Below are 121,896 nucleotides of genomic sequence, written 5' to 3'. Positions count from 1 at the left end.
TCTCACAAAACTAAGTGATTAGGCAACAAAATGGCAAATGAAATTTAATGTGGATAAATGTAAAGTAATGCACATTGGAAAAAATAACCCCAACTATACATACAATATGATGGGAGCTAATTTTGCTAAACCAATCAGGAAAGATCTTGGAGTCATCGTGGATAGTTCTCTGAAGACATCCATGCAGTGTGCAGCGGCAGTCAAAAAGGTGAACAGGATGTTAGGAATCATTAAAAAAAGGGATAGAGAATAAGATGGAAAATATCTTATTGCCCTTATATAAATCCATGGTACATCTTGAATACTGCTTACAGATGTGGTCTCCTCATCTCAAAAAAGATATACTAGTGTTAGAAAAGGTTCAGAGAAGGGCAACTAAAAGGATTAGGGGTTTGGAACGGGTCCATATGAGGAGAGATTAAAGAGACTAGGACTTTTCAGCTTGGAAAAGAGGAGACTAAGGGGAGATATGATAGAGGTATATAAAATCATGAGTGGTGTGGAGAAAGTGAATAAGAAAAAGTTATTTACTTGTTCCCATAATATAAGAACTAGGGGCCACCAAATAAAATTAATGGGCAGCAGGTTTAAAACAAATAAAAGGAAGTTCTTCTTCACACAGCGCACAGTCAACCTGTGGAACTCCTTGCCTGAGGAGGTTGTGAAGGCTAGGACTATAAGAGGGTTTAAAAGAGAACTAGATAAATTCATGGAGGTTAAGTCCATTAATGGCTATTAGCCAGGATGGGTAAGGAATGGTATCCCCAGCCTCTGTTTGTCAGAGGGTGGAGATGGATGGCAGGAGAGAGATCACTTGATCATTACCTGTTAGGTTAATTCCTTCTAGGGCACCTGGCATTGGCCACTGTAGGTAGAAGTATGGGCTGGATGAATGGACAATAAGGTGGCTAGAAAGCTGGCTAGATTGTTGGGCTCAACAGGTAGTGATCAATGGCTCCATGTCTAGTTGGCAGCCAGTATCAGGCAGAGTGCCCCAAGGGTTGGTTCTGGGGCCGGTTTTGTTCAACATCTTTATTAATGATCTGGACGATGGGATAGATTGCATCCTCAGCAAGTTTGCAGATGACACTAAACTGGGAGGAGTAGTAGATATGCTGGAGGGTAGAGATAGGATACGGAGGAACCTAGACAAATTAGAGGATTGGGCCAAAAGAAATCTGATGAGGTTCAACAAGGACAAGTGCAGAGTCCTGCACTAAGGACAGAAGAATCCCATGCACAGCTACAGGCTGGGGACCGACTGGCTAAGCAGAAGTTCTGCAGAAAAGGACCTAGGAGTTACAGTGGACTAGAAGCTGGATATGAGTCAACAGTGTGCCCTTGTTGCCAAGAAGGCTCATGGCATTTTGGGCTATATAAGTAGGCATTGCCAACAGATCGAGAGACATGATCATTCCCCTCTATTCAGCATTGGTGAGGCCTCATCTGGAGTACTGTGTCCAGTTTTGGACCCCAAACTACAAGAAGGATGTGGAAAAATTGGAAAACATCCAGAGGAGGGCAACAAAAATGATTAGGGGGCTGGAGCACATGATTTATGAGGAGAGGCTGAGGGAACTGGGATTATTTAGTCTGCAGAAGAGAAGAATGAGGGGGGATTTGATAGCTGCTTTCAACTACATGAAAGGGGGTTCCTAAGAAGCTGGATCTAGACTGTTTTCAGTGGTACCAGATGACAGAATAAGGAGTAATGGTCTCAAGTTGCAGTGGTGGAGGTCTAGGCTGGATATTAGGAAAAACTTTTTCACTAGGAGGGTGGTGAAGCACAGCAATGGGTTACCTAGGGAGGTGGTGGAATCTCCTTCCTTAGAGATTTTCAAGGTCAGGCTTGACAAAGCCCTGGCTGGGATGATTTAATTGGGGACTGGTCCTGCTTTGAGCAGGGGGTTGAACTAGATGACCTCCTGAGGTCCCTTCCAATCATGATATTCTATAATTCTATGAAACAAAAGAAAGTATTTTTTCATACAACAGTAAACCTGTGGCACTCCTTGCCAGAGGAGGTTGTGCAGGCCAAGACTATAGCAGGGGTCAAAAAAGAACTAGATAAATTCATGGGGGACAGGTCCATCAATGGCTATTAGCCAGGATGGGCAGGGATGGTGTCCCTAGCTTGTTTGCCAGAAGCTAGGAATGGGCGACATGGAGTGGATCACTTGATGATGACCTGTTCTGTTCATTCCCTCCAGGGCACACATACTAGATGGACCTTTGGTCTGATGCAGTATGCCGTTCTTCTGTTGCCCAGTCACCCAGTTTTGTGAGATCTGAAATTCTTCGCAGTCATCTTTGGACTTAAATATCTTGAGTAATTTTGTATCATCTGAAAACTTGGCCACCTCATTGTTTACCCCCCTTTTCCAGCTCATTTATGAATATGTTGAACAGCACGAGTCCTATTACAGTTCCTCAGGGGACCCCATTATTTACCTCTCTCTACTGTGAAAACTTGACAATTTATTCCAACCCTTTGTTTCCTGTCTTTTAACCAGTGACTGAGCCATGAGAGAACCTTCCTTCTTATCCCAAGACTGCTTACTTTGCTTAATAGCTTTAGGTGAGGGACCTTGTCAAAGGCTTCCTGAAAGTCCAAGGATACTTAGATTTCCCAACACTTCTTCTGCAGTTCTAGATTGGTGAATGAGTCCTGGCTCAGCTGGTAAATATCCTATGATAGCCTATGTCAGCAGTATGAACACCCCATTCTCTCATTTTCACTGCTCTAATTGGTGTGACTTCATTCACTTCAGTTGAGTTACAACACTGCAAGAGACAGAACTGGGTAAAGCTGTAAGTTTGGGGGTGTTTGGTTCTGCTGGATGAAAGGTGCTTCATGCAGTTAAAGGTTCTGGTGCTAGTCTAATCAGGTCCTCAACTGGCTGGGACAACGCTATTGCAGCAACTGCTTCTTCATGTACTGCTCACTCCAGTGTTGCTAACTCTCACCAGTTCAGTGAGGGTCTTATGATATTTGGTCTTTTTCTTGAAATCACAGCTCCTGGAGTCATTGGATTATGTGAAAATTCATAGTTTTTAAAGCCAGAACAGAACAGCATGATCATAGAGCTATAGAATATCAGGTTTGGAAAGGACCTCAGGAGGTCATCTAGTCCAACCCCCTGCTCAAAGCAGGACCAATCCCCAACTAACTTATCCCAGCCAGGGCTTTGTCAAGCCTGACCTTAGAAACCTCAAAGGAAGGAGATTCCACCACCTCCCTAGGTAACGCATTCCAGTGTTTCACCACCCTCCTAGTGAAAAGGTTTTTCCTAATATCCAACCTAAACCTCCCCCACTGCAACTTGAGACCATTACATCTCGTTCTGTCATCTGCTACCACTGAGAACAGTCTAGATCCATCCTCTTTGGAAGGTCATTGAAAGCAGCTATCAAATCCCCCCTCATTCTTCTCTTCTGCAGACTAAACAATCCCAGTTCCCTCAGCCTCTCCTTATAAGTCATGTGTTCCAGTCCCCTGATCATCTAGTCTGAGCCCCTGCTTACCACAGGCCAAAGAAATCCAGTCAATAATTCCTGCATCAAGCCCATTACTTCTGGGTGGAAGTATAATTCACCCTTTACAAATGATAGCTCAGCTGGATTTAAGAGAGCAGCAATAATCCCTCATAGCTCCATCTCAGTTTTTTCTAATAGCTAAATTCCCCTTGCTCTTCAGAATATGCGCCTTATTTTTAGTCTAGCTTCAGTTTCTCATTGTGCCTTTCTTTGCTGGATTGAAGAGCCCTCTACAAGCAGAAATCTCTTCACCACGTTGGCACTTGTCAACTATGAACAAGTCAAGCCTTAGTTTTCAGTTGGATAAATTAACTAGAGTGAGATGATGGCTTTTGTTTAGAATACAGAAAAGTACATTTCGAGCTCTCTTGCTCAAACAAGTTAGAAAATGGTTTCAGAGTGGTAGCTATGTTAGTCTGGATCAGCAAAAAGAACAAGGAGTCCTTGTGGCACCTTAGAGACTAACAAATGTATTTGGGCATAAGCTTTTGGGGGCTAAAACCCACTTCATCAGACGCATGCAGTGGAAAATACAGTAGGAAGATAGATATGTATATAAATATATATATATACACACACACACAAACATACACCGAGAACCTGAAAAAATGGGTTTTGCCATACCAACTCTAACGAGACTAATCAATTAAGGTGGGCTATTAGCAGCAGGAGGAAAAAAACTTTTATAGTGATAATCAGGATGGCCCATTTCAAACAGTTGACAAGGTGTGAGTAACAGGAGGGGAAAAATTAGCCTGGGGAAATAGTTTTTACTTTGTGTAATGACCCATCCACTCCCAGTCTTTATTCAAGCCTAATTTAATGGTGTCCAGTTTGCAAATTAATTCCAGTTGTGCAGTTTCTCATTGGAGTCTGGTTTTGAAGTTTTTTTGTTGAAGAATTGCAACTTTTAGGTCTGTAATTGAGTGTCCACGGAGAATGAAGTGTTCTCCAACTGGTTTTTGAATGTTATAATTCTTGACATCTGATTTGTGTCCATTTATTCTGTTACGTAGGGACTGTCCCGTTTGGCCAATGTACATGGCAGAGGGGCAGTGCTGGCAAACTAAAAACTATTTCTCCCTGCTAATTTTCCCCCTACTATTACTCACACCTTCTTGTCAATGGTTTGGAATGGGCCATCCTGATTATCACTACAAAAGTTTTTTTTTCTCCCGCTGCTAATAGCCCACCTTAATTGATTAGTCTCATTAGAGGTGGTATGGCAACCTCCATTTTTTCATGTTCTCTCTGTGTGTGTGTCTGTGTGTGTATCTTCCTACTATATTTTCCACAAGGACTCCTCATTCTTTAAGTTTGAAAATGTGACTCAGTCTCCACAGAGAACCACCCCATTTAAAAAAAAAAAAACATGTGATTTTAAAACCGAACTTGTGAATTTTGGGGCCTGACTCACTTTTAGGTCTGGCTGGGGCTAGTGATACTGTTACACAAATTATAATCACTCGCTGTTGGCCTGCCCCCCTCCCCAACCTGTTGTCTCTTAGGGACCGACTTTTTGTGGGATTAGCATACAGCACCTGGCATAATAGGGCCCTGATCCTTGACAAGTTCTAGGCCCCACCCCAATACAAACATTACTAACAGGAATCTGGCTGATGAATTAGGTATGCTGCTCTTACCCTAGCTAAACTTGCTTGTGGCTCCAGTGGCCTCTGGTTAAAATACACAAATATAGACATCAGGAGCCTCTACTGAGCCCATGGGGGCTGGGACAGAGTTGCACAGCACCTAGCACAAAGAAGCCCCAGTCAGACTTGCACCCTAGGCTCTTACAGTAATACACATTAAACCACCCCCCACCACTCAAAGCTGCAAACTCCCATTTGTCCCAAGCTATGACTCTTGGCCAGAGCCTGTAGCTCTACCTCAGCAGTAGCCAGCCCCGCCCCCCACTACAGTCACTCTCCCTCATGCAGCTCGCTCACCAATGACCAGAAATGAAAACACAGGTGTGTTGAAAATAGAGGCATTTTATTCTAGCTTTTCAGGCTTCAGTCAAGTTTTGCCTTTTTTGTTTTATTAGAAAAAAAGACTAATGTTTACGTGCCTCTCAGCCCTCACACCCTGAAAACAAAGGTGAGATCTAGGAAATGGAGTCTGAAAATGTTACGTGGCTAAGTGAGAGAGTGCAACTGCGTTACAGTCAGCAAACCATCAAAGTGGAGTGCAGCAAGCAGCCTTGCACTGGAACACCCTATCTACCTACTCAACTGGGTATTACCTAGCCTCAGCTGGGTTTACAAGGCTTTAGCGCTTCATGCCCGCTATGGAGGTGCAGCTCAGACCCTGCTCTCTAGGCAGGCACTCTCCAAAAGCAAATTTTAAGAGAAACCCCCCCAATAAAAATGCAGCTAAACAGAAGCCCCACAGCAGGAGATCTGATTCCTGGCATCCCACAACGGGAGCCTCATTGCCAGTGTGTATTAGGTGCCAAGTATCTCAAACTCTGCCTTCAGCAGTGGCTGTGCAGCACTTTCCCCTTGCAAAGGGAACACAGGGTTTTACATATACATGTTGTTCCTCAGCCCCAATCTTACACTGGACCATTAGTTCGTCAGTCCCAGACCTTCAGGGGACTTGGATCAGAAGCTATGAAGCCAAGACGGTGGTGGTGGGATGGACAGTTCAGACCCCATCTGATTTTTGACATAGGGGCTATCAGTGATGGGGATTGAATTTGAGACCTCTCGATCTTAATGCAGAAGTGCAGCCAAGGAGCTTGTACTAGTTTCGTCCCCACCCACGGACAGCCAATGGTGCTCTGTCCCTTTCTACTGGTGGCCAGGCCACATAGTTAATAAGCCAGTAGGCACTCCTGCATTAAGATCCAGAGGTCCCAGATTCAATCCCCATCACTGATACCCCATCTGAGGCAGTCAGTGTTGTATTTGCAAGTGTTAGACCACCAGTTGATGGAGGGCTCCTGCTGTATTGCTAGAGGACACTGTAATCATGGTACTACAGTGTGGTCATCCTACATATAGAAACATTGCAAATGGGAGAGGCTCCCCCTTATACATTCACTGTAACCTTTTATAGTGGGTAAAAATCTCTGGCACTATGAGAAGCTGGTTTTTGATCATTACATTCTCCGATCACCCCTAGAGCAGCCTGCATAGCGTATACACGGGTCAACTACTCCCAACTAAGAAAGGAACTTGACGTGCATAAATGAGAACCAGCCACGTCTATGGCATTCAGGATCATTCTCTGACAGACAATTAGAAAGCACCAGGTAGTCTATGGCCTAAGTGTAACAGAAGCTTTTACTTCCCTGTTTAGGGTTATTTTATTATGTGAAGAGGGTGGGAGGGGTAGGTGGTTTCTGGGCAGTGCAGATACCCTAGCCTCCCTTTCCATGGAGCTGTCGGGAACCCCTACTGCGCACACAGCACTAACACCCATGGCTTCAGATGTTCCGATGGTATTAAAAGATCAGATGGGGGAGTTCATTTGTGGCTGGGGGGCTGTGGGAGGAAAGAAGTTAAGATGGAAAAAAAAATTTGACCACCTAGGAGATTCTCCTAGTGTTGTGTCCGTGCAATGAGGACAATGCACCCAATGCCTCCAGGGAGCATACACTTTGTTAAAGGCAAAGAAATGAAGACATCAGCTACTGAACACACACAGGAAAACCATTTCACTCTATTAGCCACAGTGCTGCCTTAGGAAAAGGCTCTGGTGAAGCCAGCAGAGAAATCCACACACTGCAAGAGATGTTTGCTCATGCACTGACCTGGTTTGTGCGGCACTGACCTACTTTGCGGAGGGTTTAGCCTGTTAGATTAGGAAAGATCTAGTGCAGATTCATATGGTACTTTAAACCCCCAAAGAGCTCTGCAGCAGATACCATCACTAAGTGGTGAAATTCAGGATCTGGAGCCAGCAGCCAGCTCTCTGAGAGGTGAACACACCCCACCCAGGTACTGGGAATGCAAGGGAGGACCAGTGCCATCATAGTCCACTGCTGCAGTGACCGGGAAGCAGTTAATTTACTGCTGGTTTCATCTGGAGAGATAAATGGGGATGGGATGGGATGCAGATCTCACACCAACCAAGAAGGTTTAGTTACAGCTGAGAGCTCTAACAGCCCCGCAGGGTTACACCTGCGGGGGGGTCACACTTGGGAAAGAACCTAAAATGGGCTAAGAACTCATGCCAGGGTGGACCCTTTCTCCAGGCAGATTCCAGTCTGTGGAAGGTGAGGGCTGCTGAGAGCCAGGCAGGGGCTGGGCAGAAGTGAGTTTGTATTTTAGCTGGTGTTAGATTTTGCTGAGGGGCTCCTGTGGGAAGCCCAGAGTCACTGCTCTGGCAAATGAGAGCCTGAAGAAGAGCCTGCAGGGCGGAAGACGTGTGCATTGCCATTATTCTATCAGATAATATTTGTTTGGGACACAGATTTCCCAGAAGAGGTGGAACTATAGCATGGCCTGGCCAGAGGACCACGGCCCCACTGCACCAGACCACTGAAGTCCAGAGGGGGAAGAGTGAGGCCAAGTTGCTGAAATGCCATGTCACACCACAAGGGGGTGCTCCAGGATGGTGTGTCTGCGACAGAACACAGAGCATGTGAGCACCTTGATCAGCCTCTGAAATAGGGCCAGAGGGACCTGGCCCAGTATTTGGGAAGGGAAAGAAGAGTGGGGCTGGCACATCTGCTGGCGGTGGCCCAGCAATAGCTGCAGATGGCTGCGCTACAACAGCAGCCATGGCACACTCAGGTGCGACTCCTACAACTAGGACAACCAGCAGGAAGCACCATTTGCCACGCAACAGCAGTGGCACAAGGCTCAATACAAGCAGCAAGAAGCAGCTGGGCCCAGGGGCTCTGGGAAGTCCGGCTGGCCCAAGGGAGCACAAGTCAGGACAGTTGGTCCTTGGTTTGATGAAGCCAGGGGAGGCATTCCAGCAAACTCCAGCATGGCCAGCTGGAGGGATCAGCCTGAGCAGCCCCATGATGCCCTTTGTGACAGGATTCAGAGTAGCAGCCGTGTTAGTCTGTATTCGCAAAAAGAAAAGGAGGACTTGGGGCACCTTAGAGACTAACCAATTTATCTGAGCATAAGCTTTTGTGAGCTACAGCTTCAAGTGAAGCTGTAGCTCACAAAAGCTTATGCTCAAATAAATTTGTTAGTCTCTGAAAAGGTGCCACAAGTCCTCCTTTTCTTTTTGTGACAGGAGAGGCTCAGGCTGCATACTGCGATGTAAGGCAGAACTGGCTGGCAAAGGCTGCCATTTTGAACAGGCTAGGACTGACTCTAGCAGCGTATCAGCTCTGGTTCTGGAGCCAGCCCTCCCCGGGGGGATCTCTGCCACAAGTAGTGGCACAACGCTTGCAGGATCTCGCATCCTGGTGGCTGTGCCTTGACCAGCTCAGTGGAAAAGAGTCATGGACCATGTGGTCCTGCAGCAATTTCTACAGCTCGTGCCCTGAGGGGTCCGAAGTGGGGTAAGATGCTTTCTGGCCTCCATCAGTAGGCGAGATGAGAGCAGGCCAAAGCCTAGAGCTGCCAACCTGCCAGAACTGTCCTGAAGTCACCAGGAATTAGAGATTACGTCCTGTGATGAAACCTCCAGAAATACATCCTACCAAAATTGGCCACCCTACCAAAGCCTGTTTTGAAGCCGAGAGGGCCAAGCCTGAACGATGAGCCAGGCTAGGAGTGTCCCAGCAGGGGAGACAGGTGGACGAGGTGCGTCAATGGGGGAGTTACCAGGAAACTGAGGACATTTTTTCAAGGGCACTCCAGATCTACCAGCCTTCCGGTTAGTCCCTCAGTCAAACGGAGCTCCTCTGGGGGCAGCCAAGGAAGTCAGTGCAGCAAGCCAGGATGCTTTAGGAGGGACTGTCCATTGATGGAGCACAGATACATTAATTATTACACTGAAGTTTGTGCAGCAGGGTCCTCCCTGGACAAGGTTAAAAAGCTACCACACGCAGGGCTACCTAAGGGGGAGGAGTGGCAGTAGACGTCCTGATGGGTTCAGGGTGTGGACAAATGCTGGGCTGAAGAAACGTGGACCAAACACCTGCCAGTGCACATCTCGTGTCCAGGAAGACAGGGCGGGGTGGGGAGGGGGGGCATGTCCCACGACCGACTAGAGCTGGAGGTACGGGGCCAGGGGTGGCATATACAGGTTGGAGCAGTCAAGATTCTCCCTCAGCCTGCGATCCTGGGGAGGGATTGGTGGGAATTCCCAACCCCGGTACAGAAGATGATGATGCAAAGGAAGGGAAGGGCTTGGGTGAATGAAGAGCTGCAGCCCAGGACTGCTGAGGCTGGGGAGGACTCAAAGATGGTAGAACCCCCGCTGGAGGCTGCTGAAGGCAGCCAGCCAGCAGCCATGAGTCACCTGCAGATTCTGCCTGGCCAGCTGAAAGCCTGTAAGTGACAGCTAGTGGAAACAGGCACTGCCTGGCAAGAGGTGATGGCCCAAGTGGCCAGACAAGAACCAGCCTAGGCAAAGGCAGGGGTGGAACACTGGAAGCAGCAGCAACAGCTGGGGCAGAAGCAGGTTTCCCTCTGGGCTGAGATGAGGACATGGGAGTGGAGCCCACATGTGAGGCTGAATAGCCTGCAGCGGGGACTCTGACACTGCCTCAAACAAAACGGGGGAAGTGCTGGTGACTACCAACTCTTAGCAGCTTGCAGGGGGCTAGGTAAAAAGACTGAGGCCCTTACTGCAGAGGCACTGAACAGGACAGACTGCAAGCATATGGTCACAGTGGCAGAGAATGTGCAAAAGAAGCTGCTGGCATCGGAGCAGGTGCTGTGAAAGGGAGAACTGCTCTGGGAGGCCTTGAAGGGTAGGAACTGTCAGCTCCTGACAACGAGTGAGTGTGAGGAGGAGCTGGACACCCTGTGTGCCCAGGTCCTGCACCTCAGAGACGGAAACCATCTGTACCATGCTGGACACAGCCTTGAGGGGGTGCATAAGCCACACCCCACTACGAAGGGGCCCCACTGTGTTACAACTGCAGGGGGACCAGGCTGGAGGAGGTCAGTGCCACGGAGGCAGGGAGAGTCAGGAGAGGTTGTCTGGAGGCCCTCTCTGCAGGAGCCGGGCAGGAGGAGTATGGTGGGAAAGGGCCATAGTGGAGTTCATGCTTGTGGTGGGCTTAGGAAAGGGGGCAGGACTCCAGGGAGGGGGCCCTTGGGGGGGGTTGCTGTTGGGTAGAAGAATGGAGCACCAGGGAAAACCTAACCTGGCTACAAGCTCAAGCTGGGGCTGGGCAGAAGTTGCTGGGTTTGTATGTCAGTTGGTGTTTGGGTTTTGCTGAGGGGTTCTGGGGACAAGCCCAGAGTCAATTGCTCTGGAAAACAAGTGAGACTGGAGAGGAGGCTGGGGGTGGAAGACTTGTTCATTGCCTGTATTCTGTCAGATAGGATTTATTGGTGACACCCATACCCCACAAGAGGAGGGGCAACAGAGCAGCCTGGGCAGAGGGCCATGTCCCCACTGAAGTCCTGATGAGGGGAGAGAGACAGAGTCACCAAAATGCCACCCCAGGCCACAAGGGATACTCCAGGAGGGTGAGTCGACAACAGGCCTTATTAGCAGGAACACAGCACGTCAAAGCCTGGCTGAACATGGTGTAGGATGGGGCTGGAGAGCCAGCCAAAAGTGACTAGAATCAGCACTCTCTTTCACAGCTCCCAGCAGACGGGGGAGTGGTTCAGGGTCTCAATACACCTGCCCTCTAAAGTGATTCTGCCTGGTTTCTGAAAGCTTCACAGCTCTGGGGGGCAGAAGAGCAGAGAGGTCCAGACTGCACTGTTGGAAGAAGCCTGTGGGACTAACGGGGCAGAGTCCAGAGATTAGGTTTGGGTTGCTCAGCAAGTTAATGCCAGCAGGGTCTGCTCGGGGCCCATGCCCCTACGACAACAGGGTAAGCTACCATTCAGTTTATAAAACCCTTCTTCAAAATTCCACACACATTGGGGCTAAAGCGGCAAGAGCCTATTCAAAACCCAAAACCCAATGGAGGGAAACCAGTGAGGTGAGACCAGCCTGAGTGCCATAGCGTGCATCTGCAGAGCCCTCCCCCATTCACCACCTCACTGAGTGAAACCCACCCCAAGTGCTGACTTGTAACACACATACAGATACCCCATATCCAAGCAGGGATCAGACCCCGGGACCCTCAGCAGAGGCCTCTCCCATGTGAGCCTGGTCCTGGATTCAGTGCCAGGGAACAGCTGGAATGGCTGTATGCAAACACAGCCATGGTTTAATCACACAAACATGCTCTCCTGAAACATCACTTGGCGTCAGCAGAGACACATGTCCCCTGCTGAGAACAGCTATTGCAAGCAGGGTGTTTTTTTCCCCAGGGTGACGCTAGGAGATGGTAGGTTCCACCCCTGAATTCAACAAGTTTTCATGGCATGGAGACAGTCTACCAGCAAGCCAGCTTAACGCCTGCCATTGACTTCTAAAAGGTAACCCAAGGCAGTTTGTAAACTCCAGCTGCAAGTCCAGATGGGTCTATTGCATGGTGCAGCCACTGCTGGGGAGGAACTCCTCCACATACGTTGCCACTGCTCTGGAGAGGTAGGTCATGGTGCCAAACCTGCCACTAGGGGCACTGTCATATAGCAAGGTACAGATGCCTGTGGCAGGATCCTTCTGCAGCATGTTGTCATCAGCGCCCAGTGCTTTCTGTGTGGGTGAGGAGTGGGGAAAAGGAGAGAAGGGAGTTATCAGCCACCTGTGCATCCCCAAGTGCCACATCACTTCCACCCAACACCCCCAGCCAACCCTGCCTATACTCCAGCAGAAAGCACCACCAGCACCCCCATTTCTACTGCCCAAACCCTGCCGCCACCACCACCACCACCACCTCTTCCTCCTCTCCACCCTCATCACCATCGCTAGAAATATGTCCTGGATTTTGGGGAACCTGGTCACTCCCTGGAGGTGACATGTAAACTTGCTCTTAACCATCAGGGCTTGAGTCTCAAATGGACACTCAGTAGAAGCCTTTGACTGTACTGCTGCTGCAAGTTCTCTGTGCCATGACCCACATGTGCTAAGGAACGTACGACATGCACGCTTGCCACCACAGCCCCACACAGTCCAAGGCCAGGTTCATCTCACTCATTCCCTCTGGCAGAGGGCAGGTTCCCTACCTGTTCTTCACAGAATAAGTCATTTGCTATGTGCACAATCTTTTCCACTGCAATGATGCCCCCAATGCTGTGTATTTCCACATCTGCCAGCATGGTCAGGACAAGGATGGCTTCTACCAGGAGCTGCCTGTATTCTGGCTGCGGGACACGGTTTAAGACGGACTCCACATGGACTGAAAACTTGATCTCCCCAGGAGTCATCTGTGAGAAACAAAAGCCTATTAATACACATGCAGGTGTGTCCCATGTTCCAGTGAACCCCACAACGCTCACAGCACACACCCAGCCCAAAACCCACAATCTAGCGCTTTGTAGCATTTCATAGCAGGCAGCAAATTGCTCAGTATCCTTAGCCCCATTGTGTAGATGGATGAACAGAAGCACAGACAGAGAAAGTGCTTTGCCCAGGGCTCCCCAGCAAGTCAGTGGGATGGAACCTACATTCCGAGCGCCTCCCTCCATAAGGGATGTGCCGGTGCAGGGGCAATGTACTGACAGAGCAACTGGCTGACTGAGGCTGATGGGGCCCTTGAGGTCAGAAGCACTGAAGATCGTGCTTCACAGAGTACTCTTGGGGGAATTCTATGCTACTTTGTGCATGCATAATTAATAAGCCATGCATATTTTTAATTTTTTGCTTAGAAAAAAAGCTTCTGCTGAAATGTTGCTGCAGTTCTGCATTTTGCCCACCAGAGGACACTGTGGCAATAGAACAAATCAGCAGCTCCCAGCCAGCAAGGGAAAGAGAGCCTTCAGTGTCTTCTTTGTGCCTGTCAGGCCAGGAGACAGGGGCTATGGGGAGACAGACAGCATGGGGTGCTGGTGGGGGATGGGCCCAGACAGGGGCTCTTAAGGGCTAGTGATGGTGGACAGACTGAGGCAGGGGCTGAATGGGAGTGGAGGCACAGAGCCAGAGGAGGGAGGGGGGTGCAGGCCCACATGGTGATGGGAGCTGGGGTGCAGAGCTACATAGGGACAGAGGAGTGGCTAGGAAGGGGCACAGAGACACATGGGGATGGGGTTCAGGGCCACATGAGGATGGACTGGAGTGGGTGTCTGAGTGGGGGTGGAGGGACATGTGGACAGGGAGTGTAAGGATACATAAGGGTGCAGGAACACATGGGGACAGGGGCAGATGTGCCTGACCGAATGGGAGAGGCTAGGGGTCAGCCAGGGTCTGCATGGGGAAGCTCCCTAACAATCCCTCCCCACTCCCGCAAAAAACCTGTTCCATACTTTTCCCACCCATACCCAAGAACCCTCCAAGTTCACAGCCAGGCTTTTTCCCAGCCATTTACTTCCCTCTCACTCAGCTCCTCCATTACCCCTGAATCCCACAGGCCTGTGCCCTGCTTCTGAGGGGTGTGGGAAATATGGTTCTGTGTTGTAGTTTAAATGGATTATTACTCAGAATTCTGTATTAATATGCCTAGTAAGGAATCTATGTCAAAAACCACATCCTGAATCTTTTTCGTTGTCTGTATTGTTACAGATCTACTTGCTGACAGGTATTTTGAGATAAATGACCAAAAATAATTGAAACTGGTGTGATTATATTGTGTTATTTTGACAAATAAAATTTGCAGAATTGTGCAGAATTTTAAAATATTGTGCGCAGAATTTTAAATGTTTTGGCACAGAAGTAACAGAGCAGCTAGCCACAATGTGGGAGAAGCAGCCACCATCGCAGACTGGTCTTGCTCATGACACAGCAAAGCCACTCAACGTTCCGCTCTGTGCCTGAGAGCAGGTGCTTGACCAGCCCAGAGGCTCAGCACTGTTGAGAGTTGCAGGGCCTTCTCTCATCCACATGGGGAAAACAGCGATCGAGACCCTGCTGCTCCACAGTCAAGAGGGGGAGGAAGCAGCGAGACACTCTCACCAACCAGGAGGGGGAATAGTCAGACAAGTGGGCGGGGGATCGTTTAGAGCCCCGATGATGGGATGGCGGGGGAAAGGGAGAAGAGCTGATGTGCTGGGAGAGCCAGGCCCTGTTTAGACCTCCCTGGAGATAAAAGGTGATGGGCTGGGAGGGAGAATAAGAACTATTATGCAAATACTTGCAGGGTGGGGAGATAAGTGAGAGAGAGGCAGAGTGGTAGCAACACCTATGTTACAGCTACCTGATGCTTCTCAAACCATTCTCAACTGCTTTGCAAACTCTGACAAACATCATTCTGCAGGCTGACCTTTCCACGCATGTTCTCTGTCTGAGCCGGATTTATTTTGGGGGTTGGGAGGAAGACGAGGACAATGAAGTTAGAACAAAGACAGTCTGGCTTTTTGAGAATGAGGCTGGGGAAAGGACAGCTTTGTCAGCAGTAAAATAATCATTCCAAGGCTTTTGGTATGGGCAGCCTTAATTCTGGCACGTCCTAACCTTGGAACACCTGACTGCCTGAATTTGCAATCTTAACACTTTGACACGATTTCTCACACACACTTCCCTCATAAGGTCAACTGATACCCCCGCCCCAAAGCTCTTACCTCTTTGGTTGTTGAGGCTGGAAGTACAAAGCCCTCCACAGAGAGGCCATGGCACTGCAGAATAAGACCAAGGGTTAGAGGTTGCAGCCCAGACAGGCTGCTGTTCACTATCCTGGATTCCCCCGTCCCCGAGCGGAGTTTTTAAAACCCTGCAAACCAATAACTGCATTTTCCATTCACCACACAGAGCATGCAGCCTTGAGAAATGCAGTTAGCACCCAGATGTGGTGGACACATGGTAAAGTTTAGGCCTTTTCTACATGGTAAGGGGACCTGAAACAATAATTGCAGTAGTAACTCAACCCCTAGCTATTTCAGTTGAAGTCTGGGCGTGGGCACACACTGTGTACGAGTGCCTTCGTATCACCTTGGTTAAACTGGATTAGTTCTCCCAAGAAACAGGCTTTTTACTGAAGGATAAAGCCCTTTCACTGAAAGTGAGTGTCCAGACCCAGACATCCAGCAGAATGACAAAGGGGTGGATTGCAACAGTCCCTTTGCTTCCATTTACCATGTAGACAAGCCCCAAGTTTGGTGCTGTATGTCTCACATCCATGCCTTGCTGTATGACCGTACCTCTAGTTGGCAGTTTGGTACCATGACCTACCTCTCCAGACTAGCAGCTAGGTCTGTGCAGGAATTCCTCCCCAGCACCAGGCAGTAAACCCATCTGGGCCTCTAGCTGCACTTTAAAAGCAGCAGAGAGGCAAATCTGGGCTGTCCTGGATAATGCAGGGGGCCACATGTGCCCCTGGTGCCCCTGCAGCCCCTGAACAAGAGAGTCACAAATTGCCTCCCTCTGTCAGCACAGAGATGAAATGGGCCTTTTACACCTATGCAGCCCTGGGAACAGAATTTAGCAGCAAAGCCAGCCAACAGGGTGGGACTCCCAGCAGTAATAAAAAGCACCTTGCTTTATGGTGCTGGGCTTTTGTCGCAGAGCTCCCAAGCAAACTCTGGAAACCAGCATGGCTTGCAGCTATTGGAATAGGCCCTCCAAGGCAGGGGTAGGGTAGTTGCTGAGCTGGCTAGAACACAGAACGATGAGGTGTGTGTGCTGCCGGTGGATCGTCCCCATGATGTGAGAACACTGGCCAAGGGGAGCCAGGTGCATGCATGTGCGCTCACGCACTCACACATACACGTGTGGAAGGGACAGCTGAATGGTAGCATGAGACCACCTCACCTTCTGCAGGATTTTCCAGACCTTCTGGTAGAACCCCACCGGGACCCTGTTGAGAGCTCCGTCCAGCCGCCTTCTCCGCTGCCACTGGCCATGGCGGCCATCTCTGGAGACCTGATCTTCCAGCATGCTAGCAAAGGATCCTCCAGCAGGCAAGAAGGAGTTTCCAGAACTCTGAGGACAAAACAGAGTTACAGTGAAGGCAACAGGACCAGGATGAAGCACTAGAGAGAGCACCTCCCTAGCTTGCGGAGCTCTAACTGCAGAGAAGCACTTGACCATGTTCCCCCGGGCTGTGATCTCAGCAGCTCAAGTTACACAAGAAGGATCAGGCTGGGCTAGTACTTGAAGGGGAGACCAAAGAACACAATTCTGTAGAGGACACTTCCTCTCCCAACCAGCATTAACCAATGTCCTAATATGGATTAGGACACACAGAATGCTGTCTGATGAGACAAAGCCACAGATCCCCTGGCAATCTCTGCCCAAGTCAGGGCATTAGCCTAGTGCCCTGGGGACAATCCAGAGGGGGTTATTACATTCTACCTTTCTAGAGCACCAGAGTTGCATCTGGATTCTCCATTTCCACAGCTGGCCTTGTGGAAATGGAGAATCCCATCACCACCTTGCCTTCTGGTTCCACCATCAAGCCTGGGCTGGGGAGACTGACCAGACAGCACCATTTTCTCCTGGCCTGCTTCCTCAGGAGAGCTACATTAGCCCTGAGTGTCAAAGCCTGCCTTGAAAGAGTCTTCCCAAGTGGCTGTGTGCCTAGCTTGTGCTTAATGCTGCTATAGCTGGCTTCCTGTCCTAAATGGTTGTGTAACTTTGCTAGCCACTGCTAATGGGCTACTGTATTCCACTCCAGAGGTGGCTGCATTCCACCCCAGGGTGAAGAGATTCCTGCCTCTAGCTAGCAAAATGCTCTGGAACAGACACATTGCATGTGTAAACATAAGATGCACATTACCAGAGGAGATCCTGAATCCATCTCCAGAGAGTGGAAGCCACAAGACTAGAGAGGAGAAGAGAGACAGTGAAAGCCTGATGGGATGGAGCAGGCAGCAGAAGCATTAGCAGAAGCACGGGCAAAGCTTGGTGTCATTCAATGTCTATCCCAGGTGATTGTGGCTAGCCAGAGACTTTAGAGCCAGTTTAGGAAGATGCACCACAGAGTTTCACATTAAACCAAAGCTGGAAGAGGGGCAGGAACATACCAGCGCAGGAGATTAAAGAGCCAGGTGGATGCCTGGAGAGGCTGGTTAAACAGTTTAGCATTTACAAGGTGACACACTGCACAGTGTGAAATCCAAGGAGCTGGGCTCCCCTTCCAGAATTACCGTGCCAGACTGTGGCTTTAGGACACAGTAGCTACACTGTCAGCCCCTCAGCCTGGTTAGAATCTAATGCGGAGGGGGTGGTCCTGGAGGTTTAGATCTACTCAGGCACAGAGGCTTACAGTATCCCAGCTAGAGGCTATTTAAGGTAGGGCCTGGAAAGAGCCAGTGAGCTCATCACATCAGCACTGCAGCAGTAGCTAGCCCATCCCAGAGTGACAGCCCGGGAGTGGGCAGGAGGCAGCAGGGGATTCAGAGGGAGCCACGTTCCCTACTGCTCTATCAGGCAGCTGGGAAGGGAGAGCAGAAGTCGATTTGCTTGGTGGGGTTATTTGACAGGAGTCCTGCAGTGTGATTAGGGGCTGTGCTGCATTCCACAGCGCAAGGTATAGTCTGGCTGTTGGGCACAGCGTAGTTAACTACAGGACATGCTGCCTACTTAGCTTCACTGCAATGAACTAAGTGAGCTTCCTGACCCAGTGTGTTCTAGCAAGTTAAACATCTGTGGTTATGCAGACAGGCCCAGTGTGTCCCACAGCATGGAACAAAGCACCATCGTTTGGATTCTGTTCTGTCTCCCCCCACCCCTTTTCCCCCTGTAGGCCAGGCCTGCATTGCTAAAACAGCTGGCTAAGACTAGTGATCTTCTCTAGCAAAGATTATCCCCTGGAGGGGTCCTGGGAAGAGCTTTGAGAAGAAAAGCGGGTCAGAGGCCTGCTGAGTGCTCCTCACCGTTGATCCTCCAGCACTGTGTACTATGGTACGTCCATTGTTCCTATTCCTCTCCCAGCCCCACCAGGACCCCTGGCTGACCCCTGGCCAGAGAACCACAGGAGTTCCCAGACTGGGTCCCAGAATGGCAATGCTATTAGTCTGGGGCAGAGAGACCCAACACTGGATTCCATCTGCTCTTCACAGCTTCCCAGGCCACAAGTCACCACCAGCCGAGGACTAAAGCTTAGGGAACACAAGACACAGTCACAACCTCACCCAAGAGCCTCTTGCTCACAGCTCTGGCCTGTAGTTTGCTGGTTGGTCCTTCAAGCGACCCAACTGTAGCTCACAGTTCCTCCAGCTGGAGAGCTGAGCCCCAAACCCTAAGCTGTCATAGGGGAAGGCAGCTCACTTGCTATGGCTTGAAACAAGCCCGTTAGCTCATGCATGCTCAGAAGCTTTCTGGGTGCGCAAGGTTGCCAAATAAGCTAAGGCTTGAAGAGAACATTGGTGGTTTCACCTTACTGTCCCTCAGAGACTGCCTACGTTTATCCAGTTGCTGAAAGATAAAAAGGAGATCACGATACAGACAATGTGACTGGGGCAGCAATACAGATATGCTGCATTCCACAGCTCAAGGAAGAGTCTGGCTGGTAACCACAGTGCAGTTAGCTATATAACTTACAACTTCTGTTCCCTTCCACCTCCCTCACTCCGAGGCCTGCATCTCTGTCTAAGGTACTTCTATGGCCCTCCTCAGAACGGCTCCATCGCTAACCACAGGGCAGGGCCATATCCCCATTGTACACGTGGGAACTGAGTGATTTGCTCTGGCAGAGCAGAGAATGGAATCTGGGTGTCCTGTGGCTCAGTGCCCTAACCACTGAACCATCCTTCCTCTTACGAGCCTAGCTTCACCGCTAGTCCTCACGGCTTTTCCACTTACACTCAAAGAGCAGACGCTTGTATCAGAACAACCTGCATGTTTGCTCGTTTGGTTTCTCCTCTTAATCTAAGGGTCTATCTGCATGGGAAAGACCATCCAGGGGTTTGTATTGACAATCTTATTTCAGTTTAACTTAATTCTGTTCCTAGCCAGCTTAAGCTAAACTGAAATCCACAGGTGTGTGAACGCACACATCAGTGCACTTAACATTGTTCCAGATTCACACCTCGGGCTAACCTGGCTTTCCACACAAACAAGCCCTACAACAGAGTCACCAGCGGAGCACATGTTGTGTGCTGTCCCCCACCCTTCGTGGCATCCTGCTCGCACAGGAGCACAGCAAGCTGCCAGGCTGCTGAGTTCAGAGTTACACAGAAGACAGATGCATCACAGGTTTCACCGTGACATATACCCCAGGATGCAGGATTCCTCATTTTATTTATACTTTGGATGCAATGCTGGAGCCAAGGGCCCAGGGAGACGCAGGATTAAAGAGTAGCCCTGGAAATGTCTGCTCAGTGACTCTATTACTGCCATCTCAAAGAAATCCTAAGCTTGACTCAGCAGCCCACTAGCAAGCATGCAGGGGGAAGGTACAGGAGTGGGCCCGCAGAGTCAGGTGGACAAGGAGAAACCCAGCACTTTTCTGGAGAGCTACCAGAGCACACCAGGAACAGGTGTCCACACGATGCTGCATGCTAGCTACTGGGAATTTCCTGCCAATGGTGGCGATAAAGCCCTGATCATCTCGCTACAGAAGGGCAGTCCCCACTCCTGCCAGTTGAGCTAAGAGGAGAAACTCTCAGTAGCTGTTAGCACAGAGGTGAGCAAACTAAGGGGCGTGGGCCACATCTGGCCCACGGATCCGTCCTGCCTGGCCCTTGAGCTTCTGGCTGAGGAGGATGGCCCCTGGCCCCTCCCCGGCTGTCACCCCTCCCCTGCAGCCACGCCGCTGCACAGGCTGAGCTCTGGGCAGCGGGGCTGCCTGCTCATGCAGGGTAGCATGGCAGGCTCTGGCCGGGCAGCACGGCGACCAGACATGCTGCTCTGAGCGGCATGGTAAGGGGGCCGGGGCCAGGGGGTTGGATAAGGGGTAGGGGGTCCCGAGGGGCAGTCAGGGGACAGGGAGCAATTGCATGGGGTGGAGGTTCGGGGGAAGGGGGGCAGTCAGTGGACGGGAAACAGGGGGCAGTTGGATAGGGCAGAGGATTGGGGGAGGGGGCGGGGGGGTTGGATGGGTTAGCAGGACAAGGCCCATGACAGCTGGGTAGTTCTCATCCCATCCAGCAGAGGGGTGCACACATGCCTTGCTACTATACAGCTTCTCCACCTATTGCCTTCTGAAACACAACCAAAATCAATATACCAATAAAATCACCAAGCCCCTGCCTACAGCCCATCCCACAGCTACCCACAATCAATGTCCTCCACAGCCCCACCCAGTACTCCAGCCAGCTCACACATAGCTCAACCCCAACCCCCTCAACATCCCAGCCCCTCTCCATACACCCACCTCCCCCACACCAACACACACCTGTTTGATCTCACTCTTCAACTTCACTATCCCAGCTCGCTCTGTTTTAGTTGCTCCGACGGCGCCAACCTCGCGGATGGAAATAGCTGGGGTTAGGGCTGAATCAACAGAACGCACTGCAAGGGAGGAGGGGACAGGCATGGTCAGAATTCACTGCCAGGGCTCTGAGGACACAGATTCAGCGACAGTCAGGGCACCTCGTGCTCCCAAGGCCCTTCTTATAGCACCTCCACCGAGCAGGACCTGGGGTGCCCCTGCTTTAACCTTTTCAGAAGCCCAGAACTACAGGAACTACTGCCATAGAAGGAGAAGTTTCCTCTATCACCAGTAGCTGTCCTGTCATCCCTGACTGATGCCCGCTCCATACACTGGCAGGACCTGTCTGTTTTACCACCAAACGTGGGGTGGAGTTATTTTAATACTGAATTCTGGACTGGGCTCAGACACACGCCTGTATGTGTTCAGGCAGCCCAAACTGCAATGGGCAATGAGGATGAACGACCAGGGTCTCTCAGGATGCCAACAGCCATGGCACTGGTGTGTGAAGGACACTGCATCCCTGAATAAGTTATGGTGAGATGCACGTGCCTGGGACATCAGACGAATGGACACCTCTGAGTTGCTGGAAATGAGACTAAGGCTAGACCAGAGTGTGGTTATGGTACAGTTTCATCTCCAAGAACATTCAGCATCATTTTAGAGGCAGCCACTTCAAGATTTCAGCTTAATCAGACAGACTCACCGCTCTTCTCCACTCCAAACTCCTTGCCAGAGAGAATGTGGTGTAGAAGACTCTTCATATCTGAAGGACTGAGGTTCATCAAGCTCTCGGTGGCTTCTTCAGCTAGAGATCAGAGATTAATTGTAAGAGACACTGCCAACAAGGTCACCTCCTTCCCCTCCCAACCTACATCATTAGTGGAGAAGGGAGGATTCTTAGAGGAAGTTCTAGTAAGAGGTTCCTGGCTCGAGGGGCACAAGTGAATCTAGGTGTTTCCATACATTAGTTGCACACCAGGATTTATTAATGAAGCACTTGAGTTCTCATCCTGCTCTGCCTCCCCAGAAGAAAAAATATATGGCTAAGCGATACTGTCAGCCTGATGTCCAGTTGATTACAGATACAGGAGGGAAGAATAGTGCAGGTGCTATACTTGCCTCACAGCCCCTGGCCAAATCAAATCACTCCACTCCCCTCACCCTCTCCTCCAGTCACTGTGCAAAAAGTCCACAAAACCATCCGGGAAACAGGGGAACTGACTATGCTGTGAAATGTGCACATGCTTAGAGAAACTTGTTCTTCTGGGATCAGTCTATCCAAAGTACTTATATGGCCCCCATTACCTCTGAGCACCTCACAATTTTTATTGTATTTTCCCCATGACAAACCTGTGAAGTAGAGTATTTTCCCCATTCTACAGATGGGGAACTGAGGCACAGAAAGACTAAGGGCATATCTACACTACAGGGACTATAGCAGCACAGCTATGGCACCGTAGCTATGTCGGCATAAACCCATAGCATAGACGTAACCTACAGTAAGGGAATGGTTTTTCCATGACTGTAGGACCACCTCCTCCCCGAGTCACTAGGTGGATGGAAGCATTCTTCTGTCAACCTAGCTGTATCTTTGCTGGAGGTTAGGTTGGAATAGGTATGGCACTCAGGGGGCTGGATTTTTTCACACTTCTGAATGATGTAGCTTTGTCAAACCTGGCCCAAGTGACTTGCCCAGGGTCACACACAGTCTGTGGCACAGCAGGAATTGAACCCGGTTCTCTGAAGTCCCGCACCCCGGCCTATGTCTGGGCCAGTGGTACGTGTACCTCCGGGGGTACACAGAGTTCGTCCAGGGGGTACCTCAACTCATCTAGAGATTTTCCTAGTTTTACAACAGGCTACATAAAAAGCACTAGTGAAGTCAGTACTAACTACAATTTCATACAGATAATGACTTGTTTATACTGCTCTATATACTATACGCTGAAATGTAAGTACAATATTTATATTCCAATCGACTGATTTTATAATTACATGGTAAAAAATGAGAAAGTCAAATTTTTCAGTAACTATGTACTGTGACACTTCTGTATTTTTCTGTCTGATTTTGTAAGCAAGTAGATTTTAAGTGTGGTGAAACTTGGGGATACACAAGACAAAATCAGACTCCTGAAGGGTGTACAGTAGTCTGGAAAGGTTGAGAGCCACTGCTCTGTGTTGTCCCTCCACTCTGGTCTTCGGCATTTCCTTGTAACACTTGCAGGGCCAATAGTTTCCCAATCCAAGCGTAACTTAGGCTGACTGTGTCCCTTCAAAGTGAGGAACAGTTTCACAACACCCAAAAATCAAACAAAGCTGTTCTCACACCCCAATCTCTCTCAGGATCCCAACACGCTAGCTGAATGCACAGTGAGGATTCAGACCTGTTTGAGCAGGTAGCCAAGTTTTTAAACAGAAAAAAAAAAAAAAAAAAGTAACAAAGTGGCCGAGCTGGTGAGCAGGGACTTGCTATATTTTTAGTACTATCAAGCACTTAGTAACTTTACTAGCTACATATCTCCCTTTCACATTTTCCCCAGAAGCTTTATTTTATTGGCTATACTACTATACAACAAGTTGACTATATAACCCAGTAATGCAATTATACTAGTGATTCTCAACCGGAGCCCGTGGCCTTTAGCACACAGCTGAGCTGGGCTGCAGCTGTGTACTAACTGGGCTGTGGACTCCGGTTGAGAACCACTGGTATAATCACATTACTCAGACACAAGGTGCCCACATACATGGGCTCATGGAGATTTCCCTAGATACTCCAGAGGTCTTGCAGTGAAAGCTTGAGGGACAGTTTGATGTCACAGCCCTTTCCTGCCTGGGGAAGGTTCGGCTGGGGTGAGACACCTCACCCACGTTGTCTGTGTTAGAAAAAAGGCAGCCACTCTGCTAATATGCCAGCTGTGAGGCAACATGCAACAAAGCCTGGGTGTTCTGTATACTGGGGGCCCCCGGTCAGCCACTCGCAGGCTGGGAGTTAGAGGGATGCTCCCACCCTTTGTCTGTCTCATCTGTCTTTGGACAGTGGACTCGGGCTGGTACCTGAGCAGTGCAGGGAATGTGCCAGCTCCGTTGCCATCACCTGGATGATAAGCCCAATGCGCAGGCGGAACATCTCGGCAAAGAGGGCAGGCTGGGTACGTATATACATGGCCAGGTAGACCATGATTTCCTGAAAGGGAAAAGCAAGGAGACACAGGTCACAAGGCAGCCCACCAGTGGGACAGGCGCATCCTCTGGCCTGTGAGGGCACTGATAGGGTGTCCGGGAACCACCTGTCACCTGAGTCAGGATCGAGACGCTCATGTTCTTCTCACTGGCTTCGTCAATCAGGCGGGTGAGCTCCTCATACGGGACGGGGCTGAGGAGACAATGGGAATAAAGAGGAGATCCCAGTACATGCAGACACAGGGAAGGTATGATCTACAACCCCTCAACACAGGGCTAATGCCCCTTCACCTGACTTTAGACAGCCCCCACATAGTGACCTCAAAGCAGGTGGGGCAATATGTCCAGCACGATGGGCACAGCCAGCAAGGCTCAGGGGAAAGGAAGCTCATACAGATCCAGCCTTGGAAAGCAGTGACCTCTTTCCCATGGGCAGGCAGAGGCGGAGCCTCAAAGGTGGGCAGAGCCTGGTAGAGTACGGTACTCACCATCTGTTATGTTCTCCCTCCCCACCCCATCTCAAAGTTGACCCCCGGATCAATGCAATGATATCGGCCGCCTTGGTACACTGAGGCAAAAGGAGCTGAACTCACGCAGAGATCGTCTTCTCCCGAGGCTCTGGAGGAAGCCCCACTGTCAAGTGCTTCTGATGAGACAGGAGGTCAGTGCAGGCCTAGACAGAGATACCATCATGCACTTGGTTATGGATGCTTAATAGCCAAAGAGCCGCCACGGCCTTACAGGCGCGCTCCTTTCCTCCCTCCCAGCGAGAGCTTCACGCACACCTCTCAGATACACAGTGTGGCTTATGGACTATTTTCTAGAGTTCCATCTTCACTGCAGGGATTGTACTGGGCTCAGCTTGGTGTGAGATCCTATCCTCTCCCCAGCCCCTAGAGCGGGATTTTCTGTACAGTCTGCAAATCCAAACCATGATGGGCCAAGCTTTTAGCAGGGACCAGCACTCCCCGTTCCAGCTGTCGGAGCCACGGACATTCAGGCCACGTACTTCTAAGTGAGCGCATAAATCAGTACGTCCCTGTGGCATCTCAGAAATCAAAGCGACCTTTGTACTTGCCATGACGTGGGCAAACAATAAGAATGACAGTCTGGCATTTCAGTGGTCACCTCTCCAGATGAAAGGGTCCTTTCTAGATGCGGCGGACTCTTACGGGTAAGTCGTTTCTCAGAGGTATTTGTGAAGTCAGGCATTGATTTGCCCATTCGCTGCCTCTTCCCACAGGCCAGGCCAGGGATCAGAGCACGGCCCCTGTGCCCAGTCCTCACCTCATCAAGAGCTTCCACCTTCTTTTTCAAGATCCCGGAGATGTAGCGGATCAGGGCCCACTGTCGGGTAGCTCCGACGTTGACATACAGCTCAGTAAGGAGGTCCTTGACCGTAGCACCAGGTTGGCCATCGATCTCCATGTCCCAGTCAAGCCCCCTGAGTTCAAGGAGATGCCAGGTCACAGCAAAGACTACGTGAGCAGGATTATTTACCCAGCCCCCACAAACTCTATGGCAGCACCATTACATAGCAACACATGACTGCTCAGCATAAACACTACAATAACACTCCAACGGAGGGGGATGCTCTCCTGGCTAGTAAAAGCATGCTCAGCAATGCACCGGGCTGAGGGAACGCAATGGAGCTACCTGTTTAGATGCACCAGCTCTTGAGAACTGTACCTAACTAATCCTTTTAGAGACAGCAAATTCTGAATCTCTTATTATATGTGCAGTGCCCAGCACAACAAGACCCAGATCTCATTAGAGGTGCTAACACAAGCACCGGACCAGGTGACCTAGGGAGACTGTGGGATCCCTATCATTGGAGGTTTCTAAGAACAGGTTTGACAAACCCCCTCAGGGATGGTCTAGGTCAGGGGTGGGCAAACTTTTTGGCCTGAGGACCACATCGGGGTTCCAGAACTGTATGGTGGGCGGCGTAGTGTATTAAATTGCTTCCCATAGGAATGTGTGGTGGCGGCTCTCGCAGCTGCAGGGCCCAGCAGGAGCTCACTGCCCTGTAGCCCAGAGTGCTGGCAGCACAGCGAGCTGAGGCTGCAGGGGAGGGGCCAGGGGCTAGCCTCCCCGGCTGGGAGCTCAAGGACTGGGCAGGATGGTCCCGCGGGCCGCATGTGGCCCGCGGGCCATAATTTGCCCACCTCCGGTCTCGGTTTACGTGGTCCTGCCTCAGAGCAAGGGGCTGGACTAGATGGCCTCAAGGTCCCTGCCAGCCCTACCTTGCTGTGATCATTTTCGAACTGGCTAAGAGGTGAATCCATACCAAGGGCATGTTTTCAGAAACTCACGCCAGCCTCCCATCTGGCAAACATTTCCCAGACTAGTTATAAAGGCTGAAACACAGGGAGCTACCCATCTCGCCTCTCCTGAGGGGGCAACACCTAGGCTTCTCATTGCGGGTGGTAATGCCATGATCAGGAAAATAAAGCCAGGAGCAAAGCAATATAAAGGGCTTCTTGGGTAATGCAGGCTGGGGGCCGGCCACACTCCTACTTGAGGGTGTGGAGCATGTAGAGAAGGTCAGCCTGCTCCTGTAGGGTGGGGCACTCTCGCAGCTGATCCACCAGGGCCTTGCAGTCCACGTTTCCAGCCTTGTCTCGAGGAAGGTTCACCATGGTGTGGAGCGAGGGAATCTGGAGGAGGAGGTGGTCATTGGGTTCCATGTTAGAGCTCTAGCTGGTGTCCCAACCCCTCCCCTAGAATCCCAGAGCACCCCACTTGGTCCTTGGCTCTGCTCTTCCCTGGTTAATGCCTTCTTCTAAAGCTGGCTAAAGCCACGGCACCAGCCAACGTCTTTGCCGTCTCCACTAAGCAGGACCCACCCTACTGCTAGGGGCTGGGACAGCACTCTGCTTGCGAGGACCCCAGCCCAGGGCTGGCTTCTGAGCCAGGATGCTCTGCTGATAACCCCCCACCCAACCTATCCTCCTCTCTAGTGTGAGCAGATTCCTGCTCCACACCCATGCCTTGCAGATCTACCTCCACTGCCCCCTCATGTTACATACCAGAGCAGCAGCACTTCCCTTCTTCCCCAGTGGGCCCTGCTCTGTCGAGGCCAGGGCTTCTACCCTCTCGTCTGTTTGCTACAGTTTGCCCCCTTCCCCCTCTCGAGTTTCCTGCAGCTAGTGGGTCACAGGGTTGCAGAGAGCAGCTGGCTAACAGAACTATCCATGTCTCTAGCTGTTCCCAGGTGACACCCAGGCCACTTCCCCACTTGGATTCTGCTGCTCCACCCCAGGGCAGCAGTCTGTGTACGTTCTAGCTGGCACACTGGATACTGTTAGGAGCCAGACAGTTGACTCTCAAGCCGGAATGCGTTCAGCGCCCCCAGCACCCACCCTGCTCCCAGCTCAGGGTTACCTGGCTGTCCTGTTCGGGTGTATGGGTGGAGCCCAGCAAGTGCACTGAAGGCTGGGAGGCCTGGAACAGCTTGGATGGGATGTACATGTTGACATCTGCAAGAAACCAACGTTTATTCTGGAAGGCTTTAAACTGCAGCACATTGCAATTTACCCAGCACAGTATCTGGGGCCCTGCCCTGCTCAGGAGAGTTTTAAATCCTTGTTAACTCACAGCCTCCAGTGAGTGCTGCTGCCTACTGTGCTTAGAAGGGACGCACAGTCCTCTGGCCCCACCCCAGGTGAATAGGACTGGGAGGGGAATTGATGGCTGCTTAATATCCTCTAATCTCTTAGAAATTTGTGTAGAGGCTGCAAGGCATTAGAACTCTGACTGACTAGGGCTTACACTTGGGAGGATATGCTGCAGCCAAGATTAATTACATGGGCCTTCAAACACTGTAGGATTTTATCAACTAGTTAATTGCTTGATTAATCCAGCAAATGAGACCTACTTAATGCTCCAGAGATTTCACACACACTGGAGGCCTAGCAGGGAGCGAGCAGAGAGGGCAGCGCTCTGCAGCCTTCCCTATGAGTTACAACAAGTGGCTCTTTGGCAGCTTGATGAGAGAGGGTCTTCCCAGGCCAGCTTTAACAAGGGGCTAGATCAGCAGAAGAGAGCAGGAGGAGAAGAATGGCAGCTGGGGCATGCTGGCCATGACACAGGGAGGTGTTACTCTGTAGGTTTTAACAACAGCTGTGCAGCACTGGAATCAGGAACTCTCAAAGCCTGACTCTGACATCGACCCTTCTGCAGCCTTGGGGAAGTCACTTACCCTCATTTTACAGATGGGGAAGCCAAGCAGTTAATACTTACCCACCTTACCTTCATGGGTTAATTTCTGTAGAACACTAATAACGCTCTAGAGGCAGATTAGCTTTACCTGCTCACTGTAGTGCCACCAGCCTTGAGAAAGGAAGTGCAAACGAGCTGATCAGGACAATCAGGTTTCTCTGTAGATTTTTAACCTGTTGTATCTAACAGTGAGCACTGAGCCTGGACAATGCCCCATGTCTCACGCACACAGCAGTTAGTCTTTGGTCAGTTGTAACACTTGGGTTAACTCAAGAGCAGAGAGTCATGACTTGTAACTGTTACATTTAACTTCTCCCAGTGGTTACAGACCAACAGGATTGGAATAGTTAAACTGCTACAGCAGCATCCTGGCAGCATGCTCTAGATCAGGAGTTCTCAAACTGGGGGTCAGGACCCTTCGGGGGTTGCGAGGGTATTATGGGGAGGGGGTCGCAAGTTGTCAGCCTCCACCCCAAACTCCGCTTTGCTTCCAGCATTTATAATAGTGTTAAATATATAAAAAAGCATTTTTAATTTATAAGGGGGGGGGGTGTCACACTCAGAGGCTTGCTGTGTGAAAGAGGTCACCAATACAAAAGTTTGAGAATCTCTGCTCTAGATCAAGGGTTCTCAAACTTCATTGTACCACGACCCCCTTCTGACAACAAAAATTACTACACAACCCAGGAGGTGGGACTGAAGCCTGAGCCCACGTGAGCCCCACCACCCTGGTGCGGGAGGGGGAACAAAGCAGAAGCCCAAGGGCTTCAGCCCCAGGCAGGGGGCCTATAACCAGAGCCCTGCCACCTCAGGCTGAAGCCCTTGGGCTTCAGCCCTGGTCCCCATCAAGTTTAAGCCAGCCCTGGTGACCCTATTAAAATGGGGTCACGACCTACTTTGGGGTCCCAACCCACAGTTTGAGAACCACTGCTCTAGATGGTGCTCATGGACCAGTCCTCAACCTGTTCTATGCCAGGACCCTCCTGCCATTTAGCTATGTGGGAAGGGCCCAGTGGCCACGACTACAGCTGGGGCGTGGGTACAACCAATAGATGTTTTGGTTGCCACGCCTAAAATGTCTGAAAAACTTCTCTATACAGGTATGTATGTTTTAGGTCAAACAAAATGTTTCATTTCACCTGCAACAAAAAATGTCCTTGTTTTTCATTTTTTTTGTTTTGTTTTCAGGAATTTTCCTTGTTTTGTTTTGTTTTTTTTAAAAACATAGCTAAATTTCTAAACAAAGTTTAACAAAAATAAGTCAGTCTTCATTTTCTTTTGTTCGAAAGTATTCGTCAAATTCCACCCCAATTTGTGAATAGTTTTGGTCGAGCCAAAACTGCATCTTGTAGCAAATAAATGATGCAGCCAAAGAATTTTGCCCAGCTCTATTTGTGGCACCTGGTTGCGACCCACAGACTGAGAACCCACTTCAAACTCTCCACCTGCCTACCTAGGTATGTGGTCAGTGGACCCATCTCCACTCCAGATTTCAATCCCATTGTGAACACAACCTGTCTCCTCTGTCTAGGCTGGACCCAACCTACATTATACCCATGCTATCAAAACATGCAACAGCCCTGAACTTTGCAGGGCTGGCACAAAACTCGGCAACAGAGTTACACATAATTTGGTCCCAGTCTCTTTGCAAATGAGAGGCGTGCTGGAAGCAGCAGTTTGTAAGGGTTCTGACAGACTTCAGAAGGCTGCTGCCAACCTCTCCTTTCTTAGAGCAGACGAGTTGGCATCTACACTAGATGTTTCTGTACCCACTTTTTGCAATGGTGCCTCTGCAGAGATGTAAATACGAGCATCAGCTGAGGCTCACATGCATTAGCATGTACATCCGTGCTACTGGCAGTGCAACTGCATGGATGCTGAAGAATGGGTACAACATTTCCTTAGTGCAGACAAACTCTTTGAGTGAACTCTGTTCTAGGCAAAGCCACACAGGGTATCAACAGATGAACAGGTTCAGTGTACACAGGCAAGAGGCAGCTGGTGGGGAGATGGGGATGCTTGCAACATGATAACCTCTGTAGCATAGGCAGGGCTTCTGATGTGGTCAGTCCAGACTACAACCATGGTAGGAACTACAGCTCTGGCAGCTGTGAGCCTGACTCCATCGTGACACAGCTGTCACTCAGCACTCCGCACCCCAGCCTGGGCAGAGCCGCACAGCACACCTCTGGCAGCGACAGACAAATGGTGGGACGACAGACAGATGCGAAGGAAGTGTCTGGAGGATGGGATGTAAAGGGGACAAGGTGTCCAGTGAAGCAGCTTCCTCTGTTAGCAGCAGAAATATTAAGTTTTGTGAGTGGGCGGGGGGGGACGACAACAGACCCACTCAGAGACCGGGAAAAGCCCCAACCACCTCTAAGGCAGTAGCCTAAGAAACTCCTTATGAACCTGATCGGTGACCATATCAGAGACAGACAGGAGAACCCCTGCATCCGACCTACCCTGTGCCAGCCATGGAGGAACTCGAGACCAGGACAGAGAGAAGGGAAAAGGCACTGGGAGGCTAGCTCTGCTCCTGGCCCCACCCAGATTTAAATAAGGCTCTATCTACACAGAGCCCCAATTCCAGCTATTAGGGACCAGCCACCAGTGCAGACAGGCAAAGCTATTGTTTGCACCAATTCAGTGTACTCCTGCCTCAAGTTAGATTAAGCTGCACTGGGGTACAACGGTCTGCACCACCGCTGGCTGCAATCGTAGCAAACCCCTACAGAACCCAAGGTTCAGATGCTGCATGCTCATCAGGCCAGCCAGCAGGGGATGCTGCAGAGCTCTGGGCCTAAGGAGGCTTTAGCTGCTCACAAAGGAGGTTAGGCCAGTGCAGAGGCAGGAGTGGGGCTAAGATGCCACCTCCCAATACAAACAAGAGGGCAAGGATCAACACCAGGAAACAGTGTGAGGAACATGCCCCATTAAGGGCATTTCTATGCACAATTCCAGCGTCTTGCACAGCTCTGCCATGCTGTTTGTATGCTGGTGTCATCCATGCAGCATCCCTGCACTTCTGCAGTGTGAAAACTCCAGAATGTGCCATAAGAGCACTGCCATTTCAGGGCGAGAACTTTCTGAACAAGCCAGAAAGTGGCAAAGACCTTTGGCTCCCCACTTGAAATTTGGGTTTGCCCCAGCCAATTTGGGTTTGCTCCTTGTGGCCTGTTCACCAGTGTCTGATGCAGGCACTGTTCACCCTGCCATGGGAGGCACTGAGCTGCGAACATCATTCCTGTCTCAGCAGTACATAACAACCAGACCCGTAACGCTAACAGACCAACGGACAGAGAAGGTCACTGCTTCAGGAGAACTCAAAGCACAGGTACCGTGCTCCACACTCATCTGGACAGCGTTGCTCTGGCTGTTCAGGCTCCTCCAGGGTACACATCTTTAACTAGCTCACAGCTGTAGCCCTATGACTTACGCAGATATGGTAGAGGTTGGCCCAATGCCCTGGGCTTCTCAGGAAGCCAGGTAAAGCCAATAGCTTCCCAGCTAAATTAAACTATGCTACATCAGTGAGGCTGCATGACAGACACCGGGCTGCACTGCATGGCGATGGAGGGGGCCAATGGAACACGGGGGAAAGATTGGAAAATGCAGCCGTCCCATTTCTAACTCTGAATCCATCCTGCCTGCTCACTTCTTATTCATCTCTCCTCCCCACCATTACATCATCTCTTCCCCGCTGCTCAGTGCCCTTTGCTCACCCTGAGTCCCAGAGCTCCTCTGCCACCTCCCCCGTGCTTCTGTCAGACACTAACGCTTGGTGAATATATGTAACAAGCTACGGAAATGCCAACAGTCAGATCTGCTGTGAGACAGGGGAGCAGTAGCTTCCCCCTCTAATCTGGGGAAAATAACGAGGAAGGGTAAGTATTCTGACCAAGGCCACAGAGGAAGTCAGTGTCAGAGTCAGGACTGGAAGGCAGGTGTCCACTGGACAACGCTAGCACGCATATCTGAGCTGCCCCTCCTTGCGGGAGAGGCCCCAGTGGCTGCTCAGCAGAGGACCGAGGGCCAGCCCTACCACCAGGGCTACTTCGCCCCGCCCCTGTGGGTATCGTTCTTCCCTCCATAATCAACACGGCTGTGAAGCCTGCAGCCATTGGCCCAGAGAAAGCTCTGGGTGGCTGGGAAGGGAGCCACAGGGAGAGTTTCACATCTTCACTGCTGTGCTGTAATACGGCCGGGCTAGAATCTTCACTTCCAGGGACACCAGGGATGAAAGATTCACTGTGGCACTGACTCTAAGGGCTGGCTCTCCCATGGCCTGCCATGCCACATGGCTCCCCAACATACCTTGTGCCTGAAATGCCACCCCTGTTACTCCAGAGGCTACCAGTCATGCCGACCTGCCCCAGAGCAAGGGGTGGGAATACCTCCATTGGTTGTGGAGGCCCCCCACCTCCCAGTGAGTCACCTGGGGCCTAGAGCTTGGCTCTGCAGAGAGGAAGAGTCCATGTATGACCCCAGCCACATGGCTGCTCCCCGGGGGCAGCGCCTGGTGTGTTACTCACTCTGTACGTGCAGCTCTTTGGCTTGGGACACCAGGGACATGAGGTCACAAGTGGTGTGCACTGCGGCTCGGAAGCGATGCAGCCCTCCCTTCTGGGCGGCCTTGGGAGCTGTGTGCTCCAAAAGGTGATCTAAATACTGAGCCACTTCGTCACAAACGTCAGCTGGAAGAGCAGGCAGAAGAGAGGGGTTTAATCACTTTATGCCTAGGCTCCCCTGGGTTTTCCTTGCTGTAGGGAGAACTTCTGTTGCCTCCAGTGCACTGGTAACATGGAAAAGGCGCAGTCTCCCTATATGATGCAGCAACAGCATGCCTGGCTCATTCATTAGGCAGACACAGGTACAGCACCAGCAGCAGCCTCGGAGAGCAGTTCCTGTATCGGACATGGTTCCTAGTCCCTCCTCTCCACACCTTGCAATGCCTGCTATCAATCCAGTCCTCAGAAACCCAGCCTCCAACTCCAGCAGTGCTCTCTGTCCCTTTGGTCCTGTTGCTGTTCTCCTTTCTGATGCGGGGCAGTCAGCTGCAGCACACACATACCAGACTGAAATCCCTCAACTAAAATCAGTCTGGGCTTCACCAGCCCCCTCCCCTGGCTGCATGTGATCCTAGTGGGAACCCAAAGGAAGCCTAGTTTATCCATCATCTGGGAAATGAGGTAGAGCCTTTCACTGGGTTAGCCCAAGTATTTGAGGTGCATATTTTTATGCTATTTCTAAAAGCAAGAGCAGTATCCATTTAAAAGGCAACACCACATTAAGTCAATTCAGTGCATCTCAAGCACCCAGCACAATTCAACCCTAGCTGCTCCAGGAAACAGCACATGTAGAGTTACTGAGATCACAGTGGGCTTAAGTGCAGTCATGACCATGCTTCTTGGTTTCACTCCAAACTCTTCTCCAGCCTGGCTCCTGGTGGGCAGAGAGCTGCATTCATGAGGCTCCTGCCAGGGGTCACCATCATCATTCATATCTCCTTTCCTTATATAAAAGGAATGAACCCAAACCCTGCAAGCCTCGCACAAAACAAGTCTGCTTGGCCCCGTGGCCCCCGGCCTACACATTTCCCCTTGGCACGACACATCCCCTTGGCACGACACATCCCCTTGGCACGACACATCCCCTTCTCTACAACCAGACTGAGCTCTTCTGAGCAGGGACTGTCTCTTCCTAGTTGTGAGAGACTCAGCACAGCAGGGCCCTGATGGGACTCAAAATGCTATTTCTTATTATGAATAAATTATTTCTAATAGATAATCAAGAACTATTAGACAAAGTTTGCCTCCAAGCCATCACAGGCAAGAATGGAATCATAGAATATAAGGGTTGGTAGGGACCCCAGAAGGTCATCTAGTCCAACCCCCTGCTCGAAGCAGGACCAAATCCCAGTTAAATCATCCCAGCCAGGGCTTTGTCAAGCCTGACCTTAAAAACCTCTAAGGAAGGAGATTCTACCACCTCCCTAGGTAACGCATTCCAGTGTTTCACCACCCTCTTAGTGAAAAAGTTTTTCCTAATATCCAATCTAAACCTCCCCCACTGCAACTTGAGACCATTACTCCTCGTTCTGTCATCTGCTACCATTGAGAACAGTCTAGAGCCATCCTCTTTGGAACCCCCTTTCAGGTAGTTGAAAGCAGCTATCAAATCCCCCCTCATTCTTCTCTTCTGCAGGCTAAACAATCCCAGCTCCCTCAGCCTCTCCTCATAAGTCATGTGTTCCAGACCCCTAATCATTTTTGTTGCCCTTCGCTGGACTCTCTCCAATTTATCCACATCCTTCTTGAAGTGTGGGGCCCAAAACTGGACACAGTACTCCAGATGAGGCCTCACCAATGTCGAATAGAGGGGAACGATCACGTCCCTCGATCTGCTCGCTATGCCCCTACTTATACATCCCAAAATGCCATTGGCCTTCTTGGCAACAAGGGCACACTGCTGACTCATATGCAGCTTCTCGTCCACTGTCACCCCTAGGTCCTTTTCCGCAGAACTGCTGCCTAGCCATTCGGTCCCTAGTCTGTAGCTGTGCATTGGGTTCTTCCGTCCTAAGTGCAGGACCCTGCACTTATCCTTATTGAACCTCATCAGATTTCTTTTGGCCCAATCCTCCATTTTGTCTAGGTCCTTCTGTATCCTATCCCTCCCCTCCAGCGTATCTACCACTCCTCCCAGTTTAGTATCATCCGCAAATTTGCTGAGAGTGCAATCCACACCATCCTCCAGATCATTTATGAAGATATTGAACAAAACCGGCCCCAGGACCGACCCTTGGGGCACTCCACTTGATACCGGCTGCCAACTAGACATGGAACCATTGATAACTACCCGTTGAGCCCGACAATCTAGCCAGCTTTCTACCCACCTTATAGTGCATTCTTCCAGCCCATACTTCCTTAACTTGCTGACAAGAATACTGTGGGAGACCGTGTCAAAAGCTTTGCTAAAGTCAAGAAACAATACATCCACTGCTTTCCCTTCATCCACAGAACCACTAATCTCATCATAAAAGGCGATTAGATTAGTCAGGCAATCCCTTCCCTTCCTCTTTTCTATCCAACTAGCTCTGCACTCTACCATCTCCCGCCTGGGGTCAAAACCCAATTAGCCCTGGCACCTGCTGGCCCCATGATCTCCTCGTTTCCTGCCCACAGCCCAGGATTAGCAGTAACCAAGACATCAAACAAGTCTGGTGTGGAGCGAAAAGGGCTTATATGCACTTGGACTCCTGGCCAATCCTATGCCTTCTATGATGGCTAGCTGAACACCTCCCCCACCCCAGCATTACCACACTGTTAACAGAGCCAGTATCGCATCAAAGCCTTATTGCATTGCACAGAGGGCCCAGAGGCTACAACACAAAGACAACCTGTGCACTGCCTCACATGGAAGCACATTGCTGACAGGGCTCTCTCAAGAGTGCACCTCAGATGTTTTCGACACACTCAAGCTACAGTGAAGCGAGCCTGTAGTGTGATTTACATCACTTGCCTACACAGACACATGCATGCAGCCGTGCTCGCTCTCTCGCTCGCTCGCTCTCTGCGGCAGCAATTGAACATCCTTGGATGGCAGGGTCTGGGTCATTGCAGATGACGAGTGACAGATTGCTAGCCCATGCAGTACCAAAGTCGGTTATTAGCTAGCCATGCAACATGGAGAACACCATACAGATTTACAGTACAGTGCACCTGCATGAATTGCAGCACCCTGCCTCCTGCAGGAGAACATTTATAATATAACATAACGTAGATGGATTCTATGTAAATGCAATGCCATCAGGATGAAGGCCATGACAGTCGCATGCAAAAGTCATGCTGGGACACCCTTGCTTTAACTGTGCATGAGCGTGGCCACACAGCTTTCATGTGAACACTTACTCTAGAGCACACGCACTTTCATCCGATTTCCTGTACAAACTGTCTAGCCAGTGTTCAGGTCTGGGCGTCCATACAGGCAGAGATGTTTCAGCATCTGCCCGGTATTCAGGTCTGAATGGGGCACTTCCCTAGCAGCCTGGCTAGCAAGCATCTGGAAGGGCTTTCAGACAGGGGCTCTTTGCAATAGCCATAAGCAGAGACGCCACTCAAAGATACTGTGCAGGGGATTTTTAATCATCTTATGTGGGACTATGAGATGCTGCAGAAGGCATCTGGACTGTCGCCTGGATATCTGGGAAGCTTCAGGAGCTCTCAACTGTTTTGCTGCCTCAAGAGGTTCCGGTTAAAAGAGCACATTTGGCCAGAGCAGAGGCTACAACTTAGCCCTACAGCTGCTGCATACAGGCACAGGCACAGGCTCCCTAAGGTGCAGACATCACAGTAAAGGGAAATCTAGATTAGCAGTATGCACGCCAAAAAGATGCAAAAAGAGAACTTACGAGAAAAACCCCATGCCAAGTCCAGAGCAGGGATACCAGCTATCTGGGAGTGAGGGTGGAGATGCAATAGCAAGCTGATTACAGGCAGTTAATGGGCTAAATGGGCTAGTGGATGAATCGAGAGAATAGAGGAGAGTTAAGGAAAGGGATTGGGACAGACACTTGGTTATGAGAGATCTTTGGAAACGAGAAATCAAGGACAACATCATGGGACAAGAAACAAACCATCTCAGCCAGCTACACTGGCCCAACCTGGGAGGAAGAACAGGACACTCTGTGTCTTTAGGGCCAGGGAGGTGTTTTCTGTAACAGGGCAACAGATTGCTCTGACCTGGCTCCATATCAGGACATACAGCCCACGAGACCAGAGCCCTGACTCAGCAAAGCACTTAAGACCTAAAGTCTTACACATTTTCCCATAAAACTGGCACCTTGGACTCTACGTGGAGCTAGAAAACATTCACTTTCATCAGTTCTTAAAACCGTCCTTCCAGACTATTTAATATAGCTAACTGGACGCAGACATGTATCATCTCTTCCTAAAGATATCCCAGGATTTTAAACAGGTCCTGTCCAGGTTCTTTCCAATTCAGATGCTAATGTGCAACGTCACCCTCTGTATTTTCCCCACACTGGTCCTACAGCAGAGAGTCAAGTTCCTTAGCTTCCAATCAGCGCTTCCTCCCCTTGTACTTGGCTTTTGCCTGTCACACCCACAAAAGCAAAGACTCAATGTCCAGGTCAGCAATCCACCCAGCCCTCAATCCTCCTAACACCACAGTCAGGTTAGAGAGACATGGTTAATTGTTGGGGGGGTCAAGGGAGAACAAAACCAAGGTGGAAATCCAAATACACTAAATAAGTTAGTAAGGCTTTCTGCTGAGAGCCTCAGAGTTAACTGGTTTAATAGATAAGCGTGGCACTCCTGAGCACAGCCTATTCCAGCGCATCAAGGTCGCCAACCCCTTCCTCCTTACCGTCACTCGCTAATTGAAAGCCATGCAGCCACTCCTCAGGATCAAGCTCACTGTAGCTGTCAATGCTGAGCCCGTAATCATCGGCATAGAGCTTACCCTCTGGACCAGGATCCATGAAGCTGAGGTGCGTGCAACACGAAGTTGTCAGGAACTCAGACAACTTACCCGTTTGGGTCCTGGGCGAGACAGAGAGGAGAGATCAGATGAGAAGTGCCATGGGCTTGTTCTGCTAGTTTTGCATCAGAGAGCATGAGTCAGCCTCTTCCCTTCCCTAACCTAGGGCCAATGGAACTGTAGTGTACTGGCTAACATGTGTCCACACGCACTGCCCGCTACTGGCTGGAATGTCAGACTGCTCAGTGAGCCCTAGTCCGCTACAGCCCTCACTGGGGATATTGTGCAATATTGTGACCATCATTAAGTGTGATTTGACCTCAGATGTGTTAAGGGCCAAACCTTTAATGGCTTTAACCTTTACTTCAGAGCGCCCTCTGCAGGCCTGGAGAAGCAATAAACAAAAACCGATCCAGTGCTGCATGTTTCTCCATAACCCAGCTAAGTGAGGGGGATATAAACAAGCATAGGGAGCCATACTGACTTCTGCTGAGACATTAGGAGGAAGGAGAGGGAGAGTCAAAAGAAAGACCACTGGGGCAAGATATCCACCGCCACCAAAGCAGAATGGGACAGAAATAGATGGACAATTTGGTTATTGGGAGGTCAGAACATTACACAAGAACAGATGCAGAGTTAGCTGAAAAGAGGAAGAGGCTCTTCAAACCTCTATTACATGGCACACTGCTGAGGCAGCACTTGGGCCGCAGTCACTCCCTCCAACTAGGAACTGGAACTTCAGAAAGAGGGAGGAATGCCTGAGGGTCTACCTGAAATCACCTTGCAAACAAACATGAACCAGCTAACGAAATGCCTCTTGGTGGGTTGTTGACAGTAGGGGTCGAAGTTGGGATCTCTGGATCTAGACATACAGGCCTCTCCTGCCTGAGCTAAGAGCCAGCTCTGGTAGCTCAACAACTGTAGCAGACTTGTAAACCTCTTTGATCCAGCCACTAGAGGGGGACAAAGCACCCAGACATGGCCAAACTGGACTATGGGACCAGATGTGGGGTGGGAACAGAGGGCAAGTCCCACAGGTCACTCAGGGACAAAAGGGAAAATTTAGAGAATTTTTCTTTTGTGAAGTATATGAACCCAACCCCCAAAACTATTCACCCCCATGCATAGTGCTTACTCCCCTATGCAGTCACATTTATATCTACCTCGGGTATTTACAGAATGCCCACGACTGCAATATTGAAGTATTGGACACTAAGAATGGGAATAAGGGTTTGTAGGGTTTGGCCATGGCATTGTGAACTTGGGGCAAGACTGTGCAGTGATGTGCAGGTTCCCAGCTGATGCGCTGGTCTATGTCCCTGTGCAGACTTTGTAACTGAAGGTTTAGTAAAAACACCTCCTGTTGCAAAGCACTTCAAATCCCCTTCTCTGGGACCCCTTCTGCCCATGGGTAGAAGTAGCGCTCCTTCCCCACCACCACCCCCGCCCCAAGCTGAACAGGGTAAAATAGGGCCCCTCTTTGAACTGAAAGGTATGCCAAACCCAAGCACTTTGCCCCTAGGGCTTTAAACGCCTTGGATTACCCCAGAGAGGGGGGACTGAGGGATAAGGTTACTACCAACGTCCAAGTCAGCGATGGAATGTCAAACACGTCACAATGAGGGGGCATTGCTGGGCCTTCATTAAGCTGAGACTGCATCTCCTCAGATCAGAGCTGGCTGGCAATGCTTTGCCACAGGAGCATCCCTGCAAACCCCGCTTCACATGGTCCTTGGAGCACAATCAGCCAGCGGGTACACGCTATGGGAACAGCGGCTCTTGCTTACCTCGCCCCACCAAAATACCCATCCTTCAGCTTCCTCAGCATTGCCAGCACCGTCGGGTGGATGCTGGTTCCAGTGTCATCTGTCACAGACAGAGAGATACCAGCCATGAGAATGACTCAAGGGAGACACATTCATGCAGAATCTCCTGGCAATCCAGACAGGGCATTTTTAAAATATTTTTTTATATATATATATATATATATATATATATATACACACACACACACATTTATTTAAATAGTGTTTATGATTCTCTCCAACCACTGGAAAGACAACTCCATGAGAATCCCTCGTGCATGCCAACACACACAGACCTTCCCCTGCCCCCCTGTTATTCTAAAAAAAGGCTTCCCTGGCCACCCAAAGACCTAGCTGGTGTGTTGGGACACAGGGCATGTCTACACTATAAACTTAAATCAACCAACCTATGCTAGGCCAGATTACAGCCCAGCTCATGTCCACACTACCCTCTGTCGGTCATTGTCACACGTCCTCACCAGGAGGGCTTCCACCTTCTTAAGAGGGGCGGAGTGGGAGGCTGAGAGCCTGGACTCTCCGCTCCATGCACAGCTCCTCCCTGAGCAGCCCCCCAACCATCCCAGAATGATGGCCCAAGCTGTGAGGTGGACTTTGTCAATTTCACAGCTCCAGCACAGAACCCTGAAATTGACAAGAATGACAGCCAACAGCCAAAGGAAGTAATACAGTGTCTACAGGGACACTGTCATCTTAATGACACCAACATGAGCCCTACACTACTTGTGGAGGTGGAGTGATGATGTCAGTGTAGTAGAGCACGTACATCAGCAAGAGCAAGGCTGTAGTGTGAACACTGACGTAGTTAGATCAACGCAAGCTGCTTTACGTCAACCTAACTCTAGTTTAGGCCAGGTCACAGTCTTATTTTGTAGCATAAACCAGGCCTAACGAGGCTCCCCTTCACTCTTTAGCAGGCTGCCTTCCACAAAAGCACCAAACAATAACAAGGTCATTTAACATCCAAGACACACTCAGCCAGGACTTCTTGGAAGTCCCAGGCACAAGCAGTTGTGTGCTAGGGCTGGCCTATACCCTCGTGTGGGGCTCAGAGTGATAGCCAACGCACTGCAGCTTACCACCCATGCAGTGGCAAGATACATAGTGAAAGAGACAGTGAGAGACAGATAGTGAGGGCAAGGAGATCAGTCCTTCTGCCCAACAGGTAGTCTCCATAATTGAGGTACGTGATTGTGAGGTGTAACTAGGTTGATTAGGTACCTCTAAAAGTGACCAGAGGTTTCCTAATCATGTGAGAACAATGACCATTTGAACTGTAACAGACAGTGTATACAGTCACTCAAAGGCTAGAGACCAGCACGTGTCAGCAGGATTGACTACTGCAGTGAGGAGACATGAGAAAGTTATACAGAGTGGGACAGAGACGGAAATGCTCTTAGTCACCTTTTCCCAAAGGGACAAAGGAACAGTCAATTTAATTCAAATGCAGCAAATTTAAGGGAAATAAAAGGAAATACCTTTTTACACACCAGATAACATGTGGAACTCATTGCCACTAGATACAGAGGCCAAAAGTTTAGCGGGATTCAAACAAAAGGGTTAGATATTTCCATAGATCAATGACAAGGAGATGATACCATTACATGAGTTAGAATAAAGATGAAGAGGGGATATAAGCCCTCATGCCTCTCAGCATTAACCAATCACTAAGGCTAGGAAGGCACTTCAGTTATGGCAGGTTATTCTATAGTTGTCTATCAAGTTTTCTTGCACATCCTCTGAAGCAGATGGCATTGGAGCCAGGTCACTGGCTGATCCATTCCTAGTTCTCCGACAGAACTACAGGCTTCCAAAGGGCTTTTTTTTTTTGGGCAGGGGGGCACCAAGTCACCTTCCCAGCTGCTCTTCTATAGGGACCTCCAAAAGGGCAGCCAGAAAGCCTCTCACTAAGGGACTGATTGATGGGAATGAGCTTGATCATCAATAGCAGAGAGAGAGGGAAATTAACAGAGTGTGGGTGAGAGCAAAGGTGACTCCACCCAACCTCAGGAGATGGTTCATCCTGCTCTTAGATCAAAGGGACCCATAACCCAGTAGAACTTATCTCACCAATGCAGGATTGTTTCCTAAGAGTGTATGGACTTGGGTTCTGTCCAGGCTGATTACTTAAGATGTGCCAAGCAATGGGGCTCCCTCCACTTCCCCCGCAAGCCAAAAGGTCTCACTACAAACCCAAGCTAGCAGCAGGCCCGGAGGGGCAAGTTCCTCTGCCAACTATGGCAATGGAAGGGATCAAGCCCTGGAACAGGGAGGGTTTTTTCTTCTCTTCAGCACAGGTGAGATGTCCTCTAGCCAAATCTCAGTTGTCTCGAGGGAGTGCCTTTGTTCCAGAATTATCTTGTGATCAAACAACCTCTTTGTAATGTCACAGGCCACTTATGCACCTGACAGGCTGGAGGAAATCAGGGAGAAATGTCCATGTGGAAAGAAGCAAGGGCAGCCAGTCTCCAAAAGGGAAACAGATGCTGAGTGGGCAGGATATAAAGTCTTTCCCAGATGCCAGTCTCATAGGGGGATCCCAGCCAGACTGCCGTGGGCAGGCAAAGCAAACACGTCCCAAGCACCTAGGATTTATACTGACAGGGCCTGGCTGCAAGCCCAGCCAGCCCAACTCGAGGGCTTCCAGGGACAGGGCTTCCACAGGCAGGGGAATGAAATATCAGCCCCAGGTACTAGAGTGTAGGGGGACTGCAGGGAGAGCAATGGGATGCCACAGCAAGGATTATATTAGAAATACCCAGAATGGGCTTAAAATAGACTGGGACACCAGTGAAAATGAGAGGGGCAGTGTGAGGAAAGTCCCCCTCTCCATGTAGGGCCAACAGCAGGGCTGGCCGACCAGGGAAGAACGGTTCTGTTCCCATTTTACTGGGCTCAAATGGAGCCACCGCTCACTTTGCCAATATTTTATTGTTTCTTTTTCCTTCACAACCATTTAACAATTTTTTTCTTTTTTAAGTGATGGAGGAAGGAGAAAAATGAAAATTCAGACAGAAATTGTTGCAAAAATATGTCCTAGATGAGGCAGTTTTTTCTACAAAGAAGAGTTTCATTCATAAAAATACAACCAGCTCAAGCTAAACAGCAGAACTCTAGGCTGGCATGGATTCTGGAGATACCCACAATGCCCGAGGGCGGAGGCATATCCTATAGGCGGGGAGGGAGGCATTTAACACTAATGTTTTGCCAATATTGCACAATGCAGCCTCTTTAACAAAAATCTGTATTCTGAGGCCCCAACCGCAATGGTGTTCAGTCTGACCCTTCCCTCTTGATGCAGTGCCTTCCACAGCAAGGCAAGTTCTTCACATGTGTGACATTATTGACATGAACCGTGACCGTATAGATCATTGTTGCGACCAAGGTCCTATAGTTGCACCAAATCTTGTACAAAGGAGGTCAAGTAAGGGGTCTATGAAAAGGTTATGATTTGCTGGTTATGATTATGCTATCTGTATGCATGTATTATTTTTGTAATTAAAGTTGTAAGTATTGGCCGTATACCTGTTTCAAATGTTGGCTCCTGGGGCAACGCCCATGAAGTAATCATAGAATATTAGGGTTGGAAGAGACCTCAGGAGGTCATCTAGTCCGATCCCCTGCTCAAAGCAGGACCAACACCACCTAAATCATCCCAGCCAGGGCTTTGTCAAGCTGGGCCTTAAAAACTGCTAAGAATGGACATTCCACCTCCTCCCTAGGTAACCCATTCCAGTGCTTCACCACCCTCCTAGTGAAATAGTGTTTCCTAATATCCAACCTAGACCTCCCCCACTGCAACTTGAGACTATTGCTCCTTGTTCTGCCATCTGCCACCACTGAGAACAGCTTACCTCTATCCTCTTTGGAACCCCCTTCAGGTAGTTGAAGGCTGCTATCAAATCCCCCTCATTCTTCTCTTCTGCAGACTAAACAATCCCAGTGCCCTCAGCCTCTCCTCTTAAGTCATGTGCCCCAGCCCCCTAACCATTTTCGTTGCTCTCCCCTGGACTCTCTCCAATTTGTCCACATCCCTTCTGAGGTGGAGGGACCAAAACTGGACCCAATACTCCAGGTGTGGCCTCACCAGTGCCAAATAGAAGAGAATAATCACTTCCCTTGATCTGCTGCCAACGCTCCCAATAATACAGCCCAATATACCGTTAACCTTTTTGGCAACAAGGGCACACTGCTGACTCAAATCCAGCTTCTCATCCACTGCAATCCCCAGGTCCGTAATCAGACAGATATGCCATGTAAGATATCTGCAAAAATTTTATAATTTGCCAAATATGATTATCTTGTTTATATGTTTGTATCACCTTTGTATTAGGAGTAATATATATGTCTGTCTGTATTTCAAACTTGTGCTATGCTTCTGGGTGATACCCCAGACAGTCTGGCATCAGCACTGCCTGGCCTGCTTGATGGCCCATTAAGAACCATCAGCTCTACAACTGACCCATTGAGAGAAGGCAGATACATCTTATGACTCAGCAAGGCATGCAGGGACATGCCTAAGGAGAGAACTCTCAGGCTTCCAAGCCATGTGCTGGGCAGCTTGTGTCCGGAACAAAGGAAGCGCAGGGCCCATGGCAAGAGACTAGAAAAGGCAGCTGCATCTTCCCAATTTTGTCCTCAATCCTGCTTCTGACCTCTGGAGGAACTGTGCTTGAAACTGAAGCTCTGAATGACCCACCCAAGCTGGGACGTCTGTACTCCAGAGACTCGATTGGTTTAAAATTAGCAGTAATCCCATCAACCCTGAAACAAGCCTGAACTAAGAACTTCACAATTGTTGTATGTATTTGATTCCATTTAACCAATTTTAATTCTCATCTATATTTCTCTCTTTTTATGAATAAACCTTTAGATTCTAAAGCAGGGGTGGCCAACCTGTGGCTCCAGAGCCACATGCAGCTCTTTAGAAGCTAATATGCAGCTCCTTGCATAAGCACCGACTCCAGGGCTGGAGCTACAGGCGCCAACTTTCCAATGTGCTGGGGGGTGCTCATTGCTCAACCCCTGGCTCTGCCACAGGCCCTGCCCCCACTCCACCCCTTTCCACCCCCTCCCCTGAGCCTGCTGTGCCCTCACTCCTCTCCCCACCCCCTTCCAGAGCCTCCTGCACGCTGTTTGGGATGTGTGGGGAGGGAGGGGAAGGCGCCAAGCGGCGGGGCAGCTGGTGGGCGGGAGGTGGGTTGATGGGGGGCTGCCGAGGTATTACTGCGGCTCTTTGGCAATGTTCATTGGTAAATTCTGGCTCCTTCTCACGCTCAGGTTGCCCACCCCTGTTCTAAAGGATTGGCAACAGCGTGATTTGTGGGTAAGATCTGACTGGTATATTGACCTGGGTCTGGGGCTTGGTCCTTTGGAATTGGGAGAACTTTTCTTCGTTTACTGGGGTATTGGTTTTCATAACCATTCATCTCTATAAGGAGTGGCACTGGTGGTGATCCTGAGAAACTGGAGTGTCTGAGGGAATTGCTTGTATGACTTCTGGTTAGCCAGTGGGGTAAAACCGAAGTTCTCTCTGTTTGGCTGGTTTAGTGCGCCTTAGTAGTAAAGGACCCCTATTCTTGGGCTGTGACTGCCATGCTCTAAGCAATTTGTCCTGAATTGATACTCTCAGTAGTGTCCCGCCAAAGGCCGCTTTGTTACAACAGGTCAGAGCATGACAGCACAGGTCTGCTGCCTTCCCATTGATCAGCTGGGACCTTCGGACCAGCTCCACAGAACTTCCTAGTGCACATCTTCTAGGGGTTGGGGCTAAGAGGCTACGCTATGTTTAAGGGCTGCATTGACTTTGCCTTTCTGGATATCCGTCAAGAGACAGGCCAGAGGGCCCTTTACCGAGCATGGTTTGCGAGATGGGGAAGGTGATTGTCGGCCGTCCAGTCATCCTCCAGCAGCTGCACAGGTAGGAGAGGTCTGTCCGCAGCATCTCCACGATCATCTTGTTGTCCAGGGCCAAGTAGAACTGCTGCTGATCGATGAACTGCAGGGGACGCAGGAGCAGAGGTGAGCGTGAGAGGCTGAAAGCCACAAGGACTCGGACTGCTGCTGCAGCACAGGGAGAGGTGGGCAGTGTTCCATTCATAAGACGAAAGAGCAAAACTAGAAAGGGCTTCTGCAATGTCACAGCAAGCAGGTCAGTCCATTGCCATGGACTGGTTCTGGGCATCTGCAGGATTTAGGGGTCTTACAGGTGGCATGTTCTGTAGGCTGCATGAGTGCAAGACAGGCAATACTGGAGAATCATAGAGGCTGTATGGGAGAAGCTAGTTCCTGGCTGCTAGGAAATCCTTTCTACATAACCTGCCTGGAGACTGACAACCGCAGATTCAAGACTCCTGCTTTAGGCACGGCTGCCAGCTCTCCAGCTGATAGGCAGGTGTGGGAAGATGCTAATGCTGTCATACAGCGATGGGAACCTGCTGGTTGCCACAGAGTAATTAAATCAGAATCCATGGCAGTGACACTTCTGGAGAGAAGAGCAATGGGCGCTGCTCAGCAGCATCCTGCTGTGAGGGGAAGTGCCCTTCCAGTGCATTTCTAGCAGCTACCATAGTGACAAAGCGCATCAATACAGAGACAGACCAGATTTCAACAGCTCTGTAGCAATCACTGTTAGATAAATGCCCTTGTGGGGGCAGCGGGGGGGAGGGGGTGGTGTCACTTATTTCCCACATAGTCTGTTTCTCTCCTCATTTACCCTCCTACCACCCATACACAAGTCATTAGCCCAAGAGACACAAGCATGGCTGCTGTATCATCTTGGTGACGGGAGCTCTGACTGCTCTGTGTTCTCCTGACAGCCTGTGGACTTTAGGCTGGGCTGACAGCCTCTGTTTGCCTACAGAGCTGCAGATGGTGTAGGCTTTACAGCCTCTCCAGTGTGCATAGGCCTGATGCAGGGAAGTCACCTGCTGCAGCAAGAGGATGACCTGCCTCTGTGCCCACGCAGCCCTCAGGCTCTCTGCCATGCCTGCCAGCCTGGGGACCAGTTGGCAGGAGATTTTAATTGCTCAACTACTCTCTGCACATAGGAGCCATAGAATCATAGAATATCAAGGTTGGAAGGGACCTCAGGAGGTCATCTAGTCCAACCCCCTGCTCAAAGCCATGCGGCAGCGTGATGCACCCTGGCTTTTGATTGTTGCACCCCTAGCCTGGGCTGGAACTAGGGACCTAGAAGGTGGAAATCTCCCTGCTGTATTACCAGTCCCTCTTGGTGTTCTTAAAAAGGAGGAAACCAAGAGATTTTAGTGGTTTTTTGGGGTTTTTTGTCTGTTTGTTTTTTTAAAAGAAAATCAGGTTTTACGGCTTTTCCTAATTTCTCCTTATTCACAGCAGCCTCTAGTGGGCTTCCCTGTTTGTAAAGAAAAGGAAGAATTGCTTACAGGAGCACTTCCTGCCCACACTCTTGGTGCCTCCCCAACCAGGAGGCGCTGGCTGTTCCCCTTTCCCTTCTTGTGAGGCTTTCTCCACAAACTGCTTTGTTGCTACGCCCAGCTGCAGAGTCTTGAGCACCATGGCATCATGTGGTACCATGGGCAGCCAGGACTGTTCCCAGGACTGGCTGAGCAAAGAGACATTTCCTTCCATTGCTGTGCACACACTGCTTTTATGGTAGGGTCCACCCAGGGGCTGGACTGCTGCCATGGATCACTTCCTTTAAAAAACAGCATTGAAGCACCTGCTATGGAGAAACTGACAGGTTTCCGTGGACTGGGAAGGCCCCAACTCTGACTTCATGCCTCTTCGAGAGGCAAGGTAGGTGGACCAGCCTTTTACTGGACCAGCCTCTGTTGGTGAGAGACTAAGAAGAGGAGCTCTGTGTCGCTTGAAACGGTGTCTCTCTCACCAACAGAAGCTGGTCCAGTAAAAGACATTCCCTCCCCCACCTTGTCTTTCTAATATCCTGGGCTCCACATGGCTACAACTACACTTAGCAGTCTGCAGCACCCTTTAAAGAGAAGCTTGTGCTTCAAGCCCTAAAGGCCATGCACCTACCTGGTTGGAGCTGCACCGCCGACACAGCATGGTTAATACACATCTACCACCATGACACACACTCAGCTGCCACACTGCTCAGCATGGCCACCTACCTGAGGTGTAAAGGTGAAGATGTTCTTTCTGATGTCATAGAGCTTGGATGTGCCCAGGACTCCCATGTAACGGAAGGGTCGTCCACTCAGGTTCATTTGCTTGTTGCGACCTGTGAGAAGTGGGAAGAGGAGAGGTCAATGCCTCTGTTACTAAAATGCTCCAAGAGGAGACCTAAGACAGGACATTTGGGCAAACAGGCTCAGGCTCAAAGGCTGTCCCCACGCAAAGAAACCCATTTGATCCAAGACACATCTGGAGCAAGAGTGTTTCCAATAGTGATGCTTTGTCCGAAAGTGACAAGATTTTCGGTCAAAGGTCAGCTCCCCACTCTGGATGAGCTATGCTGCACCTTAGGCATTATAGCCCATCTGAGCACTAGACTGGGACTCTGGAGATTTGGGTTCTATTTCTGCATCTGGCCTGTTGGAAGGTCTTGGGCAAGTCACTTGGCTGCTCTATGCCTGTTTCTCCATCTGTAAAATTGGGACAATACTGCTATGAAGAGTGCTAGATAAGAGCTAGGGACTCATTATTATGCCCTGCTCCAACACGCTTCTTGCACTGGAGAGGAGTTAACGTTTACAGCCCTTCCACTGGATCAGGCTCCATTGTTATCCTTGCAGGGGAAACTGAGGATTTGTAGCTTAATTGAAATCCAGCTGCTAGGACTGCCATATGCTCCCTACTTACACTGAGTCCAGCCTCCCGTCGCAAGCGGTGCTGGGATCTTTTGAACTCTTAGGTCCCACACTGCTTGTACCAGAATGTTTGTTAATATATTGGCACCACTGGATAAGGGTTTCCTCACCAGCATGCAGTGAATCCCAGGCAGTGGGGTACACAGACATGCTCCCACCTCCCTGAGCAGACACATGCAGTGGGGAAGTTATTCGCTGTTTAAATGAAGATGTGCTCTCAAAATGGAAGAAGGAGGCAGTGTGATGTTGCACTCCATATGTTTTATGGAAATATGCTTATGAGCGTGAATATGATTTAACTGGAATATGCTTTATGCAAAAGGTCTCTTGTAAGGTATCATAACAAAGGTTATAACCTACTGAATATATTCCTCCTATTTGTCTGCATGTATCATTCTTGTATCTGAAGCTAGAAATATGAGTGGTTTCAGAGTAACAGCCGTGTTAGTCAGTATTCGCAAAAAGAAAAGGAGTACTTGTGGCACCTTAGAGACTAACCAATTTATTTGAGCATGAGCTTTCGTGAGCTACAGCTCACTTCATCGGATGCATACCGTGGAAACTGCAGCAGACTTTATATACACACAGAGAATATGAAACAATACCTCCTCCCACCGGGGAGGAGGTATTGTTTCATATTCTCTGTGTATATATAAAGTCTGCTGCAGTTTCCACGGTATGCATCCGATGAAGTGAGCTGTAGCTCACGAAAGCTCATGCTCAAATAAATTGGTTAGTCTCTAAGGTGCCACAAGTACTCCTTTTCTTTTTGAGAAATATGAGTATAACTCTGGAGGTCCTTTTGTAATCATGCAAAGTGTGGCCCATTAATGGTGGTTTAGAATCTTGATGGCTCCCACTGACTAGGACAATTGGTTGTAAATGGTTTATTTACCTGCATGCCTTCCTGTATAATATGTGGGCCAACCCAGGAAGAATGGAGACTTGGGGGGTCTTACAGTGACATGTGACCATGTCACATGATACTGGAATCCATCTTAATCCTTGTACTTTTTCATTGATGATGCAGGGGTGGGGACAAAGCAGAGACAAAAGATTCCTGCCTTGTGCCAAAACTTGGGGGGCCCGGGGGGGGGGGGAAGAGGAGAGAAGAGAAGAGCAGAGCAGAGCAGAGCAGGACAGGACAAAAGACGCTGCCTGTCATGAGAAAACCCCTGCTTACCACAGGAGATGTCTGCTGGAAGTAACAAGGACTGTACCGGGGAAAGGATTGGGCCCAGACTAGGAAGGAGTCTAGTCTGTGAAAGAAGCTTATTGGAACATCTCTGAGGGTGAGATATTACCTGTAAACAGATTCTTAAAGTATTAGGCTTAGACTTGCATGTTTTTGCTTGGTGACTTACTTTGTTCTATTACTTGAAACCACTTAAATCCTACTTTTTATATTTAATAAAATCACTTTTTTATTAATAAACCCAGAGTAAGTGATTAATATCTGGGGGAGCAACCAGCTGTGCACCTCTCTCTATCAGTGTTATAGAGGGCAGACAATTTATGAGTTTACCCTGTATAAGCTCTATACAGAGTAAAATGGATTTATTTGGGGTTTGGATCCCATTGGGAACTAAGTGTCTGGGTGCTGGAGATAAGTAACCTGCTGAGCTGTTCTCAGTTTAGTCTGTAGCTTTGGGGGCATGGCTCAACAAGACAGGGTTCTGGAAGTCCCAAAATGGCAGGGAAAATGGGCTCAGAGGTAATTTCAGCACATCAGGTGACAATCCCAAGGGGGTCTCTATGACCGAACCCATCACAGGCAGATTTCCAGGAAGCTGAAGGCTGTGCTAGCAACGTGCTCCACACAGCTTTCAGGGGCAGCACTGGCTGGAGCTACACAAAGCAGGGGTTGGGATAGGACTTAGAGGTCTCCCGTCCCCAGGCCATCCCTTGACAACACTCAGCATCTGGTGCAAAACAGCTCCCTTCTAGAGATCAAGCAAGCAACACAAGAGGGGACTGCTGAAGAGTGACAGAGGTTTCCGTGCTTGCTTGTTGCGGGAGGGAGGGAGGGAAGGACTGTCAGCATTAATTCAGACTTCCCTCGCCTGAATTCAACTGGCCTTAAGGAGAGAGGACAGGTCAAGGGCTTGGAATGACAATAGGGCTCCTGTCTTTTTGAAGTGTTCCCTTATCTCAGTGGGTCTCAACCTTTCCAGATGACTGTACCCTTTTCAGGAGTCTGTCTTACGTACCCCAAGTTTCATGTCACTTAAAAACTACTTGCTTACAAAAATCAGACCTAATACACAAAACTGTCTCAGCATGGTGTGACTGACAAACTGTTGACTCCCATTTTTACCATGTAATAATAAAATAAATCAATCAGAATATAAATATTGTACTTACATTTTAGTGTAAACTATATAAAACAGCATAAACAAGTCATTGTCTTATTAAATGTTAGTTTGTACTGACTTCACTAGTGCTTTTTTCTGTAGCCTGTTGTAAAACTAGACAAATAGCTAGAGGAGTTTATGTACCTCCTGGCAGAGCTCTGCGTATCCCCAAGGGTACACATACCTCTGGTTGGGAACCACTGCCTTATCTAGATGGCAAGGGCGTTCAGACTCCAATTGACCTTTCACCCTCCATGCCCCTTTTCAGATTTTCGCCCCATGAAAGCTGCCAGGACAGTCGGAGGGTATGGAGCCAGTTGGAGGTCCGCGTGCAGGAGCCCATCACCTGGGCTGCAGGCTCTGCACTGGAGATGGAAATGGTTTTCCTCTCGTTAAAAACCTCACATCGATCTCCGGCTCTGCTGAAGCTTGTTATAACAAGATCTAGATTTGGAAGTGAGCTTGACCAACATGGCCATATTGATTGCAGCCTGGGCTTACAGTCAGCAGGTTGGAGACTGACGTTGAAAGAGGGATTCTGAGGAATGGGTGGTGAAACGGGGTGGGGAGTTCTCCCAAGAGTCCTTTGCCTGCTAAAGAAGTGGGGTTAAAAGGTGTGCAGGCACGGTTTGAGAAAACACACACCTGTGTTCAGTCAGGAAAGGGTTACTGGCAGCCTCAGGACATTCTCCAACAAGAAATGAGGGTGGGAGCTGACAGTGTTTCAGCCGTGGCAGTGTCACAAGACCCACTGCTCCACTGTCCATTAGAGTACATTGGAAAGTCAGACACAGGGAGGATCGAGTTGTTTCCCAAGCTGCCTCTCCCTGTCCCATCCAGATATTCTATCACCCCGACCCAGGTGCCTTGGCAAAGCTCCGGCCACTCACCCAGTCTGGCATAGATGTGGCTGAGGATCCGGGCCGGCTGCACTCTGATGGGGTACACGTCAGCCACCGTCTCCACCTCGATGCCCTGCTTCTTCAGAATGGCCTTGATGCCGTCTGTCTCGGCTAGGATGCACACTGGGCGAGGGTGGAGAGGGTAGTATCAGCAGCTGGAGATCTCGGGCCAGGAACTTCAAAAAAAGGGGAATGGCCATTGGGCAGTGGAGGTTGCTCAGAGACTGGATGCAAGTTGCTTGGCAATGACTGCTTGGGTTCCCCCATCGTTAGCATCAGCACCCATTCAGCTAATCTGCCACCCTAGAGGACAAGCTGGGCCCTCTGCCACGAGGGGTGGGGGTCTGAGAGCCATCCCTCTGGCAGCAACAATTGCCATGTGGAAGCTTTCATTGCCCAGTGGACTGGACAAGAGGTCCAGGTTAGCAGGTGACAGAGGTGAGAGCAAGACTCATCAGTATATGAGTCAGCAACGGCACTGGCATGAGGTCATGGCTTAAAGGGAGCACTTAATTTCTACAGCACCTTCTATCCTGAAGGACCCTTAAGAGCTTTACATACTTAAACAGATTCCTTTATATAGCTCCCATGTCACTTCAGCCACTGCTGAAATGTAGCCACCTCTGTGGAACAACATAGCAGCTGTTTAACTGAAGGGAGACAAGGAATCTTTAAATCAGAGTCCCGGCCCCTTCACTCTCAGAGTGCCATCCAAAAGAACAGCATCTCAAGCAGCAAACCAGGCTGGGGCATTGGCTCAGCACTGACTCAGAGGGGAGAGTCACCACAACAGATACACCGACACCTGAGAGGTCTTCCAATAAAGTATTGATCTGAATGGACCCTGCTTAGCTTGAGTGATCTCACAGGATCAGAGAAACTGTAAGGGGGAAACGTTACTTTTGCCGTCACCTCATGGCACCGCTCACCACCTGTATGAAGGCTTTCAACCTCCTGAAAGGACGACCAGCTGCACCACCCATTACCAGACACAAATAAACATCTGCCAAATCAAGTCAGTTACCAGATCCAGTGCGGTGAAGCTGCCAGCCCTGCTGGTGGGCAGAAAGCCATACTGCATTTGCAGCTGGAGACTGTTTCCATCCCCTCTTCTGTAGCATACCTACAGCAACCTGTAACATCAGACTGCCATGCTCACCTTGGACTACCACATCTGGCTTCGGGACAGTAGCAAACCTGCGATTCAGGGGATCAATTTCACCTGGAGCCAGAAATCCCTGTGTGAAGAAATAACCAGAGAGAGAGGAATTGCCCCCACAGAGAAGACAAGCTGCTTACAGAGACCCCTGCTAACATTACCCTAGCAGCAGAACACATCAGTAACACAAATCACACATTGAGGACTGGATTAAGTGGGGAACCCCCATCTGTCAGGTTCAGTCGATCAGCATTACAATGGGCTTCTAAAGCCTACTGGAAAAAGATAGTTTGGAAAAACCTCTTCCCCTTTCTGGTACTCATGGATGAGCCCATTCGGAGACAGGAGTGGCAGATCCTTCTTCACCCAGAGTTATTTTGCTTCCTCGGAGGGACTCAGTAATGAACACACTCTGGCCAGAAAGAATATTTAATGCTTTAATCCCACCTTCTCCAGGTCTCAGCTCTTCCAAAAGTAGAAGACAACAGTGCAGAGGAAGCTAGCAGCATAAGAAGCAGGAGGAGAGCTCACCCAGACAGTGTAATAAAAGCAGGCCTGGAAGATGAGTGAAGTAGCCATGAACTGCAGTGGTCACAGTACAGAGCACTGCTGTGCTGAATAGCGGCCTCTGGATGCTGACAGGAGATTTTGCTATCCTGGTGGAGGGATGTTTTACTGCAGAGGGGATGGTGTGGTGGATGATGTTACTTAGACAAGCCTCCAGACACTCATATGAGCATATTTCAGAAAAGGCTGCTCACCCAATGCACCAGACAGCAAGCGGCGCAGGCAGAGTGCAGTGACCAGAAAAAGAAAAGATGAAAAAAAGGCCTTGGGTAGAATGCAAGCAAGTGGGCAACAGAACAGCCCCATGTGTTTGTGGGCAAGTGCTACTCAGAGGCAGATGCAGAGAGAGCCTAGGAGTAGGGCGCTACAAGGAAAAGCCACAGATTCCATGAAGTTATGGGCAGTTCTCGCAAATTTAAAGATCTGCCGGGCCTGGTGCTAAGCTCTCCCAGCTCCCACTGACCATGATGGAGGCAAGAGTGCTCAGCACCTCAATGTTTAATGCAACAGGAACGAAGACTGACTCCTGAGCAGACAAATACCTCAGAGATCAGAGCTGCTAAGCTTGGACTAACCGGCAGCCCAGAGTGACAGGTGTGATCTCACCTCTGCCATCAGGCACCCCAGGATGTAGAGAGACTGGCCCCACATGTGGGGCAGCTTGCCCATAGGGACCCGGTCGACAGTGTGGGGATTCATATACTCCTCATCCACCTGGAAGGAAGAAAAAAAAAAAAAAGTGAGAGATCAGGCAACCGACAGTGCCTACAGCCTAGGAGATGTTGCAGGGCACCAACCCACCACCCAGCAGGGAACGTTTTCAGTACTGCCATCACATACCCGGAGGGCCCTCTCCTATCGGGGTGGGGTATTACCCAGGCAAGCTTCCCCTCCCATGCTCTGATGGGAGACCCCTCACCCCCTCCCAGTCAACTAGGGGAGGCCAATACCACACATTCAGGGCCTCCCAATGCAAATCTCTTGGAAGCAGCTAGAGTTTCTACACAACATTGTAGCAACATTCCTATGGATCTTCCTGGTTTAGCTCAGCAGAGTTCTTAGGCTACCAGAGGATCCCCAGTGTGGCTGTGGCATCTTCTCACTCTTGGCAGCTGGATGCTGACTTTAAAGGCAATTGACATATTTTAAAGTACCCACCCCCAGGAGATCATAGCTGTCCCCTGCATGCCCCTTCCTCCCTGGCTGCTTTCAGACATTTGGTTCATCAGGGTCAGGCAGCCAGACCTAGAGACTGTCAGAGGGGGGCAAAGGGCAGCCAGCAGAGCTTAGCACCCTGCTAAAGCACTGCCTGGCAGGGCAGGTGTCTCAGCAGCAAGCGACGTCCCTTGGAACTAGTGGCGTGCATACCGTGAGCGCTGCAATGAGCTGAAGGGCATGGAGGTGGAAGGAGTTGTGCTTCCCAGCTGGACATGCTAGCTGCGTCCACACTGCAGCTGGGGGCGAGCCTGCCAGGCCAGGCCGACAGATTCATGCTCAGCTGCAGCGCAGATGTACCCACTCCATCCTGAGGAGAGCAGACCTGGGATTGAGGGGTGTTGGAGCCAGCTGTTTTGACCTCAGATGGAAGGGAGCACACAGCCCCTCCCCCTCAAGTGCCTCACACACTGGTTGGAAAGGGGGCAGCATTAACCCAGAGAACTAGCATGCCCTCAACCCACAGGGCAGGGGTCACAGCAACCTCCAGCCTCTGCCCAGTCTTAGCCCTGACCAGGAACAGAGCACGCTGGAGACGAGACTCAGCGAGCCACGCTCACCCCACCCAGCCCATGCAGAAGGGGGAGGGGAAAGACAGCAGGTGGATTCCTGCAGGAATCGACCACAGCTGTTCTGAGCCTACAGCAGAGGTGCCCAGCTTCACCCCACATTGCCCCTGGCCAGGCAGGGGGACAGCGATGCACAGGTGTCTTGGGTAACAGCTGTCATCAACCGCCCTCCCCACTTTGGGCACTGGTAGAGGGAGCATCTATGGGGTGGCAGCAAGAGCATGAGGCGGGGAAGGGAGATTGGATCCCTTTTGATTCCTGCTACCTCTAATGTTTTAAGCAAGAGCCTGGGCCCTGGGCATAAGGTGCAGCCCCCCCGTTAGCCACTGGCTCATTTAAGAGGGAGCAGGGCCCAGTGACTGTGACAGGGCAGCTGATGCCCAACGGGGCTTAACAGAAGGCACCTTGGCCACATACACAGAGCAAAATAAAAACAAGACTGGGCAAGTCGGAGATACCTGAAGCCAGGCAACTGGCAGAAGGAATAGGGAGTTGCCTGAGGGAAAGAGCTGCAGGATACCCGCCGGAAGAAAACTGTCAGGACCACTGCCTAGAGCTGGGGGACTGTACCAGGGGGCCAGAGAGCTTGTGGCAGAGCCAGCTTGGTCAGTGCAAGCTGGGCCCAGAAGCAAGGGGTTAATTCAGGAGGGTGGATCCCAGGAGCAGAGATGGCCTCACAGATGGGGAGGCCTAGGAGACTTACACTGCAGGGCGCCTTTTGGCAGAAGACCTGAATGGGAGGAGCCCAGCAGCAAGGGGTTGGCCCTTGAGGGAGGTTCCCCTGAGCAGAGTGGGGCACCCCGGTGAGAAGCCCTGGGGCAGTGGAACCCCTCTCACAGGAAACCTGACTTGGGGCTACAGGAAAAGGCTGAGCCCCAAGGCTTCAAGGGAGAGCAAGGCTTCATGGCTCATGGGAGAGCAGCAGGTCTGGGAACTCTCAGGTGGAGGCCTGGAGAGTGGGTCCCCAGGACAGGGGAATAGTCTTGGGACCGAGCAGTTAATGACTCAGGTGGACGATCTCGGCATGGTATTGAAGAGCTGCTGTGCTGTGACCGTGTTTGGGGAGAAGCTGCCTTTTACAATGAGGGATCTGCAGACTGTGGCTCTTCACATGACTGCAAAGGGGAAATGGAGGCAGGTGTGTCATGCCACAGCCTGCCGTTAGGGAAGTGCTCAAGATGGAGGCTGCCCTGCTACACTCACCTTATTGGGAGGGACACTGTACAGCTCCGGTACCATGCAAACTCCATTCTTCCCCTTGATGAGCACGCCTTCAAGGGCCTCCCTGTACTCCTGGACCTGAGGGGGAAGCACCACAGGGAATCAGCTCCCAACACAGCATCCCCAAGGGCAGAGCCCCCAGACTAGTGCTCCCTATAATTTTTCCCCATGTATGTGCAGAATGAATTTTGTTATATGCACCAATACGGAGGTGATGTATGACACATCACCTCCATATTGGTGCACATAAAATTAATGTGGCAGGGTGGGGCCGAGGGGTTCAGTGTGTCGGAAGGGGCTCACAGCTGAGGCGGAGGGTTGGGGGTACAGGGGTGCGAGGGCTACGGTTGAGGGTGCGGGCTCTGGGGTGGGGACTGGAATGAGGGGCTCAGGACTGGGGATGTGGGCTCTGGGATGAGATGCAGGCTGCCCCAGGGCTACAAGGGGGGTGGGGGGGGAAGAGAAGAGAGAGAACGAACTCCTCACAGCACGTGCCCCTCCTCCTCTCCCCCGGGGCTGGGGTGCCCCTCCCCTGGCTGCAGCAGGTCCCAGCCAGGTGGGTTCCCTGAGCACCTATGCAGCGCTTAATAGCCTGCTGCACGGCCACCTGGCTTACAGGGAACTTAGCCCCAGACCCCTCCCCTACCCCACACCAGATCAGCTGGGATTAGAAATGTGCATATAAGCGTTAAATAGCAACAGGCAGCACCCATGTGCTCACTCTATGCACACAGGAGAGCACAGAGCCTGGCCCCACTCCCCCACCTGCCATGCCAGCAGTTCAGAGTGTTTATTCCCTTGTAAACCACTGTGAGCAGGGGCTGTCTTTCTGTTCGGTTTGTACAGGGCCTAGCATAATGGGGGGCCTGGCCCATGACTGGGCTCCTCGGCACTACAGTAATAACCAACACAAAGACAGCTCAGCAGTTCTGAGATAGCAAAGCAGGGTGTGCCTGGAGTGGAGGAGACAGAGACTGACAAGGGCACCCCAGGGGACTGTGTTTAACAAGCAAGCAATCAGCTTATTTTTCCCCTTAAAGCCAGACTCCCCTCCCCAACCCAGGTGCACCCTCCAACCCACACCTTACCTGCTCTACATTGCCGCTGAAGATCCCGTCGATAATGAAGTAGGTCCAGAACAAAGGCCACTCGCACTCAATGTTCTCAAAGAGCTTCAGCTCAGCAGGCTCGTAATAGAGGCGATTTGGGTCCTGTGCAGAGATAGTTAGGTCAAGTCATGCAAAGCTACAGCTGGAGGCTTGTTCCGGCCCAGTGACCCAGTCCCTCTCTCCCTTCTGAGTCATCCTCTCCTGACTCCTTCAGCAGCTGGGTGCTCACATGGTGACCATCTGGCCATGAACTGCTCCAGCCCTGGGAACTCCATCCAAAGGCAGGGGGTAGCTGCCCATCATGCATGTATAACCCAGGTTTCTAGAGCAGCATATGATTTGAGAGAGAAAGAGAGAGAGGAGAGAGAGAGGGAGAAGACATGGATCTATGGTTGAATCCTGCATCTGCACATGACCAGAGAAAGGAAGGGCAGCTAGGAAAGCCAGAGAGTCAGATGTGGCAATTACTGGACATGCTCAGTAGCAGTTTGTGATGCTAAATGGAAAGTTTCCATTAAGGGCAAGGAGTCTTACAGCCCCACACATTCACCATCTGAGATTGATGCCCAACAGACTTCAGGGCATGTTAGAAATATAAGTGATCCAGGCACAGTGAGAGGAGGGTTTGTAAATTTTCCATCTGATTTAGCTGGGCTTCTGTGGAAAAAGTGCCCCCCAGAGTGAGAGCCCCAGGGAAGTTCAGGGGGTGCTTATTTTAGGTGCTGATCTCAACACCTATATAATTTTGGATACAGGCTACAGCTTTCCTATCTCACCAGAAACTGAGACCAGTCAACACCTAGGTCATACATAGCCATATAAACTGCTATTATATAGCAATTACTACAGCTTACATCATTATTAACCCAAGGACTGGAATGCTGCTAGCTGGAAGGATCCCCAGACTGCTATTTGCTGACAGAGCTCTGAAGCACTTTCTTTTCAAGCTGGGAAGAATCCACGTGACACAGGCTACATTTTATGGCTATGCTATAAAGAATGAGAACTCAGCTCTGAAAGAAGATCAGTAGGAAACGTGCCTGCTAAAAAGTGTAGAGCTCACCCTGAAATATACATAACAGCAGCAGAGTGGTGAAAGTCAGTGCAAGGAACACCAGTAGATTTACTAACCAATAGCTTCTGTTTAAAATGTGTAAGTATTCAAATACTATTTACAAGGTGTGTATTAAATGTTTACTTAGAAACCATAGGATTCCCTCTCCTCGCAGCTGACTGGTAGCTGTCATAAACACCAAAGCTCTAGGTTTTGCATGCAATAGCTGTGAGCCTCACTCTGTATAATGTGTTCCCACAAGGCCCAGAAAAAGCCATCTCTGGCCTGGCTTCAGCAAAGTTAAGCTGAGGTGCAGGAACGGGGAGTATAGCAGAGTTGTACATAATTTACCCCCAGCATGTGTTACACAAATGGCACCATCAGGGTGAGGAGGATGGTGAGGAGCAGGGTTCCATCTTTCACAAGCATTCAGTTGTGTGATGGCAGAATGGGGGTGTTAGGGAGGGAGAGAAGGAAATGGGCTCCTCCCAAGCAACTCTCCCCCTCCTGCAAGGTCATATTTCCAGGGGCAATATGGGTCTTCCCAGACGCAGATCAGTATGGAGCTCAGTGTTGGTCGCTGACTTCTCCCAGGAGGCCCATCTGCTGTCTAAGTGCTGCTAATCTTGTCCAAGCAGAGCGGAGCAGTAGGAGGGGGCCGAAGGCCCTGACTATGCAGGACTCCTGCAAGAGATGGCAGGTCCCCTCTGCCTCCCCTGGAGGCATTAACCCAGAAAATATACCCCATCCCCACAGCAGGCCCCAGCACCAGGGTGGATAGATATCATCCCCTAACAGCACTGAAAAGCCAACACTCCTCCTCTCCTTCCATAGCCCTCAGCCGCCAGGGTTCCCTCTGTGACCCAACACTGCTACTCCATTGGCCACTGCACACTGGCTCTCTTGGCTGTGCTACTATGTGGAAGCTTTAGTGATTCCTGAATTAAATTGCCCCTCCATCTTCCCCTCCTGTGCCAGACAGCCTTAGATGGACTTCCATTAACCTAAACCATCTCAGGGCTGATGCTTTAAATGTAGTAAAAGGAACTCAAGACACCCCCACCCCCACATCAGGCAGCTGCCTGGTGCAAAGCAAAGGAAAATCCAGCCAGCAAACCCCACAATACACACCTCTCTAGGGGTCCTGTACCCATCTCTGAGAAACCGGCAGCAGCCGTAACGCCCCTGGAAGAGAAAGGGGAATTCACTTTGGGACAGGGATCTGTTCCTTGCTGCTGGACACAATGCAGTTACAGTAACTACAACTTTAAGCGAGGAGTTATGTTCCTGAAAAATGCTACTTTAAGCGAAACGATGTTAAACGAATCCAATTTCCCGCATATGAATTAATGTAAATGGGGGAGGGGAGTGTTAGGTTCCAGACCTAATTTTTTTTTTGCCAGAGAAAAGACTTATATATAAAAAAAATTATATTGTATTATATTTATTTTATATAAAAATAATTAAAAAATTACACACACACACACACACAGAGTATAAGTTTTAAACAATTTAATACTGTACACAGCAATGATGATTGTGAAGCTTAGTTGAGGTGGCATAGTCAGAGGGTGGAATATTTCCCAAGAAATGCCTTACTGCTAAATGATGAACCAGCACTTGGCTGAGCCCTCAAGGATTAACACATGAACAACAATGTAGCCTCACACTCTGCAAGGCAGCAGGAATGGAGAGAGGGGAGACAGCATGGCAGAGAGAGACAGAGACACACACCCTATGTGTGAGAGAGAGCGTGCATTGCCCCTTTAAGTATGCTGACGCCACTCTAAAGTACACTGCCCTTTTAAGTAGATCAGCAAGTTGAGACAGCAGCTGCTGCCAGCAAGCTCCCTTTGTCCTGAGCCCTGTCATGTCCATCTGTCCCTCCCTCCCCACTGTATGGAGATGGGGTAAACGGGTGGGCAGGAGTGGGGGGGAGGAGGACACCCTGACATTAGCACCCTTCTTTCCCCTGCACCTCCTCCACAGCCAGCAGGAGGCTCCCAGGAGCAGCTCCAAGGCAGAGGGCAGGAGCAGCACATGGCAGTGAGGGGAGGGACAGCTGAATTGCAGTCAACTGATAGCCTGCTGGGCAGCTTCCGCACAGGGAACTTAGGGGAGCGGGGTGCTGATACGGGGGCTGTTGGTCCTCCCTGGTTCCAAGCCCCCACCAGCTCACTGCAACAGGCTGCTCTTCCTGCAAGCAGTGGACAAAGCAGGCGGCTGCCAAACCACATTATAAGGGAGCATTGCACAACTTTAAACGAGCATGTTCCATAATTGATCAGCAACATAACAAAACAACGTTAACCGGGAGGACTTTAAGTGAGGAGTTCCTGTATAGCAGAGCGTTATGCCCAACATACAGCCCACGATGGCTTCCAGGCCCTCCTTCTCACCTATCCCACCCCCACTTTCATTGTCCTCTTTCCTGAGCTGTGCACCAGCCAAGGTGGCTCACCTCGGTTTGTGTGTCAGTATGGGACTGGGATTACTTCCCTTACCCCACCTCCATTGGCTAGCTGGCCAGGCTACAGTAGCAGAGCTCAACGACCTGTAGGTCCTAGGAGAAGGGATAGGTCTCAGGGAGGTTGTGATAAATGAAGAGCAGGGTAGCTCCCTTTTATGGGCAGCCAGCCAGCCAGCTATAAAGTCCCTCTTGGTGGCTGTTTTCTGCTTGCTTTACTTGTACAGGGTTAACAAAAATCCCCCAGGTAAAGGAAAAGGAGTGGGCACCTGACCAAAAGAACCAATGGGAGCCGCTAGAACTTTTTAAAATTGGGAAAAAACTTGGCTCTCTCCCAGAGAACCACAACACACAAAGCAGCAATGCTGTAAGCAGCTTTAAGCCAGGTATGATCATAGATCATCAATTCATACCTCAAACCTACTTATCTGAAGCCTCAGATAAGTAAGTAAATTAGGGAATGTCTAGAAAGATGCGATTAGGGTTATTTCTTATTGGCTTGTGAACTCCTCTGTGCTAACCCCAGATGCTATTGTTTTGCTTGTAACCTTTAAGCTGAACCTCGGGAGAGCTATCTTGATGCTTAATTTTTGTAATTGTTTCTTTTAAGATCTAGCAAAAAGCCTAAGTTCCAAATGTATTTCCTTTCCTTTCGGGTTTAATAAAATTTAGCTTTTTTAAGAACAAGATTAGATTTGTGTGTCCCTAAGAGGTTTGTGCATGTTGTTTAATTAGCTTGGGGGGGGGGGGGGGGGAACAGCTAATTTCCTTTGTTTTCCTTCTCAGCTCTTCCCCAGAGGGGAGGTGAAAGGGCTTGAAGTTATCCCACAGAAATGAGCTCCCAAGTGTGCCTTCCTGGGTTCCAAGGGGTATGCTATTGGGTGGTGGCAGCGTTTACCAAGCCAAGGTCGGAGAAAAGCTGTAACCTTGGGAGTTTAATACAAGTCTGGAGCGGCAAGTATTAATTTTTAAAATCCTTGCGGGCCCCCACCTTCTGCACTCGAAGTGCCAGAGTAGGGACTCAGCCTTGACAAAGGTGTTTGTTTCTCTGTGATTTCTCTGTTGGGGGTAGAGCCCTAGCGGCTATTCCCTGCGCCACTGAAGATTAGTAGGGCCTGCAGTCCTGGACAGCTCTCCTTGAAAGGGCCAAGAACAGCCTAGAGAGATGCTTACCTGCAGCTTTGTAACGATTTCTTGCTTCGTTATCTCCACCAGCTCACTGTCCTCCACGGCAAAGGCGGGGTACGAGATGACTGAGAGGAGGCTGGCATCAATCTCCTTGGAAGTCGAAGCCCTTGGCAGCATGGAATGGAGAATAGACTAGGAAGAAGGAGAAACTCCAATGCCAAACACTGGTCTACACATTTAATAGCGCCGAGGCAATGGGGTCAGTGCTTCCACAGGCCACAGCATTACCAAGGGAAAGCACAGTTATGGCAGTGGAGTGTGCCATGGGAATTGCAGGGCAGTTCTGGGCAGAGGGAAGAGCTAGGGTTATTCTAGAGACAGGCCTGGGCCAGGAGGCTCAGATCCAAACTTTAAGAGAGTTCAGGGTGCTTGGACTGGAACCATCTCTAATTTATAAAGGGCTGTGACCTGGGGGAGCCCAATGGTGCTGGAAGGACTGCAACAGTGTGTAGGGGTGGGGAGAAGCAACCAAAATGGGCCAAGATTTGATTGGTGTGGTGACCACGTGAGCCAGGCTGCTACACCAACCACTCATCTTTGGCCTGGCAGCCCATCTGTCATGCTTGCAGAGAAGGGGATCTACCATTATGCCACTCATCTCCAGACAAGAGCCAAGGGGAGGACTGGGTTCCCCCTTGTTGCACCCCTGCCAACTTGATTTATAAAAGTGGGAGTATGGTCCTTCCCCCCGCCCCCCAGCACTCCTGGGGGAGCCACATGCCATGAGCTACTGCTTCCTACAGCATCAATATTCTGCCTCAGCAGAGCACCAAGTTGGAGGGATCCTACAGGATGGAGATGAATCACTGGAATGAGAGACCTATTAGATCATCCACTCCACCCCTGCCAGTGCAGGGCTGTGCCCTAAGACATCTCCCTCTCAAATCAATCAACTGCAGGCAGCAGAGGGCTTGTCTACATTACCCACTGGATCGACAGGCAGCAATCGATTGGGGGGAGAGGGGGAGGGGACGCGGCACACATGGGAGGGGGTGTCAATTTATCGCATCTAGTCTAGACGTAATAAATCAACCGCCGAGCGCTCTCCCGTCGACTCCAGTACTCCACCAGAGTGAGAGGCGCAGGCGGAGTTGATGGAGGAGTGGCAGCAGTCAACTCACCGCAGTAAACACACACTGCAGTGCGTAGATCTAAGTACGTTGACTTCAGCTATGTTATTCACGTAGCTGAAGTTGCGTAACTTAGATTGATCCCCACCCACAGTGTAGACCAGACCCGAGACAAGAGCAGCACGGTCTGGAATCAAGCCTCTCTAAACCCGGAGGAGTAAAGAAGTCAGACAGCTCTTCCTCTCTGTAGAGCAGCAGCAAGACTCCAGGCTGCTGGACTGGCGGGAGGAAGCACTGCTTGCTGGACCGTCAGAGCAGCATTCGTACCTGGCAATGCTGCACCTCATCCGTCAGGACATGGATCACTGACTGAGGGCCTCCTTTGGCACCAAAGAGATCGAGTTCATCCAGGGCTTCGAGGGCTGCCTGTGACCAGGGATAGGGGGAGGAAGGCAGGCAGAGAACAGAACACGTGAAGACAGCTGCTGATGCAGCAGCACCACACAGTAGCTCTAGTATGACAGCTACAGATCCTGAAACCCGAGCATTCCTCCCAGCCTCTACCAGCGTAAGGAACATAAAGACAAGATTTGAGAGGTGACCACAGGAGAGCCAGGGGCTGGATCTGGGTTTGGACTGTGGAACTCCGTCCCTGCACCCTCCTGCCCCCATTACCTCAGGCCCTCTCTCTTAGGGTCTCACCCAGGAGACAGACTCCAATAGCAGAGGGCATTTTGAAATAACAATGGCCAGAAAGCTAGGGGCTCCACCACTCGACTTTAAAGAACAATTTTACAGCAGTTGAACACTTTGTAGGCTAGTGTATCACCCAACTGCAGTCAGGGTGCCCTTGAATAGGCAGCTTTACAAAACATTCAAACCCCATTTTGCAGATGGGGAAACTGAGGCACAGAAAGACAACAGCTTGCTCTAGGCCACACAGAAAAATTCCACTGCAGGAGTAGAACCTGCTGGGCTGTCCTGCCCCCAGGCTTGGCAGTCTAAGGCTACAGAGCACATATGCTATCGCCACTATTGCAAACAAAGGAGCCCACCAGCCCCACGCCAAAGAGAGATCAAATCTTGGAAACCCTTTCCCCTTTAAAACATCTGGGGAAAAATTTAAGATGAATTAACCAAAATAATACAAGGAGAAGAAACTCTGGCCAAGCATGAAGAGGTTCTAGTGCAGACCCTTCCGTGAGACTGATGGGCTACAACAGAGACTCCTCTGTCTATACAAGCAGGCATATAGGTGCTTTCTGTCTATGAAACTAACCTACTGTACAAAGGACCTCCCCTTGCCAATCTAGTGATCTTGGCCTGACAAATTTGCAAAGAAAAATAGGCTACGATAACCTAGGGAAAGATCCATATCTCACCTTACACTCACCAAATGGAGATGGGCTTAACTCTTTCTTGAGACTCGGGTTCTCATGAATAGCTGCTATTTAGAAGCTGCCAAGCCTGGCTAACAACTTGGGTGCTGCTACTGGTGGGTGTTTTATGCTCCTCTCTCACAAGCAATGAGTAGTTGCATCAGACAGGCTAGAGAGCATAGCTTGTCAATGTACCCTGGAAGGAGTTTTATTTCATCCTCCTCCAAAATCCATCTTGGGTGACGCACTGCTGAAGGTCACCAGATGTCCCCCCAGCACTTTCTCCAGGCTTACCTTAGCCATGCCGATTGAGCTCACGTTCAGCTCCGTGATTCCTTGGTTCGTCTTGTCTCCACGTTCCCATATCCCGAAGTCCTGCCATGAATCAACATCATCACATCAGTGCAGCAGGTGAAACAGCAGTGACACAGCACAGTCAGCATCTAGATCACATCAGGGAGTCACTGAACAAGGGAATGCCCTGGCAATTCACACGGCGGAGTCACGGACCAGCTTGAGAGGAGAAAGAAATCCACTTGGTCCACACTAAATAGGATGGAAGTAATAAATCTCTGTATAACACAGTCACACAAGGCAGAGAGAATTCTGCAGGGTCCCAGACACCTAAAAACACCTTTATAATAGTCCCTAGCTCTTACATACTAATTTTCATCACTAGATCTCAAAGCGCTTCGTCTTTAAAGATTTTATCCTCACACCCCCTGGGAGTCAGGGCATAGCTGTTACCTCATTGTACAGATGGAGCTGAGGCCAGGACAGTAACTAAGGCCAAACAGGGAGTCTGTGACAGAGCAGGGAATTGAACCTGGGCCTCCCAAGTCCTAGGCTAATGCCTAATCACTAGGCCATCCTTCCTCTAACAGGGACAGGCAGCTGGTCTCAAGTCTTGCTTTCAGTATTTGGTCTTGTTCAAATATGAATTTTGTCCATTTAAAAAAAAAAAAAAAACCACCCGCGCCCTCCGGAAAAAAGAAAAAACCACATGGCTTGAGGTTGCTGTGCTGGCTGGAGCAGCCACCCTCGGGAGGGACGACAATTAAAGCTCAGTTCTATGGGAATTAGAAGACTGCCAGATTTTATTCTTTTTAAAGTGACCGCATCCTAAATCTGAAACAAGCACTTACCTGGGACTTTTCCTATAGATCTCAGATTGATGGATCCACATAACAATCCTTTTTACAGGCGGGGAAACCAAGCCACAGAAAAACAGCGACATGCCCAAAGTCATTCAGTAATACCGGCAGTAGAACCAGACATAGGACTCTGGACTCCTGACTCACACTCCAGTGCCCATAGCCATTGGGCCATGGAAGGCTTCCATTTCAATCATTTCACCCTCCAGCCAAAAATGCGTGAAAAACACTTCAAAATTCTCAACTGATGCTGACAAAATGTATGAACTTTAAAGAAAAATTATGTGATCACTTGAGTGCTAGTAAGCGTCCCAGAGTAACAGGCAAAATGCATGTTCAAAAATAGCTGGCGGATAGGAATGTGCATTTGGGTTACATTAGTGAAGGCTCAAGGGGGCAGACACTCAGGGTTGGGCTTACTTTCCATGCAGGATGCTTGAAAGGAAAATCTGACTGTATCCTAACAGCCATTGTTCTTTGAAGTAATATCAGGGGTTTCATTGCTGCTAGCACAAAAGTTTAAGTAGAAAACATTTCAGAATAAATCACTTCCCTTTAATGGGTGTGACGAGAACTCCCCTGCTGTGTCACAGGAGCTATCACACCAACAGTGATTCTCCTTTGGCTCACATGGGTCATGCTTTAAGCAGGATCAGAAGGAGGGAGTGGAGGACAACATCCCTGCACAGAGCCACTGGCAGCTGAAAGGTTCCTCTGGCGCTAATGTCCCTGACACCCACAGACAACAGCTCTTCCACCCCCAATGCCCTGGCATGGAGAGGCTCAGCTCCCCAGTGCTGCTGTGACAGCAAAGAGCTACTCAATACATTTCCTTTTGCTGTTTGACCAGCCCCAGCAGTAAGTTTCATGCATTGGCCGGAAAGCAGATCTTCATTGTAGCAGCACAGGCATGTCACACCAGGGCTAGGAAGAGACCAGTAAGTTTTTCATGCTACGCCTATGGCCCTACACAAGCGCAAACCAACTCCCCCAACACACACCCCTCAGAGGCCAAACCACCTTGTCAGCCAGCAACAGATGCAGGAAAGCCAGGAACAATCTGGTTACTAAGCCAAGGCCTATTTGTGGAAGGGCTACTCACTGCAGTTTTATACGCTGCTTCGATGTAAAACACAACGTTCTGTATGAAATTGACTTCATCCAGACTGTAGATAATGTGAAGCCCTGAAACAGAAAAATCTATGAACACGTTGGCTGACTGCCTAGCCAATCAGTTGTTAGAGGTCCATTACTCTTACCCATTTATCTTATTAAAATACATACACACTAAAGCCTCCGGATCACACACTTAGATAAGAATTCAATCAGCATGTCACTCATCTCTTCCCCACCCCAGCCTTTGTTGTGTTCTTCACAGCCCTCCACCCCCCTTGCTGTGTGTCATCCCTTTAGAGACCTCAATCCTGCAATTAACTCCACACAAGAAAAGCACGAGGAATCCCACAGACTTCCATGTGGGTCCTCCCCTGTGGAGTAGCTTGCAGGCTCAAGGCCATGGACCGTAAGCAATTTTGGTGCAGTGGCTCCTTTCCCTGTGTTTGTATGTTTCACAGATGACAGTAATGCATTGCACTTGTAGGACAACAGATTAGAGCCTGCAGGAACTTCACACAGATACAGGAAACTAGTGTGCAGCAAAGTGCCGTTATCTGATCTGTCAGCGTTCAGAGTGCACCACGAAGATACACGGAAGCTACAAGCCAGGCACTGAGCCTGCCTGGAGCCTGTGGGCGCTACAAATAACATCCACTGGAGAGTGAAGCAGGGGGTTGTTTTCCTCTAACATTCCCCAGCATCCTGTAACTCACAGAGAAGGTGACAGCTGAGATGCCATTTCAGTCCCAAATGAGGGTTACTTGTACACACGGAGCCTAGTCTAAGTCAAGGAGTTCCACCGGTTTAAGTAGTGTGACTGCCCGTGTGGATGCTCTCTTGGCAGCTAAACCTAGTGTATTATTTAGCATCACCCTTTTAGTTTAACCCATGCAGCTTCTGTGTTTAGACCCACCTTAGACGAGAATGGAGAGTCTGAGCCATTTAAAAACAAAGCAAGTTTCACCCTAGTGAAGGCACCAACTTGAGACCTCTGGAGACCAGATACCTCCATCCATCCACCCATCCCCGGAACAGGTACATATCAGGCTGAAGCAAAAGAAGCTGCCTCGACACACTTGCCCCTGCCAACAAGCTTCAGCCCAGACCCAGGCAACCTGGGCTCTGTGGCACACTCAGTCCTAGGTCCATATTCTGAGGCTGCCAATTCTACTGGTGTCTTTTGGGCACCTGTCTCCTAGGAACTGATCTGAGGCCAAATCAGCCACCACCAAAAAGCCACCAGAGCAGCAACTGAGCTCAATCTGAACCACACTCCTCTGTCCCCAGCACCCACCCAATCTGAACTGCCGTATTATGGGACCTGCCAGCCAAGTCTAGCCCTGGGATAAGCAGGCACAGCTATGGAGGCTTCAGTCCCGTTGCATCCACTTACTCTAGGGCTGAATTTGAACCTGTGTTGCCTGCAGCTGCCAGTCACATGCCATACTTGTAGGACAGCAGATTAGAGGTGGTAGGGACTTCATACAGATACAGGGAACCAGTGCACAGCTAAGTGCTGTTATCTGATCGGTCAGCGTTCAGAGAGCACCGGCGTATACACAGTAGTTGCAGACTGGGCACTTGTTGGTTCAAGAGCCTATGTTCTCTGTTAACACTGTCAGTTCCTCCTGATTTCCCTTCGTCTGCATGCATTGCCTTTGGAGGTCCTGCACCAACCAGTGTATCCCAGCCACCTCTGAACAGCGGCTCTGCATGCTGAGCTCACTCTGCTGTGAAGCCTATGAAGGAGGACACTATGTGTTGGGAGCATGCCCTAAAGTAAGTGCTGCTCCACCTTCCTTACAAAGCCACCTCTAGGCCAGCACGAGCTGGTTTGCCGAGCCGTCAGGCAAGTTTCACTGTTGCTCAAGAGACATACTTTCTCTAAAGGGCAAGGCTAGTAAGGCTGGGGTTGAGAACTTAGGGCTCCAAGACATCCTCTGGGGACCCAGCACTGTGCACACCAGAAACACGCTTCAAGGGGCAGAGGGTGAATTACCTAAGTGCAGGAACAGCATATGACTGCTGGAAGCTGCCCCCTCCCCCCTGGCTGTGCCCTCTGTGCTGTTCCCCCAAGAGGCACAGCTCAGAGTCTCAGCCATGATTCTGGGTTTCTCTGTACAGGCGATAAGACAGCTGGTGGTGCTGGATAATACTCAGACCTGCTTCAGTGCCTTCCAGCGGAGCACCTCAAAGCTCTTTACACTCAGTCATTCATGAAGCCTCCCAAACCCTCTGAGGTATGTTAGCATTATCACCTCCACTTTATAGATGGGGAAACTGAGGCACAGATGTGAGACATGAGTTGCCCAGGGGTGCACAATAAACCTTAGCAAAGCCAGGGACAGATACCAGACCTCCTGTATTCTAGGCTTTACTTTAAGCAGTAGATCACATGGAGGGTAACACGTCGATAAACCCAGGAGCAGAGGAATTTTGTCAGGCTCAGGAGTATAGTTCACAGTTATGGACAGGGCACAGGACTGGAATGCAGTAGATCTTTGTCCACTTCCCAGCTCTGACACCAACCCCCTTATGGCCTTGGGCAAATCAATTCTCCCCCCACACTTCAGTTCCCCACCTGTACCCCAGGGATAATAATACTTCCCCTGGTTCTCAGGGAGCAGAGAGGCTTAATTCATTAGCACACCAACGTGCTGCAATACCACAGCAATTAGCATCAGAGATGCCTAGATGTAAATATTACCAGAGGCTGTCATTTGTGCCAACATGAGCAGGTAAATTGATGTGGCGTCTAACTGCAAGTGACCCCACTGGTCATCTCCAACCACAGTGGCACAGGTGTGGGTGTTGTACTTGGCATGGAAACAATCCTTGGGGCTCTGGCTGTACTTGAATGCCTCCACCTTATCCACCTGCAGCATTCAGTTAGAAAAAGAACAGACAGTTAGCTTCCCCAGTGCCATGCTCACAGCTGGGGCTGTGGGGCGGGCCAGGGGCACAGGAGGGCTCTAGCAGGGTGTCCTAGCCCAGCCCTCTATGGAGCCCTGTAGGCAGGTTATGAGAAACTGCAGAGTAAACAGCTTCAAGTTACAGGTTTCTTGGAACTGCCGCCTGCTAAGAACTGCCGGGGAGGGGGAGGAGAGAGAGACTTCACCCTGTTAGCAGGGGAGGGAGAGGCTCCTCAGGAACCCAAGACCTTGAGTATCCACCCAGTCCCCACAGCCTGGAGGAGGATTCTTTCACCCCCTGCCGAGGTCACAGCAAGCCCGCAATACCCGTTTTTGGTACGGCATTCTAGGTTTGCATGTCCGCAACCCAAACAGCACAGACACTCCAGGTCACGTATGCCCACTCCAGCCACTGGTTGGATGGCAGCAAGGGAAGCAGGCAGACATTTGGTGGTTCACACAGGCTGTAACCGTTTGCGGCGTGACTGTGTCATGCCAGGACCCAAACATTCTATTCCACTTCTTATGCCACCCCAACATCATGTTAACTGATCCAGCGGATAACACGGATAGCACTGGGAGTCACTGCAGCATTTTGTACTTGAACGCCAGAAAGCAACAAAAAATATCACTCTGGGCCATGCATGTTCTGAGAACGAAGGGGTTCTGAGCTCTGGCACAGCAGGTACAAGCCCAGGGGAAAGGAGCAGTCATATTAGAGCTAGGTATTATTATTCGCCTGGTGTCTAGCTGGGGCTTGGCACAGTTGGCATTAGTACTGAATGGAGAAGATCCACCTGGAGGGATTAGACTGTGGGTAGCAGCCTTTCCGTCTCCCCAGCTGATGCTGTGGGGACTTCTCCGTTAGGAGGTAGCTTGCTGGAACACACTGGGGCGCAAAGGGTACACAGGAGCTGGGAAATAGCCACAGGTGGTTCAGAGATGGGGTGGGGGGCAGTAAAAGGGAAACCGTGATTCAGAAAAGGACAAGAGCACAGATTGGCAGCAACAGAGACCAGGGAACCTTATGGGAACAGAGTTGGGATTCATTCACACTTGGTATCATTATCAGGGCCTAAAGGCTGAGATTTTAATCCCATTTGAGACAGGAAATTCCAAGCCCATGGTACTTTACTTTCATGCCTCAACAGGCTACAGGGCCACACAAAACTCCACTGCCACAAGAGAGTTCTGGCCACAGGGGGACCCTTCCCAGGTGTGTTTGCATCATACAGCACACCTAGAAAAAGGGGTCACTTTGATGGTATGAACACAAAGCGATTGACGGAGGCAATGCCAGCGGGGCAATGGGATTGGCAACCTGTTGGGGAAGGGATTCCTTTAGGACTCCAGGCTAGCAGAGGTAAGAACACTAGTTCCATGGCATGGACAGAACATTCAGTGACTGGATGGATACTGGGATCTAGGCTTGTTTTAAGCCTTCCCCAAAAGACCCTTGTGTCTGTGCCAGGACTGCTTTTTTGTCATCAGTTTGATGGCAGATCTCTGCTGAGTCAGTGTGTTACAACAGGAGAATTTCAGCTCTACAGGGGATGGGGAGGCACCACCTGTATCATACCTGTCTCATCATGCACTGCAGCAATCCCCGCATCAGTTTCACTACACTCTGCAGAAAGGAACGAAAAACAGGCCTGTTAAACACATCCCCGGATGGGAAGAGCACTAACTCAGCAATGGCATCTGGCTCATGACCTTTCAAGACCCTGCGGCCTGTAATTATACCCGCAGCTCTCATTCTCCATGGCATTTACTTTCTGGGTAAGTGGCTGAGAGAGGAGCTGCTGGGGCAGAGCCGATCATGAGGGACAACCTGATCTGCTGCTGCGGGAGGAGAAAATCCCTAGGACTGCATCAGCCTTGAGTCAGATAAGGCAAAGGACAAAGTTAGGACATTTATACCTACAGAAAGAGACTCTGGACTGAGGAGAGAGAGGTCAGTCGTTATGTGTGGAGCCAGTCTGTCCTGCACTGCACAGCACACCTCTGCCTTTACCTGCAGGACCCCAGAAGGGAGTTGGAGACACCAATCTGACAGTTCCCCAGGGAGCAGGACCCCTGTACTCCTCCTCCTTCCTCAGTAGCCCAACAACAACAGGGGCAAATTCAGATGTTGCTGAGACATGTACTGCTCATGTCCAGTGCCATATGGTGCTGCCAGAGCCCCAGGAAGTAACCCCTGGATCTCCCTGGGGAATCAGGGCATTTTTGCTTAGATGGTGGCCCAGACTGGGCAATGCCCACCCCTCCCCTAACAGAAGACAAACAAGGCTGCACACTGCACGTTGGGCACTATAGCCAGGGAGCCCCCAGCTGATCAGCCAGTCTAGGTGCCCATGCATAGCCTGGAGCAGGCCTGCTGAGGATCCAGAAGGCAGAGCATGAGCAGGGATGCTTCACTGAAAGCAGACCTTATCCATGGGCACTAGGCTTGCAGCATCATCAACAGGTCCCACCACATCACACTCAGCACAAACACCACATTCCGATTTAAAAATACAAGTAATTTAGCTGTGCTAGCTAGTCATATTCCTCAGCCAGATAGACACTAACCCCTTTGTGGGGAAAAGAAACCCAGCTCTTTGGCGCTCATCAATTTAATTTATAACATAACATTGATGGAAGAAAGTGCCTTATTGTAGTGGACTCTGTTGTCCTACTACTGCAGATCTCTGGAATAAACCTGGGTTCAGGGGGCCTATCATTTGTACTCTGAGAAAGGTACACGCCTCAGGATTCCCAGCAGGATATCAGGATCCAGTGGTTAAGATTGGCCAGCTGTGAAGTCAGTGTCTAGAGTCAGATGCCCTCAACACATGTGGTGGGGATTTGGTCCAGCTCTCCTCCTCAGTACAGCAGTGACAGACATTCAGCATCCAAGCGACTCACCAGCCCAAGTAACACTGGCGTTAGCTCCTGATATCACCTGAATGATTCCCTACCTGACAATCCCACTCAGGTCTGTATCTCCAGCCAGGTCCATTCTGTTAACAATTCCAGCTTTGCATCCCACCTGTCATCTCCGCCCACTCCCACCCCGTGCCTTTTCCAAACTGCCCCCTGCATGGGGTCTGCAATTATACTCCCATCTTGCCAGTAGCAGATCCCCACCATACTGCCTCAAACCCTCGCCATATTCAAGGCCCTCTTAATGCTCAATTCTTCTGTGTCATCCACAAGAGGTGGATAATCCAACCGTAATTCAGATCCTGGTCCACTGCATGCAGTACTTCAGCTATAACATCCCACTGTCCTGTGCCACCGAAACTGGGTAGTTAGTTATTCTCTCTCCCCTAGTCAGTACTCTGGTTTTTCATGTTGCCCAAGATATCCCACACAATAGAGTGTGCAGAAATACCTTAAGTGTCTCTCTCTCTCTAGAGGTGCTAGCATTGAGCTGTAAACATTTCAGCCATGCAGTTTTAATGCACCTATCCCTGTAATGCAAGCTTTACAATGCCACAAAAGACAATATTCCTGGACCTACCCTCCATTCCTCACTAGGCTGAAATAACTGATTCCAGAGCTGGGCTGGCACAGGATCAGGGAGTTGCCTGATTCTCTCCCCACCCCATTGAAGGGAGCATCGAGTCCTACATTCCTGCCCAAAAGAGTCAACTATCTACAAGACAAGACATACAAGGGAAATTGAAACCACCCACCAGGGACGAGTAGGTGATGCACATCATGGGAGGAGAGGGTCTGAAATGCCATCCTGCCAAGGCAATCAGCTTCCCCATTAGCCTATATGTTCCATGTGTTTTTCTGGTTGCAAGGCTCCACATGGAGTAGATTTAGGGATTTAGTGAAGCCAGTGGTTAGCATGCTATGAGAAATAAGCCTGGCTCTAAAATGTTTGAGTCATCAAGTGTTTGATGATTTAGATGATACAAATACAGATTCCCCAGAGTTCTAAGCAGCTCTGCTTTAGATACACACACACACGAGCTGTTCGCACTCCAGAGTTCTCCTCTGATCCTAGTGAGATTTACTCAGGGAACTCCCGGGGCTCACCTGGAATTTTTCAGCAAGATCCAGGTCAGAGAACAAACCCTTTGGGCTTGACTACACTTACATTTTATAGCGCTCAAACTTGCTGGCTCGGGGTGTGAAAAATCACCCCCTTGAGCGCAGCAAGTCAGAGTGTAGAACTAATCAATGAAATTGTTTTTAATTGTTCACTTATTATAACTTCATAAGCAACGTTTTATGAATGAAACATTCATTCACAAAACCGGTTACCCCAATAACTGACTAATTGAGTTTCACTTTCAATCCAATTGCTGCTTAAATCGCTGAAACTTATGATGTTGAAACAGTGTAACTTCTGTTCACTGTTTGCCATTCCTTACACTTGTCCATATTATAACTTAAACTCCATTTTAAAACTTGTCCCAAACTCCATTTTAAAATGCTCACTTCATTTTGTAACAGCTTGCTGCAACCTTTCATTTTTGCAAAACCCTGCTGTAATCTTATTAGTTTAGATGTGTGAAGGAAGTTATGTATGGATGATGGAATCAACCTCCAGCACCAGCCTGTCGGGATGAAATAAAGTGTAAACACTCAACAGCTGAAGATGCAGACAACAGCCCTGACAAAGTAAGAGGAGTCCACCCTCAAAAGAAAAGAACAAAAGTACAATTGAAGAAACATCAAAGCCAGGTCCTAGGTTGAAAGTCATGTCTGCAATTGATGGGTGATCAATGACACGAAACCCAGAGGCAGTGTGACACAGCAAGACCTATAGACTCTGGATTCAAACTAAAGCCTACAAAAAGGATGGGTGAGATGGAAGACTTTGGAGGGTAACATTCTTCTGCCAAGATGGAAGGGCATCGGTGCATGCCCAACAGAGACCCAGTTCTTCCTCGTGCCCGGCTTTCCTGGCCAGTTAGCAGCCACAAGCTGCAAACCCAAGCCACAAACTCAAGCTACATTCAGGACTGGTAACTATACAGCAGCTGCAGAACCTGTGTGTGTGTGTATGAACGAATGCGTGAATGAATGTGAAACTGAATGGAATGTTATAGCTATAACTGACTGCCTAATATGATTGTTTTTGTATTCACAATAAATGTGACTTTTTTTCTTATCCCCTTTAATAAGATCCTGCTGATCTTTATTTTATTGGTATAACGAGCGCTTTAAAGCACCCTTGTTTTAACAGGCTCCAAGCGCTGGGAGCTGTGTTCCCAGCGCTCAGAGCTAATCTCCTTGTGGAGGTGGATTACCAGGAGTGCTGGGAGAGCTCTCTCCCAGTGCTCGCCCATGACCACACTCGCACTTCAAAGCGCTGCCACGGGAGCGCTCCCATGACAGCGCTTTGAAGTTTCCAGCGTAACCACGCCCTTTGGCCGAGAACAGCTTTTAGATCCCTGGCTTTCCCTATCTGGGGCCTTAAGATGCTATCAGCAGCTTGAAGAGCAGCAGTCCAGAATGGCTCCACATTTCCTTTGGCTATTTCTGGGGTTAATTCTGAATGATAAGGATTAACAAAGACTTCTTCCCTCAATCTTCTATCTAAGGTACTTCTATGGTCCCACCCCCAATACCAAAGTATTGAGAACCTCACAATCCTTAATAAATTCATCCTCATAACACCCCATCAGGCAGAGCATTGCTATCATCCCCATTGTACAGGTGTGGAACGGAGGCCCAGAGAGGCTGAGTGATTTATTCAAGGTCACACAGTGTCTGTGTTAGAGCAGAGAACTGAAACTTGGGGCTACCGAGTCATAGGCTAGCACCCTAATCACTGGACCATCCTGCCTCTCTTCTTACAGCTGACCTCCATGAAAGAGAGCAACAATAACATTGGAAATATGGCATGGAACTTTAACAGATACACAGCCCATCCATCACATACAGATCTCCCCAGAGAGGGATTTGTTACAGCATAGGTTAAAGGGCAAGTGACACTTGATTTGCCCGAATTTAAACTATCTGTAGGTTTTTTTAATCCCAGGCGGCTAGGTGCAAGGGGAGAGATTGTGTGTGGTGCTGGGGGCCTGTGATATACAAGAGGACAGCCTAGATGATCTGGCCTTAAACTCCATGGGTCTGTTACTATGCTCTTGCTGTATCTCCAATGTCAGACCTTTTGGGGTTTGTTCATTTTATGTTAGCCTGACAAACAAGACCCATGGCAAGTGAACTAGATTCTACTTCCCCATTGCAGAGTAAAGAATCTTCAGCAGCTTCAAAGGAACAAAGACAGAGGGGGAGGGAATTTTATTGAATTAAATATGAAAGTGATTAAGACATTCAGAATACAATTCCTTTTCCATCTGCCTAGTTATGATTCTTACACCAGTAGCCGTCATTGTGCTATCAGATCCCCAATTGTGTAATTCAATACTAAGTTCACTAGTGCCCCTACATTTCCACCGTGCTGCAAAATTCTCTGGTGAAAAAAGCCATGTAGAAGTTTCTGTGGACTGGGGGAGGAGAGGTGGGGAGATTGGAGGTTTCAGCAGCTGAGACTTCTGGCTCCAAGGAAGCATTTGGGGACTGTGGGATAGATACTGTAGATAGAAGCTTCACTCAAATGGAGAGCAGTCTTGTTAACTCCGAAGCCTAATGGTGACAAACACCCTGGTGAGTGGAACTGGAGAAGTTCACTCCTCTCAGAGCGATTGTTTCAGGCTGTCGGCAGGCAGACAGACAGACTTTGGGTGCACCTGTTAACCTTAAGTGTCAGGGCCAACTAGAAGGGCTAGAAGCCTTAATCTTGAAAGAAAAATCAACAGTTATTCTGGTGTACTGTTTTGTGAGTAAAATGGAATTCCACAGCAAATTCCTCTACTACTTTGTGATGAAATACAAGGGGCCCTGCTTACAAGAAGAGTTTAATCTTTAGTTCAGTCTCAAGTGTTTAGAGGGTCTGAGTTGCATGCGAGTCTCGGGACATCAGCTGTGAGCTTTCCAAGCCATCCCTTCCATAGGTTTCTCATACCTGCTCCAGTTCGTATGCCTTTGCCTTGTCCTCATCACGGTCTGCATTTTTGCGGTACGCCAAGCCCAGGCCCCACATGGACAGCACACTGTAGACGTTATCCCGGACCCAGGCATCTTTATGATCACAGCTGGCTGGGAGCAGTCCTGTCACCGGGTCCTGCAGCATGAGGGGAGGTCAGGCAAGGGAGGAAAAGAGACATGAAATCAGCTTTCCAGTCCTGAAAACTTGTGGGAAGGCTGGCCATTAGGTAGATAAACAGGTTGTGAATGGGAGAAAACTAGAGAGTCTTGTTTATCCACGAGGTAAACATAATAAAAGGGACAACAAGGGCTCAGTGTTATATGCTAAGGCATCGTCAGCTTACTTATCTCATTACCCATCTGGCCTACCATTACCACGAGGTCTTCATCTTACCCCCCTATGAAGTAGGGAAGTGCTTCTGTCCCCATTTTACAGATGGGGAAGCTGAAGCACAGAGTCTCAGTAACTTGGCCAAAGTCACACAAGGAGCTATGGAAAAGTGGGGGGAACTGGACCTTGATTTCCCAAGTCCTGTGCTGGTGTCCTAGCCACTGGACATTCCTTCCTCCCTAGAATCTCAAATTCTCTGAGGCTCAAGACATCTCATTTTTGAAAAGCTACAAACCCGCAGTCACCACCACAGATCACAACGCTGCAAAGGCAGATGTTTCACAAGGGACAGCCAGAAATGTAGCAGACACCTTAAGAATGCAGAGCTCTTAGGACCTACTTTGAAAACTTCTGCCTAAGAGATCTAACCCTTTCTCTGGAAGCACCACGTTCTGCAGGAGGTGACAGGCAACTGCCAACTTCCCCAGGGTCTCCCCCCAAAGTGACTTGTGGGCAGGTGAGTATTGTGATGTGAGCACAAGGGACTGGGTTCCATACACTGCAGGACTCAGGCTTGAAGCTTGGAAGAAGAACGTCGAAGCTTAAGACTCTTTGCTGCAAAGTCCATCAGGCCACTGCATTCCTCTGTGCAGCCAGATGCTCCCAAGGGGCCCAGCAATCTGCCAAGGTTGTTCCATTATGCATGTACATCCCAACAGCAGCAGGACATGACCCCGGGGTTCTACAAAACTCAGTAGATGTTAATCACAGCCTGAATCGTCTCAGTCATTCCTACAGCACAGCCAACCAAAGGAGTCGAGCCAGACAGTCAAATTCCAGAATGAGCCTGCCAAGGTTCTTTCCCCCACTCTGAATTTTAGGGTACAGATGTGGGGACCTGCATGAAAAACTCCCTAAGCTTATTTTTACCAGCTTAGGTTAAAACTTCCCCAAGGTACAAACTATTTTACCCTTTGCCCTTGGACTTTATTGCTGCCACCAGCAAGCGTCTAACAAATATATAACAGGGAAAAAGCCCGCTTGGAAACGTCTTTCCCCCAAAAATCCTCCCGAACCCTACACCCCCTTTCCTGGGGAAGGCTTGATAAAAATCCTCACCAATTTGCATAGGTGAACACAGACCCAAACCCTTGGATCTTAAGAACAATGAAAAAGCAATCAGGTTCTTAAAGAAAAATTTTAATTGAAGTAAAAGAATCACCTCTGTAAAATCAGGATAGTGAATACCTTACAGGGTAATCAGATTCAAAACAGAAAATCCCTCTAGGCAAAACCTTAAGTTACAAAAAGACAAACACAGGAATATACATTCCATTCAGCACAGCTTATTTTATCAGCCATTTAAACAAAACAGAATCTAACGCATATCTAGCTAGATTACTTACTAAGTTCTAAGACTCCATTCCTTTTTTTTTTTTTTTTGCCAGGAACAAAAAAGAGAAAGAACCTTTGTTTCTCCCCCCTCCATCTTTGAAAGTATCTTGTTTCCTCATTGGTCATTTTGGTCAGGTGCCAGTGAGGTTATCCTAGCTTTTTAACCCTTTACAGGTGAGAGGATTTTTCCTCTGGCCAGGAGGGATTTTAAAGGTGTTTACACTTCCCTTTATATTCATGACAGAGCCATTACACCAGCTCAGTGCACTGATCCTCTCTGCTGAGTCCAATCCAGCCAGCCATCCACCAGCCACACACCAAGGGTTTGCCCAGCACAGGAGCACCACCCTTTCCTCTCACACATTTTTGAACTTCCTGGGTCCTTATCACCTGCTCTGCTCAGGAATCTGCCATGGGCAGCAAACCCAAATATTACTGCATTACAAAGAGAATCTAGGATACACCACTAATTGCCAGAGCGTTGTTCGGAGTCTGAGCAGGAGCAAGGCTACTCCTCCAAGAGGATAGCTAACGTGTCATGTGGGCATTGCAGCACCACGCAGCCTGGCATTTGCAAAGATCATGACTGACATGTAAACAGACACCACTGCATTTGTACCAGGTTCCTGCCAAACTCCCTCCACCAGTCCTATGATCTCAGTTCACCCAGCCTAGTTTTAAAACCCCATTCACTAGATCAGTCGCTCCAGTGTAACACAAACACTCATTGTTTGGGACCCCTTTCAAGGGCCTGGCGGGGAGGGTGCTCTCTCAACTGAAGAGGGCAGGCTGTACACAGTGGAAAAGGCTTTCCCACAGCTACAGCTAATCTCAGTTAGCTTCAGAGCTTTCCATGGCTGAATCACAACTGGTCAGAAAGGCAGAGGAATACTTTAAACAATGTGATGCTCTTTATTTGATTTAGGTACCTCTATCCCTCCGTACACAGGCCCCACCCACACCACATTGTTTGCAGCATGCTGCACCCTGGGAGGAGGACAGGAACCAGTAGGACATCTTCAGAGAAGTGATGGAGTACTTGTGGCACCTTAGAAACCAACAAATTTATTTGAGCATAAGCGTCACTTCATCCGATGTAGCTCACTAAAGCTTATGCTCAAATAAATTTGTTAGTCTCTAAGCTGCCACAAGTACTCCTTTTCTTTTTGTGAATACAGACTAACACGGCTGCTACTCTGAAACCAGAGAAGAGATAGTTACTCCCCTGTAAATCTGCTTCTCCGAAGACCCCACATGACTCGATTCCCCGCCACTCAGCTGCCTTCTCTCAGAAGTGTGCATTTCCCTCACCCCCACTATACCCCCCCACCACACCAATGACCTCATCCTGTTATATCCAGATTCTTCGGGGATCTAGGACACTTTGAATTTGGGGAGTTAGCCGCTCAGAAGTCTGAAATTGAATGCTCTAGAAGGACTGCCAGGCCTGGCAATTGGTTTCCAAATGCAGATGAATGGCCTGTGGCTCAGAAGGTCATGAATTTGAGAGCTCTGGGAGCTCCAGCCTGTAATGCACTAGGGAGCTGAAAAACAAGGAAGCAAGATCTGTTTCCATATTAAAATTGCCTCCACCCCCACCCTTGCACACATACATTATTGTGGTGTTAACCCTGGATGCTGGCAGGTTTGCAATAAGCACTTAGACTAGAGCCTGAAGCGTTTGTGAGGACACCTACCAGGTAAACGACGATCCAAAAGAGAAGGGCACCATGCCCAAACACTCCCCTCCCCCCAGTCACACAGATCTGCCCTGGTGAGAAGCACAGCCCCCTGTTCCTGGGATTCCAAACATGGCACTGCCTTTGGACCCTCACTAGGAGCTCCATCCTTCATAGCAACCTCTGCACAGTAGATGTTAGAAAATTGAAGCCTCCTATCCCACAGTCTCCCTAGGCCAAGGCTTTTTGACTTGTAGTGAGGATCTCCATAACCCACCCCCTCCACCATGCCTCTTAGCGTATGTCTATGTTGGCACTGTAGATGTAATTTCCAGCTGGGGTAGACATACCCATGCAAACTCTAAGCCAGACCGAATACAATCCCTTCTGAGACCCTAGACACACATTTGTGTGGCTAGCTGTCCCACCACTTGCACTTCTACATCTACATTGTAGTCCTAACATGTTAGTTCAAGCAGAGCTAGAGAAGGTATGTCTTTCAATACTAGCAATCACACCTTCCAGTTCCAGCTTAGACATACCCTTAGCATCTGATCTGAAGGGGAAGGGGTCCCCCCCCACTATTCTACCCCTCCCCTAACCTCTACTTTTTAAATCCTCCCCTGGGGAAAGCTCCAGGCCCTACCTCAGCTACTGCTCATACCTCTCCAAATCAGATATAAGGTGAAATCAACAAAATGCTCAGTCTTTTCACTGCTGCCCACCAGACTCTGAATACCAGCAAGGGGAACTGACCAGGGAAGTTAATTTCACAGGGAAGTTAATTTCACTCTGCAACAGCCTGGGGAAAAATAAGAGCAGCAGCACTGGAGAAGTCTGTCTGCAGATTCAGAAAGACAGTGCTGTATGGTGACAGCTGGAAAGTTTTCTTTATTAAAAAAACCCTGAGTTTTGGTACAATTTTAAATGAAGATTTACATCCTGCAGGAGATGATGGCCTTCAAGTTCACAGCTCTCAGGAAATATTTCCTATTCACTAATGATGAGTATATTTTTTTAAAAACCTGACATATAATGTTTTAGAGACACAAGGTGGAGGAGAACTTTTATTGGACCAACTTCTGTTGGTGAGAAAGACAAGCTTTTCAAGCCACACAGAGCTCTTCTTCCGATCTTTGCAAGCTCGTCTCTCTCACCAACAGAAGTTGGTCCAATGAGAGATATTACTGTACCCACCTTGTCTCTCTAATATTCTGGGACTGACACTACTACAACTACACTGCACACACATAATGCTTTACATTTTCAAAGTGATGTGTAATTAATTCTCTTAATAACCCTCAGGCAGGTATTATCCCATATTACAGAGCAGGAAAGGAGAAGACAAACTTTGTTTAAAGCCACAAAGTCAATGGCACAGCCTGATTAGAACTCAGTTCTTTGCCCTGGTCTCCAGCTCCAATCTTTAACCATGACGCAATCTGCAGAGAATGAATCACATGGATTTAAGAAGAATAAGAAGTGTACGTAGAAGTTTGGGCTTGAACAACCTTGACAGCTTCTTTAGTTTTTCAAGGGTCTATTCAACAAGTATAACTGCATTAAATAGACCAAACATGTGGATCAGCTCCTGGTTTCTTCTTGTTCTAGCATAGTGAAGAGTGCACCCTCATTTTACGTGACATAGGGTTTAGTTCATACATGTTCTCTAAACAGAGATTCATTTTACTGAAGATTAGCAGTGTTTCTGCTCTCATCCATATGGTTTGATGGCATGCTCTCCCCGGTTGGCCTATGCATTTACAGACCGTATGTGCATGCTCTGCTCTCTGGATTTGAATCAAATGATCCAAGCCCCTTAAAGAAAATCCATGATATGAAACATTTCCCAAAATACAACTCAAGACACCCAGCTAGTGATAGTGAAAGTGCAAAGTTGTCACTTGGGTTGACAGGGAAACTGAACAGCGAACACAACATTCACAGAAAGGCAAGGCAACACAGTGGTTTGAACACAGGACTGTAAACCATGGGATGCCAATTTCTAATTTCTTTCCTCCCAGAGAGGAAGGCTGGTCCAGTGCTAGCCCTACTCAAGAGTCCTAATCTTAATTCCTTCTTGTCTGACCTTGTGAAAGTCACTTAGGCCCAGACCCTCACAAGTATTTAGGCACCTAGCTTCCATTGATTTCAGTGGGAATTAAGAACCAAATACCGTTGAGGATCTGGGCTGTAGCATCATTGTGCCTTGGTGCCCCATCGGTACTGTGGGGCTAGCAGCACTGCCCTACCTCACAGGGTGTTGTGAGGCTATACGTTAGAGATTGCAGGGTGCTTTCGGATACTACCAGAGAGAATTAGACAAGTACCAAAGATAGCTAGAGAATCCAAGCTCCAACACAGACGTGACATGTGGACTTGAAGCAGCTCTCTACCTAAGTTTCCCCATTTCCAACCTTGGATGACCCTATGCATCGGTGGGTTGCAATGAGCTGGCAGAGTCTGCTAAGGATCACGAGAATGGAGCAGCACACTGTCGACACCAAGTGCCATCATTACCCCTGCCTGCCACCCCACTGCAAAGCACTGAGCCGAGCTCCCAGGCTCCAAGTCAGCGGGGCGCCCACCTCCCCTCGGCCGCCAGCAGCCGCCCTGATAGCTCAGCCCACCTCACCTGGTGACAGAGGATGGTCTGCTGCAGCAGCCTGGCATAGCCATCCAGCCTCACCCCGGAGTTACTCCTGCTCCTCATGGCTGGACAAAGGGGCCCAGACCTCACTGGCCAGCCGGCGGGGAAGAGGCGCCGGAGAGCGGTAGCCGGGCAGCTCCAACGAGTCGCTCCCCCGCCAAGCGGAGCCAGCCTCTACTCAAAGCCGGCGCGGGGGAGGGAGGCAGGGCGCAGAGCGCAGCGCGCCGGGCGGGGTCCTGCTGCCGCCCGCAGACTCAGCTCGCCAGGGCCCTTCACAGGCGGCGGGAGGGGATCATGGCGGGGGAGCGCTCGCTCTGCCCCGCGCCAGGCTCGGCCCCGCCCGAGCGGACTAAACCCGGCCAATACCCAACTCCCTCCCTACAGCTCGCGCCCGACCCAGCAGCTACCCCCGGCGAGCCACACCGGTACACTCTGATTGGCCGACAAAAGAGGGGGCGGGACCTCAGACCCCCCAGCTCCTGGCAGCACCGTAGTTGCCCAGAGAGTCTATTAAAGGATGGGAAGTCAGAGCAAGGCAAAGTGTATGCAGCCGGACTGAGCCAAGCCAACAGGGACCGGGCGCGACGCCTCTATTTCCCAGAGCGACTGGAACGCCGCCGTCAGGACCCCATGAGCTACTGAGCTGCCAGGACCCAGCAGAGGCAACGACTCTTTCGGAAGTTTACTAGTATTTGGTTTCAGAGTAGCAGCCCTGTTAGTCTGTAGCCGCAAAAAGAACAGGAGGACTTGTGGCACCTTAGAGACTAACAAATATATTAGGGCATAAGCTTTCGTGAGCTACAGCCCACTTCACATTGTTTCATGTTCTCTGTGTGTATAAATCTCCCCACCGTATTTTCCACAGTATGCATCCGATGAAGTGAGCTGTAGCTCGCGAAAGCTCATGCTCAAATAAATTGGTTAGTCTCTAAGGTGCCACAAGTCCTCCTGTTCTTTTTTTGTATTTGGTTGTTACTTTTAGGGGCTGTAGGGAAAGTGCCGGACTCAGAGGGCGGGGAAGGTCTGAGTCGCACCCCCCCCCCCCGCAGAACAGAGGGGGAACGGCACTGGGTTGGGGTATACACGCCTGGGCCCTGATGGTGTGTAAGGGAGTCCACAGAGTAGTTCACGGAGCCACCAGCCTACCTGGGGTGCGTGTGTGTGCACCCAGCTCAGCAGGTGTGACACAGACATGTGACACATCGGTGTCTGACCATTTTCCTACTATTACAGTGAGGGGGTTGTGTGTGGTCTCTGCGGAGAACTAAGAACTAGCAGAGTGCCATGGTTACTGCCAGATGTTTATAGGCCGATAGCTGATGAGATGTGTAAAATGTAGAACATTAGGTTGCAAAACTGTTGAAGTGAGACTTGCCACCTAAGGTAAGGCAGGTCTCAGGACTAACTCAATCAACAGGGAGAACAATGGACATCCCCGGACCCAGCCCATGTTTAATGTCCGATCCAGATCAAGACTTCAGCATTGACAAAGACAAACACATCCCAGGAGGGTTCTTGAAGAGGGTGTCTCCTGCGCTACTGTATGAGAGCAGAAGAAATGGCCCAAATTATGTAGTACATGAGGAGACTTTTCTGCCAGTGGGGGTGTCTCATGAAAAGTGGTTCCCAACTCTTGGACTGGTCAAGTACTGCAGGGAATGACCTTTGAGTGAGAAGTAGATTATTAGAAAGGAAAGTAACCTGTCAATAAGTATAGGCTATAGATTGCCTCTTATGTTTTTCTTTTACCTGTAACCTTATGTTTCTAAATCCTTATATTTGATTTTATTTGAATCTTTAGCTCAAGCTTTGTTAAGTAAACTTCACCTTGGTATTACTATAAACCTACACTTAACAGTAACGTGCTACAGCTGCAGCTTACAGGAGGCGAGGCAGTCTCCCATCACTATAGTTAGGGCCCTACCAAATTCACAGTCCTTTTTGGTCAATTTCATGGTCATAGGATTTTAAAAATCATACATTTCATGATTTCAGAAATTTAAATCTGAAATTTCATGGTGTTGTAATTGCAGGGGGTCCCAAAAAGGAGTTGTGGGGGGGATCGCAAGGTTATTGTAGGGGGGGTTGCAGTATTTCTACCCTTACTTCTGTGCTGCTGATGACGGAGACACTGCCTTCAGAGTTGGGCAGCTGGAGAATGGTGGCTTCTGGCCGGAAGCCCAGCTCTGAGGGCAGAGCCACCACCAGGAGCAGCGCAGAAGTAAGGATGGCATGGCATGGTATTGCCACCCTTACTTCTGCGCTGCTGCCTGCAGAGCTGGGTCCTCAGTCAGCAGCCGCCACTCTCTGGCCACCCAGCTCTGAAGGCAGCAGCTCAGAAGTAAGGGTGGCATGCTATAGTATTGCCACCCTTACTTCTGCGCTGCTCTTGGCAGGGCAGTGCCTTCAGAGTGTTGCCGGCACCCAGTGCCGAGAGGCTGAACAACAGCTTGAGTGGTTCGTTACCCGGTGTGCTACACCCAATAATCACAACGGGGTGGAGAAGCAGAAAAGTTTATTTGCAGCTGCAAAAAGGTACAGGGAGAATAAAATCTCAAATCCTGCACAACAGAGCAGGAAGTTACACAGGCTTTTATACATCCTTTTTCCCAGCATACTTATCCAATAGCAAGCTGCCCCAAGTATCCATATAGCCAGCCAATCCAGTTCCCAGCTAGTTCCCTGATTCTCTGTATCATTTGTTAAACTATACATAAAGCTGCTTTATTCAGCATTGTTCTTCCATATCTCCCGTTTGGCCTTGCTTAGTTTCAGGCAGTCTGACTCTGCAACATACTGTTGCAGATTCTCAGCATAACTGCTGTGTGTGCCTCCAGGCGGGGGGGCCAAGGACACTTGGGCCTAGCACGCAGAGCTGCTGTGAGTGCCTCCAGGCAGGAGGAGGGGGGCCAAGGACACCGGGGCCTAGTGCGAGGGGGCTTCATCGACACTCGTGGTCTTTCATCCCCTCGAGTTACCTAGTGGCCATGCCCCAGTGTCCCCAACAACTCCCCCCTTTGAGAACACTCAACAGCCTTGGCTCTGAGTTTTCTCACTTGGGCTTGCTACATTGGAGATATTAACTGGACAGCAAGTTACATTTTCAAACCCCTTTTTTGTGGTAAGATTATTTGTAAGTATTTCCCTAAAAGGGGAGGAACCATTACACCCACACTGTTGGCCTCCCCTGTTGGTCTTTATCCAATACCCATCAGCCCACTGTGTAATAACACAGGAGCTCTTTCCCACAGGATGCCCATAGTGATCAGATTGGTTTCGGGTAAAACATAACACTCCCTCAGTGAGTACTGCAACTGAATACTCCTGGTCCTGATAGGTGGCTTGCTGTAAAGAGATCTTGTTCCAGAACGGTGAGTTCGTTCTTTCCTGCTCTTTGGTGGTGGCTAATTCTGCTAGGGTCAAGGGCAGCATGTCAAGGGGCATTCCCGTCTTGGGGGATAGTGGAGTTGGAGCACATACTCAGCAATCAGTCTGGTTTGTTAAATTAGCAACATGGTGCGCAAGCAAAACAAAGGAGTTATGCTCCCGATATGCACAGTTTGGAAATACCAATACAGAGAATAACAATGTTACCCAATTAATTATTACCAGAGTCTTCCCAACCCAGGGTCTCCAGTACCTGGGTGGGCCCATTTTAGCATTAAGGTGCCCGCTATTTGTGTCTTTTAAACAGTAGCTTTAGCCCGAGATCGTCACTAGATGAGGAGTCAGCAGGTTGGATGGTCCACTGTCCTGCTGACGAGGGGGCGGTTACTGCCTTCAGACGAGAGTGATGGATCCAGTTCTGGTGTCCCTCGATCTTTGCCGCTGTATGGGAGATCAGCAGGATGGTATAGGGTCCTTTCCACTTTTCCTGGAGAGGCTCGTCTTTCCAGGTGCGAACAAGCACAGAGTCACCGGGCTGTAAGGAGTGAACGGGAGAGTCCAAGGGGAGAGGCTGGGAATCCTTGGTATGCCTGTGAAGAGACAAGAGAACAGCAGACAGGGAACACATATACTGTGACAAAAAGCCATTACCCAACTCCCATTCCCCTGACAGAACCGGGGTGCCATTCATAGGCCATGCCCTTCCAAACATAATTTCAAAGGGACTGAGCCCTAATCTACCCTTTGGGAGAACGCGGATACGGAGTAGGACGAGGGGCAAAGCATCAGGCCATTGCAGTGAGGCTTCTTGGCACACTTTTGAGAGATGCCGTTTAAGGGTCTGATTGGTACGCTCCACTACACCACTGGCTTGCGGTCTCCAGGGCGTATGGAGTTTCCGGGGGATCTGTAAGGCATGTGAGATGCTTTGAATGATTTTTGATGTGAAGTGTGTCCCATTGTCAGATTCCATCCACAGGGGGAGTCCAAAGCGAGGAATGATCTCTTTAACAAACTTGAGGGCCACTGTTCTGGCAGTGCAGTTACAGCATGGGAAGGCTTCTGGCCATCCGCTGAACCGATCCACTATGACAAGGAGATATTTGAACCCTTGGGTCCGGAAAAACTCAGTAAAGTCTATTTGCCACACTTGTCCGGGGCCCGGAGTGGGTTCTAGGGCAGCTGGTGGCACAGGATGTCCCGGTCGGGGGTTATTCTTTTGGCAGACTAAGCAGTCCGCTTGTACCTGCGCAGCCAGGGGTTGGAGTCCGGAAGTGATAAAGTATTTTCCCATTAGCTGGATAAGTGCTTCCCTGCCAGCATGAGTGGTTTGATGTAGTTTCTGCAGCACTGGCCGGATTAGGCCCTTTGGTAAGAGGACCTTCCCTTCTGGGGAATGGAGCCATCCCTCCTTTTCCCGGAGACTGAGTTTGTCAGTTAGCTGTCTCTCCTCCCCAGAGTACTGAGGGGTTGGAAGCTCCCCTACTGATGGGATAAGGGCATGCATATGGGCGTTCTCAGCCTGAGGGGATGGCAGGGTGGCAGCATGCTTAGCCTCTCTATCTGCCCGGGCATTACCTCTGGCCACATCTTGATCCTCCCTTTGATGGGCTTTACAGTGTACCACAGCCACTTCCGAGGGGAGTTGTACGGCTTCTAGGAGCCAGAGGATTTGGGGCCCGTACTTGACTGGGGAGCCTTGGGCTGTCAGCATTCCCCTTTGCTTTCATAGGCCAACATGAGCATGCAGCACACCAAAAGCATACTTTGAATCAGTAAAAACGTTGACCCGCTTTCCTTTTGACAGTTCAAGTGCACGGGTCAGGGCTATTAGTTCGGCAAGCTGGGCAGAGGTCCCAGCAGGCAAACCTTCAGCTTCCACAGTGTCATGGAGGGTCACAACAGCATAACCCGCCCTCCTTTGCCCATTTATTACAGTACTGCTACCATCAGTGTACCACTCATAATTTGCATTTGGGAGGGGTACATCCTTTAAATCCAGACGGCTGGAGTACTGGACATCTATGAACTCTAAACAGTCATGTTTCTGTTCCTCTGTTTCTGGCAAGAGGGTGGCTGGGTTAAGGGAGGGGCAAGGCTGTAGGGTGACTTCAGAGTTCTCTAACAGCTTAGCCTGGTACCGAGCAATCCGAGCCTGGGTGAGCCAAAGCCCTCCCTTTGCATCCAATAAGGCTCGGACCATGTGGGGAGTATAGATTTGCATAACCCCTCCCAATGTTAGCTTCTTTGCTTCCTCAAGCAATAGGGCAGTAGCTGCGACCGCCCGTAAACATGCAGGCCAACCCTTTGCAACCTGATCCAATTGCTTAGAAAAATAAGCCACGGGACGTCTCCATGCTCATAACAGCTGTGTAAGCACTCCTAGGGCCACCCCCCTTCGTTCATGTGCATACAACTGAAACGGCTTAGAGAGATCCAGCAGGTCCAGAGCTGGGGCTTCCATCCATTTTCTTTTCAGGATTTTAAATGCCCTGTCAGCCTCTGGGGTCCAATAGAAGGGGTCATGATCTGCTCCTTTTACACAGTCGTACAGGGGTTTAGCCCACAGTTCAAACTCTGGGATCCATATCCTGCAAAAGCCTGCCATACCCAGAAATGCCCTGAGCCGCTTACAATTATTTGGAGAGGAACTTGACAGATAGATTCCTTTCTTTTTTTTTTTCGCTTGAACGCTGACGCTCCCCTTGCCTTAGCTGTAACCTGATCCCTCTCCACCTCAGACAACAGGGTTCTCAGGAGGATATTACAGTCGTCTCAATCGGCTTGTGACTACTGAGGCACCCCTTAAAGGCTGAAATAAACCTGCTTGCGTTCGTTGAGAATTCCCCAGCCTGTGTTTTAAAAGCTGCTAAGTCTATTGGATTGAATGGCACATGGATGTAAACTTGCATAGTGGTAGCCTGACGTCCGTCTGCCCCTGGGCAAGCCACAACAGTCTCGGTAAGCAAAGGATAGAGTCCCACCGAGGGGGCAATCTCTGTAACCCGAGGCATCCTATCCTTATAAGGTGGGGGTGTGGGGGCCGAAGGGGACACCGGCTCTGCCATTACAGTGGGGGTGGGGGTCTGGGGACTAACATTAGCTGCTACCGAACCAGTCGGAGTCAGATTACAGCGCTGTAAAATATCTGGTCGAGTACATAAAGTCAGAAACAAATGCGCATACATATGTTCATTCCATTTCCTTGTTCTCTGACAGAACAGGAGTAACTGAAGGATCGTGTTGTAATTAATTGACCCTCCTGGTGGCCACCACTCCTGGTCCTCTAGTTGATATTGAGGCCAGTCAACTGTACAGAATCGTTTTAATTGGCTCTTAGTCATCGGATCCGCACCAAATACCTTCCAGTTTGCTAGAATGCACTCTAGGGGCGTACACCGTGCCCTAACCTCTGAGCTCTGTCCCTGTCCCATACCTACAGGGTAACTCTGGGCGTCCCCAGGTTCCAACAGAGCATACAATCTGGATTTTAAAAAGTTCCTACCTTATCCAAGGGACCAGTTCTTCACCGTGGCCTGCAGCTGCTCCTCCCCCACGTCTAAGGGACCGGTTCTTCACCGCCGTCCACAACAGCTTCTCCACTATATGAGTGCGTTGCACCGTTGTGCCCTCTGGGGTCGATCAAATCGCGTCTCCTCCGAGGCCCCCGATGAACTCACCGGTGCGCGCTGGGCGTCGGTTCTCGCCGCAATCCTTGACCTCCAGGAGGGGTCCGGGCAAGGCTAAATTGCAGCCTCGTCGCCCACCCAGGGACGCCAAAAGCTGTTGCCGGCACCCAGTGCCGAGAGGCTGAACAACAGCTTGAGTGGTTCGTTACCCGGTGTGCTACACCCAATAATCACAACGGGGTGGAGAAGCAGAAAAGTTTATTTGCAGCTGCAAAAAGGTACAGGGAGAATAAAATCTCAAATCCTGCACAACAGAGCAGGAAGTTACACAGGCTTTTATACATCCTTTTTCCCAGCATACTTATCCAATAGCAAGCTGCCCCAAGTATCCATATAGCCAGCCAATCCAGTTCCCAGCTAGTTCCCTGATTCTCTGTATCATTTGTTAAACTATACATAAAGCTGCTTTATTCAGCATTGTTCTTCCATATCTCCCGTTTGGCCTTGCTTAGTTTCAGGCAGTCTGACTCTGCAACATACTGTTGCAGATTCTCAGCATAACTGCTGTGTGTGCCTCCAGGCGGGGGGGCCAAGGACACTTGGGCCTAGCACGCAGAGCTGCTGCGAGTGCCTCCAGGCAGGAGGAGGGGGGACAAGGACACCGGGGCCTAGTGCGAGGGGGCTTCATCGACACTCGTGGTCTTTCATCCCCTCGAGTTACCTAGTGGCCATGCCCCAGTGTCCCCAACAAGAGCTAACAGCCACTGCTCTCCAGATGCCCAGATCTGAAGGCAGCACAGAAGTAAGGGTGGCGATACTGCAACCCCCCCCACCAATCTTGTGACCCCCTGCAACTCCCTTTTGGGTCAGGACCCCCAATTTGAGAAACGCTGCTCTCCCCTCTGAAATCTGTATAATATAGGTTAAAAGCACAGAAAAGACCAGATTTCATGGGAAGACACCAGATTTCAAGGTCCGTGAAACGTTTTTCATGGCCTTGAATTTGGTAGGGCCCTAACTATAGTTAATCCATTTAGGTTCATGGAAGAATTTTTCCATCCACCTAGCATTGTCTACAGCGGGGAGTTAGATAGGTTGGCTTAGCTATGTGTCTCAGGGGCATGGATTTTTCACACTGGTGACCAACATAGCTATACTGATGGAACTTTTCAGTGTAGACCAGCCCTCAGTGCCTGGTGCTGAGGAGACTGTTGAACAGAGGTGAAACCAGTGAACTGGGTACACTGCTTCCCCAGAGGCAGCAAATTGGGGTACATGGCAGATGCCCAGTAGATAGGGGACTGAGCTCTCTAGTGTAACAAAATGTAAATTGGTAACGTGCATAGAAAAAGAGTGGGGCTCATGGAGTTCAGAGCAGAGTGCTTGTGTTACCAGTATTCAGAGTAACAGCCGTGTTACTAACACGCCCCTACTCTACTTGCGCATTGATGACATCTTCATCATCTGGACCCATGGAAAAGAAGCCCTTGAGGAATTCCACCATGATTTCAACAATTTCCATCCCACCATCAACCTCAGCCTGATCCAGTCCACACAAGAGATCCACTTCCTGGACACTACAGTGCTAATAAACGATGGCCACATAAACACCACCCCATACCGGAAATCTACTGACCGCTCTTCCTACCTACATGCCTCCAGCTTTCACCCTGACCACACCACATGATCCATTGTCTACAGCCAAGCTCTAGGATACAACCGCATTTGCTCCAACCCCTTAGACAGAGACAAACACCTACAAGATCTCTATCAAGCATTCTTACAACTACAATACCCACCTGCGGAAGTGAAGAAACAGATTGATGGAGCCAGAAGAGTTCCCAGAAGTAACCTACTACAGGACAGGCCTAACAAAGAAAATAACAGAACGCCACTAGCCATCACCTTCAGCCCCCAACTAAAACCCCTCCAACGCATTATCAAGGATCTACAACCTATCCTGAAAGATGACCCAACACTCTCACAAATCTTGGGAGACAGGCCAGTCCTTGCCTACAGACAGCCCCCCAACCTGAAGCAAATACTCACCAGCAACCACATACCACACAACAGAACCGCTAACCCAGGAACCTATCCTTGCAACAAAGCCCATTGCCAACTGTGCCCACATATCTATTCAGGAGACACCATCACAGGGCCTAATAACATCAGCCACGCTATCAGAGGCTCGTTCACTTGCACATCCACCAATGTGATATATGCCATCGTGTGCCAGCAATGCCCCTCTGCCATGTACATTGGTCAAACTGGACAGTCTCTACGTAAAAGAATAAATGGACACAAATCAGACGTCAAGAATTATAACATTCATAAACCAGTCGGAGAACACTTCAATCTCTCTGGTCACGCAATCACAGACATGAAAGTTGTGATATTACAACAAAAAAACTTCAAAACCAGACTCCAGCGAGAGACTGTTGAATTGGAATTCATTTGCAAATTGGATACAATTAACTTAGGCTTGAATAGAGACTGGGAGTGGCTAAGTCATTATGCAAGGTAACCTATTTCCCCTTGTTCCCTGCCCACCCACCCACCCCCCCCCCCCCCCGACGTTCTTGTTAAACCCTGGATTTGTGCTGGAAATGGCCCACCTTGATTATCATACACATTGTAAGGAGAGTGATCACTTTAGATAAGCTATTACCAGCAGGAGAGTGGGGTGGGGGGAGAGAAAACCTTTTGTAATGGTAAACACCCATTTTTTCATGCTTTGTGTGTATAAAAAGATCTTCTATACTTTCCACAGTATGCATCCGATGAAGTGAGCTGTAGCTCACAAAAGCTTATGCTCAAATAAATTGGTTAGTCTCTAAGGTGCCACAAGTACTCCTTTTCTTTTTGTGTTACCAGTAGTCAGCAGCTCAGCTGTGGGAGAGTTCCACTGGTGGGCACAGACAAGGCTCTCTCACGCTGTAATCAGGTAGCAGTGATTCATCCAGTACACCTCAATTAACCCTGAAAAGTGACACAGAGGGGGCAGGGAGATCTCTGTACTCCAGCTCAAACTTGCACAGCAGGGCTTCTTTGAACAGTTCATAGTCCCCTGCTTCCATAGGGCTGAACATCCCTATGGCCTTGGGACCCAGTAAGGGGGTGAGATGCCGAAGTCTATCTGCAAGGTAGGGTGACCAGTTATCCTGATTTTATAGGGACAGTCCCGATATTTGGGGCTTGGTTTTATATAGGCTCCTATTACCCCCCCATTCCCAGTCCCGATTTTTCACATTCGCTGTCTGGTCACCCTACTGCAAGGTCAACTTGGTGCACATTGCAATCCTTCTCAAAGGCAGTGAGGAAGGCATCTATATCATCCCCTTCCTTAAACGGAGCCAGCACTTTTATATCGGAGTTCCCTGCAGGCTTAGCCACCCTGGGCCCATCCGCACTCACCCCAGCAGGGGTCTCTCTGCTTCTCAGCTGCACCATCCTCAGTTCATGCTGCCTCTGTCTCTCACGGTCCTGCCGCTCCCTCTCATGGTCCTCCAGCTCTTTCAGTTTCAGTTCCATTTTCCAACTCTAACAGTCTCAGCTCCACCGACCTGAACACGGCTGTGAAGATCCCTTTCTAGTCGGGTAGGTGGGTCCTGGGATCACCTGGGTGGGGTAGGTGGGTCCAGGGCGGGGGGATGTGTCACCCCTGCCCTGCAACCCTGGGTGCCTTACAATGCCTTGCTGAAGCAGCTCCCACCTTTGCCGCTCACAAACAGCCTTCCAACATGCAAGTCACACTCTGAGTGTCAGTGTGTAACTGCAGCCAGCCAGTTACACCCTGGCTCTCACTACCCTTGATTACACAGCAGAGTGACCCCAACACACCCCCAGTCCCAGATTTCCCCCCAGAAATGTATGTCTTGTATTGCCCAGCCCTCTCCTGGACAGTAGAAATATTTTAAGTCCATTATTCCTTTGAGGGAATAATATATTAGCTAATAGAGTTACCCAGAGACTTTCAATTTAAACACACTGGATTAGATAAAACAGTAAAATAAATTTATTAACTACAAAGATATTTTAAATTAGTACAAGTAATGAGGCATATAAGTCAGAAATGTTTACAAGAAAAATAAAGGAAATGTTTGCTAGCACGTAACTTAAACTACATTAGATTCAAGCAAAATTTCTCATCACGTGCTTCCAGCAACATTACTGATCAAACTCTTCAGGTCAGGACCCCTCCCACAAAATCCATGACTGTTTCCTTTAGTCTTCTCAGGTGCAGAGAATATGAGGGGGCAGGAAGAGAGAGCTGTGTCTTGGGGTGCTTGCCCCTTCATTTTATAGTTTCAATACTCCTCTTGAAAAACATTTCCAGCTGGGAATTTGGAGATAAAGTCTGTGTAGAAGGATAGGTTTCAGAGGAACAGCCGTGTTAGTCTGTATTCGCAAAAAGAAAAGGAGTACTTGTGGCACCTTAGAGACTAACCAATTTATTTGAGCATGAGCTTTCGTGAGCTACAGAAGGATGTTTTCTAGTGTTTCTTTTTCACCTGTTTGAGCTTCCTGTGTTTACCCTTCCTGCTTGATGATTCTGTTTACTGCTTCTATACAATTTAAGGCAGACATACACTCTTTTATTCAAGACAGGCCTGTTTGACCAGTTGGCGCTACATGAGTTTTGAACATCATACAGGAAAATCTTATGACCTCACATTTACAATGTTGCCAACTTGCCAACCGTATTTGTTGTCTCTCCCTGCCTGAGGGAGCACAGACAATCCCCTGACTGTCTCTCCCTGTCTGAGAGGAGCGTGGTCGATTCCACGACTGTCTCCCCCTGCCTGAGGGAAGCATGGATGTTCCCTTGATTGTCTCCCCCTTGCCTGAGGGAAGCACAGGTGATCCCCTGACTGTCTCCCCCTGCCTGACACTGTACATCCTCGCCTGAGGGGAGTGCGGGCGATCCCCTGCCTGTCTGCCCCTGCCAGAGGGGAGTGCGGGCGATCCCCTGCCTGTCTGCCCGTGCCTGAGGGCAGTGCGGGCGATCCCCTGCCTGTCTGCCCCTGCCAGAGGGCAGTGCGGGCGATCCCCTGCCTGTCTGCCCCTGCCAGAGGGCAGTGCGGGCGATCCCCTGCCTGTCTGCCCCTGCCAGAGGGCAGTGCGGGCGATCCCCTGCCTGTCTGCCCCTGCCAGAGGGCAGTGCGGGCGATCCCCTGCCTGTCTGCCCCTGCCAGAGGGCAGTGCGGGCGATCCCCTGCCTGTCTGCCCCTGCCAGAGGGCAGTGCGGGCGATCCCCTGCCTGTCTGCCCCTGCCAGAGGGCAGTGCGGGCGATCCCCTGCCTGTCTGCCCCTGCCTGAGGGCAGTGCGGGCGATCCCCTGCCTGTCTGCCCCTGCCTGAGGGCAGTGCGGGCGATCCCCTGCCTGTCTGCCCCTGCCTGAGGGCAGTGCGGGTGATCCCCTGCCTGTGGGCAGTGCGGGCGATCCCCTGCCTGTCTGCCCCTGCCTGAGGGCAGTGCGGGCGATCCCCTGCCTGTCTGCCCCTGCCTGAGGGCAGTGCGGGCGATCCCCTGCCTGTCTGCCCCTGCCTGAGGGCAGTGCGGGCGATCCCCTGCCTGTCTGCCCGTGCCTGAGGGCAGTGCGGGCGATCCTCTGCCTGTCTGCCCGTGCCTGAGGGCAGTGCGGGCGATCCTCTGCCTGTGCCTGAGGGGAGCACGGGTGATCCCCTGTGCCTGAGGGGAGCACGGGTGATCCCCTGTTTGTTCCCCATCTCTGAGGGGGTTAAGAGGTCCTCCTCGCCTCTGATGATGGTTTCTAAGTGCCTAGGCATCTGGGGGAGGAGGGGAATATTTTGTAATGGAGGGTTCTTTAATATAACAGACAAAGGCAGATTGCAATGGCTGGAGGCTATAGCTATACAAATTCAGACTAGCAATAAAGTCAACACAGCCTTGTCACTAAAAGCTGCATGGTGTAGACAAGCCCTTAGGTTCACTACAGCTTGGCTGACTAGAATGGACTATGCTTTAACCTTTGTTCCTCTGTGGTAACCTAAGGACTTCCTGTGCCATGTGCCAGTTGCTAATAAACCTGACTGTTTTGACAGTGCTTCTCCAGTGTCACAGCTAATACTGGGTGCGGTGCATTAATCCCTGCAGGATGTACATGTCTCTACCAGGAGTGAGTCTATTTCAGTTAGACTTGCTGGGCCAAGTTCACAGTGTGAAGCAGAAGGGTTGGAGCCCAGAGATTCAGTCTCAGGAGGAGATGAGGCCATGTGGCCTACCCTGAAGGAAGAGTGGGACCCCTGGGGGGATCAGGCACCATCGAAGGGGGACTCACTTCCAAAGCTGGGGGCATAGCACTGATCCTGTGGATCCGTGGCAGGTGGTAATAAACCACTGGAACAATTTACCCAGGGTGATAGTGGTTTCTCTATCCTTGAAGTCTTTTTATATAAGCTTTTTATATAACAAGGTCAGCTCCCAGACTACTGCACTGGGCAGCGCAGCATGGGGAGGAGGTGACCAGCCCTCTGTGGAGAAAGAAGTGGTTTGGGACTATTTAGGAAAAGCTGGATGAGCACAAGTTCCATGGGGCTGGATGCGCTGCATCCGAGAGTGCTAAAGGAGTTGGCGGCTGTGATTGGAGAGCCATTGGCCATTATCTTTGAAAACTCATGACGATCGGGGGAGGTCCCGGACAACTGGAAAAAGGCTAATGCAGTGCCCATCTTTAAAAAAGGGAAGAAGGAGGATCCAGGGAACTACAGGCCAGCCTCACCTCAGTCCCTGGAAAAATCATGGAGCAAGTCCTCAAGGAATCAATTCTGAAGCACTTAGAGGAGAGGAAAGTGATCAGGAACAGTCAGCATGGATTCACCAAGGGCAAGTCATGCTTGACTAATCTAATTGCCTTCTATGAGGAGATAACTGGCTCTGTGGATGAGGGGAAAGCAGTGGACATGTTGTTCCTTGACTTTAGCAAAGCTTTTGACACAGTCTCCCACAGTATTCTTGCCAGCAAGTTAAAGAAGAATGGGCTGGATGAATGGACTATAAGGTGGATAGAAAGCTGGTTAGATTGTCGGGCTCAACGAGTAGTGATCAATGGCTCCATGTTTAGTTGGCAGTAGTGCCCCAAGGGTCAGTCCTTGGGCTGGTTTTGTTCAATATCTTCATTAATGATCTGGAGGATGGCGTGGATTGCACCCTCAGCAAGTTTGCAGATGACATTAAACTGGGAGGAGTGGTCCCTGGCCTGAGTTAGACAAGAGTGTGACGTTGCACTCCATAATGTTTTATGGAAATATGCTTATGAGTGTGAATATGATGTAACTAAAATATGCTTCATGCAAAAGGTCTCTTGTTAGGTATCATAATAAAGGTTATAACCTTTATGTATGTATCATTCTTGTATCTGAAACTAGGAATATAAAGTGTAACTCTGAGGTCCTATCGTAATTATGCAAAGTGTGGGCCATTAATGGTGGTTTGGAAGCTTGATGGTTCTCATTGACTAGGACAATTGGTTGTAAATGGTCTGTTTACTTGCAAACCTTCCTGGGTGCCTGTGGGCCAGCCCTTAAAGAATGGTGGCTGAGGTCTCACAGGACATGTGACCATGTCACCTGATACTGGAATCCATCTTAAACCTGGTGCTTTTCCATTTAGAAGGCGGGGTGGGGACCCAGAGAGACAAAAGATTCCCGCCTTGTGCCAAAGCTATAAAAGGGGGTGGAACAGAACAAAGGGGGCTGCCAGTCATGAGAATACCCCTGTTTTTCACCTAAGATGTCTGCTGGAACTAACGAGGACTATACCGGGGAAAGGATTGGGCTCAGACTAGGAAGTGTTAGAGAGCTTATTCCTTCACTCTCTCACTTCCCTGGTCCTTCTCACATGAACAGAAAGCAACAATACCTGAATCCGAAGGTGCAAACAATTCAATGTTTATTGGGGTGAACTTTCAGCAAGCTTAAATCCAAGTTCTTTTTTCCCTATTTTCAAATCGCAATTTACTTCCTGTTTGCCCCTAATTTAGATAGTAATATTCTGAGCTATACCTTAACCAATCGTTCTACTGAAATTTACCTTACCAATCCTAACATATTGTAACATTATTAGCTAACCAATTATATTCCACCACCTTAATTAGTTTACTCCCAGCAAAATTAATTATACAGCAGACAGAAACAATCACAGAACCAGACAGAGACCATGCAAATAAACTATAGTAAAGAGGGAACTATGATGATAAAACAATATAGAAGTAAGGATTTTACAACTACATCTATAAAGACATAAGGGTTTTCCAGCTGTGTCTATTGATAAGTGAGTTCTTATCAAACAGAAAACTATCAAACTAAATTTTCTTTTACATCTTGAATCTAGGCTCTTCCCTTTCTTTGGAGGTGATAGATCGGACCACCTTCTTCACAGCCCCAGATTGCCTTATTTCAGTGTGACTAGTTTGGAATGTGAGGGTGTGACCATTCGCTTCCCAGTTTATGGCTGCCTCTGCTGCTTAGCCAAAGGCCTTAGCCTAAGAACAGGGCTTCAGACTGTCACAGTGAGAGAAAGCCCTTACACAGATTCTTTCTTTTATACTTCTATAACTAGCTAAATGATAAACATATACCTAAATTCTTAAAGTATAGGCCTTTACAGGCAGGCCTGAATATCGATATCCTAACAGGAAGGAGTCTAGTCTGTGAAAGAAGCTTATTGGGAAAAGAAAAGGAGTACTTGTGGCACCTTAGAGACTAACAAATTTATTTGAGCATAAGCTTTCGTGAGCTACAGCTCACTTCACAAGTACTTCTTTTCTTTTTGTGAATACAGACTAACACTGCTACTCTGAAGCTTATTGGAACATCTGTGAGGGTGAGATTTTACCTGTAAACAGTTTCTTAATGTATTAGGCTTAGACTTGCAAGTTTTTGCTTTATTATCCTTGGCGACTTACTTTGTTCTGTCTATTATTACTTGAAACCACTTAAATCCTACTTTTTATACTTAATAAAATCACTTTTGTTTATTAGTAAACCCAGGGTAAGTGATTAATATCTGGGGGAGCAAACAACTGTGCATATCTCTCTATCAGTGTTAGAGGGTGGACAGTTTTATCAGTTTACCTGTATAAGCTTTATACAGTAAAACGGATTTATTTGGGGTTTGGATCCCATTGGGAGCCTGGTGTCTGAGTGCTGGAGATAGGTGACCTGCTGAGCAGTTTTTGGTTAAAGTCTGCAGCTTTGGGGGCATGGACCAGACCTGGATCTGTATTGCTGTAGGCTAGCAAGTCTGGCTCAACAAGACAGGGTTCTGGAAGTCCCAAGATGGCAGGGAAAATGGGCTCAGAGGTAATCTCAGCACATCAGGTGACAGTCCCAAGGGGGTCTCTGTGACCGAACCTGTCACAAGGAGGTCAGACTAGATTATCACAATGGCTCCTCCTGACCTTAGATTCAATGAATCTCTATGTTGTGGATGGAGCAGCCTTGCTCAGCACCAAGAAACTCACAACCCAGTGACTGCACAAACCATCCCTAGGGAGTTTATAGATTAGAGCTGAACCTGCTGAGATCAGCCACTAGGTGGCAGTGCGAGTACAGCAAACTCAGCCCTTGCACTGGAGCCAGGCAAATGGGAAGTTACAGGTTGGAGTCCTGGGCCCTGTTTTGTGCCAACCTTCACAAGTAGGGTTGCCAACTTTCTAATCACACAAAATCAAACACCCCTGCCCTGCCCCTTCTCAGAGGTCCCGCCCCTGCTTGCTCATTCCCCACCCTCACTCACTTTCACTGGGCTGGGGCAGGGGGTTGGGGTGCAGGAGGGGGAGGGCTCTGGCTGTAGGTGCGGGCTCTGGGATGGGGCCAAGGATGAGGGGTTTTGGGTATGGGAGAGAGCTCTGGGCTGGGGCAGGGGGTTGGGGTGCAGGAGGGGGAGGGCTCTGGCTGTAGGTGCGGGCTCTGGGATGGGGCCAAGGATGAGGGGTTTTGGGTATGGGAGAGAGCTCTGGGCTGGGGCAGGGGGTTGGGGTACGGGGGGTATGGGCTTTGGGCTGGAGGTGAGGGCTCTGGTTGGGGCCAGAAATAAGGGGTTCAGGGTGCGGGAGAGGGCTCCAGGCTGGGGCAGGGGCTTGGGGTGTGGGAGGGGGGTGAGGACTCTGGCTGGGAATGCAGGCTCTGGGATGGGGGCGGAGATGAGGGATTTGGTGTGCAGGAGGGGGCTGGGACAGGGTGTTGGGGGAGTTTGGTTGTGCAAGGGGACCCTGGTCTAGGGAAGGGGGTTGGCGCATGGGAGAGGGTATGGGGTCCCAGCAGCACTTACCACAGCTCCTGGGAAGCGGCTGCCAGGTCCCTGCAGCCCCTAGATGCATGGGTGGCCAGAGAGGCTCCACATGCTGCCCTCATGCCCGCAGGCGCCACCCCTGTAACTCCCATTGGTTGCGGTTCCTGGCCAATGGGAGCCAGCCTTTGGGGCATGGGCAGCGCGCTGAGCCTCCCTGGTCTCCCATGCATCTAGGGGCTACAGGGACCTGGCAGCCGCTTCCAGGAACTGCGTGAAGCTAGGGCTGGCAGGGAGCCTACCTTAGCCCCAGGCCCCTGCTGCGCCACCAACTGGACTTTTAATGGCCTGGTCGGCAAACCGGATGCCTTGACACCCTACTGCCAAGTGATGTGAGCAGACTTATGGCAGCATCTGTTCTGGGCTGGGGGCCATCCGTACTGAATGTGGGGATCACCCCCTACCAGGCTCCTGTATCTGAATTTTGCAGTGGGCTTGGGGCGGGTGTTGGAACCTGGGACATGTATTGAGACCCAAAGCAGGAGTCCCAGTCCCATGTAGGGCAGAATCTTTGTAATGCAAAGCCATGCAAAGCATGTTAGAGGATCAGGGATGGGGGCAGCTGTACAGCAGGATCACTTACAGTAACAGCACCCCCTGAGGTCAGCCTTTCCCCAGGGCTGGGCAGACACATCCCCAGCGTGTGGCTGTACCTTACAGTGCAAAATGCTTTGCACACTACTGCTGCCTTACGTGCCACAACTCCACCTCCTCCAGGCTGGCCCTGGCCCTTGGAGCAGTGCAGCTGGCCAAACTGACACGGTGCCTTTAAAGCTGGGCAAAGAGCTATTGCTGAGCACACTTAGGCCATGTGGGATGAGTTCAGCACTGCTCGGGATCAGGCCTTGCATGCAGGAAACTATCCCCCTGCCTCACTTGGCACAGAGCCGGCCTGCATGTGCAGGAAGGAGCTAGGCTCATGTGCTGGCAAAGAGAAACCACAGGTGTTTCTCTGTCGGCCTGGGACGAGTTTCTTTGGTTTTCCAGCTAAGCCACATCAGTGGGCCTGGTGCTATCGGCTCAGTTATCTCTTCAAAGTGGTATGGCCTGAGCCTGCTAACCCGCAGTGTTTGCAGTTCAGACTGCACAGAGGCTGGGTCCCTAACTGGCTGTGGGGGAGCTTGTGGAAACCAAGCGGTCGTGCATTGACCCTCTGCTGACTGCTGATATTCTCCACATTGCCGTTCCCACGTGCCCTGCCAGCAAACCTGCATGTTAGAATGGTCCCACTAACACACGTTCCCTGGGAACACAGGCCAGAGGGGCTCAGCTCGCAGCCAAGGGGCTATTGGGGGATGTGGGTATTTGCCCAGCCCTGATGGTGACTAACACATCCCAGCTCCTAGGCACAGCTGTCTTGGGTGCCCAGAGCTGATCAGCTGGAGGGTTGGATTGCTGGGGAAACCAGGGAGCGACTGCTTTCTGCTCCCTTCAGAAAGAGTCAGGAAGCCACAGACTTTCAGGCCAGATGCATTTATTGTTTGGTCAAGCAACGTGGGTTCAAACAGTCTGTGAGGTGCAGTACTGGGGCACCCAGCATGCTGCATGTGACACAGCCAGCCAGGAGCCTTGGGGGATCCAGGGCTTTCCAGTAAGAAGTCCATGTTTACCCCAGGTGCCACCCTGGGGTTCCTGCAGGGGCAGCTTTGGGTGCTGCCCATCACCTTGCAATGGGGGAGTGTGGAAACCCCCAGCTCAGGAGGATATCCCCCCAATAGATTTCCAGCTGGCACCTAGAGCCTGTCCCCAGGGGCAGGCTGGAAATCTGCCCAGCCCCTGGGGAGGGAGAGGGACCCCAAGGTGGGATGCTTTCTTGGCTTGGCAGGAAGGCACAAAAAGGATCCCTCTGCTGGGTAGGGCTGTGGGAGCATTTCCTTTGGACTGACTCTGAGGAGGGATTCAGCCCCTGTAGAATATCAGAGTTGGAAAGGACCTCAGGAGGTCATCTAGTCCAACCCCCTGCTCAAAGCAGGACCAATCCCCAATTTTTGCCCTGGATCCCTAAATGGCCCCCTCCAGGGCTGAACTCACAACCCTGGGTTTAGCAGGCTAATGCTCAAACAACTGAGCTATCCTTCCCCCCCACATAGAGTGGCAATAGCTTGCACATGTGGCTCCTTTAAGAGCCCCAGTTTTCCTTGCACAGAGCAATGCTGGGGCCAGGAAGGGTCTGGTCTCCCAGCTGTTGTTGGGGTCATCCCTGCGTTCTCAGCCCCCATTCAGTATCAGGTGCAACAGCAGTCCCTGCCAGCAGCTTGGGTCTGTGCAGGCTTCGCTGTGGGAGCCCCCCAGATGGCTGCTGCTGGGGGGGGTGCTGGGTCAGGCTTGGAATTCGCCCCCGCTGGGACTATGAATACTTTCCCCTTCACCGAGAGTGCACATGAGGGGACTGGGACACACTCCCACCTATGTGGGGAGGCTGGAGCCCTCTGCGTCATGTGTCTCACAGTCCCACCCCAGGGGCAAGTATTGATGGCCTCCAGTCTGCAGATGCTCTGAGCCTGGGGGTAGATGGGGAGCATTGTCTCCAGCCGGGATTGCATCAGCTTCCAGCTTTCAGCACTCATACTGTGGGGGAGCACAGTGCCCATTCCTGGGGAGGAAAAGCAGCCGTGAGCCTAGGGGGAGTGTACGTTACCCCTATACCCTGGGCAGCAGGCTCTCCTGATTGCATGCCCCCATCCTGCTCCCCAATTCATCTCCATCCCCTGCACACCCACCATCAGTGCCCCCGCCTCAACAGAGTGAACTGTAGAAACAGGCCCAAACCCAGTCCCCAGCTCCAACCACCCGCAAGTCAGGGCTGATGGGGGGGGGGACGGACGGCTTCAGGACTAAGGGGCACCAGCAGAGCTGTGTGTGGGGAGCCCAAGGCTGGAATAGCAGGGGGCTGTGGGTCGGGACTGAGGGGCACTGGCACAGCTGCGGGGGGGAACTCAGGGCTGGAATAGAAGGGGGCTGTGGGTCGGGATTGAGGGGCACCGGCAGAACTGTGCATCTGGGGAGCCCAGGGCTGGGTTAGCAGGGGGCTGCAGGTTGGGATGAGGGGCACCAGCAGAGAGGAGTGGAAAGCCCAGGGCTGGAATAGTAGCTCTCCTCCCGGCACTCCAGACTCACCTGCACATCTTGGTGCTGCACTCCAGGCCGTGCCGGCAATAGGCTCCCAGTGGTTTGCTGCCCACCATCCTCCAGAAGGGCGTCATCCTGACTGCCCGGTGGTGTGCGGGTCCCCCATCAGGGCCTGACTTGAGAATGGCAGGTGGGTAGGAGACCTGGCTGGCTGTGGTGCTGAGCAACATCCTGCTCCCAGCAGGGCCTGATGTTCCCTAGAGTGACAGGAGAGGGCTGGAAGGAGAAGCATGGGCCTGGCCCAGTCAGCCCCACAGAGGGAGTTGCTAGGGCTCACCTCCGTCCCAGTGCACAGCACTTCTGGCCCCCAACTCCTCTGGGCTGGCATCAGGTCAGCACTACACTCCACAATGGGGCAGGCCAGTCACAGCAAGGGCTCTGTGATCCAGAGGCCCTGGGACAAGGAGAACTGGAATGGGAGAAGCACCAACATGAGAGGTGGCCACCTGGCATTCCAAGGCCCAGGTTGGGATGGGGCAAGGGGAGCTCTGGGCTGGGTCTGGGAGAAGCTCAGGATGGCACAGCCCCATGCCCCCCCAGCTCAGTGCAGGGACGTCCTCCTCCTCAGTCATCACCTTTCCTCTAACACCCAGCCTGGTGAGCAGGCTCCAATGGCTGTGGTGGGGATCTAGCATCAAGACAGCTGGATCAGGCCCTGGCTGTGGTGTAGAGAGAGCCAGCAGATGGAGCATGCAGGGAGTTCTCCATCTGAAAGACCCATGGTCAGCCCCAGCCACCTGGAGGCTAGTTATGATGGGCAGTCCATGATGATGGTGGGGCAGTACAGGGCTCTCCGGGGGAAGCACTTGGCTCTGGCATCTCAGAGAGCCTCACATATTGGTGCCCAAAGCCCCACCCCCATGCCCATCGCCCCGTGTAACTGAGGCACAGAGGGATCAAAGCCACTCATGTAGGGACACACACAGAAGCAGTGTCAGGGCCATGAATAGAACCCAGGCGTCCTCTCCTTCTCTGCTCTACTAGACGGCAGTGCCTCTTGACTGGGTGAGAGCGCCTCCTGGAGCTGCAGAGGAGTATGTATCGTGTGCCTGTTAAGCCCACAGATCAGTGTCGTCCCAGCCACAGGACTAGGACATGCAGGCTGGCGGGGCTGGGCTCCAGCAGCATGGTAGAGGATAGGGTGACCAGATAGCAAGTGTGAAAAACCAGGATGGGGGTGGCGGGTAATTGGCACCTATATAAGAAAAAGCCCCAAATATCGGGACTGTCCCTATAAACTCGGGATATCTGGTCACCCTAGTAGAGGAAGAGATCCCGGGTGGCAGTAAGAAGCAGGTGGGAGGGACCAGGCTGGCCACAACCCTGCAATGCAGCTCTGTCCCTGTGCCTGGGGTCACCATCCAGCAGCCCCAGCTGTGTGAGTCCCACTGATGCTGGTGGGATGGGCCAGATCTCCCTGTGGCCTCACAGTCAGAGAGGGAGGGAGCAAGATGGTCCCAGCATAGGCAGGAGTGGGCTCCAGCATTGTCCACTTGTCTGGGATTTCTGGCTATGGTCCCTACACCGAGCAAAGGGTGAGAATCATAGAATCATAGCAAAGTAGGTCTAGAAGGGACCCCAAGAGGTCATCTAGTCCATCCCCCAGCACTGGGGCAGGACCAAGAGAACCTAGACCATCCCTGGCAGTGTTTGTCCAGCCTGCTCTTAAACACCTCTCGTGAGGAGTGCTCGCTGTAGCACCCTAGTCACTTAGGCAACTGCCTAACAGAGATTGCAGACTTAATTGGGTCAATTAGCCTGTTATGGTGTGGATTGTTGACACCTGGGGGCAATGGTGAGACTAATGATGTAATTAGCTCAATAAGGAGACGATCTATAATGTGGAAAACAGCAAGTAAAGTGGGAGAGTGCAGAGAGGGAGCTGGGTGTGGAGAGAAGCTGGGTGGGAGGCTGCTTCTGACATGCCTATACTGTTGTAATGCTTGGAATCTAAAGATTAAAGATACCCAAAGCAATGGCCACTGCATTTGCTGTGAGTAAGAGGCCACTCCAATGGGCTAGGCAGTGAGCACAAGCTGAGGGTGCACTCTGTGGCATGGGGATCCCACAACCTCCCTTGGAAGCCAATTCCAGAGCTTAACTACCCTGAGAGTTAGAAAGTTTTTCCTAATATCTAACCTAAATCTCCCTTGCTGCAGATTAAGCCCATTACTGCTTATCCTACCTTTAGTGGACATGGAAAACAATTGATCCCTGTCTTCTTTAGAACAGCCCTGAACATATATGAAGACTGTGATCAGGTTCCCCCTCAGTCTTCTTTTCTCAAGATTATACGTGCCCGGGTTTTTAACCTTTCCACATAGGTCAGGTGTTCTGAAGCTTTTATCATTTTGGTTGCTCTCCTCTGGACTCTCTCCAATTTCTCCTGGACAATTTGTACTGGACACAGTACAGCTAAGGCCTCACTAGTGCCAAGTGGAATAGGACAATTACCTCCCATATCTTACATATGACACTTCTGTTAATACACGCCAGAATAGTGGCCTTTTTCACAGCTGCATCACTTCATTATCTCATATTCAATTTGTGATCCATTATAAGGGCCAGATCCTTTTCAGCGGTACTTCTATTCCCCATGTTGTAGTTGTGCATTTGATTTTTCCTACGTGTAGTACTTTGCACTTGTCTTTATTGGATTTCATCCTGTTGAATTCAGACCAATTCTCCAATTTGTCAAGATCATTTTGAATTCTAATCCTGTTCTCCAAATACTTGCAACCCCTCACCCCAGCTTGGTGTCAGCTACATATTTTATAAGCATACTATCCACCCCATTACTGAACATATTGAATAGCACTGGACCCAGGACTGACTCATGTGGGACCTCAGTAGATACACCCTCCCAGTGCAACTGCTATCCATTGATAACTAGTCTCTGAGTAGTCTTTCAATCAATTACCTTACAGTAATTTCATCTAGACCAAATCTCCCTAGTTTGCTTATGAGAATATCATGTGGGACTTATCAAAAGCCTTACTAATGTCAAGATATATCACATCTACTGGTTCCCCCATCCATTACACCAGTAATCCTGTCAAAGAAGGAAATTAGGTTATTTTGGCGTAATTTGTTCTAGACAAATCCATGGTGGCTATTCCTTATAACCCTATTATCCTCCTGGTGCTTACAAACTGATTGTTTAATAATTTGTTCCAATAACTTTCAGGTACTGATGTTAAACTGACTGGTCTACAATTTCCCAGTTCCACGTTGTTCCCCTTTTTAAAGACAGATACAGGTATATTTGCCCTTTTCCAGTCTTTTGGGACCTCAAAGATAATTGCTTGTGGTTCCAAGATTGCTTCAGCAAGTTCCTTAAGTACCCCAGGATGAATTTCATCAGTCCTTGTCGACATTAATACATTTAACTTATTCAAATATTCTTTAACCCGTCCTTCCCCTATTTGACTTGCATTCCTTCCCCCTTGTTAATATTATGTTGAGCATCTGTTCACCATTACACTTTTTAGTGAAGATTGAAGCAAAATAGGCATTAAACAGCTCGGCTTCCTTGATGTCATCAGTTATTAAATCTCCTTCCCTGCCAAGTAAAGGATCTACATTTTCCTTCATCTTTCGCCTGCCCCTAATGCAGGGGTGGGCAAACTACGGCTCTCCTGCCCAGCAGACCTTTTTACCTGGCCCACAAGCTTCTGCCCGGGAGCGGGGTTGGGGGCTTGCTCCACTCCACCCGGCATGCCAGCCAGGGAACGGGTCAGGGGCTTGCTTGCTCCGCTCATCCCGGAGCTCCGGCCGGGGAGAGGGTGGAGGGCTTGCTCCACTCACCCAGTGTGCCAGCCGGGTAGCCAGGGTTGGGGGCTTGCTCTGCTCTGCCTGGCACTCCCCAGCCCCCGACTCACAATTCTACTATCTTTCTGCACCCACAGAACCATGCTGCAGGTGCAACTTCACCACACTGCTTCAAATATGTCATTTTTGACGGAAAGGGGGGCATAAAATTATAGGTGAGTTTACACCTGTCTCTGCCTCTTCTTGTCCATATGGGCTCGGGCTAGAGTGCCATGGCTCAAAATTGTCAGGGGCACTGACGCCCAACAAATCTAGACTACAGAGAGGGCCCAGTTTTTTCACAGTGCGTGCAATCTTGTAAAACAGCAGTTTGAAATAAGAGCAGCAGTCAGGGGAGCATCACGGTATTCAAGGAGTACAATTTGAGTTGCCATTTTTCAACAAAACATCCTAATGTATCTTTATTAAATAGAAATAAACTCTGCATCACTGAATTGTTAATTTTGTGAGCATTCATGGCCCTCCATACAATTTCCATACCCATATGCGGCCCTCATGCCAAAAAGTTTACCCACCCCTGCCCTAATGTATTTAAAGAGCCTCTCCTTATTGCCCTATATGTCCCTCGCTAGGTGTAACTCATTTTGTGCCTTAGCCTTTCTGATTTTGTTCCTACATGTTTTGTTTCTCCTTAGCAATTTGTCCATGTTCCCACCATGTAGGATTCCTTTTTGATTTTCAGGTCATGAAAGAGCTGATGGAACCATATTGACCTCTTCATATTCTTCCCATCTTTCCTTCACATTGGGATAGTTTGCAATTGTGCCTTTAATACTGTCTCCTTGAGAAACTGGCAGCTCTGCTGAATTCTGTTTTCCCTTAGATTTTCTTCCCACAGGACCTTACCTTCCAGTTCTCTGAGTTTGTTAAAGTCTGCTTTTTGAAGTCCAGTGTCCTTATTCTGCTGCACTCATGCTCAGGATTGCCAATTTTGGTTGGACGTATTCCTGGAGGTTTCACCATATGACATAATCTCTAATTAAAGATTAATTTCTGGCAACTCCAGGACAACGCTGAAGGGTTGGCAACCCTACTCATGCTTCCTTTCCTTAGAATCATGAAATCTATCATTTCATGATCACTTTTACCCAAATTGCCTTCCACCTTAAGATTCGCTACCAATTCCTCCCTGTTGGGCAGAATCAAGTCTAAAACAGCTATCTCCACACCCCAAGAACTTATTGGAAATTTATTGTTTTGCCATATTTCTTTTCCTACAGATGTCTGCATTGTTAAAATCCCGCATTACTACCAGGGCTTGTGTGCTGGATATTCTGTTATTTGTTCTAGAAATGTCTCATTCACCTCCTCTTCCTGATTTGGTGGTCTGTAGCAGACCCTACCATGATGTAGTTCCTGTTTTTCACTCTATTTATCTTTACCCCAAGCCTCTTAACTGGTCTGTCTCTCACCTCCTTCTTGACCTCAGAACAAGTGTATATATTTTTGATGTACAGTGCAACCCCTTCTCTCTTTTTACCCTGCCTGTCCTCCCTGAACAAGTTGTACCCCTCTATACCAATATTTCTGTCATGAGATTATCCCCCCAAGTCTCTGTGGTGCCTATTAAGGAATAATTTAGCTTATAAATTAATACTTCCAATTCTTCCTGTTTATTCCCCATACGCCTTTCATTTGTGTACCAACATCTAAGATGTCAAGCAGATTTCCCCACTCTTTTCCCTCTTGTTGTTTTTATGACCTTGTTGTAATTTTCCATGTTCCCCCAAAATCTAACCCTCTGTTAAGGTGGGTACTGACCTGTAAGTTTTTATCACCTGGCCCTTTACAACCTCATTTAAAACCCTCCTCCCTAGAGTAGCAAGCTGATGCACGAAGTTGCTCTTCCCCTTCTCGGTCAGGTGGAGCCATCTCTTCTCAAGGATGGGGAGTTGTGTCTCTGCTGGGACCTTTGGCCAGAAGGCCACTCACAGCGCTAGGGAAGTGGTTCACTCACCACTTCAAGGTGCCTGGCATTGGGGGTGTGGGCATGGACCTGCCCTGTGTGGGGAGACCCCAGCATGTGGTGCTGATCCATACACATGCACCCAGAGCCTCAAAGGGAGTTTGGGGAGTTAGTCATCTAAATACCGGCATTGAGGATGTGGCCTCAGCATGGAGTTACTCAGCAGGAGGAAAGGCAGATAGGTCAGAGTGGGAATGGGGGAATAGTCTGCACAAATTGGGCTATGAGCTTTCCTTAGTTAAGCCCTGTTGCAGGAGCAGCTCCCCCCATCTGCATGGCTTCTCAGGCTTTCTAAACTCTGAGCTCCATGCCCCATTTCAGGACAGGATGAAGGGACAGTCAGCATGGATTCACCAAGGGCAAGTCATGCCTGACCAACCTGTTTACCTCCTATGATGAGATAACTGGCTCTGTGGATATGGGGAAAGCAGTGGACATGATCTATCTTGACTTCAGCAAAGCTTTTGACGCCGTCCCCCACAGTATTCTTGCCAGCAAGTTAAAAAAGTATGGATTGGCTGAATGGACTATAAGGTGGACAGAAAGCTGGCTAGATTGTCGGGCTCAACGGGTAGTGATCAATGGCTCGATGTCTAGTTGGCAGCTGGTATCAAGTGGCGTGCTCCAGGGATCTGTCCTGGGGCCGGTTTTGTTCAACATCTTTATTAATGATCTGGATGATGGGATAGATGCATCCTCAGCAAGTTCACAGAGGACACTAAGCTGTGGGGAGAGCTGGATACACTGGAGGGTAGGGGTAGGGTCCAGAGTGACCTAGACAAATTGGAGGATTGGGCCAAAAGAAATCTGATGAGGTTCAACAAGGACAAGTGCAGAGTCCTGCACTTAGGACAGAAGAATCCCATGTATTGCTACAGGCTGGGGACTGACTGGCTAAGCGGCGGTTCTGCAGAAAAGGAGCTGGGGATTACAGTGGATGAGAAGCTGGATATGAGTCAGCAGTGTGCCCTTGTTGCCAAGAAGGCTAATGGCATATTGGGCTGTATTAGTAGGAGCATTGCTAGCAGATCGAGGGAAGTGATTATTCCCCTCTATTCAGCACTGGTGAGGCCACATCTGGAGTATTATGACCAGTTTTGGGCCCCCCACTACAGAAAGGACGTGGACAAATTGGAGAGAGTCCAGTGGAGGGCAACGAAAATGATCAGGGGGCTGGGGCATATGACTTACGAGGAGAGGCAGAGGGAACTGGGCTTATTTAGTCTGCAGAAGAGAAGAATGAGGGGGGATTTGATAGCAGCCTTCAACTACCTGAAGGGGGGTTCCAAAGAGGATGGAGCTCAGCTGTTCTCAGTGGTGGCAGATGACAGAACAAGGAGCAATGGTCTCAAGTTGCAGTGGGGAAAGTCTAGGTTGAATATTAGGAAAAACTTTTTCACTAGGAGGGTGATGAAGCACTGGAATGGGTTACCTAGGGAGGTGGTGGAATCTCCATCCTTAGAGGTTTTTAAGGCCCAGCTTGACAAAGCTCTGGCTGGGACGATTTAGTTGGGGTTGGTCCTGCTTTGAGCAGGGGGTTGGGGTAGATGACCTCCTGAGGTCTCTTCCAACCCTAATCTTCTATGATTCTATGACATCAGCAGAGATGAGCAAGAAGATCAGGTCTGGAATAGCAGGGGGCTGTAGGTTGGGATTGAGGGGCACCGGCAGAGCTGTGTCTGCCAGAAGCAAAGGGCTGGGATAGCAGGGAGCTGTGGGTTGGGATTGAGGGGCACTGGCAGAACTGTGTGTGGAAAGCCCATAAAGTACAGTCTCCCACAGGCACAGGTAGGATCCAATAATGCCCTGTGGGAGAAGCAGTCTGGGGAAAGGAGCTGGGTTCACAGCACCAGACCCTCATGCAACATCTTTGCAGGCAGTCGAAACCCCTGGGTCCTGCTGCCATGCCTTGGAACCCCATGAGAACCCCTGGCCCCAGGCTGAGTGAGGCTGCCAGGGCTTCCTGCTTCTGTTTGCCAGTCCCAGGGAAAGCAGAGGGAGCCTTAAGGGACTGTCTGAGTTCTGTGCTGCTGTTTGCTGAGGATCCCTGGGTAAAACTGCAGCCAGACTGGGGGAGCGCGTGCCTGGTTACCCAGGTCCCTGTGTGAGCCTGCCTGGATGGTCTGTGCTTAGAGCAGGTGCTGGGAGTTCTGGATTCAACCCCTGCCTCAGTCTCAAACTCCCTGGGTGGCCCAGCAAGTCCCCTTCCCAATCCGTGCCTCAGTTTTCACTGTAACATGGGACTAACAACAGTATTGCCCTCTCTTGAGGGGTGTGGGGCTGTGCAGCACTGGGACTCTCTGGGGACCAGTCCTGTAGAAATGCCTGCAAATAAATATCTGAGTGGGCCCCATCCTGCTCTCAGTGGCACTGGTGTAAATCCAGAGGAGTTCAGCATTTGTGGAGCTCCAGCTTCTCCATTCTGGCAACAGTTTCCTCAGTTCCAGTTCCTGCTGTGTGGCCCTCTCTCCCCCACGCCCTGCTGTTGAAGGGTGCTGGAGCCACATGCTGAGAATCCCTAATTTGGGGAGAGCCATCCCTCCTTGCATTGCAGTTCGCCCATGCAGTCTCCCCACCGTGACAGCAGAGGAATTGTCCCTTTAAGCAGTGCCCAGGCCTATAGCACCCTGTGCCCACCTCACCCACCAAGGCTGTGGCTCTCTGTGTGGGTCTAAGCCTCTGACTAAGCTCTGGGCTTGGGGCAGGTGGCAATACTCTCCCTTGGCAGTCACCCAGCGCACACATTGATATTAATATCTGGTGAGCCCTTTCCAGGGCAGCCTGCTCCACTGCGGAGCCAGAGTGGCTCCAGATTCACTCTGGTGTCCCCCGAGCAACACTCAGCCCGTAATCCCCCATGCTCTGTGCAAACAGACCAGACTCACCTGCCAGGAGCTGAGCAGCAGCAGCAGCACGACACAGATGAGCAGTGCCCTCCTGGTGCCTGCACCCCAGAGCACAGAGGGGAGCCCGCTGGCCATGCTGCCTCTGTTCACGGCTGGGGAAGGGGGCACGTGTACTTACAGCCCTGGTGCTGCCCACCCAGCACACACCAGCCACTAGCCCTGGGCTCCTATGTGCTTCCTCCGTCCCCCTGGGTTTCCTGGCACCCGTCTCTCCTGTGATCAAATATTTGACAGGTGCCTGCTGTTTGGTAACTGCCTTGCTCCTGCCTTTTATCCAGCCTCCCTGCTGTCCCTCCCCCCGTGGCCGAATCCACAAGGCTCCAGGCCAGCTCCCCAGTCAGCCCCTTGCAATCCGGAGAGATGAGGATCCACCACGGGGGGCACACAGCTGAGTGACCCAGCAGGGCAAGGGAGACTTGGCCCCCAGCACACAGCCCGAGTGCTCCTGGACTCCATACCACTGAGCACACCTGCCCCCACAGCCACTGGGCCTGGCCCTGTTTTCCCAGTGCAGGGCCAATGCCCACATCAGGCTGGGGAGTCTGGGGGGCAGTGCTTTGGTGACTGCAGTAGGATCAGGCTCTGCATGCTCTCCAGGCTATAACAGAACCAGCGTGGCCTAGCAGACCAGGTCCTGGGCCAGGTGCCTAGACAGCTGGATTCTAGTCCCAGCTCTGCTGCCGGGTGACCATAGGCAAGTCCTGTTGCTTCTCTGTGCCTCACTTTCCCCTCACGCCCCTTGTCTATTTAGCCCATGAACTCTTTGGGGCAGGGTCTGTCTCTCACTAGCTGTGTGTGCAGCTCCCAGCACAACAGCCACTGGGCCAACTCGGGGTGATTGTCACACGAAGAGAAATTAGAGACAATGGTGGAAGCTGGTGTGATTCCGTAGGGCATTACTTAGTGCCGGGGGCACAAGGGGTTAACCCAAGCTCTGCATCCCCCTCCGCTTGCACAGAGGCTCACGAAAGGCTGCTGCGTGGGGTAGAGTTCATAGATTGTACGTCCATATGAGACCCTTGTGATCATCTGTCTGACCTGCAGAACACAGGACAGAGATCTGACCTGGGTTTGGTTTGCCAGGTTAACTGACTTTGATCAGCCAGTTTCCAAGCTGGAATTAATCAGTGCAATTAAGCTAACAACATGGAGGTTGATGCTGGGTGAAAGGCCAAGCATGGCTTAAAAGCTCCAAGCCTTCCTCAGCGAAGCATGTGGAATCCCTGGGCCAGAGCAGCATGCTGGGCCCTGAGTGCTACAGGCGTAGCTGTGGACTGAGCTGGCATTTCAGGCAGCTCATCTGAGAGCCCAACTGGGGGAGCTGCCACCACCCATTCCAGTTCAGGAGGCCAAAGAGTATTGGCCATTGGGAGGCAACAGGAATTTCTAGAGTGAGCTGCTAATTTAGCAGCACATTGGTGCTAATCCAGAAGCCCACCCACCCACCTGCTGCCTCTGGGCCACAAACCAGACCCCAGGGTGCAGCTAAAAGGGGTAGAGTCCAGCCAGGGGCTGCAGAGAGCCATTTAAAGTTCCCCCCAACTCTCCTCTTCCCCTCCCAAGCGTTGCTGCCTCTGCCCCAGCAGCTTGAACCTGTGATCCCCTATGTCCATCCCCTCCAAATCTGCGAGTGGCTGTGTAACCTGGCATGCAGGGTTGCAGCACCACTTAGGTTTGGCCTGGCCCAAAAGTGGTGCTGCCATGGCCTGGGCCAGGGGGCCCTCCAGCTCTGCAGCTGAGTGTCCCAGCTGATCCTGAACATCTGCCACTGGGCTTCCCTCTCTGGGTCAAGGTAACGTGGTTTGGAGGAGCTTTGCTGCTGCCCCAGCCACGCAACCCCAGCAGGCAGGTAGTGCTGGAACTGAACTCCCATGACCCCTGCCCATGGCTATGCCCACCTGCCCTGCTAAGTTGGGCCCTCAATGCTGACTAGCAGCCTCCTGAGGAAATATTACTTTGTAGAGATGCAACATCACCACACGATGCTGAGTCATGACCTAGCATCCCAAGGCCCCCCAGGAAATCCAGAACCCAGTCCTGCTCAGCGTGTCCCTGCCTGTCCTCCCCTAGTCAGGGATACAGGACCCAATGGCCTGGAGAAAACAGCAGGTTGAAGGCCATTTCACCCATCTACAAGGCAGATGGTTGGGTGGCTGGGCCTCATATGATGCCCGATCTCCAGGTGCTCCATCCCGAGGGCCCATGATGCCATTCTCTCTGCAGTGCAGGAGTCTACTGTGCTGCCCCAGCGTGGCATTTCCTGGCAGCATGTTCCTTACCCCAGTGAGAAGAGTGTGCCATCTGCAGCTCAGCTTTCTCCCCGTGGCCATGTCCCTGCTTTTTCCCCATGTAACATACCCAAGACAGACCTAGCATTGTGCAGAGCTCCACTCCTGGACGTGCAAGGACCCACCTGGCCTTTGCATTGACACAGCCCAGGGCCAGACTCTGCTATGTAGCGTCAGTTGCTCAGGATTTGCAGCTATGTCACTGAGGGCAGAATCTGGCTCTGGGACTGTGGTCTCCCGTTCCTGTCATTAGCTGGGGGCTGGCTGACCCTCAGAGAGGTGCCCTGGCAGCTTTCAGGAGTGATACGATCACCAAGGCCTTCCCACCCAACATCCGACACCAGGACAGCAATGACACAGCCCTCCTGAAATGCTCCGCAGGTCGGTCTGGAGTCTGTCCTTGATGACAGCCAGAGAGCCCCCTCACCTTCCTATGGTGCTCCCTGGGCAATGCATGGGCTTCACGGACAAGGCTCACCAGCTGCCCCGAGGTCACAGTCTCCCACCACACTTGGAACCTATCCAGGTGATTTATGTAATGAAGGTGATGGTGAGCCAGGCTAGACTCTGGCTCCCTGGCACTAGCTGTGCTGACTCTGCAGTGTTGACAGCTACAAGGAGCAGCCCTGCCTCTGCCACACATTGGGACAGAGCTGTGAAGGAGCTGTTTCTACAGTCACTTTCCAGAGAAGAAGCTGCCAACAACACAGAAGAGAGCGTGTCCTTAAGGAAGGGTCCTTGCCTTAGCTGGGGACCCGCTGTGGGGACAGGTTTGGAGGGTGGAGGGCATAGATCAAGCCTTTCTTTCCCATGCCTATGGCTTGCATTTGAAAAGGCCAAGCCCAGAGCCCACTGGACCAACTCTCCAGCACACACCAGAGCTGGGCTTGGAGCTGGGACTGCATAGACCCAGCACATTGCACCATCTCCGGTCAAAATGATTCAATATGCTGTGTTTAATAATTGACCAGGCCAATTCCCAGGCTGTGCCCTCACCAGCTATCAGGACAGGTTTATTTACCACTGAGAGATCACTGGGGCTAAAAAAAACCCCTAATCTGCTTCCCCTGCTCTGACCTGAGGTCATGTGACTGGGATGGGGCAAGGGTTTGGGCTTTTGGCTGCTGGACTAACTCTCAAAGAGCCACAGGAAGCTGAGAGCGCATCACTCTGAGTCTGGATAGCTGTAAATAGCCAGGCAATGAGCATGAATGGGGCCCTTGGATAGCACTCAAGTGAACAGCTTTAGCCTAGATGGGGGTTTTGCAGGCGCAGCAAAGCGTGTTGATGAGTATCACTAAGGCGTTCCCACTCTTTGGCCTCCCACACCACGAACAGCACAAACCCACGCAGCTTGTCAAGGGGGAGGGAGGGAGGGAGGACCAGATCAAACCTTCAAGCAGAGCTGAGGCCTCCTGGGAGTCCAAGCAGTTTAGAGTGGGGCACCCCTGAGCCCCTCCCAGACACCCAAAATGCGAATCAGAGGAAAGAAAGAGCCAGATCCTGCCCCCACTCTGGCTGCGCTGGGCTACTCTGACTTAACAGGCTGATCTGTGATCTGCCCAGCCCAGAGGAATCCTCGGGCTCCGTGAACACAGGGGTGCAGCCAGTGAAAGTACCATGGCCAGAACGCTGCTGCTCTTCAGTGATCTCCAGCTGACAGAATGGCTGCAGAGACATAAGTCAGAACAGCCCTGAGGCTGCTCTAGGTTGTGCCAGGGCTGGACTGTCCCCTCGTTGCCCCAGGATCTAGGGATAAATCCACCTTTGCCCCATCCCTCCACTGATCAAAGCAGAGCTCAGCTGAGGACTGAGCCCACATCTAGTTCAGGGGTGGTCCTGGCCCTTCCTTGGCCAAGGTCCCCAGACTATGCCTCTGTTTCCATTTCTCTGGGCCTGATGGATAACACACGTGCCAAGCTATTGCCATAGACTTTGCCCACTCACCTCCCATATGTGACAGTCCACAGACCCATCTCCTTCCCAGCTGGCTCCATCCCCTCCCCTTTCCCCCATAGCACCCAGCCCCTTCCCTGCTGAGAAACACAGACCTCAGACAGGCCCTGTCATGCCTGTCCCTTCCCTTGTACTTCCTTCCCCATGAGCTACCAAACAGCCACCAGCTGGTAGCAACCATCAGTCATTAGTAACCAGGATAAGCAACTAACACTCAGCTTCAGGCCCCGCTAGGGCTGTTTTTGCAGCTGGGAATAGCCCGACTGCGGCATGCTCCTGTCATGCCCCTTCTCCTGGGCCATGCCCCTAAGCTGGACAGGTGTGAGGAGTGCACAACCATCTTCCTGCTCTACTCCACCCAAGGAAGCTGACATCTTTCCCAGTGGCTAGTTAAGTCAGCTTTAGATGTTATTGTGTTATTGGTCAAAGCCAGCCCCTCAGTGAGTCTCTGGGAAGTGGAGGAGAGGCCCCCCTGCTCCTGCTCATACAAGCCCTGTAATGTGGGAGGTGAGTAGCCATCACTGTATCCTGTAAGTCCCTGAGCTCACTACAAACTCACAGGCTGACTCTTCACTGGAGGTCAACAAATGGAGGCACCAGAGAGTACACTGCAGGTGGCACCTCTGCTGGATGCCCAAGAAGCAGCATGACTGATAGAGAGATGCCCCCACTGAGGCATTTCTCTGAGCCCATCACCATGATGTCTGGCTGCAATGCTGACTCGTGGGAGGGATGGAAGGGCAGCCCTTGACAGTAAGACTGTAGAGCAGGCTGGGCAGTAACACAGACACCCAGTTGGCAGGAGAACGAGAGCATGAGTGAGGAGCATCAATCCATTTGGCAGCTGAAGCTGGTGCAGAACATGATGGCAGCCTGTCTGCTAAAGGGAATGCCCCACTGCCAGCCTGCTCATGAGCTGCACTGGCTGCTGCAGGAGCAGTGTTTAAGGTGTTGGTTTTATTCTAGAAAGCCCACAGAATTAGAATCTATATTCCTGAGACCATACTCCCCTTTCCCTCCAGCTCAGGACCCTCCCCCTAATATTGTTATGTTAGAAGGTGTCAACTACAACCTTGATCTATAGACAGTCACAGACCTGATTAAAACTGATGGGTGTGCTAACCATCCTTCATTCAAGCTGAATGGAAGGAGCAATTAAATGCCCCTTTATGGAATGAGATAGCTGGAGACAATAGAAGCCACTGCCCATGGCAATTGGCTGCATGACACAGCCTGAGCAGGACTAAGCCATGTGATCTGAAGGGTATCCCCAGACTGGCTGCAAATGCAGGAGCTAGCAGGGGACTGCTTGGCAAGCTAGCTGTGTGTGAGAGGTAGAAAGACAGACAGAGATGCAGTCATGAGCATGGCCCTGGGAGAAAGCTAGGAGACAGAGCTCCTTGGGCACAGGACTGGCTGGAAAGGCAGACTTTGAAATTGTGAGCAAGGAAACTGCCTGCTACTGTTTGTTCCTGCTGTGTTCAGGGAACCAGGACTGCATGAACCACCAGTGTAAACAAACAGGATTGCATACAAAATACCCACCTCCTCTCACTGATTTCTGCTCCCACTGGAAACAATCCAGCAAGGCCTAAATATTGCCAGTCTGCTCAGGCCAAGAGGCAACAATCTAGAAGACTGGGGGCTGCTGTCAGGGTATTCTCCCCAAGGGCCCCTCACATTAGGATTCTTCCTGAGGGCCTCTTACCTCCCTCCTGTCTACAATAGCCCAAATCTGTCAGCCTTCAGGACAGGTATGTGTCTGGGAGAAGGCTGCTGTGGAGTGAATATCACCTTGAGGGAGCACTGGGGAGTTGGTTTGTCCCTGCTCTGCTGCATGACGATTTGCAGGATTATCAGACCCTTTGCAGGGTTACCCTTCAGACTGCCCTGGGACGGAGCAATCAGTTCTCCCACTGGAGCCCAGCAGGATGAGGGAGCCACCTCCCCCTAATGCCAGACAAAGCCATGAACTAAACACGTTGGTTTCCAGGGGAGGGTCAGGATAGCTGCAGGCAGCTGTCCCTCGGGCAGAGAGTAACTGGGTGCGGTACCGTGCAGGGAGTTGCTGCTAGTGATTTCAGACTGAAGTGCCTGGATCCAGCCCTGGTTAACCGTAATGACCATTAGCATTTCTCTCTGTTGCTATGGCCCTCTCCTTTCTGCTCCACTCCTCTGAGCCCTGCTATGTAGTCTTGAATGTAACCTTGCAGGTACTACATCATTATCCCTATTTTACAGATGGGAAAACTGAGGCACGGAGCAAGTTAAGGGCTGGTTTCACTGTTGCCCTCGAGCCTATTTGCACCAGCTGCACTGGCACAAAGGGGCCATAGGGGAGGCATGGGCCCCTCTCAGCGAAGGATCCTAGCACGGGCCTGCACTCAGCTCTGCTGGAGCAGCCCTGGCATCGGAGGGCATGCTGGGGTGGGCCAGGGCACTCAGTGATTCTCAGCCCCTGCAACCGCCCATTGGCAAACTACCTCCCTGTGGCTGCATGCTGGGACGAACTAGACCTCATGTGACTTGGCCAAGATCACACTGAGCTTGTGGCAGGGCCAAGACTTGATTCCAGATATCCTGAGTCCCAGCCCAGTGCACCATTTGTGCAGGGATGGAAGGGCACCAGCTCCTCGACCTCACTGAATATCAGTGAGCAGCTCCCTGGCATATCTGGCTGGCAGTGGCAGGATCTCAGCATCCACTGATGGCACTTTCCCTGTGTCCCTGAAACCAGCACCCTTTGCAGACTGCCACCTCTCCTTGCACCCACACGTCAGCTAAACCATTGGCAAGGTGGGATAGCCCCAGTCCGAAAGCTCCATGGCCTCCCTTTCCTGACCATGACCTTGGATCCTCCCATGGCTTCCTGGCCCTATAGGAGCAGGACAAACTGACCAGCCTCCCACCAACTCATCTGAACCATAGATCCAACCATTCAGCTGCCGCAGATATGGCCAGCTGCAGCAACATTGCCCTTCCACTCTCCCTTGGCAACCCCACGCAGCTGCCAGCCGAGACCAGTGAATTGTGGCCCAGTGGCTAGGGCCCTGCACTGGCAGCCAGGAGACCATGGGGAAGTCACTCCACCCAGATCTGTGGAAGTTAGGAGGCTCAATATCTCTGAAGAACTGGGCCTGCCCCTCTCTGTGCATCACTTTCCTCTCCCATCCTTTCTCTGCTTTACCAGTTTTGGCTGTAAACCCTTTGCGGGCAGGGACTGTCTCTTTCAAAGTGTTCATGCAGTACCAGACTCCCTGGGCACTGAATAAAGGTGAAATAGAGCAACGAGAAGCCAGTTTTAATGCTGTGCTAATATTCTCCAAACAGTCTTCCCAGCATGCAAAGATTTCCAATGGGAAGTTAGCACATGGATTTTCAACATGACCATCCTCGCACCACATGTGGGTTCGCACACCCACCCTCCTCTGAGCAGGCAGGGGGCAGATAAGCTGCCATACATATATTTTCTTTGGATCCAAACCCCTTGATCCCACTGGATAATAGCTCAGAAAAACTCTGCAGCAATCAGCATGATGAAAGCCTATGGCACTACCTCATAGCCTCTAGGAAATGCATCACCAAGCCATGACTCACAAGAGAAACATCCATGTTGGAGAGATGACTATGTAAATATCTCTGCAAATGCAGGCTAAGCAACAAAATGCAGCTCGACTCAAGCAATCTCAGGGCCCATTCAATGACAGAAGGTAGGGCGACCAGATGTCCCGATTTTATAGGGACAGTCCCAATTTTTGGGCCTTTTTCTTATATAGGCTCCTATTACCCCCACCCCATCCCAATATTTCACACTTGCTGTCTGGTCACCCTAACAAAGGGGTAGTGGCAAATCATTACTTAGGAGAACAACAGTCAAGGGGCTTAAACCCTGTGCCCAAACACTTCTACAATGGACTCAGTTACACTTGGAAATTGTAGGCCATACTCTGGCCAGGTAACTTTTATGCACCTAAAGGAAGCTGCAACTTGCTGTGCACCTTTGAATCTCTGACTGTACCTGAATCGAACATTCACCTGTAGAGCTTCCTAGATACCTATGTAACTGGCATGTGTAGCTGTGATCCTGTCTACTCAATTATCTAAACAAGCCATTTTCAACAGTGGGAAAACAGTCCTCCCCCCCGCCCTGAAAAAGCCACTTGGCCTTATAAGTTATGGTCCTAGAACATACCAGCATCCTTTTCTCATACTTATTGATTTCACCAGCATAATTGAGGCCATGAGAGCTGTGACATCCCCTATTGGCAGAGGGTTGGGGTGACACCTACAGCATACACAGCTCAGCTTCTGTTCCCTGGGCACTTCCCCATATAACCCTGTCCATGAGGATCTTTCATGATGCAAGAGATACAGTGCTCCCCCTCAGCTGGAGACTTTGTATTCATTCTTTCTTTGTCCATTTTCCCTAATGTAGCATAGAAGCCACCTTGATGGGAAATACCTGCTTTGTGAATGGAAAGCAACAGTCTGCTACCTCTGTATAAGGATGCTATAGCAGTATGGATCTTTATTATTATTTATATTACTGTAGCAGCAAAAAGCCTCCATCACAGCCCAGAACTCTGTTGTGCAAGGTGCTGTACAAAGACCTGTCCCAAAGAGCTTGCAATCTAACTGTATGACAAGATGAATACAATGAAAAACTGACATGTAAATAGAGCAGACAGATAAGGGAGGGGGAGAACAAAGCAGCAAGTGACCAATGTGATGGCAGTAAAGGGTAGATTAGTTCCAGTGGGGTTTTTTGTAATTTTTTTTTGGGGGGGGGGGTAGGGATAAGCTACCTAGAAAGAAGAGAAAAGGGATGGGCAGGGGTAGAATGAGGCTAAGGTGAAGGAACTGAGGGGGAACATGGAGCAGACAGCAGATCAGCACAGGGCAGAAGCAACTGGAACTTGCTGCTTTTGAGTGCATGCCCCCAGCTCCCTGCACTGGCTGTGCCTCTGTTTGCTGTTGAGCCTCTGACTGGCTCCTCTGAAATTTTCCCTCTAAGACCACATGGCAAAGGGGAGGAGAGACATGACACCCCCTCCACCACAGACTCTGGGGGACACTAGGGTGAGGTCCACTGAAGTTAGGAGCCTAAATACCTTTGAGGATCTGGGTGCTAGTGTTAGGGGGTTTCCCCAAAGTCAGCAGCTTGGCCAGTGGGAAAGGGAAGAATGTGCTGTTCAAAAAGATCCCCCTCTCTTCCCATACACACACTTTAGCACACAAGATTCCCTGAAGCAGAGCTGGTATTTGTGACACTCTTTTGGCCAGCTGTACAGCTGCACTGCCCTGCCGATCAATTTTGCTGCCCCAAAGTCCCCTGACTGAGCGCTGCCAGCCAGGACCCATCCCAGCCTGACAAACTAGAGCTCAGCAACACACCTCTGTATTAATATTGATTTGTTGAATATCTTCTAAAATTAAATGATTCATTCAATAGCTGCCTAAAACCAGACACACCCCTGGGAAATCTGGGATGACTTTACACACAACCTCTGGGTTATGAAAACCCATT

General features: G+C 50.2%; 1 protein-coding gene and 1 long non-coding RNA gene across 7 annotated transcripts; both read right to left on the bottom strand.

The window, feature by feature from the left end:
* Positions 1–11,757: 11,757 nt before the first annotated feature.
* PHKA1 (phosphorylase kinase regulatory subunit alpha 1) lies at positions 11,758–83,328 on the bottom strand. Of its 6 annotated transcripts, XM_048863401.2 has the most exons (33): positions 82,952–83,328; positions 76,889–77,047; positions 71,492–71,539; positions 69,708–69,876; positions 66,987–67,069; positions 65,025–65,105; positions 63,679–63,777; positions 62,267–62,413; positions 59,758–59,811; positions 57,552–57,674; positions 56,446–56,541; positions 54,065–54,172; positions 52,892–52,970; positions 51,721–51,855; positions 47,778–47,887; positions 45,520–45,664; positions 39,631–39,709; positions 37,730–37,905; positions 32,875–33,036; positions 27,503–27,597; positions 26,636–26,775; positions 25,403–25,559; positions 24,709–24,788; positions 24,230–24,308; positions 23,990–24,119; positions 21,639–21,740; positions 20,897–21,012; positions 18,937–18,975; positions 17,336–17,380; positions 16,369–16,539; positions 15,183–15,236; positions 12,696–12,896; positions 11,758–12,225 (listed from the first exon to the last, which is right to left on the bottom strand). In XM_048863401.2, exons 1-33 carry the CDS (start codon positions 83,027–83,029, stop codon positions 12,052–12,054), a joined length of 3,714 nt encoding a protein of 1,237 aa, XP_048719358.1. In that variant the 5' UTR covers positions 83,030–83,328; the 3' UTR covers positions 11,758–12,051. The 6 variants fall into 6 exon arrangements, with proteins under 6 accessions (XP_048719358.1, XP_048719360.1, XP_048719359.1 ...); XM_048863403.2 differs by lacking the exon at positions 17,336–17,380; XM_048863402.2 differs by lacking the exon at positions 18,937–18,975.
* A 2,136-nt stretch (positions 83,329–85,464) lies between these two features.
* LOC142073205 (uncharacterized) lies at positions 85,465–91,467 on the bottom strand. Its single transcript, XR_012669944.1, has 2 exons — positions 89,859–91,467; positions 85,465–86,943 (listed from the first exon to the last, which is right to left on the bottom strand). It is a non-coding gene; the product is annotated as an uncharacterized LOC142073205 (long non-coding RNA).
* Between the last annotated feature and the right edge of the window lie 30,429 nt (positions 91,468–121,896).

Source organism: Caretta caretta, chromosome 9 (genome assembly GCF_965140235.1).
Source record: "Caretta caretta isolate rCarCar2 chromosome 9, rCarCar1.hap1, whole genome shotgun sequence".
NCBI classification, from domain to species: domain Eukaryota; kingdom Metazoa; phylum Chordata; order Testudines; family Cheloniidae; genus Caretta; species Caretta caretta.
Note: the sequence above shows the minus strand (reverse complement) of the source record. Positions and strands in the feature narration are given on the sequence as shown.

What these genes read in the sequence shown, in the direction of transcription:
- PHKA1 (XM_048863401.2), bottom strand. Translation starts at nt 83,029, where the DNA reads ATGAGGAGCAGGAGTAACTCCGGGGTGAGGCTGGATGGCTATGCCAGG. An exon ending in TGAAGAGTGAGATCAAACAG is followed by an intron (nt 18,976 to 20,896) that starts GTGTGTGTTGGT and finishes TTTATCTTTCAG; the next exon opens with CAACTGGATAAACGTAGGCA. An exon ending in CAGCCTCAACAACCAAAGAG is followed by an intron (nt 12,897 to 15,182) that starts GTAAGAGCTTTG and finishes TGTTTCTCACAG; the next exon opens with ATGACTCCTGGGGAGATCAA.